Here is a 126,809-nt window from a genome sequence, read left to right on the forward strand (position 1 = left end):
CATCTTGAAGCATCTCTGGATGTAGATAAAGCCATGCTGAAGGAGATGTGCATTGAAGCATCAGTGGCTGTGAATGAGGTCATGCTGGAGCACCTCAAAGTGTGTGGCCATGGATAAGGCCACAACAGAGCAGGTACACCCCTGGAGGGACATCAGATGTGGGTAAGGCCCTACTGCAGCAGATACCTCTCTGAAGGCAGTGTCCCAAGGAGAAGGCCACACTGGAACAGATGAACCTCAGAGTGACTGTGGCTGTGGGTAAGGCTATGCCACAGCAGGTACAGCCTGGAGAGACTGTGGCTAGTAGATAAAGGTCCACTTGGAGCAAGTATATCCCTAAGGGACTTAAGTTTGTGGATAAGTCCAAGCCAGAGAGGAGCAAGAGAAGGAGGTCATTGGAGTGTTGAACCCTGGTCTGGTCCAAAGGGACACCTGCAAACATTGTAACCCTTGATTTGACCTGCACATTATGGGGATTCCTTCAGCATAAACACTTCAACCAGTGGAGGACAGGCCTTACAAGAAGCAGTGCAAGCACAACATTGACCTGACCTGAGCTGTCCTCACAACACATCACCTCTCCTGTCCTGGGTGGCCACCATAACCGATGGAGCCCAAAGTCATGGACTAAAAGATCTCAGTGGACATTTAGCAGACATTTTGCACATGTGCTCTGTAGACTAGGGGAATGACATCTGTGCATGATACTGAGGGATGGGAAAGGGCTGGAGGGCAAGGAGACCTTTCCCAGAGATGGCTGAACATCTGCCATTGTCTGCTAACAGGAAGTGGTGAATGAATTCCTTGGTTTGCTTTGCTTGCACATGCAGTTTTTGCTTTACCTATTGAAATGCATCTCAGCCCAGGAATTTTCTTGGTTTTACTCTCCCAATTATCATCCCCATCCCATCAAGGAAGAGAGAGAGAATTGCTGTGTGGTGTTTAGCTGCCAGCTGGGGTTAAGTCATGACACAACCCAAAATAGAGGTCTCCAACCACAGCCACTCCTGATGGTCAGAGCTGCGTAAGAGAAAAGCCAAGCCCATGAGTTTGTGACTTGCCCACACCAGCCTTCTGCCCCAGGCAATGGTTTTGCTTTCTGAACTACTCTCTTGGGTGATACCTTTCCCTGCCTCTAGTCCTTGACATTTGTCTACAAACTTGCAGGCTTTCCAGCCATCCATCCCGAGTCTTCCCTGAGACTCAGTGATTTCTCCTGCTCTCCAAAAGAGGCTTTTCCATTTTCAAGAGCTTTTGCAAGCATTAGTAATCCACCTGGGCAAAAGAGACAGAGAACAAGCACAGAAACTCTAGCAGTGAGGCTCCAGGAAACAAATATTTGCAGAGCTGACCCAAATTTTATGCCTGAGAGATCTCTACCATGCAGGTTTAAACTACTCAGCCCTGAATGATGAAGACAGTCATACAGACTGTGTCATACAGACAGTGTCTTTCTATGAGAAATGTCATCTTAGGCTGACCAACTACCTTCCCATCCTTTGATGTAACACAGATATCATCCCCCCTAGTCTAAAGGCCATCCCTGCAAAACATCTACAAAATGCCCACAAGGGCCTGAAGCTTTCCTAGGGCATCAGAAGAGACTGTCCAGTGACATTATAAAGAATAGCCTCAAGAAGTCACATCTGCATTAACACTTGAGACTGAAATCCTATCTAGGTTGCCTTCAAGTTGTTTTTATAGTCAAAATCTGACTTCGTTGCCACAGGAGATGCTGACAGCTGAGCAATAGGAGGCAAGACCATGAACCACACACAGCAGGGTAAGCTTGAAGAGTTCAGTTTGCTGCATGGTGATGAAAAAGTCACAGCTTCATGTCTCAGACAAAAAACCTTGCACTGCAGCACAGCTGCATTCAGGAGGCCCGAGGAGACACTCCAGCCTGAGACAAGCTGTCCCTGCCCTCTCCCCAAGAGGGGCAATATTCTGGCAATGCTCTGCCACCTTTGTGCTGGTTCTCACAACAGGGAGGGAATTTCTGGTTACAAAGTACATGCTGGAAAACAGCAGTATGGCACCATAATGAACTAATGTGCAGATAGAAGTGCTCCTTTTATCACACCTGATTAGGGGTTTAGTGTTCCCAGAGTTTAAACATTAATATTTGCCTATTTAAGCAATGAGCCCTACTGCAGCCTGCCCACAGAGGTAGTCACCATGGCCGAGTTTGGAGAATTCATGAAAATTCTGGGGGAGTTTGGGCCATATCAGAAACTGGTGATATTGTTCATCTCCCTCCCACTGCTGCTTAATCCTTTCCAAATGGTTGGCCAACAGTTCATGGTGCTGGATGTGCCACACCACTGTGACACCAGCTGGATCCGTGCTGTCGGCCCCAACTTGACGGAGGAAGAGCAGCTGAACCTCAGCCTGCCCCGAGGTGCGGATGGGGCATACGAGCAGTGCCGCAGGTACTCACCGGTGGACTGGGACCTGGACTCCATCAGGACCTATGGGCTGAATGCCACAGAGGAGTGCCGCAGTGGCTGGGTGTACCCTGCAGGACAGCCACCGTCCCTGCTCACCGAGGTCTGTAACCACCTTTGGATGTGCTGGGGACGGGGAAGGAAGGGATGGGCGTGTCCTGGCCTGCAGTTTGGGAAGCCAGAGCCAGCTGAGGCTGAGATTAACAGCAGGCACTGTGGGACCTTGACTCCATCACACAGATTGCAGCTGTAATTCTTGGGAGGTTGTTTCAGGCAGATTGTTATGTAGGTGTCCTGAGGGGCAACAGGCAAATACGGTGTGTGTGTGTGTGAGTCCAGCGCAGGCTCTGCCCACCAACCCTCCCCATTCCAGTATCCAGGGGGTGTATCATGCAATATATTGCCTGGAGGGACCTTTTGGCTCTCCCTGATGGTCTCCCTTGTTTCTCAGCCTGCATCTCCTCACATGATCTTCTCAGTGAAAGATGTTTACCTTTCAAGGGCTTGTCATTGATATTTCTGAGGCCTTCAGAGATCTTCAGGGCAAGGCATCCCATGCAGTTGAGCAAAGGGTCTGTCTGTCAAAATCCCAAACTTCTCTCTGTAGACCTCTATTCCACACAACCTTCTCTCACTCCTTCCTCTCTCTCCTCCACCTTCCCTCACTCCCAGCTCCAGCACCTTCTTATAAATACATTCCTGCAAGCTGAAACTGGAGGAGGGAGTCCAGCCTCTGACATTTCCAAAGGCTCCTTGGGGTCCCTGGAACAGCGAGCTTCAGGGGGTCTTCAGCAGCTGCTCCATCCCTTCCCACTCCTACTCCTCCAACTCCCAGCTTGATGAGAGGCAGGCTGTCACCTCCTCTAACTTGTGTCCTATGTGCATAGCAGGGAGGCTTATGTCCTTGGAGGTGGGTTCTCTGCTCCCAAGGGCTGGAGGAAGAGTTCACCAAAAGTAGCTGAAGTATGTCAAGAGCAAAAGCAGCTGTGTTTCCTCCCTCCAGTTTGACCTGGTGTGCAACAGGAAGAACCTGAACGACATCTCCCAGTCTATCTATATGGCAGGGCTTCTCTTTGGAGCCATCATCTTTGGGGCACTAAGTGACAGGTGAGGAAACACAGCCCCCTTCCCAGAGCTATTCCAGCACCCAGAGACAGCCCAGCTGAGAGTTCAGGATGTCCATGCACAGAGCATAAAATACTCCATCCACAGGACCTGATCCCCTTGCCTAAGAAAGGACATCTAGGGCTACCTGACATATCTGTAGATGTTTGAGGGTTGAAAAGAGAGCAAGGCAGATGGTGGTGTCCCCCTTGCATAAGAGTCTCTCCAGGAATCCATGAAACCTAAATTTGCGCACTCATCTTCAGCTGTGTTGACCAGACCACACGTCCCTCACCTCTGTGGCTCTCCTCAGCTCATGGTGACCTGGAAGAAAGACCTTAGCTCCCTAGGGGACATAGTACACAGGGGACATGGAAAGGTACAGCCTCTGTACAGGCTACCTCACAGGGGAACCAGCACTAATGTCCATTTCAATCAGATCCTCACTGGTCTCAAGAGAGGGGACATGAGGGTCCTTCTAGGGGTAGTTCCTTTAGCAGCACCTCCTTTGCTTTTACAAGCTCCAGGATCGGTCAAAAGTGAGGATGCTGCTTTTCCTGCTGGTTACTTCCTGGGGAATACAGAGTTTGTTCCCATGGTGCCAAATCTCCTCTCATTCCACCTGGGCTTTTCCCCAAACTAGTGGTGGCTCTCCAGATACCAACTGCGCTTTCACTCTCCTCCCCCAGGATCGGCCGCCGGCCAGTCTTCCTGATCACCATCTCCCTCCAGGGCTTGTTTGGCGTAGGAGCTGCTTTTGCACCCCACCTCTATGTGTACATGGCCTTCAGGTGTGTCGTGGGGGCTGCAGTGTCAGGAATTCTGATTACTGCCTTGACCTTGGGTGAGTAGGATGACCTTGCCACAAGGCAGACAGATATGGTCTCATGGGATCCAGTAAGGAAAAACAGTCCTGAATGCATTGCAAAGGCAGACCCTGAGCCTTTGTTCTCTTTCTCAGCTACAGAATGGGTTGGTGTCTCCTCCCGGCCCAAGGCAGTGCTTATCAGCCACTGCTTCTCCGCTGTCGGACAGATGGCTTTGGCTGGAGTCAGTTATGGAGTTCGCAACTGGAGGCTGCTGGAGATTGCAGGAAATGCTCCAATGTTTATTCTGTTTTTCTACATCTGGTAAGAAGGAGCAGGACAGAGATTCTTGAAGACATGGCAGAAGTGGGTGGAAAGGGCTGGCAGTGAGCAGGCAGCAGTGCAGGAGCAGGCTGCATCTTTCCCATTAGAGTGCTGACGCCAGAGGCACTTCTGCAGAGATCATCACATCTCCTAGGGGACCTCTGAGAGCAGCCAGTGACTTCCTTCAGTTTCTCAAATATGGCCTTTAGGGCCTAATTGCAGGCCTAGAAAACCTGACCTGAGGAGGTACATGGACTCATCCATCATACATGATGCCCATTGCCTGCTGGGTGTGATCACAAGGAGATGAGCTGTGGGGAAACTCAGCAGCTCACAGCAGCATCTCCTGATTTCATCTCCTTGGCAGGGTGCTACCAGAATCAGCTCGGTGGCTGGTAACAAAAGACAGAATAGAAGAAGCCAAGAAGGTCCTTCAGAAAGCAGCATCCTTCAACAAGTGCACCATCCCTCCAGAGCTCCTTGAGCAGGTACCTCTAATGCATGGGGAACTGCTTCTTGCCTTCAGAGACTTCCCTCTCTGCTTGGCTTTGTATCAGCCTCTGGAGATGAGGTCACCTGAGAAAAATCTCTCCATGCCCACTGGGGATGATTTGGGGATGGAATGTCGGTGACTCTAGCTTCAGTTCTATGTACAGAGACAAGTTCTGTGTACAGGGAGGAGTCAGAGCTTCTGCTGAGGCTCAGCCTGCAGCTTTTTGGAGTCCACCTTGGGAGACAGAAGGGACTCAAATCCTTCCCTGGCTTTACTTACATAAGCATTGCAGGAGTATTCAGGGTGAGCACAAGGGCTCCATTTTGCCTGTGGTTTTCCATGCATAAATGCCCACCTCAAAGTGTCTACATTGGTGAAATGTTCTTCTTAGTCACCAAACTGCACGGGAACCCAGACCCACTGGGCTGCCCTGCCCCCAGAACAGCTTGGGGTCCTGTGATGGCTTTCCATTAACTACAGATGAAAAAGGAGCTAGCCATGAATTTCTTTTGCCTGATTTGACTCTTTTTCTTTCTGTCTTCTGAAGCTGAAGGCTGAGAAACAGACCAAGTCTGGAAGCATTCTGGACCTCTTTCGGAACAAGCACCTCCGGAAGGTGACTTTGATCATGTCGCTCACCTGGTAAGTCATCACCTGGTTATATTTTTCAAACTTCTAGGTGAAGAAGAGATTGAAGGCTGACAAGAACTGTAAATTCATTTTGTATGCTCTTTGGGGTCATGTTTGCATCTGTGTGTTCACCTCCTATCTTTTATTTCTCCATAACGAAGCAGATCTAAGCCCTATGAGCAGGAGATAATTCAAGATGCTGTGGGGTCTATGAGAAAGGCTGAAGTAATCCCACCTTTTGGCAATCCCTGGGCTATGATGCATTCTTCTGCCCCCCTCCCCCCATAGAATACTGGGTGCTGTCTTAAAGCTGCTGACCATTCATAATCTTTTATCTTATGCAACTACATCCCACAGAATTGTCACAGGTGGTGCCCAGAAGCACCTCAGAGATTGCAGGGCATTAAAACGAGTTGTGTGTAATCTAAACTTAGAGGATAAACCCCCTGGAAACCCCATCTGGTTCCATGTCCTGTTCAACTTGAATTTCAGGTTTGCAGACAGTCTTGTCTACTATGGGTTGAGCCTGAATGTGACAACTTTTGGTCTGGACATCTACCTGACACAGCTTGCCTTTGGGGCAGTGGAGTTGCCAGCTCGACTGTCCTGCATTTTCCTGCTTGAGTGGTTTGGGAGGAAGAAAACCCAGGCTGTGCTCCTGCTGCTGTCAGGCTTGATGTGTCTCATCATCACTGGCATCCCTGAAGGTGAATAACCTCTTTGCAAGCCAAGAGCAGAGCCAAGGCCCAGGCCCAGCCAGCTCTATGCTGATTCAGATCCACCCTCCCAGCCCCACTGGCTGTAGAGCAGGACTTGTTCCAGGGTCTGAGCTGCCTTGAAGGCCACAGCCCAGGGCTCTCACTGTTCAGGCTTCACCTCAGCATGACTTTCGTCTTCATCAGAGCTGTGCCTCATCCTTCCACAGCTCCTTGCCCTTGGCAGGCACTGTCCATTACACATGGGCAACTACTTGACACCACCACCTCCTCTCAGACAGCTGGAGCAGAGGAGGCTTTTTGAAAGCCACCATGTTTCCTTTCATTACATGACCTGGGAAAGCAAACACCCCCCCACCTGTTTCTGCCTCCACATGGCCACACTGCGTCCCCTCAGCCCTGCCACTGAGCTAGTGCTGGGAGTAGGGCTGAAGGACAGGGAGGGGCTGCACAGAGTTTTAAAACTGATGGATGTGGCATTTCAAAATGAGCACTCCCTGAAGGTATGCAGTGCCTCTATGGCTCACTTCAGCTGCTAACTGGGGCAATGTCCAGGGCCTCAGAAGAAACCTGGGTTCTCTTTAACAGTTGTCCAGAGGGTGCTGTGCAGGAGAGGGTGTGTTAAGGACAATTCCCAGTGGCTTAGGTGGTATATTTTCTTGCTAAGTCCATTAGAATGGTTTGTCCCAAGAAACACCAGTGCAGAAACTTTCACTCCCAACTAAACCTTCTCCACGGAGATCACATCAGCAGTGTCTCCTCCTTCCCTCAGACCAGTCTGTGGTGATCACTGTCCTGGCCATCATTGGCAAGTTCACAGCCACAGCCTCCTTCTCTAGCTCCTATGTCTATACCGCAGAGCTCTTCCCCACAGTCATCAGGTAAGGTCTCCCCATGCATTGGAGCATGACACTGCCACAGCTGCTGACAGTGTTGGGACAAGTGCCTGTTGTCCTCATGGCCACATATTGTACCTCAGTGGCTCAGGGGATGCTAAGTCCTGCTCTCACCTCCCATTTCCCCTCACTTCCCCAGACCGACTGGAGCAGGGCTATGCTCCATGTCAGCACGGATTTCAGGGATCATGGCCCCCCTGATCCGTCTCCTGGGTGAATTCCACCAGGCCATTCCCATGGCTCTCTTTGGGAGTCCCCCTGTGCTTGTGGGGCTGCTCTGCTTCCTGCTGCCTGAGACACGAGGCAATGAGTTAGCAGACAACACAGGAGCAGCCACCCCACAACCAGGGTAGGTATCTCAACCTCTGAATTTAAGGCAAAAAAACCCCAAATGTGCAAAGAGGCATGTTTCTCTAAGGCAAAGAGAAATGTGACAGAAAGCAGGATGGAAACAATGGCATCTCTTACTTTTTCCTCCTTGTCTTCAGCAGCAAGATTCTGGAAGATTTGTCCAAGAAAGACATCACAGAGGATGGAGCAGACTTGAAGAAGGACATATATACAAGTTTAGAGACAAAGTTATGAATGGGCCGCCATATACTAAAGGTCTAGTCTGATCCAGTTGTTGTTAAAGCAAACCAATGAGGCATTGCTGTTGGGAAACTGGTCCTTCAGATGATCAACTAAGTAGTCATGGTCAGAGGCAGAGGAGACCTGGGTCACTCTGCATTTGCAAGAGACGATGCACTTCAAACTGGTCCTGAAACCCAGTCTGGAAGGCCTGGCTGTGCCACTCCTCCCCAAGTCTTTCCTGCTCCCTTGCAAACTGGTACCCGTGGAACCCTCCCTGTCGTGTTTCACAGCAATAAAGAATCCCCAGGAGAGTGGCAGCCCTGGGCAAGCCAGGGCCACGCTGTGGCCCTCCTGCACTAAGGGCTTGGGCCAGCAGCCTCCTCGTCAGTCCAAGCCTCCATGTTTGGTCAGGATGTCACTGAATCCCTGTCACACACCTGTGTAGCTTTTCTTTGGATGTTCTGTTGAGTTTGAGTTTCTGCATCCAGCATAGAAAGGATACTCTGAGACACTTGTAATGCAATATGTGAGTAATAAATGGTGGTGATTTGTTTTTTCTTTTTTTGTTTGTTTGGGGTTTTTTGTTTGCTTGTTTTCCTACTGTTTCACATTTGGCCTTTAACTGCTATTGGCTCTGGAGTGTTTTCTACACAGAAATCATAAGTCTGTAATTTAACAGGCAGATGAAGAGGTCTTTGGTTTCCATCAGCCACAAACAATGCAGAAACAGAGGGTTATGGCAGAATGGCTGGGTTCAGTTAGGACTTTTTCTTCTTTCCAAGTCTCCAGCTGAACAATCTGTATTTGTATATTGTTCTCTATGAGCAGCTGTAGAAGTCTCCTGAATTGCGTGGTGTATGCTCAATGTCAAGGGCAGTCAAACCAAGTGGATATCTGGACAGCTTTCCCCACTCATGGTCAAGATTCTAACAGTGACCTTGCTTGGCTGCTGCCAACGCAGCCATAGTAAGTTATTATCATCCAGCATAATGACAAAGAAACAGAAGATTGGTCTCCTCTCCTTCACCGCTTGGTAGGAAGCCAAGAATGTATTGAGTTTCCTTCCATGGAGCTATCTATCTCCTCAAACATCAGCACTGCTCTTGGTCACAGAATGCTGGTCCCTTGGTCCTGCTGGCTTTGTTCTGTAGTAAATGGTATTTTGAAGCCTGGGGTATCCCAAATCCTGGCCAGACTTGCCTGGAGCTGATACTAATTTAGCACTTTTTTTGTAATAGCCCTTGGAGGCCATGGAGATGGGGATGGCATTTGCAGCATCTGGGGTTTGCCACTGTCTCACTGAGGAACTGAAGGTCAGAAGGGCCTCGATCTTGTGTCTGATATACATCTCCATACTCAGGGCCACTGAGCAGGAGCACCACAGCAAATCCCTTGAACAGCAGTGTCAGAGAGAAGATGGTACCACAGACAGCCCCTCGGACACTGTCCCACACCACATCCTGGTCTCCAAGCTGGTGACACATGGGTTTGATGGGTGGACCATGAGATGGATAAAGAACTGGCTTGATGGCTGCACCCAAAGAGTGGCTGTCAATGGCTCCATGTCCCAGTGCAGGCCAGGGACAAGTGGAGTCCCTCAGGGCTCAGTGCTGGGACCAGGCTTGTTCAACATCTTTGTTGGTGTCATGGACAGAGGCATTGAGTGCACCCTCAGCAGATTTGCTGATGACACCAAGCTGTGTGGTGCAGCAGACAGGCTGGAGGGAAGGGATCCATCCAGAGGGACCTGGACAGGCTGCAGAGGTGGGCACAAGCCAACCTCAGGAGGTTCAACAAGACCAAGTGCAAGGTCCTGCATCTGGGTCAAGGCAATCCCAAGCACAACTACAGGCTGGGCAGGGACTGGCTGCAGAGCAGCCCTGAGAAGAAGGACTTGGGGGTGCTGCTGGATGAGAAGCTCACCAGGAGCTGTCAATGTGCACTTGCAGCCCAGAAAGCCAACCAGAGCCTGGGCTGCATCAGGAGAAGTGTGGCCAGCAGGTCAAGGGAGGTGATTCTCCCCCTCTGCTCAGCTCTGCTGAGACCCCACCTGGAGTACTGCATCCAGTTCTGGAGCCCCTGTTACAAGAGGGATATGGACATGCTGGAAGGTGTCCAGAGAAGGGCCACCAAGATGAGCAGAGGGCTGGAGCACCTCTCCTATGAGGACAGACAGAGAGTTGGGGCTGTTCAGTCTGGAGAAGAGAAGGCTTCGAGGTGACCTTCTTGTGGCCTTCCAGGATCTGAAGGGGGCTACAAGGAAGCTGGGGAGGGACTTTTTAGGATATCAGGTAGTGATAGGACTAGGGGGAATGGAATGAAGCTGGAAGTGGGGAGATTCAGGCTGGATGTGAGGAAGAAGTTCTTCACCCTGAGAGTGGTGAGAGCCTGGAATGGGTTGTCCAGGGAGGTGGTTGGGGCCCCATCCCTGGAGGTGTTTAAGGCCAGGCTGGATGAGGCTCTGGCCAGCCTGCTGTAGTGTGAGGTGTCCCTGCCCATGGCAGGGGGGTTGGAACTGGCTGATCCTTGTGGTCCCTTCCAACCCTGATTGATTCTGTCATTCTATGATCCTGGTGGGGCATTGTTGTTGTCCCCAAACTCTATTTCTTCCAACTGTATATCCATGAATTACTTTGATCCTTGAAAAGCATGCAGAAATGACAACAGGGAAAAGAAACTCAGCTTTGAAAGCTTCTGGACACTGCCAGCAAATAGCCTCTGAGCTGTACACAGACAAAGCTGGAACACCACCACCATGTCAATTCTGGGCTACATTTGTACTGAGCCAGTGGTATCAGAAAGTCATCTCAAGGGATGGGATCCAAGGTAAGAGGAAGGGAAGCACAGGAAAAACATTTTTTTTCTTTGTAGCATAAGACAAAAGTGGTCCTAAACCATTTAAAGACAGAAAGGGATACAGCAAGAGGGAACAGACTAGAACAGAATAGAACGGACTTGACAGTTGCCAGGAAGATTTTTGTCTAAGATATCAGCTGCCACAATTTTCAGCTGAAAATTAATGTGGTCCTACACCACAGCCCAGCAGCATCATTTCCATGAAGGAAGCATCATGGTATGCTTTAATTCAAAGACAGCAGCACTCAGGTGGAACTTCTGCTGCCTGTTAGACATCCTTGCTCACTTCTTGTTGTTTCTTCCATTGCATCTCTTTTTATCACTTGGGTATCTCAAATTCAGGAAAAAAAAAAAAACAACAGGAATGTTTTTAAGAGATGGTGAGAAGATCACAGTAGACAGTCAAGAGAAATCACTCCTCCCTGTCAATGTGAGATTCTTTTCAGTGCTGCATCTGCTCTGCCTTTCTCTTTAGTGAGCACACTATTCTGTTGCAAGCCTACTCAGAGCTCTAACAGGCATCTCACCTGTTTAGAGTTTCAGGTTCCTGGACACAAGGACAGGAAAAAGGAAGAGAAAATGTCTCCATCCTAGTTTGTGATGCCCTTCTTTTTTCCCTTAAATGAAAAGCATCAGATTTCCCCCACTGCTGAACACTGGAGACAGCATGAAGTGCCTGAGGACAAGCTAGAGAGGGAGACACAAGAAGGCAAAACAGGAAAGGAGACCCAAGAATTGGTGGTGACCCATTGAGAGGTGGTGGTGTCCTGCAAACGGAGACCTGCCTGTCCACAACGCCAGCATGGCACTAGGTAGCCTTTAGCTACAGCTGCTTACAGGCCCAGCTAGAAGTGAGTGATCTTTGTGTACTCTTTGTCTTGGCCATGGACTTTTCCTTTCACATCTCCATTTTCAGAGCTGCTGCAGGCATTTGCACAGACCTAATGAAAGGGAAAAGAGTTTAACTGCAAAGACAGACCTGTTATGAGCTGATGGCAGCCTCCTCTGAAACACGCAGCCTTTAGCTTGGCCTCCCATTCCCCACTTGCTATCTGGGCCTCTGCAGGCTTCTGCTGACAATCCTCTGCCAACAGGACAACAGAGCATTGGATTGCAATTCCACCAAGTCCCACGGGGAACACAGGCTGGGAGCTATGGGAGGCTGCAAGCCAAAAGGCATGGGTACAAGACATCAGCCCTTCCCCTGCAGAAGGAGGCAAGAGAAGCACCAGCCATTCCTGGAGGCCTTCTATCCTACAGGCAGCCACAAAGAGGCAATCCACATGGGCAGGGTTAAGGAGTCTCTTCCCTTCCTCTGCAGTGGGGCAGCTCTGCTCCCTGCCCTTTCACCACCATAGACTCTCCGAGAACCCCTTAGCCCATAGCCTCCTGCAGCTCATGTCCGTGCCCAGGAAACAGCGCAGGCACTGTCGGGGTACCCACCTCTGCCGGGGGACAGCCAGCCCCTGTGTCATCTGCCAGGTCAGTGCCACAGGTCTCAGGCAGCAGGAAGCAGAGCAGCCCCCCTACCATGGGGGTACTCCCAAAGATGGCCATGGGGATGGCTCGGTGGTACCGGTCCAGGAGGAGGATCAGGGGGGCCACGACCCCTGACACCCGTGCCGACATTGAGCACAGCCCCAGGCCGGTCTGCCTGGGGGAGAGGGAGGAAATGGGAGGCACAGGCAGAGCTTAGCCCTCCCATGTATGGCTGTGGGGACAGCTGGGCTCTTGCCCAAGGCTGCCAGCAGCAGAGTGAAGCCCCAGTGCTTGGGGAGAGCTTACCTAACGACCGTGGGGAAGAGCTCTGCAGAGTAGACGTAGGAAGTGGAGAAGGAGGCCGAGGCAGTAAACTTGCCGATGACGGCCAGGACGGTGATTGCCACAGGCTGGTCTGAGGGAAAGAGGAGAGACCACTGCTGTGGGATGAGGGAGAGCTCCACTCGGGGATGGAGGCTGACAACTGTGTAGTGACAACTGTGTCAGCTGCAGGGGCTCATCACCTCTGAACAGTGCCTGAACAGGGACCAAGAAGCAGCTCTGGCCCAGGAGCCACCTTCCATGTACTTTGAATTCATCATCTCGCGTGCCCATATATTAATTTTCCTAGAGGACAACTCTGCTAATAGGTGGCCTCCTGGGTTCAGCTCTACCCTTTCCTATCACAATCAGCAAGCAAAAGTTTGCTGATCAGAATAGGCCTTGGGGACTTAACCAAGCACAAGCCCCGTGAAGAGCTCCTGGGGGAGCTGGGGTTGTTTAGCCTGGAGAAGAGGAGGCTCAGGGGAGACCTCATTGCTGTCTACAACTACCTGACAGGTAGCTGTAACCAGGTGGGGGTTGGTCTCTTCTCCCAGGCAACCAACAACAGAAGGAGAGGACACAGTCTCAAGCACCAGGGGAGGTTTAGGCTGGATGTTAGGAAGAAACTCTTCACAGAAAGAGAGATTGCCTGTTGGAATGGGCAGCCCAGGGAGGTGGTAGAATCACCATCCCTGAAAGTGTTTAAAATAAGACTGGATGAGGCACTTAGTGCCATGATTTAATTGATTAGATGGTGTTGCGTGATAGGTTAGACTTGTTGATCTCAAAGGTCTTTTCCAACCTGGTTAATTCTGTGAGAATTCTGTAAGCCCCTTGTGACCATGGCACCAGGGTCAGCTCAAGCTATGAGTCAGCCTGGTAGAGAGGACAGGACCCACACCAGCAAGGGAAGGGCTGGGGCTCTGTGCCTCCCCATTCCAGAGTTTGTCCTTTCAGGGTGGGAAGAGGTTATTCACCTTCAGGGATCACAGTGATGACCAGACACACCAAACCACTCAGGAGCAGGAGAACAGCCTGGATTTTCTTCCTCCCAAACCACTCCAGCATGAAGATACAGCCGACACGGGCTGGGATTTCCACTGCTCCAAAGGCAAGCTGTGTCAGGTAGATGTCCAGACCAAAATTTGTCACGTTCAGACTCAGCCCATAGTAGACAAGGCTGTTCACAAACCTGAAAGCCAGGCAGCGTGGCACCAATCACACATCGCCCAGAAGCATCCATCTCCAACATGAACATTTTGGCTAATCCACAGCACTAACAGAGGCTCAGAAAAACAGACAAATACTGCAGGACTACTAAAGCTGGAGTGGTTCTAATCTTCCCCACAAAGTGCATGGCACCTTGAAGAGCCAGAAAGAGAAAAATCCACCAATAACACCCAAACCCACAGCGTGAATGTAAGGTTCTGACTTGCCCTCAATCTTGTCTTGTCTTTACATGTACGTTTAAAAGGAGGAGATCATTGGATGTCTTACCAGGCACATAACATGATTAAAGTCACCTTCTGGAGGTGCTTCTTATGAAAGAGATCCAGAATACTTCCAGGCTTGATCTGTTTCACAGGTTTCAGCTTCAGAAGGCAAAAAGACAAAGAGTCAAACCAGTCAAAGGAAACCCCTTTTCCATCTGAAGTTAACAGAAAGCCTTAGCCAGACCCCAAACTCCCCTGGGAGGGAGGCAGCCCAGTGGGTCTGGGCTCCTGTGCAGGTGCTCTGGGTGCCCAAGGCAGTAGTTTGGTGACTAAGAGGTTTCTTGGGATGAACATCTCCCCAGTGTGGGGTCTTGAAGGTGACAAGTCCTCTGGGCATTTACACATGACAAACCACAGACTAAGCAGAGCCCTCGTGCTCACTCTCAGTATTCCTGCAATCCTCACAGAAGAAAAAACAGGGAAGCATTTGAATGACCCCAGCAGAGCAGAGCCTCAGCAGCAGCTCTGCCTCTTCCCTGACCTTGTCTCTGTATGTTTACTCCCATTCCATCCCCAAATCGCCCCCAGTGGGCATGGAAAGATGTTTATCAGATGACCTCAGCTCCAGAGGCTGCTACAAAGCCAAGCACAAGGGAAAGTCTCTGAAGGCAAGAAGCAGTTCCCCATGCATTAGAGGTACCTGCTCAAGGAGCTCTGGAGGGATGGTGCACTTGTTGAAGGATGCTGCTTTCTGAAGGACCTTCTTGGCTTCTTCTATTCTGCCTTTTGTTACCAGCCACCGAGCTGATTCTGGTAGCATACTGCCAAGGAGATGAAATCAGGAGATGCTGCTGTGAGCTGCTGAGTTTCCCCACAGCAAGTAACGGGCATGACATGTGATAGAGAAGATCTAGGTACCCTACTTTCAGGCCCCAAAATCCATATTTGAAGACCTGAACCAAACCATCTGCAGCTTTCAGAGGTAAGATGTGATGATCTCTGCAGAAGTCCCTGCAGCATCAGCATTCTAATGGGAAAGACCCAGCCTGCTCCTAAGCTGCTGCACTTGCTTCTGCTGTGTCTGCAAGGAGCTCGGCCCATGTCCCACTTACTGGAAATAGAAGAAGGAGACGAATATAGGAGCAGATCCTGCAATCTCCAGCAGCCTCCAGTTACGAATTCCATAGCTCAAGCCAGCCAAAATCATCTGCCCCAAGGCAAAACAGCAGTGAGAACTCAGCACTGCCATGGGCCGGGAGGAGGCTCCAATCCACTCTGTAGCTGAGAAAAAGAAGAAGGTTCAAGTATGTCACCTTTTTTTTCTCAGCATCCAGAGAGTTCCTCACTGGGGCAGAGCTGGGCAATAAAATCTATCATGTCCCAGAGCTACTGGGCTCTTTCCCCACCCTGACCTCCTGAGCCTGGAAGCTCTCCCCTTGCCCTCCTCTCACTGGCATGGCAGAGATGCTCCCCATGGCTTCATTTCAGAGATGAGGAAATGTCAGAGTGCCAAAGGACAGTGCAGAGCAAGACCTGTCCTTATCTATTTTTCAGGCTGCAGATGATGATTTTTGTTTTCTTTGTTCTTTTCCTATTGCACCTTAAGAGGCCACACCTGTCTGCCTTAAGGCATGGCCATCCTCCTTACCTAAGGCCAGTATCGTCATGGTGATCCCCGACACCGAAGCCCCCACGACACACCTGAAGGCTATGTACACATAGAAATGGGGCACAAAGGCAATCCCTAGGCCAAACAAGCCCTGGAGCATGACAGATATCAGAATGACTGGCCGGCGGCCGATCCTGGAGAGGAACAGGGAAGACACAATTGGGATCTGGAGAGACCCCATGGAGATGGGCAAGAGCCCACTGAGTTACACAGTGATTGTATCACCCTATTTTGGGAGCAGCAAGGCTCAGACTGGACCCTGGGTTGATCTGTGAAGCACCCTGCACGCAGGCAATGTCCTCCTCCCTTTCACCCGCTGTATGGCCATGTCATCACAGGACCTGAGGACTTTGGTCAGGGTCCCTGGTAGTGAAGAGCAGTGACAAAAGGCATGGGGTGCGCTTCTAAGCCAGGTTTGCAGCAGTGTGCACCTCTGCACACTGACAGCCTTATACAGACCCTGGACAGGTGGTGTTTCCTCACCTGTCACTTAGTAGTCCAAAAATCATCGATCCTAGGAACATCCCCAACATGTAGATGGACTGAGAGATGTCATCCAGATCCTTCCTATCACACACCAGGTCATACTGGAGGAAGGAAATACATAGACTTTTATTCTCCACACACTCCAGATGCTTTCTGATCCCATTTCTAAGGATGCGAGTCTCCATGGTATGCACATAGCACAGAAGTCAGAGGTGGGACGAGCCCATGGGACACTCAGTGGTGCCCCTCTTGAGCACTGGAACATGCAGGACACATCCCTAGCCCAGGCACCCCCAGGGAAGCCTTCTGATTGGCAAATTTTAGAGTGGGACTTGGAACAGAAGTCTCAGCAGGTTGTTTCCTCCTAGACTGCCTTCTTCCCCAGAGGAAGAAGAAGAAGAACAATGCTAATGCCTGGGCTAAGCAGTTTCCACTAGAGTGAGGTGTTGCAACTGCCAGCATCCAGAGGAGCTAACAAAAAAGTCACAAAGGGAAGATCATGTATAGGAAACAGAGAGGTCAGAAAGCACTGAAAAAAGTTTAGCACTGCTCTTGGTTAGTATTGCCATGCTCCTGTTGATCGTTAGATGTGGTTTTACAGTGACAACCCTGAGATGGCATAGGGGCACTGAGACCCTGAGGTAGGAACTCCACAGCTGCTCACCCTGACAGTTCCTCAGGATATGTGGGAACAGAAATCAAGCACAGAGCTCTGCTTTCTTCCTGCAGACAGGGTGTCCTAGCACAAAGCTGTATACAAAGACAAGCTGGAAGGTTACCCCATCTGCAGTGGGGCACCTGGTGCAGGGACACTCAAAAAGTCCCACCACAAGTGATTATCTCTCTGCTGCCTCTGGCCATGGCCCTGGCAACATCTATCTTGCAGCCTGCTTGCATGCAACCTGTCAAGGACCATACCTGGGGGCTGAGTGGAGGAGCCGAGGTCCCCGAAACACACTTGATGCAAATCTCAGCCCAGCTGCACCATGGCCAGCAGCAGTTTTGACTGAACTGCAGGCCAGGGAGGCCATTTGGGTATCCCTTCCTTCCCCGTCCCCAGCACATCCAAAGGTGGTTACAGACCTCGGTGAGCAGGGACGGTGGCTGTCCTGCAGGGTACACCCAGCCACTGCGGCACTCCTCTGTGGCATTCAGCCCATAGGTCCTGATGGAGTCCAGGTCCCAGTCCACCGGTGAGTACCTGCGGCACTGCTCGTATGCCCCATCCGCACCTCGGGGCAGGCTGAGGTTCAGCTGCTCTTCCTCCGTCAAGTTGGGGCCGACAGCACGGATCCAGCTGGTGTCACAGTGGTGTGGCACATAGGAGACCATAAAAAGTTGGCAAAACTGGTGGAAAGCCACACTGAGGCAGGGGACCACCGTGAAGAGCACCAGCCATTTCTGAAACGGCCCAAAATCACCAATCACCTCCAAAATTTCCCCAACGCCTGACATCGGGAGCTGCGTCTGGAACAGGACAGTGCTGGGACAGACTTCCCAGAGGGATGGAATTAATGTTTAAACCTAAGATAAGCCCTGCAGGCACAGCCAGTTACCATAAATCCAGCACAGAATTAATGCTTGATTTTTTACCTGTCCTAAGTACACCTTGTAATACATTAATCACCTCTGAGCCACCTACCAACAGACGGGAGCAGAAGGGCATCTGTTTCAGGTGACCTGGGTCACCTCCTCTGCCAAGACCAGGTGGCTCTGACAGGGGGAAAGATTCTCCCAAAGCAAGTGCTGCATTTGCTAAACCACCAAGATGGACCAGTTCCACTTGGTCTAGCAAGGTTCAGAGGGGCCAAAAGAGCCCAGTGTGATGCAGAGCCGGGGAAAGTCCAGGAGAATAAAGGGAGTGATGCTAAGGGATGGGCAAAGCCAGAGACAAGGAAAGGACAGTTGGCTGTTGTCCCTGGTGACAGCAGACTTCCTTTCCTTCCATCTTTTGCAGCTTCCCTGTGCAACAACAGGCAAGCCACCCATGGGACATCCACCTTTCCCACCAGTGCTGAGCCAGCCCTGCTGGGTCTGCTCAAGTCAACCAGGGCATAGTCCCTCCCTCTCTTTCTTGTAGGCCCCTTTTGAGTGCTGCAAGGCCAACTATAAGGTGCCCCTGGAGCTCTCTTCTCCAGGCTGAAACACCTCAGCTCTGAGCCTGTTCTCACAGGAGAGGAGCTCCAGCTACCCAATCACCTTGGTAGCCTCCTCTGGACCCACTCCAACAGGTCCATATCTTTCTTGCACACTGCGGACACCAGAGCTGCCCAAAGCAGTCCAAAAGAGCAAATATTGTGGAGGTGGAGAAAGAGACAGTGCAGCTTATCTTCCAAACACTTCTCAGGGTATAAATCATCCATCTTTAACACCATCCTGTGTCACTCCAAGTTGTTCTGGGCAAGGGATACTGATCCCCAACTGCACAGGGCATGCAGAACTTGGAGCAAACTTTCCAGTTGGAGAAAAGCAATCCTAGGTGCATCCTTGCTCTATTTCTGCACACAATGTCTGCAGAGCATCCCCACCCCCTCCCTACTTTTTCTGGGGGCTGTCAAATCTCCCACCACCCCAGAACAGAAAATGCTCCAAGAGCTGCAGACACCTCTGAAGACAAATTCCTTCCTATCCAAGCCAGTGACACATAAACCACACAAACACATGGCAATGGACAATTTGTTCTTTATTGATTAAAAATTAGAGACATGCAGTAAAATACAAAGTCCAAAAAAAGGGGAAAAAAAGCCTGAATATTTTACATCTTTCATTATAATCTACAATACACCAAAGTTGTGAAGAGGATCGGTTTTCATTAACAGAGCATTGTCCTTAAAAGTAGGAACTAACATTAAATTTCCACCTGCTTCCAGGTTCAGATGAGAAATTTGCACAAAAACCCAAATGCTTAATGACACTGGAAAACAATTATGAACAGCATTGGCACTTACTGGAACAACATCAGAAAGACAGTTGTCTACAACTGTAATAACCCAAGTAAATATTTTGAATTCCTACCCAAAACATGGGGAGCTCTACAGAACAAAACACATCCATTTTTTTCTTTACTTATTTTCTCCATTAAGGAACTAGGGAGCCTTGGTTTAATGTGAGCTCGAGCTCTCCAAGTCCTGGCTTTGGGAAGGTGGGGAATAACTTAATAAATAGATGCTGCATTGTTCCATTTGAGCAGTTTAAGTCTTACCTTTGTCAGCACCAGTACACAAATGAACAAAGAGGTCCCCATGGCATGTAGGCAGAAGGGAAAATAATACTGTACCAGGACTACTTTGTCTCTGTATCCTAAAGATTTCCAATATATTCCTATCTGCCCCTGGGTGACATGAAAATCGAGGTGTCAGCCTCCTCTTCCCAAGCCAAGAAGCTCAATGTGGGATGCCATAGGGAATGCTTTGTGTCAGACAACAGGAGAAAGTGCCAGAGGCACCACGCATCAGTGCACACACACACTTAGCCAAATCCAACTGCTACCAAATCCCTAGTATTGGGCATCCCTTGTTGGGCTTTAAGAGCATCTGCTCAGCACCCTGGGATGCTCTTGTTCCCAAACACTCTTTTGCCTCTCCCTCCCCCTCACACTCACCAGCCAGGAGGCTGCAAATAGCCCACAGGGACATACTCAATGTCCACCATGAGGCTAAAAGCAGCGGGAGCACTACATAAAGAACATGCACAATTCAGGAGACTTCCACAGCTGCTCATAGAGAACAATATACAAACACAGATTGTTCATCTGGAGACATGGAAAGAAGAAAAAGTCCTAACTGAACCCAGCCATTCTGCCATAACCCTCTGTTTCTGCACTGTTTGTGGCTGATGGAAACCAAAGACCTCTCCATCTGCCTGTTAAATTAGACTTACGATTTCTGTGTAGAAAACACTCCAGAGCCAATAGCAGTTAAAGGCCAAATGTGAAACAGTAGGGGAGAAAAAAAAATCACCACCATTTATTATTCACATATTGCATTACAAGTGTCTCTTAGCAAACTCAGAGTATCATTTCTATGCTGGATGCAGAAACTCAAACTCAACAGAACATCCAAAGAAAAGCTACACAGGTGTGTGACAGGGATTCAGTGACATCCTGACCAAACATGGAGGCTTGGACTGACGAGGAGGCTGCTGGCCCAAGCCCTTAGTGCAGGAGGGCCACAGCGTGGCCCTGGCTTGCCCAGGGCTGCCACTCTCCTGGGGATTCTTTATTGCTGTGAAACACGACAGGGAGGGTTCCACGGGTACCAGTTTGCAAGGGAGCAGGAAAGACTTGGGGAAGAGTGGCACAGCCAGGCCTTCCAGACTGGGTTTCAGGACCAGTTTGAAGTGCATCGTCTCTTGCAAATGCAGAGTGACCCAGGTCTCCTCTGCCTCTGACCATGACTACTTAGTTGATCATCTGAAGGACCAGTTTCCCAACAGCAATGCCTCATTGCTCTGCTTCAAGAACAGACTACATTTAAGCTGCAGAATGAAAGATACTTTGAGGAAGGACTGCTTAAAGGAACTTAAAAGGTTCAGCCCTCATGCCACGCCTGGCACTCATGTGGAGAGAACCAAAATGGAAGAATTTAAAAATAAAAAAAAAATTAAGGCAGTTTACAAAGGGAAGCTGACTTCTAACACCTCAAAATCAAGGAAATTCTCAAAAACACATGGGAAGGTGGTTCTCCCTCCCCTGGGTTAAGACTTGGCTTGCTTTCTCAGGTGCAAGCATTCAAACCAGCAGTTTCAAAAACACACAGCTGAAAAGAAGCAGATTTCTCAGCACTCCAGGTGACCCAAACAACATGTACATTGGTGTATCAGACAGAAGGAGAAGCAGGTAAAGAACTAAAAGAGATCCGTTCAGTATTAAAACTTGTGCAAAAATAGCAAGTGGGAAAAAAAAGGAAAAAAGAAGAAACCACATGTAGGCAAAACATCTAGGCAAGATCATCAGAGCAGTGGAACCCCCTGCTTCGTACTCAGTAGTATTTTTCTTTAAAGTAAGGCAATAATAAAATGAACATGCAGGCAATGAGGTGTTGGATCTGCATGTCTGAGATGACAGATACAAAAACATGAGAGTTGTTTACAAAAGGTGTAAACGCCATCGGTAATTTTTCAGGAAGGTTTGTGATCCTATTAATGAAAACGTTAAAGCTTCTAGGAAGGGGGCTGTAGTTCCATTCTTTGGCAGTAGTGGTTTGTTTTGTTTTGTTTTTAGGCTAACAGAAGCATTACGAATATGCACATGTGGGTTCTCAGTTGGGAAACATCTCCTGGGACCATTGTTTAGCTGATGCTGAGCTGTGCAAATCCTATAAGTTTGCCATCATCGGGAATATCCAAGCCTTCCACACCGGATGCCTGAAACACAAGGGACAGAGCTCCAGATAGCAACAGCCATGCTCTGCATGCACCACGCTGCGCGTCACAACCTGAGACAGTGTGGGGAAGGGCAGTCACAGGACAGCATTGCACTGTACTCAGCAGCTCACACTACCCACAGTGAAAACTGAGGACTCCCCTCCCCACCCCCCTTCCCTTTGATTCTAAGCTAGGAAGGACTGAGACTGAAGTTTTGCCAGTGTCTGCTCTGATTAGGGCTACGTGCACTAAACTGGGGCAAAACCAGAAAGTGGTTATCATGGAATTACTGCTTGGCTATCAACAAGGTGGCTACACCTTTATATTGCCTCTATAACTACCTCTGAAGGATCATTGTTCTTCTCTCCTATCCTAGCCTGTCTTCGCCTAGTTCTGGCTCTCTTCTTTTACTCCCTATCCTTTTGTTTGTTTTTTACCTCCTTCATTTAACTTCCTTCCCAGAGACTAGGTGTGTCTAGACCCTCCTCATCCTCCTCCTTCTCCAAGAAAGCAGTTTGTGGCATTTCCTAGCCCACTTACCTGCCCTGAAGTATTTTTCTGCTCTTTCTGGGCAACTGCACAGAAAATAGCTTTTTGTAACTCAGATATGTTTATTAGCTAGGGTGAGGGAGTGCCTGTCTGAGTGCATCACCTCTCATTTAACCCTGGTACTGCTCAGAGAGCACAAGTGGGGAGCTTGCATTGCCTACTGTTGGGAAAGAAGGGAGGATTTCAATTGCATACACAATCCTACAGTCAACATCACAGGCACCTCTATGTAATGCCTTCTCTTCGCAAGTGAGAACTTGTTCAATTAGGGAACAGGAATAAATACCAGTTTGAACGTGATGGATCTGTTTGCTTGGGGGTCTTCCACAATTTTCTGCAAATTAGCTGCAACTGAAATCACACACACAAAGAAAATGGGCAAATATTAGGACAGGCTAGAGAAAAACATCCCAAACTTATTAGGCCTCTATTACTCAGTAAACTTAGAAGCTTTTAAATAATGAAAAGTTTAGGTCTCAAGCAGTCTCAATCTACTGAAATCTAAATCTAAAGGTTTAGCTACGAAAATGCTGTCATTTGTTATTACGCTTCTTTTTCAGAGGTAGTTATTATTTCCTGGATGTGGGATTAGCAGTAATCAACTGCCCAACTGCACCTGGAGATGCAGTTAATTTTGCACTACTGGCCTTTCCAGAAGTTGCAGCCTGTAAGGAACAGCTTTGCTTACTGTAGTCAAAATATATAGGCAGTGCTGACAGTTTAAAAGCCCCACCTGCTCCACAGAAGGACACGCTTATTTAGCCAGCTGTTGCCAGAAGTACTGTTCACCTGGATCTTCATACCCATACCACACATGCACTTCACACCTCCTTCCCCAGCCCTACTTAAAACAAAAAAGGCCTGGCTGATTCCAGCTCCAGACCTCTCTGTCACAGGACCTGTGAGCAGTACAGGCTTCTGTAGCAATCTGACAATGCAAAGATGTCAGATGATAATCATTTATCTAATGCATTGATCAGCTTTCATTTTGCATTACAAGGTACATTTGCTTCATGTTTCCAACTAGCTCATATCCTTGTAGACTAAGGCTTGCCTAAATGTACTGGCACAGAACTGTCACCAGTATTAACAGTAGTTTTATAGAGCCACTGGGGTAGACAACCAAGGCCACAGCAAACTGTCCTAGTACCCACTAATCAAAAAATGACCGAAATAGTTCGAGCAGGACAAATAACACATCATTACCTACTACCAGATCTCTGCCATCAACAAGACCTGCTGAAATGAGTTCTTGAGACACGCCGTCAGCAGTATCTGTTGGGGAGAAACCCAAAAGCCAGTCACCACCCAACAGAAATTGTCCAGCTGATGGAGGCATCACATAGAAACCTAAAGGAGCTGGTACAGGCCAGGATATTAGGATGTACAGCAGGTGCAGTCAGACAGCCCTGAGATGTGCTGTCAAACTCTAGAGTTGGAATTCATTGAAAGGCTGCACTTTGGTCCCACCCATGAGCAGTTTTGAGAGCCTTCTCAACAGCAGTGCTCCAAGCCCAAGCATAAGGCAAGCCCTTTAGGAAGGCATTGTGGACAGACCCTCCACACACAGAACTGCACAACACCAAGTAAAAAATCTCTGCACCAAAACCACCTTCACACACTAGAATTGCCCACCAGCTCACCTCTCCCTGGGGTGAACTCAAATCGGATATCATTGAGCTCTTTTTTTGAATTCCTGTGGAAAGAAGAGAATTTTGTAAGGAAGAGATCATTTCATGGCACAGATTGGTGCCCAAAAGAAGGTGTTGCCAGTGCAGAATCAGTCTGTGAAGGGAACTCAGCACACCTCTCCCCCATTAAGAGCGGAAACTAATCACTTGAGTGTGTATCTGGAAGCAGGGCTCTCAGCACAGTCTGCTGCTCAACCTGACAGCCTGAAGACCAGGATAGGTGAGTTCCACCTCTCTGCTACAAGGTCACATGGTTCTACCGTCTCAGTAACTCACTGTCAGTAGATAAATGCTTGGGGAACATCTTTCAGAGGAAGGAAGCACTTCCTGTCTGCAGATGCACACACATTATACAATTGTCCAGGAATGACTGGGAGGTGACATTCAGAAGTCCCAGTTCAATGTCTATCCACAACCGAGACGTCTACAGAAATTGAGAGGCAGGTTCTTTAACACAGAAATGTCAATGTGTGTAATGATAATAGTGTGTGCTTACAGTCCCTTTTCTCCTGTTTCTAGTGGCATAGAGCAGAATCCATGCCTTGAATTAGGTAAAAACTCCACTCTTGCTACTGGCTGAAGCCTGAAGTTGTGCCTGAGGAGCTGGATGGTCCAAAACAAGGCCAAAACCCCTGAATCTCTGATCTCCTGAAGACAGCCCAACTAATTCCTCCTTCCTACCCTGTCAAGAGTTCAGGAATATTTATGCAAATATCAAAACCCCTTTCAATCTACACCTCTTGCCAAACTGAAGAAGTGGATGCAATAAACTACTTTTTCCTAGGTCCCAGTTTTGGAAGAGTAGATGAAATCAAAGCTGACAAACAACATATAATCACCACCTTCTTCATTAAAGGGCAGATAGCAAAATGCACTGCAGAAATCTTCCAGAGTCCCTTTCTGCAAAGGTTCACTTGGACAGAACAGGTCAGTTGTATCCTTACCTTAACCTTAGTACAAGGCTGATGGGGACGTTTGTATCTTCCTGTACCGGAGGTGCAGCAGGGGCAGGTGGGACCTGCAATAGGATTACATCATTTTAAAGCAGCTCAATGCTTCCCCTATCTGATTTTAAAGCTAGAGATAACCTTGATCAACTAGAAACACAAATAAAAGTTTAACTAATCTCTGGAATCATGGCACTACAGTGATAAAGACAGACTAAAAGATAACTTCATGCTTAAATAGTAACTCAGGAGTTTCCCTTTCCAATTACCTTGAAAAGAGTTGAAGCTACACAATTTGAGAAATGCCAAGATGGCAGGAGACTTCAGAAAGTGCTAAAAGACTGCTTGCTTTGCATCAAAACTTAAGGGTTTTGGCCATTTGTGACACCTTTTCAAGACCTCCTGTGTTTTAATCCCTGCCCCAAACATCAGATTTAAAAACCTGATATAATAGTGAAGAGTACCTAGGAAATAATTTCACTGGCAGGTAACCAGGTAATCTCTGTTACTTTTTTATGAAATCAAAGACCTGAAGAAATTATAGCAGCAATTTCATAACCTCCTATTTTCACTTCTAAATTACATCTGAGTAATTATTGGAAGGTGTAACTAAAGCATTTTATATTAGTCAGCAGCAAGCTTCCAGCAGGAAAGATCTCAGGAGGTGTCCATCTTTAGAGCACTTGTGATACCTCCAGTAAAAGGTTAATTGTTAATCAATCTCCACACACAGCAAAAAAAAAAAAAAAAAAAACACCCACAAAAAAAACCATAAAGACCAAAAAACAGAGAAGGGTTGGTCACACTTCCAGTGTACAAGTCATCTGTACTGCACATGCTGAGGCAGGGATTGTAAATCTGCAGTCAGACGACAGATACAACATCAGGCTGGTAATTTAAGCTGAGAGGTCTTGAACAAGTTTTTTTTCAACTAGATCACTTGATTTTTCATGAGAGGAAAGGCAAAAAAAAAAAAAAATCCTTTAAAACTGGTATTTTACTCAATTGATCTGGCCTCTTGTGCCAGCAATGCAGCTGAGGGCTTCTGATCACTACCTCATTTCTGTTGAAGTTGCAAGCTTTACCAGGACACTGAAAACAAAAAAAGGTGTACAGAGAAGCCCAGAGGTCTTCAGAAAAGTAACCAAAGAACTAAAGGAGAGCTATAAAAAGTAGCATACTGATATTAAGAGCTTTAAAGATGAACAAATCAACAGCAGAGAGCTATAAAGAAGAGCACATTGACACCAAGAGCTATAAAGAACACACCAGCATCAATAGCTATAAAGAAGAACAAACTGACACCAAGGTATGAAGTCCACCTTGGGACAAGCCAACAACACATAAGGCACCTGGTACTAGTGGCAGGAAGTAAGATACTGTGCTAGTGCAAATCCAAACACTTTCACTGGGACCAGCACTGCTACTTCTTGTTAGCCTTCACTGCTGCTGGTGCTTCAAATGCTGCATAAAACTCAGGGATTAAACACTGGCCCTTTTCCAAGAGATTGGAATGGGTTTGATATAAATAATAAAAGCCACTTTTAATGTAGCCAAGAACATGTCAGACCCCAACTCCAGTCATTTTGTTTCACAACTCACATCTTTACAAAAGCTTTACAGAGGAACATGACCTGACTGCACTGAAGTGATACACTTATTTCTATGTTCTTTAACATGATGAAACATTTCTAGGAAGGAATTACACCTAAGAGTTCTTTTCCTAACCAGCACTTCCAAGTCTCTTCCTCATGGGTCTGCCAAAGGTTAATGAGAGCCTGCTCCCCTCCAAAAGTGACAGCCTCTCCCCACCAAGACTAGTGCCTTTTACAGAAAAGAGGTGCCACCACTCAGAAGTCTGGCAAACTCTGCACTGCTTTATTCCAGCTAACCACAAGACATGTTCCAAGTGTCTCAGTATCACTTGGGTTGGCCATTTTTCTTTTTAAGAGAAGTCAGAGCTTTTTCTTGGCTTTGCTGTGCCAACCTATCTGACCTACAGTCTACATTTTGAGGTGACATAGCTAGGAATTAATAACAAACTTGTCAAGCTTCCCCATTCCCTGTAATCTCCCCCTCAAAGGTCCATTTTCCCCTCTTGTCTTGAAATGGAAGTGTTTGAAGGTACTGGAAGGTTTAGAGCTTCCCAAAGATGGAGTTCCTCCACAATTTTGACTGTTAAAAGGACAGTTTTAATCTGGGCCACCTGTTTCCTGAAGTCTGGAGAACTTGCATGTTGTAGTTCCCTTCTCTCACTCCTCTCTACTCCTATCCCACAGATAGCAGTAATGCTGAGACAATCAAAGCCCATTTGTGCTGCACTTCAAACACCAGGAACAAGTAGTTGCCACTTCAATGAGACTCTCCCTTTTTTCTTACCTTTAGCTTTGCCTCAAGCCAGAGTCCATTCCCTAAACAGCATAAAGGGCACTGCTCACCCACAGAGTAAGAATGAAAAACTGCTGCAACAACAGTGACTCTCTTCCCTTAAAAAGCCACCAGGCCAGCTGTCCCTTCTGTATAAGCAGCAGCACTAAATCAGCTCCAGGCAAGCAGCTTGTGCGGCTTCAGATGATTTTAGCATTCTTGGAACAGGACAACTAAGTGTAAAGCTGAAAAATGGTATGAAACGTTTCTGATCTCACCTGGGTTGCTGCTGGGGCTGCTGGAGGAGCCTGACTAGGTGGAGGTACAGCAGTCTGAGGTTGTGCAGGGACTGGTCCTGCAGCCTGAGGTAGTTGAGTAGGTGCCTGTGCTGGAGCATTGAGTGAAGGACCTGGAGGCTCAGCTGATGGGAATAGCTGAAAGCAAAAAAAAAGCATTTTAATGAGAAAAGGAACTCAAGAGTTCTGATTCAATCACCAGCTTTCCTAAAAAGCATTCAAATCACTTTGAGAAGTTCAACATCAAGGGCATTCCCAGGTCTCCACAGCACTAACACCGATCCTAAGTTGGTGTTCAAGGGAATTGATGTGTACTTATGTCCAGGGACACCTTCTGTCCTGATATTTGCAAGTTTTACTCACCAGTGAAGAAGGTTAAGAAACCAAGACATTAGCATGACTGGACAAAAACCACACTCTGCAGCTAGCAAGGCTGGATGCACACAGATTATATCCTAGCTTGGACAAGGACAACCTACCCTTTAATTTCCTGCCTTATCAAAATATGAGTCCTACTTACATTTCCAAGTAGCCATGAAATGACAGCAGAGCAACTCTGCTTTGACTTGTAGCTCTTTTCAGAGAACACAGCCTAGCAAAGCATTAAGATAACTATCAACCACTTATCCATTCACACAATAGATGTCAAAGTCATAGCAACCTGGATACTCAACCAACAAGTGAAATCAGAGCTTAGGGTCTTCAAAACACACAAGACTGTTCAGGATTGGATGTACTAAAGTTAGTCCCTTGCAACAAAAAAACACCACCAACAACAAAATATATGCAATTAGAGGGTGAGGGAAGAGCACTAAATGAAAGTTTAATCTTTTTTACCTGTTCTGTTTTTCAGAACAGAGAAACTGATTTTGACATGGTAGCCAAAGAACTCTAAGCTTGATGGCACTTCTTCACATTACCCTGCAAATTAGTCTGCTAAGTGGTTGGAAACTTAAATTACTTTGAATATTGAAAACCTGAGCAGCAGACCCCCAAATCACTCTATATTAAGGGATGTATCAAAATGGGGAAATGAATTCCAAAGGGACTGTGGTTTTCAGCATTTTCTTTGTATTTAGAATTTATGTCAAATTACTGTGCCAGAACTGTAGTCTTTCTTGAGATCTCCCTTTATATTCAATTCTTGGAAATGGATGAAGGAAGAACAGGACAGTCTAACCCACGACTAATCTCTAGGAGACAGCTCTGTTTATCTTTCCACACAGGTAGGGAAAAGAAAGACAGAGCAGAGTGTTTAGAAGATAAGCAGTGTCTATTACTGAAAAGATACTCCAGCATTCCTGATGGAAAAAACACAGAACTGTGTCTCTTCAGACAGATTATGAATTTCAATCAAACCAGTAAATTAGAGGATGTAAACCAGATACTTTAAAATTGTGTTTTGTTGTGGGTTTGGGTTTTGTCCTTTGGTTATTGTTTGGGTTTTTGTTTTTTTAAGAAAGGAAATCAGAACACCATTGTTCTACTTGTTCTTGTGACCACCTCATTATCTTACAACACACAGATTTTTGCCACAGTAAATAAAAGTTGAAAAGACAACACAAAGTTAACTCAGGAAGACCTCTTGGTATTACACAGCCAATAATTCCTATTACAGAGAGGTTTTCAAGCAGAGCTCAGCTAGATACTAGCTTCTCCTTTACACTGGTGTTTTGGGTTTTTTTTCCAAAGACTAATAAAAATATGTTCATTGAAACAACAGCAATAACTAGGAGTCATCATTTGGGGAAGCCATTTGCAATTTTATCTTACCTCTGCATTCTGTAGAGGTTCTTTCACTCTGGGAGACTGAAAAACAGAGAAAAAGCTGTCATTGCCTAGACAAGAGTAAACTTCATGACCAGAAAGATTTGTCAGAACCAAACTGAATGTCTGAAATCTACATAATTACTTTGAGGTTACCTACATGTATTAAGATGCATAATAATAAGGGACAAGACAATTTGCTGGCAACCTGATCATACCGCCCAGAAGCAGAGAGTCATGTTTCAGAACTTGCAGCTGATATTTGGACAGCAGTATACAATACTGCTATCGTTGTTAACCATTAGCAAAACCCAGTACTCTTGGAGATCACTCAGACTAGGTCAAACTACTTGTACACCAAGATGGCAAAACCCATTTTAAGCAACCCAAGTCCCGAAAAGAAAAAAAAAAAAACAAAAAGAAGAAAAATGCCCTTTGTATAGTTAGAGAACCAGTTTGCATACCAGCTTGCTTAAAGCATACAGGACCTGATTGGGAGGGGAAAGTGAGCCTTACTTGTGCTGCTTTGTAGGAAGAAATCTCTCACCCATTTCCATTGCCCTTGGACTCTGCATTATGTTACACTCTCCATGAGAGAAAGCAGAAGAGTGACAGCTGTACACAAGATCAGCAGTAAAACAAAGATAGCAGTGGAATGCAGGGGAAAGTGCAGTCAAAGCAACGTGATCAATCTTTGCTTATCAGTCAAACAAAGCCAGTGTGCATTAGTGATTTCACATGAGCAGGAAGGAATTGCTAAGCACTCATGGAAAACCTTGCAATTAAGATAGCCTGCAGCTTCGATTTCTAATAGGCCAAATTACCATGTGGAGACAGACAGGTGGGATGGCTTGGTCCATGCTGGGATTAATAAAAGAGCTGTTCCTTCTCCACACAGTGGTCTAAAAGACAGGTTGTAATGAGGATGGCGTAAGTTCCACAGAAGAACATTAAGTCTCATCATTCCACCCTTGAGTCACTTCATGCACTAACCAATGCCATTACCTTAAGAAAGGCAGATCAGAGCAATGGATAACATATGACTCAGAGGCTTCTCATGAGAGGGGGTTAACAAGTCTGGTTCTCAGAACAGCAAGTTGCACAAAGCCCTCTGGACAGGAGGAGAATGAACTGCTCCTTCACGATGACTATGTGCAGACAGTGTCAGGAAAAAGTCATGCATCTGGAAGGGTAAAGCTTGAAATCCATCTCCATGTGCTGAGTCTCCACTTGACAGTTACCAGGCAAGACGAAACATGTGGCATTGCTGCCAGAGATAAACAGCCATGCTCCACAGCTGCAGCGCTGTTCTTTCAGGCACAAAGCTCATCCAAGAGTACCTGGATGCCTCAAGGAATAACTCCAAAGGAGCCTGTCTGACAGATCACAGTGTGCTAGACATTGTACAGACAAGTGGGGCAACACTGGCCCTGCCCCACAGTTAACAACTAACCCAGATAAATGGCAAACAGAAGCAAGCTAAGGAAAAACATGAACACAGGATGAGAGTTAAAAGACATTTACCTAATTAAGGCACAAATAAGATGAGTTTGCTGAAATATTAGTTGTATTATTATATCATATTATTTTTGCTTGGGTAATCAGAGATCAGACATGAGTAACTAGAGAAACGTGGCCACTGGGCCACTGCACAGATCTACTGCGTCATGGAAGGTGAATGATTTAAGAGCTCACAATAGTACAGTTGCTTTAAATTTGAATGCAGAGAGGAAGTCTTTATATCCACACTCAACAATTCCAGGGATATTTCTGGTTCTGTTTATAAAAAAATATTTATCTACCTTCAGGTGCAAGAGACTTGTAAAATACACATTTCTACATTATTAAGTTTACCCTATGTTTAATGTGAAGTGGAGACAAGCAAAACAAAATACAAACACTTTTCATTTGTGTAGATGCTTTTATATGTGCTAATAATCACAGAATCAATAAGGTTGAAAAAGACCTCAAGGACCATCAAGTCCAACCTGTCACCCAAGAAGTCGATCTGCAAGGTAGCCTTTTTACTTTAAGGCTGTCAGGAAATAAAATGCAGGTGCAGACTGAATTATGGAATGGTTTGGGTTGGAAAGGGCCTCTAAGGATCAGCTACTTCTCCCCTCTGCAATGGGCAGGAACTCAAGGTGACACCTAGTTAATGTAAGTTATTCTATCCTGCAAATTAGTTAAAATTGCAGAGGGATTAGGGACAGGTGGAATTTATACCCTGTGTTTGAAACACAGCCAAAAACTGGTCTGCAAACACACCACCCTACTGGTGGCAAACACTGGCAGTTTGGGTACAAGTCTTCAGAGGACTTGAAAAGATATTAAATGCAAGAGGTGCACAGATGCCTTCAGACAGCAGAAAGCAGAGGAAAGACACCTAGGGCAGGATTCCAGTGCCTAGACAGACATGCAGTGAGGTTTAAGACAACACAGTGCCCTTCCTGATCTCCAGAAAGGTACAGGTCTCCCAAAGTTCTGTGTTATATATACATGGGGTGCCTCTAAAATGGCAATACACATCTAGAGTTCGGTAACTGAATTGAGACTTATTGCTCTAACACTCATCCTATAATAGGATTCTTGAATGGGAGACCTAGATTACAGCAATTAGAACAGACAGCAAACCAAGGAAACATGCCAAAATTCCAAAGGGAGAAAACAAACAAACGAAAAAACCCAACCACACCACCACCACCCCCCCAGACAAAGAAAACCAACACTGGCTTGTAAAGGAACTTGTAAACGTGTATCAATCTGCTTTTTTTTTTCTTGTGTATAAGGAATGAAATAAGTACTGTTCAAAACACAGTAAACACGACACAACAAGTTCCAAGTAATCTCTGAACAGAGTCAGGGTCTTTTATAATATTGCCTTCTACAATTTGATTATATGGTAACATAATACAAAGCATCAAGAATTTCAGTAGTAGCCACCTGGCACCAAGAGATCCTCCCTGACTGTGTACTACGATATACCAGATATTCTAAGACACAAAAATTATTGCCACAAAGCATGGAATTACTCTATTAATAGCAGCCTTTAAAAACCCAAGAATTTCAAAGGATGCTAAAAAGAGGCAAAATCTTGAATTTAATATTGAAATGTTTACACAGATTAGTAGAAGGAACAACCACCAGCAGACCAATGAAAGAAGTTAGGGAAGTTAGAAGTTGTAAAGGGATAAATGACTCAAATCAGTACTGCTTTTTTCCCCTTTCATATTGAAAAGCTTCCTCTAAAAATCCTCCACTGTTTCACTATTCACTTACAGAATTATGAAAACATACAGTCCACTTAAAGGTACCTGCTGTAGTGAAAAGGGCCAAGCCATTACAGCCAGAATCCACACTGCTGACTGTGTGGGGAAGACAATCTGGAAATGTAATCTTTTAGCTGATCACTATGAATTAGTCCTCTGTGTTTCTAGGGGTTAAGTCTAGGTTTAAGGGTTTTCATGTTTGTATTAGCAGAGTGGGAGGTGCTGTTTTTTGCAGGCATTTTCAAGTGCTAGACCAATCACTCCTTGTCACTTCAAGGATGCCATAACATTTTCTACTAGGACTAACTGATTTCAGTGTAACTGAGGGGACAGAACCAGGTCCTGTATGTTTCAGGTATCAGCCATAAACCAAGGCCCAACTGATTTCAACTCCATCCTGGAGAGGGCAGTAGGACAAAAAATCTCCTGACACTTCCAGAAGAAAGCATCTCAAACAATCGGCACCCTTAAAAACAATGAGAATATCCTAGACCAGGTGAACTAACGTGCTGAGCTAGGAATAGACCTGAACTCATGTTCCAAATGACAATCAGCTTCCCTGAATGAGATCAGCTGTGCCCCATAAGGATGATGGAAAAGAGATCAATACAATTCTTCAGCCTTCAGTCTGCCTTCTCCAGTTCAGTTGCAAACTTGAGGGGAAGGACAATGACTTACTGTGTTACCATAATTGAGGCCACATCCTTCCCTGCAATATTTAGACATACTAGTTAGGAAACAAAACAAAAAGAGCAGAGATATCAGTCTGAGGACCCACCCTGAGCTGTGAAATTGCTGCTCTGCCTTCCTCACTTTCTTCATCTAGTTCATCATCACTCCATTCCCAGCCACCATCTTCAGTCTTATGAAGACGTCCGCTGGAACCTGGGACTCTCCGGACCTGCTCAGCACAAAGACACAGAACTGATAGGTCAAGCAGAAGTTTCTACACTCAAATCTTTTTTAGGCTCAGGCTGTAGTATCTGCCAGGATGCTTGAGTATTTTATTGAGATGTCCAGCTCTGTATCTAGAGAGCTCTGTACTACAATAACTCTCATTAAAAATGTGAACACAAGCATAAACACCATAGTATGAGTGTACCAGCAAGAGCCCAAGAGGTTTTTGTTACCTTTTTGGATCTTTCAGTGATTGTTGGTGCTCTCTGCAACATCTTCTCTTGTAAAAATTCTTTATTCTGTAAAAAGAAAAATATCAAACATTTGCATTGCTGAAAATGTCCTTTGATTCCTTCAGTGTCTTGGATAAAGAAACTTAAATTACTTGCAGCAGAAAATGCTTTATGTGTTTCATCCTCATTCCCCCAAAGATATTAATCACTTTCTTCCTTTGGACCACAGTGCTTCAGCCTAAATACCTTTTCATTTCAGTTAGCAGTAGTACTTTCCCTATGAAATGTAACATGGAAGCAACAACCAAGGAGTCATATTCTAGTCTGTCTGATTTACTGGAAAAGGTATTTCTTACGTTACAGCATCTGATATCCCGCTGAGAGATTTGGCATTCTTCCATTTGCAGATACCACACCACCTGGATCCAGCCCCTTTGCTTTATTCTACTCCTAAATTTACACCTGTCCGACAGTCAAAGGCAAACCTCAGATGTCAGGCAGGCTGGGAAGCATGAACCCCTCTATGCTGGAGCAATAAGACTGAGGAATTGAGGCAGCACAATTTAAAGTGGCTGAAAAACCGTACAGCACATATGATGCTTAGAGAGGAAGTAAACACAGTGATCACAACAGATTAAGTATTAGGCAGGTGCAGTGATGCTTTATTAAAATTATTCCAGCCTGCCAAACATCTGGGCTGCTCTGAGTCCCATTTTCCAAGCAGCGCAGTGTGCAGCCAAGCTGGTGGCTGCAGGGCACATGGGCTAGGTGAGTACCCTGGGATTAGCACTGGGATCTGCCTGGCACCAGTGAGTTAGATACCCTGCCATCCCTGCCCATGAAGTGCTCCCAAAACTGCCCTGTGAAGGTTTCTTGCAAGGCAGAATGGAGCCTCCAGACACATGCTACCTCTTTCCTAGAAGTGGCTCTCAGCAATATCAAAACACAACACAAGCTGCATTTAAATACAGTTCTGTACAGACAAACAGAAGCTGGACTCCTCTGTCCTCAAGTTACAGCTGTCAGATTGGCAGGGGCTGATGAATGGAAAGCAGTTGAACACTGAGTGTTAACTAGCACACATTTCCAGGTCAGGTGCCAACTTAAGTGTTGCCTCATTTATAATGATGTTAATTTTCTATCACCACATATGCTAATGTGTTACTCTGCAGCAGCTTAATGAAAGCACGAAGGAGATTCTGCACACAATGAAGTATAACATAAACCAGAATGTACATAACCAAACACAGAAAGGTCAGCAATGTGTAAACCATCTTGTCACTTTGGACACCAAGTGTGTATCCAGTATAGAGATGCCAAAAATCCCACCATGGACAATACCTAGTTAAGACTGTCAAGAACCCAGATATCAATTAAAGGTGCCCTGAAGCAAACTCCTCCATTTCATACACTGGATCACTCTCTTGACTTCCTCAGTTGCAGTTGCCAGTCTTCTGTCAACTTCAATAGGACACCCAGCTCCTGAACAGATACCTAGATGTGACTACTTCTATTTAAGCACCTTAATCTGGGAGCTGAAAACTACTTTTAACTGGTGATGCTGCTGTGCTATCCCAGGCACCAGATATCTTTTCAACAGTTTGACCTGTGTTCTGCTATAAACTCATATGTTTCGATCATTTGTATGCCACAGGAATAAAATCAAACAGAAAGCATTTCTTCATTCTCATGGAAATATAAATTCTCCCTTGTATTATTTCTGTCTCCCTCAGTAACACCTTGCACACTGCATATGCACTAATCTCCAGGCAGTAATCACACAAATGCTCACTGGCAGTTCACTTCAAGGCTAGAATGAGAGTATTTAACCATTTTGTATCACAGGATCTTCACTTTCCATTAGGCAGCATGGGGTGAAATAGTTTTAAGTAGTCCTCGGCACAGTGGGCCTCATTCACTGCTTTGCATACAGGCTGATTATAGAGTTTACTAAAATAAAAGTTACATTTACTGCCACAGAGACCTTTATGGTTGGACAGGCAGCCAGACTGGCACCATTACAAAAGCATTAAAAAAACCAAAAGCCACTGAAAGACATTTAAATGCTCAAGAATTTCTAGATCATTCCTCTAATAGCAGCATATGGAAGGAGGTACTGAAGAGAGATTTCATTCTGTTCACTCAATGAACCATTCAAGTCAGCTATGCTGGCCCTAAGTAAAACAGCCCACACTCATGCCAATAAAGCTGTCACCATACCCATCACAGTTCTGAAAAATCCTCTCCACAGATCAGTTTAGGAAGTGTTTTCTTACCTTTGCTTTTGTGAAAAATTTGTGTCTTAAGAGTTCTGCTGCTGTCGGTCTGCCAATAAAACAGATGTAGCAAAGAATTATAAAGACTCCCTTTCAACACAATGGCTGTTCCAGGTTGCTGCAGCTTGTTCTAACATGGCACCTCATAAGGGCATTGGCTTCTCCTGTACAATTGCCCTAAAAATTAGTTGATGTATTCCAATTAATTTTACACCAGCATTCTTCTAAATACTCAAAGCCTATTCTGTTCAACAGCAGTGAATAACTTGGGGATGGAGTGGAGAAGTTGCTCCCATTTCAATGCTGAACTTGAGGCCCTGAAAACCAGTTTGATAGGATCACAGAAGCAACATGCTCAAAATTGAGGGATCACCTAAGCAGGGATGCAGTACTCCCCATGTGTGAGTATTAAGAGTTCTTTCAGAGATACTTGATTGTATATGTGCAATTAGTTCTGTTAAACACAGGCAATCAACCTTTGTGTAACAGCAAATGACCAAGTACAAACTCCTTCCCCTTTTAAGTTAGACTTTAGGATAAATATTGCAAAATAAAAGACATCCCATGGTCAGTTTAGAAGGAGCTTTCTAAAGCCTCACACCCACATGAGAAATTACCAGCTTACAACATTTCCCACACTGCACTTAAAATAGTAACAGCATTTAATTGGTAACTTGCTAAGCTCATTCAGCACAGGGTTTATTTCACCTCAGACTCTAATAAAAATCATCCACTTTCTAGGAATTGAGCCCTCAAAACAGTTAAAGAGCACTAAGTTCTCTTTGTGAACCCATACAACATGCATAAGCTCTTCTCATTCTTCTCTTTAGGAGCTGACCTCCTGCTTCCATACTCAGGATGATGGCAGTGGCTATTAGTGGTGCTTGAGATGAGAAGGGATATGTCATGATTCAGACTGATTGTTTAATTCTCAGCAGCACTCATTCTAATGCAAGGGATAGGATACATTCTAGAAAGGAGAAAAACACATGCTGGAAAAAAACAACCCTGCTATCAGCATTTATCAAGCACTCCACTGGATTCATTAAGCATTTCAAGGGTAAAGCTTGTTAGAAGAGAAAGATCCCATCTCATGATGCATGAGAAGCCTTTGTTCCTGGATCTGGCACAAGAGGGAACTGCAATGTCTTCATTATTATGAAGAGACTTTTCCCTTTCCAGAATTAGTTTGCTTACTGCAGGGGCTGGGAGGGGGGGAAGAGGTGTAAAAACTGCTCTGTGGGAATGCTTGTTTCTTCTCATATGCATTTTAAGGAAAACTGGCTTTAATGTGGGATGAACACTCCTTTAAACATCTTTGCAGACTGGCAAACACTATGACTGGCCTCCACAGAAATACATCTGAGCTGTCCTATGTGCCAGGCTATGGGTTTCAAACAGTGCTGTAGGCAGCTGGACCCTGGTGCAGCTCTGAAGTATACCACAACACAACAATACGATGCTATCCTGAACCTCCACATGTGCACCACCCACCCCCTTGGTGGCATTTCTACCATCTCTGAGCAGTCAAGCTGCTTTTGAAAGTCAGACTGAAAGCACCATTAGGTCATTTAAGCAACCTGCATTGATGAAAACAAGTTGGTACAAATTTGCCAGTGATTTTCTTTATTTTCCCTCCCAAGCCAAGTATTCCTTATAATCAAGCAAGTCAAAACTACACTGGAAGCTTTATTTGCACTGGCAAACTTTTAAAAAGTTTATTCTGGAGCTCTGCAAGTAAACACATATTGCCCAAGGTGTCATTGCTGATTTATAAGCACAGAGCAGTTTTGACAGGGAACAAAACATGAACTGCAGTCACCTGCCTGAGGTGGCCTGGGGGAGAATGGCACTACACACAGAGTGGACTGGGATGCACTCTCATTAACCCAAATGGAAGATGTGTGCCCTGGCCTGCCACAATGCCAAACATTTATCCTTTACTTTTAAGGACAGCCAAGAGAATTTGTTGCCACACAGCATAACTGCTGCATTCATTGTGCCTGAAAGGCTGGAGGGGCAGAGAATGTACCAGCTTTAAAAAATTATGGAATACAATGAGGTTTAGGGCTTGTCTTGGGGGGGGTTAAATTTTTCTTGTTACTTGTTCTTACCTTTTCTCAGGGTCTTTTTGTAGGCACGATGAAATCATCTTCCTAAACGATTTGCCATACTTCTTCAGCATCTCTTTATCTTGCACCCCAGTTTCCAAAGATGGGGGATCATTTTGTAGCGTCAGCATTAAAACCTGCAAGAATTATGTCTATTGGCAATGAGATTTTTCTTGGCCTTTGTTAGAGACGGATCTTGGGAAGGCTGGATTGTAGACTAGTATTTTTCATCAGGCACCTCAGTCAACAAGGACTGCTTCATTATAACAGCTCTCTGAAGGTAGCCAAAGCTCAGAAGGAAATTTCTTAAAATTCAGGCTGTCTCCTCACATTTAGCAGACAGTTAAAACTCACCTACCTTTTCCTCAAGGCAATGACAGGGTCTCTGCCTTTGCTTCCCACGTTCACTAGCTTTATAGAAACAATTATTCTCAAAAATGTTCCTCTTCTGCAAATTCTGGCTGTTGGTTGAGAGATTCAAGACTCCTACAACAGGATCTAGCAAGAGTTACCTCTACCTCCTCTCCTTGGGAAGCCAGGCTAATTTACACCCAGTGATTTATGCTACTGTTTTTCCATCACATCTCCTGGCCCATGGTGCCATCCAAGGGTCAGACACAAGGCTGGGATATGCTTTCAGGCCTGTTTGGTATGATTAAAGGCCTGAGCATAGCAGAATTTCTACTGGCCTTGCTCATTTGACATGAGTAGCTTGGTTCAAAGGCTCTGTTTAGATATCCCTGCAAGCATTTCTTAGCTCAAAATCAAGTTAATATAAAAGCAGAAGGGTGACATAACAAAACACAAAGGTTCACTTCCATGTACCAACGTGACAAAAGGTGAAGACGTTTCCAACACAAGCACCTATCAAGCCAAACTGATTTATTTCTTTCACATCACTCAGATTCTAAAGGAAAGAAAGAAAATTACTCATTTCCATTTTCACTTGTCACCTACATACAGATGAATATCTATTTTTAGAAAAGGAAGCAGCACACGGTGCATTTAAATAGCTTTCAACAGCTATACTGCTTAGGGCAGCAAGAGCCCATCAATCTAACTGAAATTATACAGTCCATGACAGAATTCTCTGGTTTTTTTCCCCTCTCCTTGGAGGGCCACTTAATGCATGGGCCATTTTACTGTATAACAAAACTAGTCTGCAGTGAAATACAATTACATTCAATAAATAAAATACAGAAATCCCCTTGCAGGCTGCACCACTGGAACCCATCCCTAACAGAACTGGAGACTCATCATTCTATGTACCATATGACAGCTAAGATACTAAACAACTAAAATACATTCAAAGCTACAACCCATCTATTCAACACACAACAAACAGAAGTACAGCTTGCAAAAGCTACACAAAATATTGCAAATCATCACAGCACAGAAGGAAGTATCAGTTAAAACAGCAACAGCTAACTCAGCAACACATCTGCCTGAGCTCCTCATTGCTCTGTCACAAGCTTTAATGGCACTCCTACACCACTCAGATCCTCAACAGTCTTGCACAGAGATGACACAAATCTTAAAATTAATTCTGTTCCACGAGAGTTAAACCAGTGCAAAGTCCTGGCATTTGAAACTACACATGGATGTGCCTGTTCAAATTAGTTAGGAGCTACTGGATTCCCAAATGCTATTGCAGCTGTGGGGTAGGAGAGGATGTATCCAAGTCATAAGAGGTGACATCCAACTTGCATGGCACTCCAGCAGTTAAAGACTCAGCAAAGGAAAGCTTGCCCCATAGTATGCCTAAAATCCAGAGACTTGGCACCTACAGGTCTCACATCTCAGGTAACTAGTGTAACCATAAGCTCCTCTTCACCTCCTCCTGTTTGATCTGAAGGAACATGCATCCCAGAAGTAGAAGCAAAGCAGCCCTAAAACAGAGTGGGGCCAAATGGGTTCAGTTTCATTACTGAGACATGGATCCATCAGATCTCACAGAGGGGCTACGCTCTGTAGGACAGAATGCTTCAGACCTCAACTGCAGGGGTCAACTCTGGTTAACTTTAAGATGCAGACTCCCTGAAAAAAATCATCATTTTGGAAGTAGTCCCTGGTTCAAGAGTCAGGAAATAAGGAAGATGGCCAAACTATAAGGCAATCTAAACTTCAAGATATTTTAAATAAGATTTTTGAAGCGTTAGTGTTTAAACAAGAACATTTCCTCCACCTGAAGTTCAATAAGATATTAAAGTTGCCAATACCACATTGTCTCATACTGATGGGGGACTTTCCACTGCTTCAGTGACTGACAGGACTGTGCTGGTGTTCAATAAAATCAGCCAGCCTTCTGGATAACTGGTCACAGGATTTCTGAGAGGCATCAAGGATTACCAGTGCAGAAGAAGAAATGGCACATGCCATCCCAGTGTCATGAGATGCCAGCTAACATGTCCTAAATCATTATTTATAGCTCTGAAAACATCTGCTGCCTTTAGAGGCTCCAGGATCAAAACACACAGCACTTCCTTCAAGAATAGTGACCCTGGTGAGACTCAGGATCTAAACCAGAACTGCATGGATTCAGACAATACTGATTAAGTGGTGTATTTTTAAAAGGTGACTTCAGATACATCCAAGAACATAGCGATCCCCAAGCGCAAGTTGAGAGGACAAACTCCTCAGTGAAGCATGCTGGCCAAATTCTTGGAAACCCCCAGAGAACACATTGGTCCTTTATCAAGTACAAGTATCTGGAGAGCTGCTCACCTTCATTGGAGGGTATTTATGGTAAGGAGCTGCCCCCGTGGCCAGTTCAATAGCAGTGATCCCAAAGCTCCAGATGTCTGCCTTGAAATCATATCCTCTGACCTGAAAAACATTAGAGAATGTTAGCATTTGCCTCTTGCTCTCCTGCACTATAGTCCCTTTCTTTTGCCTTTCCTCCTTTTCCCTCAAATCCAAACAGACATTCACTACAGTCTTGAAGCGATGGAAAGAACACTTTCTCCCTTCTCCCCCTCCAGCTCCTTAGCCCTTCAAGGAGGTGTTTTAGAAGTCGGTTCGATGAAAATTATGGTTGTGTATTGTGCAACTAGGACTGCTCTGCCATAAACCTCTGTGTAGAATATAAAGGGGCACTGGGTTAAGCCAGGCTCTGACTTCCATACAAAGACACAGAGAGTCATTAAACTGTTTAATGAAACTCCCATAGTTAATAGATGGATTGTTATGCCCTTGGGACACATGCCTCACTACACTTCTAGTCAACCGCTTAATCAATCCGACCACAAACATGCTTGATCCTGAAACTTCAGGACACACCAGCTCAGTAAAAAAGCTCCTCATTTCTGTCTGTGGACTAATATTTTCCCCCACTAATTAGTAGCAGCTTCTGAGCTTGACATTAAACACAGACTTATCCAGGAAAATTTATGGCATTTACTTCCCCTCATGCACAGGAAAAAATATTTCATATGCCAAAGTGGTTGCTTCCTCGTTATCATTAGGTAATATTTTGGCACTGGCTTTCTCTGCTGCAGGAGAGAGAGACATCATGTACTAACTTAGAGAGCAGCCACAAAAAGCATTTAGGCTGCTCAGAATGGTTTGTGTTTCTTCTTTCTACACTATAGAAAAAAGAATATTGAATCAGAGCAAAGCTAATAGGGATACTGTGTTCAGCTAACCTAACGAGCTTTGTCATGAAGCCAAAAACCTTCCCCCCTCTGCCTTTAAGGTGATCTTGAATTTTGGCAAACAAACAACTCCTCTTGCACTATTTTTCATACAGTACTACATCTGAAGTGAAATTTCTTATAGCAACTGAAATTTCTTATAGCAACAGGACTTTATTATCTTGCACAAATTTCTTCAACTCTGGAAGCATCATTTTTATGAGCCTTAAGGGTCTGAAAGGTTTCTTGAAGTGCCTCAGGTTATGAACAGATTACAAATCGTTTAATCAAACCAGCACAGATATCCACTATAACAGAACAGAGTGCAGGAAGAAACATGCTGTTAAGGATGGGTTTTTTCTCCCCTCAGACTTGTTTTTTAGGGTTTAAGAATAACTTTGGGACATCTGAGGTTTATCATGCAGTTGGCCTTGTAGCACATCTCTATTCTGCACAGCTCCTCATTTCCCACTGGGATTTTAACTGTTCAGTGGTTGGGTTTGGTTTGGGTTTTGGGGTTTTTTTTTTTGTATTCTACCATATAATCCTGCTTGCAAGTGAAAGCTTTGAAGTTCAAAACTGTCCACAGCAATTCATCTTGACATCTGCCCAATATCTATTAGTCACCACCCTGCAGTTAGTTTACATCAGTGACATTTCTTTTCCCCACCACCTTTTCTTTCCATACATCTGTCAAGGGAAGACACATGAAAAGGCAATGCCAGGCTATCATGTGTTAACAAGCTAAAGGAACTTAATGATGCTGAAGTAAGCCAGATGGAACTGGGTCGATAGTCTCTACATATCCAAGGCTAACCCACAGCAACCCCTTCGTCCTTTTTCCCAGGTTGGATAGAGCAGCCCAGAGTGACACCTGCTGGAAGATAGTATGATGGACATGAATGGACTTGAAGGATTTCACAGCAACATCCAAACTACCTCCTCACCATCTAACATCTGCAACAAGTTAGACGTGCACAGCCTTCATGAAAAGGTTGAACTCCCTAAGAAAACCTGCCTCCTTCAGAAACATATCTGTTGCATCACAAAGGGCAACAAAGCTGGTGAAGGCTGTAAAGAACAAGCCCTACGAGAAGTAGGTGAGGGAACCAGAGGTTGTTGCAGAAAAGAGTCTGAGGGGAGACCTTTTTGCTCTCTAAAACTACCTCAAAGGATGTTGTAGCAAGGTAGGGGTCAGTCTCTTCTCCAAAGTAACAAGGGGTAAGACAAGAAGAAATGGCCTCAAGTTGTGCCTGGGGAGGTTTAGATTTGACATTAGGAAAAACGTCTTCACCAAAGGGGTTTTCAAGCCTGCCCAGGGAAGTGGTTAAGTCCCCATCCCTGGAGGTATTTAAGAGATGTGTAGATGTGGTGTTGAGAGACATGGTTTAGTGGTGACCTAGCAGTGCTGAGTTAATGACTGGAATTGACAGTTAAAGGTCTTTTCCAACCAAAACTATTCCTTGACTCTAAGGACCTCCTCATTGTCACTAACACCTTCTTTCCCCCTTTATAGTATCTTCCTGAAAATCTTTTTTTTTTTTCCCCCTGCTCTCCTGCAGATTGCATCCACTAAAACACCACAGCCTGGAACACCACTGTTAGGTCCTGGCCAGCCTGCACCAGGACAGGACACAAAGGAAAGCAAAGCAAGGGACAACTCGGATCTGGTTTTGGAAACACTGGATACTCTGGGTTTATTTATTTTTAAAATCATCATGACAAATAGCCATAAACAGCAAAAAAAAACCCCACACTCCAAAAACAGAAGTACAAGACAGTGAAGTAGTTCAGAAGCAAGCCTGCAAAGACAGCTCCTGACTTGGGAGCTCTCTTGCACTCTGCAGTGTTAGACTCGTACCCCATCCAAGGAGGCTGCAGAGTGCTGTAACACACCAACCCCTCAATGCCACCATGGGGGGGGGGGGGGGACACTGAAAAGGTCAGACAATGAAAAAGGCTTTAATAGCATATATAAGCTACACCAAAATTACCTCAATCCTCTCAGAAGTTTGATACACAAGAAAAAGTGCATTGAAGTTCTAACACTGTTTTAGCAGTATATCATTTTATACACGTGGAGATCTAATTCAAGTTCCTCCTAAGCTTCAAAATACTTTATTATGAAGTGCAGGGTGTTACAAGGTGTTACAAGGTGGGTGTACTTGTTTTCCAGAAAAAACTTTTGTCAAAAATATTTTTTGGAAGCAATAAATGGAAAAAAAGCAAAAAAAACCAACAAAACTATTTAGTCAGTTGTAATTCTGCTTGGCCCACCTGTCAGAAATCAAATCCTGGGTCCAGCCTTCCATCAAACTGATTTTAAGGGGATGCAAGATAATTTTCAGTGTTTATGGCACTGAATGTCAGTGCAATAGACAGCTACTGCAAATGCCCTGTCAGGATTGCGGAACACCTTTGCTTGTGGATCTTGCTCGGAAATAAGCAACAATATTTTACAGTAAAAGTTTCCAGGTGGCCTTCATCAGAAGTCATGCAGACAAAGCTTTTGTAGGTCAGTACAGAAGTAGTGGAAGACAAAGTGGCCTATCTCCACCTCACAGGAAGAAGTATGCCATCTTTCACCTAGCCAAAAGAGGAGACGAGGAAGGGGGAGAGGCAAGCACTCCTCAGCATTCCCACTCTGGACTCCTAAGCCAAGAGAAACTACAAACCTAAACTCAGCTGCCTGTTATTTCACTATCCTAGCTCCCCACTGGTACCTGCTGCAATTAGTTACATCAAATCCTCCTATCTACAAATACAGAAGAGGTGTATACATGCATATTTACCAAGTGAGAAGCTATTTATATTCTACCTCACATTTATACAAGAGGGAGGGGCAGGTTAATCTTCTTTATGCAATATCTGAGCTGTCTCATCCTCACCTTAGGCAAGAGCCTGAAGAAAAGCAAGAGGGTAAAAACTCGATCTCCTGACCACTCAATATTCCCCAACACGTCCTGGCTGCAATAGGCAAACTGAAGAAAATCCCTGTGGTTTTAAGAAAGCCTGAAAGGATGACAAATTATCATCTTAATATGAAGCAAATATGGCTGTTGCTGACAACAGGGTATTCCAGGCGCAGATCAGCTAAGCAGACATTAGGAAAAACAATTCACCTGTTCCATAACTTCTGGTGCCATCCAGCAAGGTGTGCCCACAAAGGTTTTCCTGACTTTATTTCTGGTAATGTCACCACCGGTGGCCAGAAACGCACTAACACCGAAGTCTGAAAAGAAAACAAAACCAGATTTTGTTAGGAGCACATCCTAAGCAAGCTGAAGGGTTGTCCTCTCTTTCCCCTCGTATTCCCAGCTATCTATTAAGTACTAGTCTGCAGAGTTACACTTGAGAGGTTTCTTAATAAATGAAGAATGATCAACAGTTAGCTGAGAGTGCTGGCAGATGAATGGTGTCTAGTCCACCATTCAATTACTGGGGACAGCAGAGCTTTCAGTGCTGGCTGGCAGAGAGGAAAATTCCACTTTCCATTACAGCCCACTGGTCACATTACAGAATTCCCCCTGCAGACCTGCTGCTGTACAAACCTGCCTCTGATAGCCAGTACTTGATTGACATTTTATACATACAGAACAAGTCATAACTGAACTTCAGCTGGCATCCTGTTAACAATTTCAGCAATGAAGTACATTAAAAGGTGGTAGGCATTGTAACTTTTAACTGCCCTAACTACACCCTGCAGAGGGGAGGTACTAGCCCTGGATTCTGGATAGTCTAGAACATGCTTTGCTTGGTAATATTCCATCGCTGAGATGCTCAGTGCTTTCACAGGAAGCTGGAGCAGTTCCCAAGGATAAAGCAGTGCTACTGAATAGAGCAACATGTGCTGCTAACCAGTCTGACCATCCCAGAGGAAGCCCTGCAGACAGGTATTCACACCCTGCACAGCATTACTCTCATTTGAAACATCTTTCACAAGCTGAAGGATCCTCAGGGATGCCCCACACACTTGCTGGTAACTGTGATATTTAAAGAAAAACATTCTTTTACATCAAAACTATGCTGTCAAAGATAACATTGATTTTACTTTTATGCATTTATGATAAGAACAACATAGAAACCAGGATCAGCGAACAGCAGCAGTAGTGTGCAGGGATAGCAGTGGGATCACAGCATGGCTGTTCAGAGAAGAGCATTACAAAAGATTTGGCTACCAAGTCATTCAAGAGAAAGTGGCAGACTTTACTTGGAGAAGCAAAAGAAATAAATGAGGTGATAGGGAAACTGTAAACACAAAACTGTAAAAGTATTTCATCTTGATTTGCTCCAAGCAACACTGCTTATGTGTTACTGCATTATAGACCTAAAATGGCTCATTCTCCATAACTCAGTTTAACCCCCACACCCCCACCTCCATTTTACACACAGAACATTATATACCACAACTGCTTGGAAAAACCTTGAAACTCAACTGACAGTTAGCTGTAATGCAAAAGTCTTACTGAGAGGAGCTACAGGGTTATCCCATGGCTTAAGGATGTTATCCCAAGGAATCAACTGCAAGAGGATCCCCCTTTATAATTTGCTAGCAACAGCATCCACGTGAGGACAGTCCCAAGCTTCCCTCTGCACCACAGCAGCAGCACTATGAGCCCCTTTGCACCAGTCTTTCAATATTTGAGAAGCACCACTGAAATTATCACTCAGAAGAATAAGATGCTGAAAGATTCCAGCTCACTTAGACTAGATGCTTCCAAGGATAGGAACTTCGTGCTCACTAAAATAGACAGGGATAACTGAAAATTTATATTAAGAAAGGTGCATAGAAATCACAGGGCTAAAACTAGCAGTAGCAAATGGCTAACGTTAGGGTTTGGCTACCTCTAGATGTGCTGCCCTGTTTTCTTGTGGAAACCCACTTTTTCCTCAACAGGGATTTTGCTTTGAGGTCTTCCCTCTGCGTATTCACTATCCTTGCTTTTCTCAGAAAACCAAACAATCTTCCCAAAAAGTTCTGAGTAGAATTACTTGCTCTCTACTGCTCATTACGGGAAGGCTCTGCAAGGCCCATTGTTCTAAACACAAAAGTAATTAGAAGTTGTTTTAAATAAGACAATACTAATAGAAACTTGTCTGAGTGCCATCAGCATATTATCATGATGTGCTGTACTTGAACTTGTGTATATTATCTTACCTCAGGTTTCCATGCAATCATGTTGAGGGTAAAGGAAATGCCATTCAGAGCAAAAGCATTCCAGCAGTAAAAACACAAGTCCTTTGCACAGAGCACACAGCATTCACATTTCACATCCAATGAGGAGTTATAAATTCCAGATGGAAACTGTGCCCCTGTACCTGCTGTATCTGAGCTCAGTACAAGACTTAAGTTATATTTTGTACAAGGTTGATTTATTCAACACTTTCCAATCAACTCCCCCCATTTCCACCGAGCTAAAACAGGCACAAGCAGCCTGTGCTGCTCTGCTCTAAGGAATGACTTTGAAACAGTCTTCTCAAATGTCATCTTACTAACTTTATCTAAGTCCTAGCTATTAAGATAAGAATGTGCCTGCTCTCAAGAAATATCTGCAAAGCAATAGAATCAAATCCTAACCACAACTTAGGGTTCAAGTCTTACTTTGAGCAGTTGGTACAATCTTTCTCTTGTTCCCTCTGCCACTTACCTATCTGCAGAGATAGAACTAGGTTACTGCAAACCAATTTAACTCTAGAAAATGAGGAGAGCCATGACATTCAAGAGGTACAACAGCTCAGAAGTGTTTACATTTGTACTGTTCTTTGGGAACTTGTATTTTATATCAACTCACTACAGTGCTAACAGAAAGGACTGTATCATCAGGGCAAAGGAGGAATTGGAAATGTTTGGACCTGGCTTGCAATACCAGTAGTCACCACTGCTGGGAATCCATCGACTATCAGATATCCTAAAGGAGCCCAGAAACTGTAGACTTCCAGCAGTCTGATAGCAAATCATAGCTTCCAGGATGTCTGGATGCAAGTGGCAGGATCATGATTTTTATCATTTTTTGAGGCACTGGAAAAAAATTCACCTGCTGAAGCTGTTTCAGTGACATAAACCAAAGGTGCCTTTTTTTTTTTTTTTTTTTAAAGAAAGTCTATATACATAGACTCTTATCACAGCAAAATCAATCCAGAATGGAAATGACAATTCTGCTGATACAGGCTCTGCAGGAAATAGAGCAATTTTTGTCTTTCTCAATACAAACATCATGTGTTGCAAACCACATACCCTACAAAACACTTTTCGGTGGCACTGAAGTTGCAGGTTGGTGTTTGCAGAAGTGTGGCATTAGGCAACAGCTCCTGCTATCAAGGCATCCAAGCTGTCACACTTGAAAACTATTCTGGCCACTCAGGAAATGCAGAAGCTGAAAGGAAAAGTCTCCTCTTACTACTCTGCATTACAGAAACAGACTCGGTCTAAACAACTCACCAAGAAGAAAGCTAAGGCAAAACCACATCACAAGAGGCACCACTGCTGCTGGATACCTCAGGAAGATACATTTCTCCAGTACCAAAAGTTAGACTGGTTCATTCAAATCTACAAGCCAGCCTTCTAAAAATCACCTTTCCTTAGCCATCTGGAATTGCAACATACCTTAATCCTAAAAAGCCCAAATGCCTGCTACTGTAGGTAGCTACAAGATAGGTTTAAGGGAAAGAAGACTATGCACTAATTAGGAGCCAGGACTAAAGCCTACTGACATCAAAAAGGCTCCTAACAGAGTTTGGGATCAGACCCAACTTCAGTGGGGGCAGAACAAGAGAATAAACGAATCTTGACTTCAAACCACTCAAGAGTTGTTTTTAACCTTGGGTAGCTGAGATGATATCTCTCCTTAAGTAAAAATAAAAGCATTTCAGTAGATAGCTCTAAGTGATTTTTTTTTTCCACTACTAGTGAGCCTCCTTCTTGTTCAGTTGTTCACCATCAGGAAATATCTGCAGTGGTACTTAGTGTTTTTCTGCAAACCTCACAGCTTTTAGAGCATTGAAGATTAATAAAACCTGGCAAGAAAAGGAGCAAGTCAGTGGTAAATAGCAATTTTGTGCTGAGAACATAAGGAGTGGTAAAGACTTGAAAGCAAAGGGAGATTAGTGAAGAACAAGAATTGAAAACTTCCTTACTTTATAGATCCAGTAACATTATATAACCATATGGCCTTTAAACACACACTTGTTCTCCCAAATTCTCATTTGGAAAGGTGGATCTCTACAGTCACAAATATTTCTCATCAATTCACATTCAGAACAGCAGCTTTATAGCAACACAAGTTTAGCTTTTTTGCAGTAATGTCAAGGCACATAAAAGATGCAGGAAATCCCTTTGCCCAGTAAAAGACCACATCCAAAACCAGCCCTGACATTAATGAAGATACACTAATGCTGTACAATGTAACCTAAGAATGACAAAGCCCAGGCTGGGTGAAGCCTTGAGGAAACCTTAGAGAAGGAAAAGCATATATTACAAGTGACACAAAAAGTTCCTTCATATCATGCTCCTGCATGGGAGGCACCAAAACTCTCCACCAACCATGGAGAAAAAGATTTTTGCCCCTTCTTTGAACAGCAGAAGAGGCTCAGAGGTGTCTGTGACAAGACACCAGCTGCTCAAGTCAGTCCTGCAATCAGCACTCCTCTCCCAGACTCAAGCTTTGCCTCTTGTTAAAACAATTTAATCTCCCAAAGTTAGAGTTTCCTAAAGGAAAGTGGGGGGATGACACTGCCTGCATCATAGCTCGATGTTTATGGAGAGCTCTATTTTAGTACAATGAATTAAGAGCAGTCAGGAACACAGCGAACCGGTGACAAGCTGGCATGGATTTGTGGAAAGTTACACAAATTCAGTTACACAAGTTTTGCCTGGCCTTAACTATCCCCATTTTATAAATAGATAAAGGGAGAGGGGGTAGGCAATTTGCCCAGTATCAATTAGCAAGTCCTGAATGACTTCGTGAAATCTCAATCTACTCCAACCTCCTGGCAGTGAGCGGGGCCTGCCCAGAACAGCAGGCACACCGAGTGCCTCGGGCACCGCACCTTCATCACCAGACTGGGTTTGAAACCTGAAGATACCAGGTTATTGCTCCTGCAACAGAAAAATCCCACATGTGAAGGGACATGCACCTTCCAGGGTGAGTGACAGCATTGTTTAATATCTCAGTGGATAAAATCGGGGCGGGGGGGAAAGAATTAGTCTGCACACTCTCTCAGTAGGATGCTAATATCCTGCCATGGTTGGAGCATGGTTTGTGCCGGCCAAGCTCATGTACGCTAGGAGTTCCCTTCAGCTCTCCCGTCCTTTCCCAGGCTATCACTTCATTTCCAAATAATTTATTGGGCCTGCACAGTTAAATAAACTGAAGAACATTAAGCCTTGCTTACTGTGAGAAGTGCCCTGGTTTATGCAGCAATACTGGTGCCAATGCAGCTTGTGTTGATAAAGAGTGTTTTTACCCACGCAGTTTTTAGACTCCAGGGAGCACATAAACACCAGGGCAAAGAAGTGTAATGCTCCAATTAAAAACCCAAAATACAATAAATGCCATGGAGAGGCAGGGACACAAAAAGAACACAGCTATCTCAATTTACATTGTAACCACCATCAGCATGGCCCAGAACAATGGTATCTGGGAGAGAGTCCTGCTCTTTCCAGAAGACAGATTAATTCAATGTGCAGGAAAACACTTCAAACTGAGCAAGTCATACTCTGAATTGTAACAGGCCCCAAAAACTTGGTGCCAAGCCACAAGCCCAAGCCTGTGCCCTTGAAGAAAGAAGTGAAAGAAAGATCGAAGCAAACAGCCTCACTTTAGGTCCCACTGGTCAGCTGGGTCTGTGGAAGGCAATTTTATGCTTTGGTTCAGTGGATGCACATTTTGAAAACAGAAAGGGCTACATAGTTAAAAATAGACAGAGCTATCAGTAAAAAAACCACCAAGTCTGAGAACCTGGGGAGGAGTTTGAAGCTGCACAGGCCATTAGAAGAATTTTTAGAATTCTTACTTCCAGTAAATTCTCCCAAGCTCACAGATTTCTCCTCCATCACTTCACCTGAACCTGCCTCAGCTCCCAGTGCTCCCACTGCAGCTTTCAGGTCTGATGCACAGCCACTGATTCAGAGTTACAAACAGCCTGAGAAACATCAGACACACCTCCATCAAGATGTTTTTTTCTGTTCAGCCTTAGCAACAGAATTGTGCAGCCCAAATTAAGGAGAGAAGTCAGAACTGTACAATCCTGCAGCAAAGTTATTGCCATGAATTCCCTACAGTTTCCAAAGTAAATAAATTCACTGACACATTGTAGAGGTAGAGTCCAGCAGTGGGGTTTCCTTCACCACAGGGTCGAATGTTTTTATTCTTAAACCTTGAAAGCAGCTTTGGAGTTTTTTCCCCTCACAGGATTTCCTGTTGGAGATTTACATTCCTTACATTTCTTCTGAAACAAGAATTGTGTCCAGCAGTAGGAAACACAGAGGAACAAAAGGTTGCATAGGCCAAACACTGAGTAAGACCTTCTTAACAACTGCTCACAGGCAGTTGTGGTAGAGGGATGGAGAAATGGAAAGGAGTCATTATAAAAGAATTGAAGCAGCTCTTTTCTGCTACATTATTTGAATTTTTTACACAGACTAAACCAGCTCCTTCAAGGGAGGTGTCCCATTCACTCTAACCCTCAGGCTTCATTCCACAGCAGATCTTTTTTTGTTTTGTTTTTCCTGGTGTAATTTTCCAGTGAAACTTAAACACATTTGTTTCATGGGAAAGCAGTGATGTCATCCAGCTGATAACTGAAGCAGTCAATGATCAACAGAATTATTCATAATATGCATTAATATTATTGTCAAAGGCAAGTGCTTTGATCTTGCTAAAACAAAACTTGCTTTGTTTGCTTTAGTTTGATTCCAGCATTTTTTCCTCCTCAAAAAAATTCACCAGAAATTTTGCTATTTCATCCTGGGTCAGGAGGAAAGAAAGCTTAAGTGTCAGAAATTCCCACAGAAAAAAAATCTCATGTTATGGCCAGGTCAGGCTCTTCTCTAGCATTCAGTCATTCATTTATTATTCTTTCTTTCAAGTCATCAGCTGCCTTAGCATAAAAGAAAGTGCTTCCTGTCACTGCAGTGAACTTGGTGACCTTGGTTGAGTTCAGTTGCTCTTCTGCCTCATGAAAGGTTACAGCTTAGTACTTCTGTGTGTTCAAAGAAAGAATTTGCAAAGAGGAAACTTTGTACATCTTGCAATGTTGCTTTCACAGGATGTGCAGAGAGATGGATTTCATAATTTAAATGTTGTACATCTAAACCACCAGTAGACAGTTCAGGCCAGGGGAACATGTACAAATCACAGAAAATATAAACCTTGCTTCATACAAGCATGATTTAAAACTACTTATCAATTAAAAATCAACCATCAGGAAAAAACCCACATGGATATGTATCTAGAACCAGTAAACTTCAATAAAATAAAAATTAATTTTAAAAAAGAGAAATCCAAGCCCTGGCACCCTTGTGGAAGAGAAACACAAGCAACCTTCTGCTGGGCTGGCAGAAACATTCGGGAGAACAATGCACTGCTCTAATGCAATAGATATTTGCAGCCTTTCCTAGAACAAACCAAAGCTCACAATTACAAATCCAAAACATTACATCTTGGCCCCATTATGGAAAAAAACCTGCAGGATGTCACTGTTTGCTCCTTAGAAGTGTAAGGACTTAAAGGAGTTAAAAGTCACTTAAGTGTCAAAGTTTGCTCCTTTGAGTCTTTTAGAAACCACTCCCTACCTTCCATCAGCTGCCACACAGATGAATTATTTACACCTCATCAGAAATATAACAGCAGGCATTAAGAGCACTGAGAAACTTAAAAGGGAAAAGAAAGCAACTTCAGGTTTAGAACAAAAGTCCTGTGTTTTAGATGTTATGTCCTGTAAAAGGGCTTATTGTCTTCTGCAAAGGGAGAAGAGCTACCTATTAAAAACAAAAACCCTCAGCATTCTGTCCCCTGGTAGAAAATCCACACCTCTCCTTCCAAGATGCAAATCCCAGCACACTAGGACGAGGAGGAAAACCAAGTCTCACAGGTTCTAAATGTACTGTCCAAACATCTTGTCTTACTTAACAGTCCACAATAACAATTCTTGATTTCCAGAGAGACTGAAGTCTGTAGGAACATGTATGAAATAAAACACCAAAAGGGAAGGGGGGAATGGACAAACCCCTGCACACCACACAACACCCTTTTCCACAGACATGACCCATCTAAGGGCTGTTTCCAACATACCTGTGTTGATGCAGCTCAGGACAGCAGTAACTACAACAGGCATCTGCAGGCACATCTGCATTAGCTAAAGTAACTGTTTTAACAGTCATCCCTACCCTGTCTCTCTGTTTGCACAATTGCCTCCACAACTTCCAGTCCACTCCAGTTTGGGTTGGGTTAGGGCAGTCAAACATGTACTCTGCCACTCAGTTCAACTGAAGCAGACTAGGGAGCATCCACATGAACAGCCTGACTTGCAGACCACAGGATAAGGCCAAGTTGCAAGTGACTTTTTACTCTCAGACATACCAATTTCTGTTGAATGCATCCACTGTTCACCACAGTCCTTCTAAAAACCACTTCATACACTGATGACGAATCAGCAAGATCTGTGCAGTCCCCTTCCAAGTCTATGAACTTGCTCTTTTAACAATCTGACCAACTTATGCCAAGAATTCTATCTAATCTATTAATTCTGAGGTCTTGAGTCTATGGATTTATTCATCTGATTGTCGTTATTCCAAGGAATAGTACTTTAAGATAACAAGATGTAATTAACTCTGGGTTGTTATTGTTTTGGTTTGTGGTTTGTTTATCATCAGGGCTTTTGGTGGTGTTAGTCTTGTTTTGTTTGTTTGCCTTAAGGCCTGTGGGGCTCCTTGAAGTTTACATTTTTATGTAGATTTCTTCCTGATCATTAAACCACCTCTTTGGATAGCCCTTCCACAAAAGCTACCAGGAAAGTTACCTGCAATTTGCACAGAGCCATCTTCTCCAAGAAGAATATTTCCTGCTTTCACATCCCTGCAGAAAGATAAAGTAACAACAAGTGGAAGTCATTAAATCTTTTTTTTCAACCAACAAAATTACATTTAAAGGTTATTTCTTGTTTCATTTCTTGCATTAGCACCTCCTACTTCAAATCATGCAGAAACAGTAGGGACTTCACACCAATTCTAACTTCAGTAGACAGACATCAAGTGGTATCTGTATGATTCATAGCAGCATTTTAAGTACTATGCAGAGAAAAGATTAAAAACTTATCAGAAGGTACCCAGAAAAACACAGGAAAATTTATTTACCCCAGGTTCTTAAGGTAGTTAAAAATATGGACACAGGACCCAGTACAGGTCTGATACTCACATGCCTTTTCAGATGGGGAGACCTGAGATAGTGAACTGGTCTAGTCTCACTCCTGCCAGATGTATCCTGTTCTTCCCTTACCCCAAGCCCCCTGGAAGGAGCTCACATACTACCTCAGGAAGCCAGTTTAGCCCCATACACTGGTGAAAATCCACTCAGAAAAAAAAAAGGCCTTTGCTTGTGGCTTAATGAACTGAAGCACATTATCAGGGTCAGGTGAGCACTCTCTGGTACAAGAGAGTGAGAATAGGAAAGTGGGGGCCAATCACTGGCCTTGTAAAGCCTGATTTTCCTTTGATCAAAGCCATTGAAAACACAAGAACATCCAGCACGTGCTGTGAAAGTTATTGTACTATTCCCTTTCTAACCCCAAAAGCACTCCTCCATCCTTGAGGCGAATGCTACTTTCACTCCAAACATGCTGTGAACATCTGCTGCTTATTTACACAGGCTGGCCCCCAGACAAGGCTAAGAGAAGCACCTTTATAGCTGACATCCACGTGCATCATCATGACTGCTAAGCCTGCACTGACCAAGAAGCCATGCAGACCCAAAGCATACGCAGGTGCCAGCTCAAAAAAGGGTGCAAGCAACTCAACTGCCTGGGGAATGGATGCCAGTGAATAGGCAGCAATTCACAACACACCTCACCTTGATGGCAATCACCTGCACAGAAATAAAAACCCAAGCAGATTCTCCCTTCACAGCATTCTGCAAATATTCCAAATCCTTTTATATACAAAAAAAAACCAAAAGTCAAAAGCTATTTATTCTCTTCCCCCTTGTGCATCATGAGATCAGAGTTGGTGTGATGGCCTGGCCAAAGAGCCCCAGTCAGGCCCTGGAAATCTCTTCCTGGCTTTGCTCTTCTGAAGAAGAGCCTGGGCTGCTGCCAGTTCCAGGCCAGGACAATTTTAAGCACATCCTCTCCAGCATTAGCATTTGTTAGATTGTTCCCAACACCCAATCCAGGACACCAGCATGGCATGGCTTTCCTCCTGCACACAGCAGAGCAAAAGTGAACAAAGACTGTCCACAAGATAGTCTCACTAAAGACTACTCTAACAGCAAACTACAGCTGACAGCAGCCTTTACCCTCAAACAAGTATTTCAAGTCCTGCCAAATGTACATCTCTTGCTATCAGGGATCATCTTGGAGCCTATTCTCTGTTTGAAGCACAACTGTAAAAGCAAGCACAGGAAAATACTAATTTGCTGTAACAATCAAGAATTGGATAGATCCACATGTAACCACTGAAGTTCCATGACAAGACTGCCTTGAGAAGCACAGCAAGATGGGACTCCAAGCAGTAAAAAGCTGTGACTGTGATGCTGGAATAAGAAGACAAACAGAAAACAATCACTGCCAGTCAGTTCCAGTCCTGCACATTTTACACGTCACATACATGAACATGCATTCAGGGCCAAGTCAGCTTTCCCTCCAAGAAGCATTATTCTGTTTTCTTCCTGCAGTTAGCAGCTGCAGCAGTTGCAGATGAGAGAGAATCAGGACTGCAGTGGATGGAAACTCTTAAGACAACCGAGGGACCTGAAGGCATTCAATACAACTTTGAACACGTAGCTCTGCTACCCTCCTTGGCATCACTGGCCAAAATCCAATACAACCAGAGCTGTTGAGAATTAATCACCACAAGATACACAACCTGACTAATCCCTGCACTCCCACCAACCATTCATGGTCTGTACCAGTGAGGGAGTAGAAAAGCTCCCTGCCAATATTTAGGAAGAAAATGCCTTTGGGATCCAATCCCATGAGCATGTGAAGCTGTGAGAGCACAGCACCCAAATCTGCTGCTGCTTCCTGGCTCACATAGTGTGAAAGGCACTTGGCACAGGTACAGCCATCTCCAGGAATCCCCCCTCACAACAGCACTAATTCAGAGGGAACACAGAGTGTTCAGGAAACTCTCCAATCCTACTGGAAATGTTTATCCAGACAGTCAGTTCTCCTGTGACAGCCAGGATGCAGGAAGCCCTTCCAAAGCTGCTCGGTCCAGGTTATAGGGAAAGGAATAGTGTGTGCTGAGGCTGCCTCTTCAAGTTTTTGTTCCTCTCACTGAGGATGGACACAAGTAACAAATTTCCTCTTCCATTTGTACTCCAAGGCAGCCCAGGATGCTGGACCATTTCCCCAGTAAGCTGGGCCCTGTAGTGTCTTGCAGCCTTTCCAAACTTCCCCTGGCAGCACAACAGTGTGTGCAGCTCACTGAGCAGACCCTGCTCAACAATGGGGGAAGGACCAAGGAAGGTTTTAAGCAGAACTAAGGATGAAGTTCCAACCATCACGTGCTTCAGAGTCCAAAAATCACTGAAGCAAGTTTCACCGATGCAGCAACAGAGACCAGAAAGCAGCATGCATCCTACATCAACAGACCATCCTACCAGAACAGAGCAAGCTGGACAGGCTTGGAGGGCAAAAAACAGTGAAACAAGCACTTGGATTGAATCTTATGGGAGGGAAAAAGGGCCAAAAGACTTCAGTCCCTTAACCTCCTCTTTTCAGCTTGGACTAATTAAATTATACATATTTTCTCATTGGAAACAAAAGCCAATAAATATGGTGCTTCAAGCTGGTTCAAGAAATCAAAGCAAGTTGTTGTTACAATAAGAAAAGGAGGCCAACAACGCCACTGCCAAATATCCAAGTCAAGCTGCAGAATTAAATCACCACTTGATGTGGCATTTCCTCCCAGTGACCAACCCTCTAAAAAGGCCATTACTCACCCCAGTGTGGTATACTCCACCCCAAGCAACAAAACCAATAGGCAGGCAGCTGTTTGGAGACATTGACTCCACTTTGGAGTTACTGGACCATAGGAGCAACTTCCAGCTTTCCCATTCCTCACCCTGGTGTATTGGCATCACGTTGCCCACTGCAACACCACCAGGTGAATACTGAACAGCAATAACTGGGGGAATTACAGATCCCTTTCTGCGGCATATACTGGTGTCACCAGCAACATCTTCAAATTAGGTCCTTAAAACAATTTTAAAGATGAATTAATTGCATTTTAAGTAATGGGACAGAGGAGAGAGATACAGTGATTTCCTGTTTCTTCTCCTCAGGAGAAGCTTACAAACTCACAAGCTGAATGGTGAGAAGTTTGTTACTCCAGGATACAGTTATTGTCAAGTGTTCCAGTCTGAAGGTGCTTCCTATTAATGTGGTAATGATCATATCCTGGGCCCATAGACTTGGAAGAAGTGGTGTGCCTCTGGCATAACTACTGCCCTGGAAACAGGAAGCAGCTTTAGGCTGTAGTGTAAACAGTCATTATATCACATTTTAAATGAAGTTACAGAAGGCTGGAGTAAACTTTCTTGCCAGTAGCTTATCGAAAGCTCCTGCAGCTGTCATCTTTCTCTCTTCTAAAGCCTAGAAGAGCCCTTCCACAAAATCACCATTCTGTTTTTATTTACCTCGTACTTCACAATCAGAGTGGGAAGAGCAGTTTGGACTCATTCCAGCACAAAGATGGATTCTCCACATCAACCTTGAAAGGTTTTGCAGCAGGACAGAAATCCCTTCTCATCTGCATTCCAAACTGGTTTTGCTTCCAAGAGCAACCAAGCACTAACATACCAGTTACATAACATTAATGCCTCCAGGTCAGGGCTTGGCCCCACAGGCATGAGATGCTGCATAACCAGAACTGATCCCAAATCCAACAAAACTACAATCCTCCTGGAGGTATTACTGAGACAGAGGAATAGTGAAGAGGTGATTGGGTACAGTCAGCATGGCTTCACCAAGGGCAAATCCTGCCTGACAAACCTGGTGGCCTTCTATGAACAGGTGACAACATTAATAGATGAGGGGAGAGCAACTGATGGCATTGACCTGGACCTGAGCAAAGCCTTCCACACTGTCCCACACCACATCCTGGTCTCCAAGCTGGTGACACATGGGTTTGATGGGTGGACCATGAGATGGATAAAGAACTGGCTTGATGGCTGCACCCAAAGAGTGGCTGTCAATGGCTCCATGTCCCAGTGCAGGCCAGGGACAAGTGGAGTCCCTCAGGGATCAGCCCTGGGACCAGGCTTGTTCAACATCTTTGTTGGTGCCATGGACAGAGGCATTGAGTGCACCCTCAGCAGGTTTGCTGATGACACCAAGCTGTGTGGTGCAGCAGACAGGCTGGAGGGAAGGGATGCCATCCAGAGGGACCTGGACAGGCTGCAGAGGTGGGCACAAGCCAGCCTCAGGAGGTTCAACAAGACCAAGTGCAAGGTCCTGCATCTGGGTAGAGGCAATCCCAAGCACAACTACAGGCTGGGCAGGGACTGGCTGCAGAGTAGCCCTGAGGAGAGGGACCTGGGGGTGCTGCTGGATGAGAAGCTCAATAGGAGCTGTCAATATGCACTTGCAGCCCAGAAAGCCAACCAGAGCCTGGGCTGCATCAGGAGAAGTGTGGCCAGCAGGTCAAGGGAGGTGATTCTCCCCCTCTGCTCAGCTCTGCTGAGACCCCACCTGGAGTACTGCATCCAGTTCTGGAGCCTCTATTACAAGAGGGCTATGGACATGCTGGAAGGTGTCCAGAGAAGGGCCACCAAGATGAGCAGAGGGCTGGAGCTGCTCTCCTATGAGGAGAGACTGAAAGAGTTGGGGCTGTTCAGTCTGGAGAAGAGAAGGCTTCGAGGTGACCTTCTTGTGGCCTTCCAGGATCTGAAGGGGCTACAAGAAAGCTGGGGAGGGACTTTTTAGGCTATCAGGTAGTGACAGGACTAGGGGGAATGGAATGAAGCTGGAAGTGGGGAGATTCAGGCTGGATGTGAGGAAGAAGTACTTCCCCATGAGAGTGGTGAGAGCCTGGAATGGGTTGTCCAGGGAGGTGGTTGATGGGAGGCCCCATCCCTGGAGGTGTTTAAGGCCAGGCTGGATGAGGCTCTGGCCAGCCTGATGCAGTGTGAGGTGTCCCTGCTCATGGCAGGGGGGTTGGAACTGGATGATCCTTGTGGTCCCTTCCAACCCTGACTGATTCTGTGATACAATCAAGCATTCATCTACAGGAGACTTGGGAGCATGGGAAAGCAACACTCCCTAGTTGAGTGCAGTGTTCCCACACTTCCCACAATTTTTTCAACAGGATGGGGGAAATTACAGGAAATGTATCCTAGTAGTTTGTTCCTGCTATGAAAGCCTAGACAAGGCCCTCAAATCCTGCCACATGACCAGATCAGCCCTCACCCATAGCTCTCAATGCCTGGCACTGCCATACAGTGGTTGTCATTGCAGTGACAACACTAAGGGCAAAACCAAAATTTGCTGTCCATAATGGAGAGCAGTATCATCAGTAACCAGCTGCAAATCTGAAATCCTGGCATATCATAGAATGTTTTAGTTCAGAAGGGGCCTTTAAAGATCACTTAATCCAAACCCCACCCCTGTAGTGACCAGGGACAACTTCAACTAGATCAGGTTGCTCAGGGCTTCATCCAATCTAGTCTTGAATATTTCCAGGTGAAGTGAAGCTGGCAACTTGTGCCAGTGTTTCACCACCCTCACTGTATAAAATTTCTTCTATCTAGTCTAAATCTCTTCTCTTTTGAGTTTAACACCATTGACCCTTGACAAGTTGCAATGGGGGCTTACTAAAAGATTGTCCCCAACTTTCTTATAGGTCCCTTTAAGTCCTGAAAGGCCACAAAAATGTCTTCCCAGAGCCTTCTCCAGGCTGAACAACCCCAACTCAGCCTTTCTTCACAGAAGTTCTCCAGCCCTGTGATCATTGTGGCCCTCTTGTGGACCTGCTTCAATGTCCTTTTTGTGCTGAGGGCTCCAGAGCTGGATACAGTACTCCAGGTGAGGTTTCACCAGAGCAGAGCAGGAGTATATGGACTATTGATCACATTACAGACTTAAAAGAACTGGTGTTTGCAAGGGAAGCAATGAAGCATGTCATTGCTTTTTAAAAAAGCATCTTAGTATTGTTTGGAAATTGAAAAAGATTCACTTGGCTTGAGTTCTAAAGTCTACATTTGGAGTAATACCTAGGACAAATTGGTATAGCCACTGCAACTGTGACACACGTGACCTGAGCAAAGAGGGGCATCCTAGGACTGCTGTGGCCTAGCACAGAGAAGAAAACTGTCACATGAAGGGGGAAATGAGATGAGCCCTGTTTATTATGCCTTAGCTTCAACCTGCTCCTGTGTGCCTTTAGGATGCAATGCTGGCTGTCAGCACAGCCACGAGTCATATGCCCATTAATTTACATCAATTCTAACAATACATTTCATGGTCTGAGCTCTATAGTGCAGAATTTGGCATGAGGAAGGAACGGTTGGTCCTGCCAAGTTGAATTTGGAAAAAGAGAAGGTGTAAAAGCAAGAATTATTGTTTTCTCTTAACGGTAATGAATAACTCAAAATATTTATACTGAATGCAACCAATTCCTGGAGCTGACATTGTTCTGAGTAATGTGTAAAGTACTTGCAGACCAGTATCTCTACACACAGTTAAGTATGAAGCAATCTGTGGCATTCTACACCAAATGAGAACTATTCTTTCTACTACTGAGTGTTACTCTCCCATGCCACCTCATCCTTTCATCTTGTAAGCCAACATATAAAAGTTGGCTGTATGCAAGAGCTTTACCATGAGACAGATGTTGCAAAACAGAAACTAGACTGGAAGAGTATAAGCAGAGTAGTATTTTTACCTCCTCAAACCTCAGCATGTTCAGTACAACACAGAAGCACCCAAGACAACTGTATTAGCTGTACACGAGCATGTTCCCTGTTCCTGCCTAGAAAAACTCTCTGAAACGTTCTCATGTCACAGGGTAGAGTTTTAAGCCACAAACTCTTGGAAGAGATGCAGTTACTCCCTGTTACAATGCTGTACTTAACTCTGCAGAGCTGGACTCAGGAACATCTCCCAAAGCTTGAAGGTCTTCCAACAGCAGAGAGCTGGCAAAGCAGCTTCCATACTCCTCTCTCCAGCCTCCCCGCTGAGGCAGGCATAAAGCAGGGGGAAGAGAGGGCCAAGTCCACAGCTTGCTTCATCCCTGCTCATCCACAGCCCTCTCAGCAGGCCCTTGAGGCCACTGGCAGCCGGGACCAGCAGCAGCAGCCAGGCTGCTATAAATTACAGCAGGGGATCAGCCCAGTGACATGCTTTATTGCTCAGGATCAGGGAAGCACAGCAACTGCTTCTACCCTCTTCCCTGAGCTGCTCTGCCAGCTGCTGGGCCATGGTGAAAGATGAGGTCTTCACACAGATGCTAAATGCCAGCAGCACAAGGCAACTCATGATTTACTCCAAGCCTCAAACGATAGAGGCATTTTTAAAGCCCAAGCTTCATGGGGGTTAGGTCAGCAGGAATATTTAAGAGCTCTTTAACTGCCATTTTAATGCCTAGAGAAAGTTAGATGAATAATCCAATGTTATCAGGAATTTTAAAAGTTCTTTTTGGTTGTTTCAAGCAGTATAAAGCCAGGCTTTGAAAGGCAGAAGGGACTGACAGGCTGGCTTTGCAGAGAGGCATGTAGACTGTCAGCTTCCAACAAGACAAACCATACGAGTACATCCAGTACTTGTTTTCTACATGCCCAACCCTTAACATCCAGCAGATCACACTCAGTGCAGTGAGGGAGACCTCCTGGGAGAGGTAACTGCATTCATTTTCCTGGCAGAGGCAAATAGAAACTCTCCTAACTGGTACAGGATAAATGAATCTCCATAGTACTTTATTTTAGCTAAAACATAAAACATCTTTCAGAGGATCCATGATGCACTTACTAGGTTCAATTCCTCCTGATTTGTTGTCCTCCAATACCACAGAAATGGACTGCTGCTTTAAGCAGAGGGTTTGGGGTCCAAGAAACCATGACTCAAATTTGATTCATTTTAGGCTAAGTCACTCTGTCAGTTCAGACAAGGGACAGCTCACCAAAGAATGCTGTAGGAGATCCTCCCAGAATTCACTCTGTCATCTTAGTTATCTGAATAGCTCCAGGGGCTGGCGAGATGCTGAGGCAGAACAGAACAGTTGCAGAGCTTGGGCTAACTCAGTGCAGGTCCCCACCAGGAAGCGAGGCAGCAAGCAGTGTGTCACAGCACCCAGGTGTTCCTGTCTGCCACACCGCCACCCTTACCACGGCGCCTGCCACTTCCCTTTATCTCGGCAAATTATGTCCAGCTTAAGCTTTTTGTTCCTCTGCCAACTTCGCCTATGAGAGTTGTGTGCTCTCATTAATTCCTTCTCTTCACACATGTTTACGAGCCTAACAATGGTTAAAGGCTCCCTTCAGCTGGTGTGGCTCAGTGATAGGTGCTGTCTGCCTTGGACTTCACCTCCCATCCGTCACCGTGTCTCCAGCCCAGCATCGGTGCTCATGTAACCACAACTGCACATCATGTGGGCAAAGTCAGATATGAGGAAGATGTTTCAGATAAAGAAGAAACAAATAAGGAACAGGTTTCTCTGAGAAACACTGCCCTGGAAGTGTTCATGGCCAGGTTAGATGGAGATTTGAACAACCTGGTCCAGCAGAAAGTGTCGCTGCCCATGGCAGAGGGTTGGAACTAGATGATCTTTGAGAACCCTTCCAACTCCAACCATTCTATTCTATGATTCTATTGTATCCTGAAGTGCTCCAGCTAAAACCAAATTCTTAGAAAAAAAAAACACCCACCACCCCCCGTTTTCAGATAGATCAGCTCCTTCAGCTGCACAAGACAGTGCTATGAACACTAGATCTAGCCCTATCTCCCAACACAGAAACAATCTAATCACACCAACCCTCACCAGCCCCACCTCCTCCTCCTACCACAGAGGCTGTTGCTTCACTTTCACCTCAATGCATGCAGTAGCAGCTCATGGCAAGGAAGATTTGACAAGCAGCTAGGGTTTCTGACAAGCTTCAGCTCTTGCAGTCAGTGCAAGAGAAGCTATGTCTCTAACCTCATACACTAAAGTATCCCCTATTCAGTCAGAACTTCAGTTTTCCTTCTTGTATCCCCTACAAGGAAAGAGCCATGTCCAGCAGGCTTTAAAAATGAAGTTTTCATATCACTAACAGCAGCTGAAAATGCATTAAGATTTATTGGACAAATTCATCTATTCAGCCCTTGCATTTCCTGATCCTATTTCCTAAGCACTGCAGTGGGGCTGAGGCACAAAGCTCCTTTAACAGCTGCTGCATGAAAAGCAACAGACAGCAAGCTGTGGAGTCACAAGGTCTGCCTCCTATCCCTGGAGACCTTGGTATTTTTGGGAGGCCCTGCCTTAGTCACTGGTAACAGAGGAAAATAGTCAAGTTAATGTGTCCTTATTTCAGAGTTTCACACAAGGAGGTGGCAATGCTTCATGTGGCAATACTAGTGACGCATGCCACCCATGCTGCAGTATCTTCTGCATGCTAGAACATGTTCCTAGTGTGCTCAGAAAGTGGAATTTCCCTCAAACTACTACATGCAGATTGTCCCACTTTGACTAGAAGATGGATTAGGTAGCAGAACAAACAAGATCTTGTGATTCACACATCTCCCTACCTTGACGTGGCAGGGTCAGTCGACATGATGGAGAGATGAAAGTTCGTCCCAATAAACAATCAACTTGGGTCAAATAAGGCCCAAAAATTTTGATGTAAGGCAGCTCAAAAAGTTGTTTCCAGAAGGCAGTAAGCACCCCTGATCTGTAGAAGCAGTATGCATATCTACAGACACACGAGGTTCAAGGCATCCCCCTACACAGCCAAGAGACATCCATATCTACAAAGCCACCCACAGCTCTCGCTCAGCAATGTTTGCAACATGGCACAGCAGGAGAAATTCAAGACAACCAGGGCTCACAAGAGACTTGAGAGCTCAACTTCCTTCTCCAAAATCTAAAACAGCACAGTTTTAAGCATGGCCTGTATAAAAAGAAGATCTTATTTCCTCTAGCTAGTTCTATAAAATGGAGAGAGCAGTTCTAAAATCTGATATCTGTACACTGGAAACAGTCCTCTTGGCACTCCCAGTCTAACTTGGTGATGCTTTCCAGGCTGCTGTGAAATGATAGACTTCTCTGGCAATTCCCCATTTGTTGTCTTAAACACGTGTGAGATTTGCCTCACTTCTGTTTTTTGAAAGCATTAAGCTTTGTGTGTTAAAAGTTTTATAAGAACTCTGCAGGAAAGGACAATTTGATCTAGTAAACATGCAAAACCCAAAAAAATTATGATGCAGTCTTGCAAAATTTTCAAGTGTGTTTAGTACATCATCACAAATTTAGCAAGTGACCTTTTTCTCATGCTTTAGCATAAGACATGAATGAAAAGACTGCAGAGGTCTGAAGAGATGCTTAAGGCACATCCACACTTGCAGATTTTAGGACCTATGAAGGCCAGAAAATCTGTTGCATTACAACATTCAAAGCCATCTTTTTGAAGTGAGTCATTCACTTGATGCCTCACAGCAGAAAGGATGAGCACCAGGGATTTAAACAGTTATTCTCCTGCTGGAAACACATCACAAGAGCCTATACTGGCTGATCTAGTACTAGTAATCTACACCAGTAACATAAGAAAGACATCAGACAGTCATTGTACATGCATGTGGCTAGCACCTGGTTTCTTCAAAGTCAAAAGCTAGGAGTCTGTTGCATTTTCACCTGATACAATTAGTGCTGCAGACTGTGAATGAAGATTATTCCTCCTGGAAACATCAATTCCAAATACTCCTGACAACTCAAGAATTGCTAGAAGCTGTATTAATTGAGTGTGCAACTCAGTCATAGACCACTGACCAAAACCTGTCATTGCTGTTGAACCTTTCAGAGATCACTCTGACCTCTGTCTCCTGCTTTCCATGGTGTTTTTCCTACTTCTCATTCCCATGCAACAAATGGGGAAAAAACCAACCTAAAACCTCACCTCCCTTTTAATGTGGTGCATAGTAGTTGTACCAAAAGGTTGGTTTTCCCTTAGACTAAACCAGTTACTTTGAGTACTAGAACACCCAGTGACAAAGTCGAGAGGCAGCAAATGGGTCTGAGGAGAAGGACACAGGACAGACTTGAATGCTACAGTCATGCCCCAAGTGCTTGGCTTCAGGCACTACCCTCTGAGTCCCTGCATGCACCCTTGTAAGGCACAGAGCTCCTGAGGGCTGGGGCACTGACCATAGCCTGAGCCACTGCAGGCCCCAGCACTCCTGGGCTTTCAACAGCAGCAGAGCTGCAACTGCTGGGCTTCAGGCCTCAGAACGTAGATAGTTTTTACCCACTTTGAGGGAAACTCTCCACAGGAGCTATTTTTTCTGGCTGGCTGTGGATCTGGGATTTACATCTGGTTCATATTTTCCACAGGGAAACTTTGCTTTTTTAAACAATGAATTTCTGGATGATGCAGTAGAAGAAACACCCACCAGCAAAAGATGCTTGTTCACCAAACCACCACAATACATCCCAATACAACTGCCACTTACAAAGAGTGGGCATATGGTGGTCATTGTGCCCTTGGCACTGCACAGCAAGGTGCTTATTTGAGGGAACAAACTGCTCAGTACAGTCTAGAGAAGCATCTTTTCTTCCTTCCCACTGAGACACCCAATAGTAACATTTTTATTATTCTGGCTACTGAGATGTTCACAAATTAAAGCTTTAAAATTTGTATTATTTGTATATGTAATTACCAATTACCTCTAAAGGTCATTTCTGCCCCTCCAGACAGAGAAGAGACCAGCATGAACTTCTCTGAATGTAAAAATCCACTTCTCATAGCTGGGCAATAGCTAGATTTCAAATTACTAGTATCCTGACTTAAAAATCAAACTGATAATTAGAGATCAAGGGTTCCCCATCCCATTACCCAACCCTCAATCTTCCCCTTCCAAACTTCAGTTTCAAAACATGCTCCCCAAAACAAGGTTACAGCACGATGGAGAGGAGGGCTGTGAACCTCTCCTCAGTACTGCTACAGGAAAGTAGAGTCAGTCATCAAAATCATCAGAAGCATACTGGAATCCAGTTTAACCACAACACCTGCCAGCATGGCTTATCAATGCATTAATCAGCTTCATGCAAGTTAAGCTTGAATCCTGAAGGACAGCTGAGTTCTGCCCAAAATACATCTATCAGCTCCTTCACTTTAAATCCAAAACTGACTACTGCAGGAACATTACTACGAAACCTCCTCCACAAGTATTGGTGAGGTGTATTGGGCTCACACACTGCCATCCTTCTTTCAGAAACTTTTTCTCATTATACGTAGAAGAGGCAGACAAATTTTGATCCTGTATCAAAGCCATCCTAAGGTTAAAAAAAAAAAAAAAAAAAGGAAAAAGGCAAGTATATCTGACAAAGCCACAGCAAGAATCTTGTTTCCAGGGTCTCTTCAAAGCAACATTCAAATAGCTACCACTGCACCCTGCTGCCCCACATTCACTAAATTGATTTTTAAAAAGACACCAAAACACTCCAAAGCATTCTGTATGGGCACAAGCTGCTCTAACTTTGTGTATCAAATCTACTGCTGCACCTCTGACCCCTTAAGAAGTAGAGCAACAAACAAATTAATAGCTGGATTGCTGCCATGCCAACATTTCAAGTGCATGCAACCCTAAACCACTTCCTCAGCTTTTTTGTTTCCACCAAGCAGCCTGCAAGTATCCTATTTATTGTGCTGCGATGGGAGAATCCGATTATATTTGAGCAGCATATCATTTCACCTGGCCTAACTGAAATATTCAGTTACACAACAGCTAATCATGAAGAGAAGATCAGCTCAGAGATAAAAATAGGGAGAAAGACAGAGAGACCTTGTAACAGTTAATCAGCATGATTCATTTGTCAGGCTGCCATAAAGAGCACCACCTGAAAAAGCCTTGAACTTCCCTCCTCCAAGTCTTTTTAAGCTACAACACCTCATGCGTTGGTTTTGCTTTAGTTCTATTTATGTCATTCATCAATCTCCAAATACACAGAGGAATCAGAGTCCAAATGTGGAAGAGGTGCAACATACCTTGTGTGTCACCCAGACAAGATTAGCCCAGGAGTGACCCCTCACAGCACGTCAGTCTTGCTCGACTTCCATTAAGAAAAAAGAAGCATCTGATTCCTGCAAGACAGCTTCATCTGAAGGTTGCTGAGCCTGGCCCTCTGTCCTCAGCACACTGGCTGGTGCCCAGGTATTTAACTCACTTGACATGAGTCAGATCAGTGGGATTGCAAACTCTCATTGGGATCACCAGGTTACACAGAAAACCCCACCGGGGATGGCAGCAGCTGGCACAGGAGAGACAGCCTGGGACAGGCATATGGCAAGGAAGACAAAGAGCTGCCAACTGCAAGATACTAGAGGCAGTGGTGATCTTGGAGCAATCATTTGCAATCATTACCTTGGTATAGAGCATGTCATGAAAATAAAACTGATTCTGTCTTCCTCTTTGTCCTTCCCACAAGGCCTCAGACTCTGTTCCCAACAGCCTTTCCAAAACAAATGCAAAAACATTACTTTGGACAACGTGGGAGACTTAAGCATTTGTTGAACAATGGCATTTGTTCAAGTCTTGGCCTTGGTCTAGTTCTTAATTAGGAAAGAAAAAAAATAGGAAAAAAAAATTATAATTTAAGCCTTCACTATATATATGGCATTCTGATCTTCACCAGATAACACTGTCAGGCTACCCTCCTGTCCAAAGCAGGGATTTACAGTTGCGGGTGAAGCCAGCTCCCCAAATCTTAATCGGAAGTGGCATTAAGTTCAGGCAGGCTTAGGCACAGCAAGATTCAGCAGAGGCAGAATTTCATTAGGCCAGTCTTCCATGTGGTAACTTAATTTACTCATTTAAGATGATGCATAATTTAAAAGCATCAAGCAGCTCTACCATCAGACATATATTCTCTGATCTCACTCATGATTTACAGCAGTAAAAAGATGTCCCTGCTGCAGGTCAACAATGCCCACAAAATTACATTTGGGTTCAGATATTAATCCTTTGGGTTTTGCCCACCAGCCTGGTTGTTCCACATCAGATGTGCTAATTACATGAGTTTCACCCATACTGCATTTCCAACTTGATCATTTCCTCCTAGGTGTAATACAAATGGAGTTGCCTGGTTTGGGTTGGTTTTCCCAGGTCTAACCAAAGCCCTTGGATTTTGACTCTCCACAGATGGCTTTGTTTTGGGTTGAAGTTCACACCAACTGCAGCTGCCCCATGTTGCAGACACTATATTCAGCAGTTCAGCCATCACCTGATGCAGTTTCCTTTAGAGCCAGATACTTTAAGATGACCCACGGGACCAAAGTTCAGTTATTTTAAACACTTCTCAGAGGATCTCTGGCATAAGTGCAAGATTTCCACCTGCCTTTCCCATCAGGCATGACCAGTATTATGACCCCTTGCATTGAGCAAAATGGGAAGACCATACAGCTACTCCTATTTATGAGGAAAGGTCCAACTGCACTATACTTCTAAACTGGATTTTTTAGCAGCATACAGACATCTGGAGAAGATACAAGACAGCACAATGAACTCCATTAAGGAAACATTCTTCGTCCCTCAAAGGCATGTAAGCTTGCTTCCTGCCAACACCTGACAACCCATCCTTTGCATCACAGGTAGGAAAGTACACAACTTTCCCTTCTGTACCACGACTATTACCACTTCCCCACATTTCCCAGACCACCATGCCCCAACACCACAAGGCAACCCAAATACTTTTTTTTTCCTGATAAAATATCACAGAATTGCTGGAGCAGCCTCAAACACAGGGATGCAACATATGCAGAGTAGCTGAAGCACAACCACCACCTCAAGCTGCAGCAATGACACTGCTTTGATTTCTCTTCTGAAGTCCCCTAAATAATGGCAAAATGCAGATTTGGTTCAGTCCACTTCCAAATGATTCAATATGAACCATACTTCATTCAGACCAAGCAGTTTGAGCTTTGTGAGCGTTGTATTTTGTTGAGTGCAGTGAAAGCCACCACACCTCAATTACTAGTTTTGCTCTTTCACTACAGCACAAACGGAGATCCACTTCTCTTTCAGAAAGCACTACATGCCATCTTCAGAAAAACTGAAATTTGCCAAGTGACTGCTGCTTTAACCTGTGTATTTGGGTTCATTAGCCCAGAAGATGAACTAAATCAGACAAGCAAATCAACTGGAAGTCACAGGTGAACATGGTTTTATCAGTTACTTATGTCAAAGGTGACAAATTACCGTGAACTCAGCAAGTAAGTTGGACTATGATTTTACTCTGAATTCCCAGAGCTGCCTTAAGTCTTATCTCTTAAAAAAAGCTAAGCGCCAGCTGTGAAATCAAAACTGTCTTCAATGAAGACAGCCATTCATGTTGCATCAGAATTTTAATGGAGATTGGAAACCAAAATTTGAGCCTTCTTTCAATGAAAAGAATTCCAGCAGAACTGTTTCTGGTGCTTTCTTTCTTTTTACCTCAAAACAATCTACAAAAGCTGGTCAGTTTGACTAAAATCTGAAATAAACACTTCTTGGATTTTCTAACTGAAGTAACACTTTGGCAACAAAAATCACCTCTTCTTGTGCAGCTCCAGCACAGCAGCAACGATGCTTATAATGGCATTGTACCAGAAGAGAGCCAAGCTCACCAAACTCCCAAGAAAGAAGAGGCTGTTGTTCCCAGCAGCAGCCTGTGGCTGGGATGATGTATATCGCCCACAAGTAGCATATTCTATTTTCAGCATATATTTAGGATTGCAAGTCTCATTCTTTTTAATGGCAGAACATACTGACTTAGTATCCTATTTTCCTGAGCCACACTGCACCTTGACACCAGGGGAAAGGAAAACATGATTTTAAAGTATCTCCCAAACAACAGAGCAGCACAGAATCCCACGTTTCAGTACTCTAAATCACAGGCCATTAGTTACAGGGGTTTGCCTACAGAAGTTTTTTCCACTGATTTTTGTTTCCATCTTTTTACCCAAATTAAAATTTCATGATGTTGATCTTGCAGCTAGCCTTACCAAAAAAATATGAAAGAGCAAGGCTTGAAGGGTTCTTTATTCAGTTGCTCAACATTTCTTAGGCAGTGCTCTGGGTGATTTGTAACTCTGCAACAAAAAACATAGCTGAAGTTTTCCAGCTTGAACAACCACACTTTACAGCTGGATGCTGATGTTTGGAAAGGGATTTTCTTTTTCAGAGCTTTCAATACCTCAAAGTTCACTCAAACTTGGCCTAGAAATAGTAGTTCCTAAAGCAGCAGCCACTATGTAAGTGTTTGAATTCTGAGGTTTGATTAAGCTCTTCCCTTTACTCTCCTCCTTCTGTGTCCTCACAGTTGTTTGTGGGATGTGCTCATTTGCTGTTTTCCTGCAATGTATTTCAGGACAATGGTGAGAAAAAAAATGAAAAATACCTGTGGATTTGCCCGTTTTTGTGCAGGTAGTCCAGCCCTTCCAGCACCTCCTTAAGGATTGTAGCTATACAGGGTTCATCCAGGACACCAGTTTTGTGTTCTCCTTTGGCCACAATGTGTTTTATAATATCCAAAACAGAGCCTAGAGAAAAGAGTTAAACACATTAGTTTAAACTGGAAGAACTGCTTCACAGCTAAGCATGCTTTATAATCCCTTAATACACAAGTCCAAGGAATTCATTGGGAGGAGAAGTAATGATCAGGATCAAAGCCAGGAGCTGAAGCCTTTGCTGCAGGAAAGCAGAGGCAAAGACATGAGCCCTACTGGGATGGAGATGCTCCAAATGGGCTGTAAAATCCCTGTGATCACAAGTAACTAAGAACTTACTTCAACAAGCCAAAATGTAACATGAACATACACTGGACTCTTGGAAGGTTTTTAGGCAGATACCAATGCTACAGTTGGTTGAGTACTGGAGAAGCAAGAGGGGAAATGGAAAAAGCAGGGAGCTGCCAGGACTCAAAAGCCGAAGGCAACAATCTTGATAAAATTAGATTCTTTTTCAGCTCTTACAAACTTCATGCAGAGCAACAGCAGGAAAAATCCAATACACTAAAGGATGATACTGCCCTAACAGAAAAAAGTGGAAATAATTAAAGAGAACAAATGAGGCCAAGTTCTGACAATAAGTCACTTCATCACTGTGTACAAAACTGGAATAAGCTTAGATCCTTCCCTAGAAACATCATGCTTAGTCTCTCTCCCAAGCATGGTGTGAATTACATCATGTTGCATGACAAACCACCTCTCTGAATTGCACTTGGAATCAATGACTAGTAACATGCCTCTTGAGCAAGGTCCTGTTTTCATGATCTGTGTGGTACTGTCTTCTATACATTTGCATCTGGACTGAAGACAGGCATCTCAGAATTGTGTTATTATTGCTCCTGTATGGGAAATCTAAGCTGGTTTTCCAAGCCTGTGCTCCTCAGCCCCCTCAAACTTGGTTTTCAATAGTTTATTGACTGGATATTCAGCTAGTCAGACTTTTACAGCTAATGAGCAGGAGCACAGAGCATGGTCAGCAGCAGGGGGAAGTTCTTGAATAAGAAAAGCAGGCACAACCACAAAGCACCAGTTCCAGCTCTGTCTTTCAACAGTAACCTTACAGGGAAAGAACATCTCAGTACAAACTCATGTAATTTGGAACTGCTAAGAGTTTAGAAAACTTCATTCTCTATAACTCATTATAAAAAAGAAAACCCACACAAACCCACACATTTTTTGTAACTGAAAACCAGTACTTTCATTAAATTTGGTGAGGAGAGAAATTAAAGTCCATCTTGTGAATTCTTGAAACAAGCAGAAAAATACAATAGAGGTTTGGGATGGGTTTTTTTGGTTGGTTGGTTGAGGGGATTTTTTTTTTTTTCCCCCTTTTCATCTTTCAGGTTCAGGTTGTCAAAAAACCCTTTCCCATTCAAAATTTATTTTGTTAACTATCTTTTTTTTTTTAATTTCTAGACCAAAACAATAGTGCAGATAGGCTTTTGCCTAGCAAAGTATTTTACTTCTGCATTCTCACATGAAAGCAAAGAGGCTGCAAGGTTTGAATACGAACACCACGTGTTGTGCTTATTTTGCACAATTCAAACTGCACAGGAAACAATTACATGGGTGTACAGTGCCCCTTACTTTGTGAGAAATGGTATGTGCTGAGTTCACTTAACAGCATGCTACAGTCTGGACAGACACTATTGCCCACTCTGGTCAACTGCACACTGTCCCACTGGCACCAGCCTTCATGTTGTACACCAAGCCACCTCTACTGAACCCACCAAAAAATAAACTGAGAGAAAAATAAGCTGTTTGGCTGGCAGTGAGCATAAGGTCTGAAGAGATGGCCTTCAGAGCAAGTGGAAGAGGAAGGTAAGAAGGAGAGAAGGAGGGAGAATGTATTTGTGAATGGGGAGGAACCCCCTCTCCCTTCAGCAAGTTCCCTGTCTGTCCTGAATGACACCTCCAATTTCCTATTCCCAAAAGTCCTTAGCTTGGTTCAAGGTATTTGCAAAAGGCATCATCCTAACTTAGTTGATACTATCAAAATAGGAAAACAAATTCAAAGGGAAAATAAAAAATTGTATAAGTGAAGCTGAGCAACAACCTGCCTGCACTTTATAAAAGCACTTCATAAAAGCAGTGTTCAACCTTCCATTACCCTACCCAAGCACAGGAACACTCATCTTTGGTGAGTTCTGACATGGGTCTTGGTTAGCCAAAAGTTTCACCCAGACAAAGCTCACACTGATTTGACATGCATCAGACTTTCTGCAAGGGAGTAAGATTATCTTTACTGAGGGAAACTGTAAAACCCCAATGCCAGAGTATGCTCTCCTTCACTGAAATCTCATCTTCGGGTTCTAGTGCCTGAGAAAAGGACCCTGTGTTGCACCATCAGGACTCATCTGGAGTTCATCCGGTCACGTACTCATACCTAAAAAAGTATGCGCTTACAAACCTCAATCCTTCTAATTTTGGACAAAAATTTTTGTGACACCTAAGAAAAAAAAAAAGGAAAAAACCACCAAAAAAAACCTCAACTTCCACTGTTCAGGTTTTTCCTCTCAAATGTGTCTTTATCTGGAGAAGAAACTGTCTCGTTTCAAAAGTCCAGTGAAAATATGTGGTTCTTCACGTACTCATTTTGTCCTCTTTCCACCCACAACTCTGTTAGCAGACTTTGTTCACAAACATTTTTCTTCTCCTGCAAAGGGCTCAGGGAACATGAGGAGGCAGATCACATGGTGCTCAAATTCATTTGGTCAAAAATCCTGTATTTAGCCAAATTAGAGGCTTTATTTAACCCAGAAAAGGGGGTGGGGGATTAGGCAGACAAGAGGGCAGGCAGAGAGCCAGCCTCCCTTGTGAAAGGGCTAATTCACACCCTTACTCTATCTGCTCCCAGCCCAGCCTGCCACTTTCTAGGCACTATTTTTAAAAATCACTATCACAGCAGAGGAATTTGCTAGTCTTCTACAGAAAGCACAGCAGAAAGGCTATCAAAACGCTTAATTCATGAAAATGCAGAAAAGCCCCACCCTTCAGGCTGAAAAAAGCATTGTTTGGGCCATGCCCACTTTGACTGCACAGGGGAAGAAAGTTTTGCTACTGGCACCACAGCACAACAAAAGTTATGATTCTTCCACCTCACAGATCAGTACGTTTGAGAGCTGGTACTGACTCCTGACTCGACTAAAGCACCAGAGAATAGGAAGAACAAAGCCAAGTCGCAATTTCCATGCACTGCTCCATCCCACCTCCAATATCTTCTGGCATTCCAGCTCAGGAGGATTGACATGAAGCAACTGAACATCCACACCCCCAAGCAGAGACCCACAGCTAGGAAGCTACTTTGAAAGCAGAGTCAGGGGAGTTTTCTGCTGAGGAAAATGCTTTCTTCTAGAAGACAGAGATGGGATTTAGCATCAGTCTGATCAATTCAGTGCAGAGTTGTTTGCAGGGTTCTCAGGCATGTGACACTTACTGAAGTAAGCTCTCCACTGCCTTCAGAGGTAGACAAATATTCTCACACCAGCTGCATTACAAACAGATTAGTAGATCAGACCCCTATCCTTCGCCTAAGAGAAAAAAATTACCATTTTGAACAAAGAGGCCTATTCCCAATCCAACTGCTAGAAATTAACTGGAAACTAATTCAGCTGAACTGGAACCAAGATCCCATCCACACAACAGCATGTGCTTTACAAGCCAATCACACTGTTTCAAAACACCAGCATGATTCCAGATACTCCCAATTTCTGAGCCAGCTTCCAAATCAGTTCAAGTGTAACTGGGGAAGTGGGAATACATCTGAACATAGCTGGAGCTCTGCTTCAATGGAGCTTCAGGAGGGATTTGTGCTCCATATGCAAACTGTTCAATCCCACTGTGCAAAACAAAAGTCTCCCATAATCTAGTGGCCAGAGGAGATTCACACTGGAAATAAGGCACCCAGCTCTGTATCAGAAAACGGTTACAAGACTTAGAAGAACAAAATAAAAAAACAAACACACATCCCTTACAATGTCTTTTTATCAGAAAAAAAAATATCTTTGACTCTTCCTTAGAACAAAACTATTTTAGATAATGCTGTGAAGTATTCAGGTGTGTTATACATAGCACTAGGTTTGATAACAACAGTTCCCTCAGGATTATTCTCAGTAGAAATGCACAAGTAGATGCTACAGATGCACAGAACAGGAGTGTCAGCCTGAAGTGAGACAAATTTTGACTGAGGCTGACTGAGAAGCTCTTCCAAGCCCAGAAGGAAAACCATATCAGGAAAAGACAAAACAAGACAGAAAGAACCAGAACTGGAGCCCAAATGTAAATATAAATAATGCTGTCATTAATAAGGAAATGTAAAGAAATCTGGTGAGGAACAACTGATCTCAAAATCTAAAGGAGCACAAAAAGCAGAAGACATTTAGAGATTGATGTGGAAAATAGGTGACTATAAACAACTCCTGCCCATCAAATATACACTGTGCAGCACACCAACAGGAAGCCTATGAGATATTGTGCAATTGGATAAAGCATTTAGCATTATCTATCATTCATCACTGCAGTGTCTCAGGATATTCTGACAGCAATCCCAAACCATGTTACACCTACTTAGTAAAGCACAACTTCTTGGTGCAACTTGTTCAGTAACTGCAAGTCAAGTGGTTTTTCTGCTGAAACTCACAAGCTTCTTAGTCTGCTCTCAAAGTTACTAATGCAGTAACTCCTAATGACAGGGGAAGTCACCAGAAACTAGCTGCACATAGATCTACCCTCACCTGATAAAACCCAACCTGTAAGTACTGCAGGTCAAAGACAACCACACAGTGAGAGACTTCTTCTGGAGTCCTTATTACTCACAAACAGTTCTGCAGCAGACTTATGTCTGTCTGCACAAACAGAACAGACATCTCCTTGCTTCCTGCACTGCCTCCCAGGAGTGAAAAACAGGAAGCCCCACGGTTGGCCTTGTGCATATTGACATGGTTAGAGAAGAGCCAGTCAGGCATGAATTGATCCCTAGAAGTCAGTTCTAACTTTCCAGAAGCACACATATCAGCAATATAGGAGCAATAAATTATAGAATCTCAGAATGGTGTGGGTTGGAAGAGACCTTAAAGATCATCTAGTTAAAACACCCCTGCCACGGGCAGGAACACTTTCCACTAGAACAGGTGGCTCAGAGTTCCAGGCAGCCCGGCTTTGACCATTTCCCAAGGATCAGGCATCCACAGCTTCTCTGGCCAACTTGTTCCAGTGTCTCACTACGTCCATACTAAAGAATTTTGCCCTTATATCTAATATAAATCTACTCTCTTCCACTTTAAAGCTATTACCACCTGTACTATGAAAATACAAGAAATCCATGAGCAAACCAGTATTTTGAATTTGTAAACGAGGAACATTCAGATTTTGTATACTGACATCAGGCAGACTATTTGGAATGGAATGTCCTCAAACCTATCAAATGCAGTCATAGAATCACAGAAACATTCAGGGTAGTAAAGACCCTCAGGATCACCATGTCCAACCCAGAACCCTACTCTCTACAAGGTTTACCCCTAAACCACATCCCCAAGCAGCACATCCCAACGACCTTTAAACACATCCAGGGTTGGTGACTCAACCCCATCCCTGGGCAGCACATTCCAATGCCTGATCACTCTTGTTTTCCTAATTTCCACTCTAAACCTATCCAGCTGCAGCTTGAAGCCATTTCCTCTTGTTCTATCACTACCTACCTGTGACAAGAAACCAGCACCAGCCTCTCTACAACATCCTTTCAGGTAGCTGAAGATAGAAATGAGGTCTACCCTCAGCTTCCTCTTTTTCAAACTAAACAGCTGCTCTAAACAGCTCCTTCAGCTGCTCTTCTAAGATTTATTCTCCAAAGACCTTTTCTTGCACCCCAAACACACTCAGTAAAGCTGTCTCCTTCAACACCCTGTACATACTATGTGCTACTCCAGTGTTTTCTTTGGCAGCAAAATGAGATTAAAGACTTCCATGGTTCAGCACCTTCCTGTTGTGCCAATGCATCTGCTTACGAAGCCATACTGTAAGTGAGGTCACTGAACTAATTGGTAATCCAGTCTTCCAGGCAGGGTAGAGACCAAGCAGCCAGGAACTTCTTAAACCAGCTTTGCTGCTGAAGAAAACTTTTGTGTAATCGCAGCCTTGGGGCAAGGAGTCCTAATTGTTCCACGGATTCACTTTCAACAGCCAGCAGGGGCAAACACCACCACCTCCTGTTCCAAACCCAGAGCGCATTTCTTTGACCTCACCTACATGGGGCACTCCTAATGGCATGTAGGAAGCCAGCTCCTCCTGCTCCTCCTCAGGAGAGGAAGAAAGTATCCATGTGACAGTCATCAGCCACACTGTTTAATGCTTTGGTGCATGGGGCTGAAGCAGAGAAAGATACAAAAGGCTGAGCAGAGAAGAGAGCTTGTTTAGAAGATTACAGATAAATGTAGGGCTATTATGGTGAGAGTTTTACATGCCCCCAGAGGCATCAACAGCAGAGCTAGTTGCTGTGGGAACCACATCTTAAATGTTATCCTACAACCTAAGTTACAGGATAAAGATACAGGGTAAGTTAAATGCAAAGAAAATTCCTCCTTTAAATTTGTCTGGCAAGCAGAACAAGAAAATTTAATACTCTAATTTCCAACCAAAAATAAGTAACTTTCTAAAAAGTCAGGTAACAATACCTGCATTGATTTGCCATTTAGAGGCTTGGCATAAATAGGCTGGAAAACAGTGCTGGGGATCACTGCACAATTTTGAGAACAGTGCTGGGGATCACTGCACAATTTTGAGAATCAAGATCTGCCCCAAACCTAGAGGACACTGATACTGAGCATACTGCATCTTTGAAAACAAGAAGTTGGCAGGATTCACTGCTGTTTCTAAGGCATCTCAGCAGAAGCCAGCAGTTTCCGTGAGCCTGATTGTCATCAGAGCCAAGAATTGAATCTGCATCTTGTCAGCCTCTGACAAAAAGGGGAAGAAAATGCAAAAGATGAAGAAACAGCTGTTTGCATTCAGCACTTCTGGGGCAGAGGAACACAGACACAGCAAGAGTATTGAAGGAAAGAACAAGTTATATACAAAGGAAAAGACATCTAAGTAGATTGCTGGGGTTTCTGGGTTTGAAGTTTCTTCTTAATCCTGGTTAAACACCTCAGCACAGAGGGAGAGCTAAGGAAATTTCCACTTCTTGCCTCCTTCCCTCTAGAACATTTCCATAGATAGGTAAGAAAGACTGAGGCAGGGGGCAAGGTAATACAACACAGGGAGCAAAACAGTCCATTGCAGTTGAGACTGGCACGCTCATAGGAGAAAACCTGACAACTATTTTTCATTCTTTCCCTATTGCAAGTAGGTGTGGCAATGTATCTACACCACGTTCTGCAATCACATGCAGTCCCTACTACCTCCTGCTTCTAACTTAACCCATCCTTAATTATTGGAAATTCTGTCTCTACAAACAAAATTAAAAGCCCTCCAGATGGACCCCTAACAAAACAATTCAACAGCAACAAGGATTTCAGAGAACCTGTGGCTTACGCTTTGATCATAACTCGCTGCTGGAATTAGGAGTGGCCAGATCAGAGATTAACATGGCAGAATTAGAACACCATGTCCCATCTCCCTGCTGGAGACCTAAAATCTGCCATACCCCTCTTTGGGTCTGGCTGGCTGAAAGCTCACCAAACACTTCATCAGATAACCAAAGGTTGAAGTAAGAGGTTGATTAGATAATCTTAAAAAAAACTTCTGGAAAATAAAAGGTTTAACTATTTCATTGCAGTAATCTTCTTAGTAGATTTAATTAGGAGCCTTCAAGAAGGCAGAAAATCTGAAAGTCCTATCTGGAAATGTTTCAATATTTAAAGGATCTACACAGTTTTAAAATATTTTGAGATCTCATCTGCTGTAAGCTAGGACAGCAAAAATGTTGAATGATGTAGCAAGCCACTGAGGATGACTGTTTCATACAGGCAACTGCTCTGTAGAGTTAGTGACAGCCTTGGGTCATCTGAAATGAGAGCTCTTGTTAAAACCAGCAAGAATTTAGAGGAGCAGACAGGTCACAATCAAAAAAAGGCACATGAACAGAAGTACAGCTGCTCCTCTTCCTTCTAAAAAGCCATGGGAGTTAGAGAGCAGGACTAGGCTTTAGATGGCTTTAAAAAGGCATGAGTAAAATTCACAACAGGGGAATGCCAGCAAGGCAAAGAGGAGGTCAAGAGTTGTCTAGAAATAGCCATCAGAGTTTAGTTTGGAGTAACATTGGACCAAATGCCAGGGTGCCAAGTTGACATCGCTAAGCTTAGATCCCTCAAAACAGTTTCATCCTTGGAGGAAAGGGTCTGAAATTTGTACTGAAGGGAACAGCAGCTACTTTGCGAACTGGACTCAGGCACACATCACCAGATCTGAAAGAGGGTGTCAGTAACTGGACACACTGGCTCCTCTTGTCACTACCACCCCGTTATCACAGCCACATTTCTGCCATCAGCAACAACTATGCTCTGCATCTGCTTCAGTGTCAAATCTGCATGCTCAAACTGCTTTCAGCAGTAACTTCAGCCAGCCTGGCTGACTTGGCTCTGATGCAGGTTAGCAGTTTCACATGCTACTCCCCAAAAGCTCATCAATGCATTACCTCCTTGCTGCTGATGACTTTAAGAGATGGAAAATGGGATCTTCCACCACATTACTTGCAAAGCAGAGACAAATAATTCAGTTTCAGTGATAAATGTCAGTCAGGGAATTAAACTACCTTTAAGTGTACCAGCTGGCTGCTCAGAAGAGCACAATGCTGTTATTAGACAGTAACACTTCATGGATTTGGAATATTTTCCCTTAGAGACATTTCTAAAATACTTGCATATGTGACTAGGTTAAGATTTCAACAAAATGACTGCAGCCAGAAAATAAATTAAATTGCACTTACAACAATAGGCTTGCATTACATACTGGTCTGTCTTGCAGGCAGTAGGGTCAGTGTAATTAGGCTTAAATTAAAACTAGTTTCAGCCTGAAAACACTTGCCAGCATAGACTGATACTAGTGGAAGAAAAGCAATATGATTCTGAACTTTTACCCAGAAGAAATTCTCAGATATAAAAGCTACAATCAGGATACAAAATGAACATCAAAACAGATTTCCTGTATGCTTCCTGAGAATTACAAATCTCAGTCCATGCTCTCCAGATGGGAAAAACCTCATGAAGAAAAAACTTCTTTACTTTGGGGATGACAAAGCCCTGAACAGGCTGCCCAGAGAAGCTGTGGAGTCTCCTTCTCTGTAGAATTCCAAAACTACCTGGATGCCATCCTGTGCAACTTGCTATGAATGACCCTGCTTCAGCTGCAGGGGTGGACTAGATGATTCCCAGAGGTCCCTTCCAACCCCCACCATTCTGTGATTGTGTGATTAACTGGATGGAATGGAAGAGTTAGCCTGCACCCTGGCTGGTTTTGCTTTGTGTTGCTTTGGGGAGGTGTTTGTTGTGTGGGGTTTTTTTGCTGTTGTTTTGTTGGGTTGTTGTTTTTTTTGTTTGATTTTTTTTCTTCCTTTCTAGCTTATAAAAACAGCCCAAAGATTTTTCCTTTTCAGAAATTCACAACATTATTTTTCCCCCTGGACAACAGATGAGCATGAAAGTAGCCACTTTATTACCAATCAAAAGTAAACTGCAAGGAATGAGAAGCAGTTTTTAAAGTGTCTCTTGTTACATAAATCACTCAGCCCAAAACCAACTGGAAATAGTCTCATTAAAAGTGAATGAAAAAGCTCTTTGGTCAGAAGGCTTCAATACACAAGTTTCTTCCCCCATCCTCAAGATTGTCCTGTGGAATTTGCCTGCAAAATCTCAAATGAGATTTCTGAAGTACAGCCATGAAAAAAGTATAAAACAAAAGCAGCTGAAAACTACCTCTCAAGGTACCCTCCTGCATAAAAAGTAGTGACAGGTCATTCTCAAAGTCTTTCCATTTCAGCAATTTCCCTAGCCCCCAGACTTACGTGATAAAATTTAACACTCACAGAAATGTTGGAGAGGTTACACTGCCACTAGTCAGTCTTTTATTGTGTGACCCTAGTCTTCAACATTTGCAGCAGAGTAAGCAGTAGTCAGATTTCATAGCACTACTTTACTGGAAGTACCTCACTTGATGCCAGAGCTGCACAAGGATCAATTATCAGACCCTATAACACAGAAGCCCATTCAAAGTGAAGCAGGTCATCATTCACACCACCCAGAGGCTCATTCTCAAGCAATGATTATTTTTCCAGAGTTTTCCAGTGTGGTCTTTACATTTACAGTGTCTTAATGATTCAAAGATGGTCCATAAAGACTGATTCTTTTTCCCCCCCCCAGCATTACATAGAAAAAGTGAGGACAAAGAGAACATTTGGAGGTTCAAGGATAAGCCTAATCCTGACTTGGTTCTGACAGAAAATGACTGTGAAAATGCTAGCTAAAGCAGCTGTGCAGTTTCTTCGAAGGGGTTGTGTAATCTGCTAGAAAAAGCCAAGGACATTGCTGCTGCCTCTCCTGTACCCCTGAAATGACATTTCCTCATGCTGTGGAAATCTTCCCACAGATACACTTTTTATACACAGAGCAAAACGACTTGCACTAAGCTGGTAGGGATTCTTTTCCACACACAAACAGCCCTCGTATCTTTAACGAGCTGTTACCTCCAAGAAAAGAGAGGGTATTGCTTCATGACACATAAGCCATTAAAAACCTTTTAAGGCAGACTTAAGTTGGCATGAAATTTGATTGCCCCCAAGAGAACTGCTAAAATTCTTTACAGATGATCTTCAAAGATGCATGTCTTATGGTCATTCCTGAGTTCTTGTGGAAAAAGCCAACAGGTTTAGCCTGGTTTTTCCACATCATCTTCTGGCATTTCCATACCTCAGTATAAAACCAAGAATGAAGGCACGAAATGGTTTGTTCAGTTTTGGTTTTGGGGTTTTGTTTTGGTTTTAAGGTAAGAAAACAGGGTGGTAGGTTTTTTTCAGCTTTCAATTCCTTTTCACTAGGGTGCCAGGAAAATCAAATCTCTTCCTGAAGAGAAGCTTAAGATTTAGCAACAGTCCTGTGTCAGCATCCAGATCTTAATTCCATTTCTTGTCTCAAATGTATCTTAAAACAGGGATCCTGGAAAAAATTATGACATCAAATAGAGTATTACTGATAAGAGGTTTTCAAATTCCCTTGCTCAAAAAAAAAAAAGTGTCTCCAGTGTCTGAGAGAATAAATCCAGGAAGAGGAAGTTTCCCTGGCATGCATTAACTAAGCTGTAATTTTAAATTGCTCTGAGTATTCCCAGTTGTTTTGTCAAGTAGAACAAGTGGGTAAAGCACTCCAAGCTGAGGACTGCCATTAGACAAATCAAGCTGCATCCACACTGACGTTCTCCCTTTTTAAAGCCATACACTGACACTGTAGGAATAGCTCTGCAAAAAATTGAGGTAATTTAATGTTCCTCACAAGGGCAACCAACAAGTAAAGGAGTTAAAAATCCACAGAATACTTGGTTACCAAGTAAGCCTTCAGCCCCATGCAGGCCTCCAAGCAGCAACTGAGGAAAAGGTCAATGAACCACCCTTGCAAGAGAAACTGCAATGCTCACAAATCCAGTGGAAAAGGCTGGGCTCTGTGGAGGTTGCTGCACATTTCTGCAGTTCAAAACCTTAGCTTGGGCTTACAGAGACAAATGAAGGACTTTTGTTAACATGATCTAAGCAGCACCATTTCAGATCCATCACTTCACAGCAAGGTTTCCTTCCTACAAATTTAGGATAGTTTCATCTACTAGAAAATTGACATGTTCCCCTCCTCATGTCTGAAGTCATATGCTCCAGTTTTCAAATACTCAAGTGAGTCATTCAGCAAACACCTACAGAATAACCCCATGAAATACTATCAAATATACAAAATAGAAGGAGGAGAAAAAAAATAGCACAGTCATGTAGTGAAGTGTTACTACTGATGCATACAACGTGAGAAGCTATTTCTGAGCTGAATGGGTTGAGGTTAAATAGTGTTATTCAAATATTTATTTGAAATAGTAATATTTACCCAGCTTCTTGAGCTAGAAGACAGGGATGGGGAACAGAAGAAACCTCCCCATAATCCAAGAAGATGGTCAGCAACATGCTGCACCCTTTAAGCACACACAAGTCTATGGGGCCAGATGGGATCCATACCAAAGGGTATGGAGAGCACTGGCAGAGCTGCTCACCAAGCTACTTTCCCTCATTTACCAGCAGTTTTGGCTAAAAGGGAAGGTCCCAGATGACTGAAGGTTAGCAAAAGTGATGCTAATCTACAAGAAGAGCTGGAAGGAGGAAAACAAGTCTGTCTGACCACTGTGCTAGAGAAAGTCATGGAGCAAATCATCCTAAGTGCTATTATGCAGCACATAAAGGACAACCAGGCAACCAGGCCCATTCAGCACAGTTTTATGAAGGGAGGTCCTGCTTGACTAACCTGATCTCCTCCTTTGACAAGGTGACCTGCTTATTGGATGAGGGCAAGGCTGTAGATGTTTTCTGCCTAGACATTAAAGCCCTTGGTATCATTTCTCACAGCATTCTCCTGGAGAAACTGGCTGCTCATGGCTTGGACAGGCTTACATCTCACTAGGTAAGAAGAATGGCTGGATGGCCAAGTCCAACGAGTGGTGGTGAATGAAGATAAACCCAGTTGGTGGCCAGTCACAAGTGGTACTCCCTAGGCCTCACTATTTGATTAAGGTACTAAACAGAACTGGCCCAATGATCTGGACAAGGCGATTAAGGGCAACCTCAGTAAGTTTGCAGACAATACCAAGTTGCATGACAGTGTTTATCTGCTTGAGGGTAGGAAGGCTCTGCAAAGGGATCTTGACAGGCTGGATTCATGGGTTGAGACCAGTGGAATGTGATTCAACAAAGCCAAGTGCCAGGTCCTGCACTTCAGTCACAACTACCCCAGGCAAAGCTACAGGCTTGGGACAGAGTGGCTGGAAAGCTGCCCAGCAGAAAAGGACCTGGGGGTGCTGGTTGACGGCCAACTGAACATGAGCCAGTGTGCATGCCCAGCAGGCCACCAGTACCAGGCTTGTATCAGCAATAGTGTGGCCAGCAACACTAGGAAACTGATCATCCCCCTGTATTCAGCACCGGTAAGGCTTCACCTGGAATACTGTGTTCAGTTTTGGGCTCCTTGCTCCAAGGACATTGAAGTGTTGGGAGAGGGTCCAAAGGACAACAAAGCTGGTACTGGATCTACAGCACAAGTCTTATGAGGAACATCTGAGGGAACTGGGGTTGTTCAGCCTGAAGACAAGGAAGGTGAGGGAAAACCTTCTCAGTCTCAAACTCCCTGAAAGGAAGCTTATGCCAAAGCAACAAATAAGAGGAGTGGCCTCAAATTATGCCAGGAGAGGTTTAGATTGGACATTAGGAAAAATTTCTTCATCAAATTGGTTGTTAAGCCCTGAAGCAGGCTGCCAAGGAAAGTGGTAGAGTCACCATCCCTGAAAGTATTCAAAAGACATGTACATGTGGTGCTTAGTGACATAGTTTAGTGGTGGACTTGGCATTGTTAGGCTTATGGTTGGACTCAATGATCTTACAGGTTTTTCCAACCTAAACAATTCTATGATACATCTTAACTGACAAGTGGCAAGCTTTGGAGGTAAACAAGGGAAAGGGTATTACAGGAAGGTAGTTTTCTACACTGCCTTTTAGGGTAAAGAAATATGACCACTCACCTCCACTAAGTAACTTCATCACCAGCCAAAGCTCATCTTTCACCACGAACGACGTGTAGTAAGATACAATGTTGGGGTGATGGCACTGACTCATGGCTTGAATTTCTTTCTGCAGAAGAAAATAAAGCATTAGCAGTTGGACTCAGTGATTATTATTCTCTTGGCAGAGAGGTTATCTTCCTGAAGAGACAATGTTCAAAGAGGATGCGAATACAAAGAATATCTTGAAGCTAAACAGAGAACATCCAGAAATACTCTTAACACTCAGCCCACATCATACTAGGGCCCAAAGGCATTTTAGGGTGCTCTTCCTGTCTGTCCAGAAGAAAGGAAAGGTTGACAAGACCTTGTTGGCAAAGGTAAAAGTGGTCATAACTAAAACACTTCCCTGCAGCTAGAACTGAGTATTCCCAAAAATTCACACCAGTTTGTTATTGAAGTTGTTCATGCTGACTCCTGCTTTCAGTGAGACAGTACACAACAGATGCTTAATCTGTTCAAGACTATCATTTGGACAAGAAAAGGAAATATTTGCCTATGGGTAAAAAAAGGCCTCTTAGTCTTAACACTTCTTCCCAGCAAGAAAGCAGATGGCTCAGCTCAGTCAGGTTGAAGGCACAAAGGACAGCTCTATCTTTTGTCATGCTGGAAGAAGAGGAAAATCAGTTTGAGATTGGAAAGTCATTAGCTACTACAGATGGAGTATGGTATGAAATATGCTCAGATACTAAATCGTTTGAGTTTTAACTGTGCTTACTCTTAGGTCTGGTTATGGGTTAAGGGTTGAAGGTTTCCAGGTTATGGAGGAAACAGCAGCACAGAAAGCACTGATTGATCTTTCATCGTGCAAGCACAAGTCACCAGAAAGCCTTGCAGTTTGACTGCCCATAGATAAAAACCATGCATCAAGCCAAGCCTGGCACTTGCTACACCCAACTGGGCCTTTGTGCTTCAGCTAAGCCCCACAGCCTGTCAAACTGTACCCTCCAGCACCGTCCACATCAAAATCATCCCCTCCTATCTTCAGCTTCTGCTCTCAACTAAGGCATTCCTTCATCAAACATATGGATGCCACTTTTCAAAGATTTAATCCCTGTGCACTGTCAGGCCCCTGACACAGACTCAGCCAAGTACCATAATCACAACCACATAGCAAAGGAAGAAAGCAAGGGCCCTCCACATCCAGATCCTCTTCCCCCTCTAAAGCACAAGATCTCTGTGGTAACACAGTGCAAGAGAAAGCACTGAGAAGGACTGACCTATGCCTAAGGACACCCCATGGATGCAAGACATTCTCCTGCTCATGTACAAAGCACTGCTTGTGACAGTATAGAGTAAAAGCACATTGCTTCCCCCTTGGCAAGGGCTTAGCTGGCAATCACTTCTACAAAGGAACATGCTAATGTTGATTCATCCATTTCAATACTGCCTTTCAGGGAGTAGGTGCTTTTGAGGAAACAAACACAAGTGGTTCCTCCTTCTGGTTCTCCAGAAGAGGCACCAACTTTCCAGGAAACACCAATAAGCAGACTTAAAGAAGAAGTCCAAACAGGAAAGGGTATTTGAAGAGTAGAGAGTAGGCTATTCATCTACATGTAGCATACTCCTTCACTAAAAAACACCCTGTGAAAACAAATACAGCCTGAAACAATATCCCCTGCTTACTCTGACAGCTCCAGCTCTCTTCCTTGCAAATATTCACTTGTACCAAGCTATTATTCAAAAAGGAAATAAATCAGCACCTTTGGAGTTTTCCAATGCTTTCTAGTTAAGTTTCTTGACAATGCAGGAAAACCCCTTGACAGACAAAGCTGGCAAACAAAATGTTCTTTTTATTTCCCTCAATCAAATTCCTACCAGGGGATGGATGGGAACTGAGGCCCTGGAGAACACAGGTCAGACTCAGTGACTGGTTTGTACCCCGTCACACTCCAGCTCATGGAGAAGCTCTGAGCCGCTGCAGTCTGTAAATATCAGTGCAAGCCTTGATTCACACAACCATTCTAAAGCTGAGCTCAGAGCTTTGAACTCATTTGGTTACCCTAGGACCATGTGGGACTTTCTTAGAGCACTAAAGTGAGCCTGTAGTTAAGAGATCATAAACCTGACCTGTCCCTGGAATTCCCATTCAGCCTGAAGTTTTACATTAACTCTGTTGGCTGTCTTCCTCCCCTCCCCCTTTACATGCCTAACTTCTCTCTGACAATCAAATAAACCACATACATGCAAACAGCACCAAAGGAAACACAGATGGAAAAAAGCAAGCAGGACTCTAACTGGTTAATCATCCCCCATCAGTTTGCCCCAAATGAACCTTTCTCAGAAATGATCTAAAGGAGCTGTTTTTCTCTTTTCTTAGCTAGAACACTCAAAATATTTTGAACCAGCTCCCTGGGAGACCAAGAAAGTAGCACAAGAAATACACACAAACATTGCATTATACATATATATATATGTGTGTGTGTCATATATAAGTGTATCCCACTGGGATTCAGGAGACAGTGAGGCGAAGTCTGGACCAAGTTTACTTAAGAGCCTAGACCTGGATCAGACCTTTGCTATTTGAGCAGCTCTGTACTACAGCATTTTGCAGGCATTCCCTAATGCTTAGTTACTATTTTATGCTCCAAGAATTTCCTCCCTCGCTCATTACCACAGTCTGCTCCCAGGGCTGCAAAGCACAGCTTCAAAAAAATAGCTCATGTCTGCCTGTCATATGCTTTGGTGCACAAAGAGGGAAACCAAATAATCACTAACCTGATCTCTGCAATTAAACACCTCCGTCAGCTAGGGGAACTGTAACACAGGCAGATTAAACCATTCCTCAGAGTGTAGCACAGCTCTGAATAATTAATTGCATGACAGCCCATGATTTACAGTGGTTCTACACTATTAGCAGTAGGAGCAAGCAGCAGTCAGGCACACCTTCCTTCTCATCCACAGACCATAACTCCATTTTCAGCAGTTTCCTAGGCTAGCCTCATACTGGCTCCATCAAAGTTTTGCTGTTCTTCATTCCCATAGAAAGTGCCAACATCCTGGAGGCTCAACACATACTGTTCTAAGTGATCATGGTAAATCAGAGTGGGCTCTGTGGTTAAAACACTTCCTCACATAATTGGAACTAAGCCAGTTCTGTCCTACCCACAGCAGTCTGAGCTACAATCGTGCAAATGCAAGAGCTGAAAAGTAGTAGGTAAGGCAGGAATCCCTGTCAGGGATCACCAGGGAGTCCTGCTAGAAAGCAGAGAAAGGGAGCAGGAGGGGATAAAACACTGCACCAGCCCTTCAGTGTATAGCAACTGCAGCTTTAATACTATTTCCAAGTTTTTCTGGAGAGTTTGCTGCTTTTCAAACATGTCAAAGTTACAGCAGGCAAAGATTTCCTCTCCCTTTCTAACAAGGCTGCTGTCCCCAGATTACACAAATAGCCAGTTTACAAGTGTGACTCCTTCATTTTCACCAGCATTAAAATGCATAGGAATTCTGACTAAGAAAAACCTCAGTGATTTCTGCACCTCTGTCATGTCAGTGCTAAACATCAGAATTTATGTAGGCTGTTATATACAACTTGTAAGCTGGAAATGTTGCTTTATTCCCGCTCTGCCAACAGTCATGGGTCACTTCATACAAAGCCAGATCCAGAGGATGGTAGACAGCTCTTCCCTCCACCTCCTTATGCACCAACACCCCTCACACACTACATGCCTTCAGTTAAGAGACATGGGCGTGCTGTCAACTCCCCATTTCAGGATCCATAAATTACGTTGCCTCCTGCTCAGCTATGGAGAATGAATCGCTGATAAAAATGTGTCTAGATGCAGGCGATGGTTTGGAGGTGGTTACATGCTCACCCTGGGCTAGATATTAAAAATATCTGCACTGTCAAATACCAAAAGCAAACAGACTGGGATTAGCTCTAAAGGCCTCCATGTCTTCCATTAAGGGTTCTGATGAATGCTTTCAGTACTTCTGCAGGCAATAAAAGAAGCATTTCAAGGCTTGTGAAACACTAATAAAACTGCTGTGAAGTATAATTTAGAATCCTGAGGAAACTATTAGTCTTCTGGAGATCTGCTATTTTGGAAATGGGTTTATTTGCCCACTGACATACAACTGAATTTTGAGTTTATAGCAGCAGATACAAAGCAAGTAAGGCTGTATTTAAGCTACTGGCTGAACTTTCTTAATGGTATTTTCTGTTCACATCATCACATTCTACTCTGTGCTTATCTGCCCCTGAGGTGCATTTCAAAGACATTCACTCTCAAATACAAGGATGAAAACCCTGCTTTATTTAGTTTTACTTCCTACATGTTGACATGAGCTCAAGAGATACAACACAGCAGCAGCAGGCTTTCATGTGGCTACCTGCAGCTTCAGAGGAATCCAGAAAGTGGTCTCTTGACTACCCTTTTCAAAGGCAATCACAGCCATAAGAGCATTGGGGAAGGAAAGCATGCCCAGGGAATGGAAAAAAAAAAAAAAAAAAAAAAATCAAAGCAGGTCAGATGTGATCCCCTCCTTGAATATACCAATGCTTCAACTATGGCTGGCAAAGAACTTAACTGAAATCTCAAGGTATAAAGCTTTCAAGTTGCTCTTCATCCTTTTAAAGCTGGACTTCAGAGCTCTGGTCCTACAGGGAGCCATAACTGTTCAAGGTTTGCTTCAAGTAAAATTCTAATGACTAAAATGTTGTAAAACAGATTAATCCATTCCCTTTTAAAATATCAGCATAAACCCTACCATGTCCTTCCTACCACAATCAACTTGAAAAAGATGGGAAAGAATACAAAACCAGAGATTCTGGATTATCCACAGTTCAACTCCTTACCTCAGGATGCGGCCACAGGAGATAGACTGACATGATTACAAAAGAGTTAGATTAGCCCATCCAAAACCACAGTGGGAAAACAAAAAAGCCCCAACAATTGACAGGGATTAAAAGTCTTCATCCCTAAATTCATCTTAGGTGACAGGAACAAACCATCCCTGTGAGATGTCACTCTGCAGTGGTCCATTTCAATGGCCATTCTTCAGCATCATTCAGTGGTTACTCCCTCTTTCAAGGTCTGCAGTATTAGTGACAAAGTACTCAAGGAAGCAGATGTTTAACTCTTATGGTGTCACAACTGATATGCTCCTATTTTTAATTGTTTTCAGCCACAAGGCAAGTGGGCAAGTGACTGACTCACCTCAGATACAAGCGAAGCCAGCTTTACCCATGCTGCCAACTAACTTATCGGTGACCTTTGCAGCTGTTCCAATCAACACTCAGTGTTTTTACAGCTCAACAATGCCTTACATTTGTGATCAGCCTACGCAGTCAACTACAAACTCTCTCAAGTTATTTACATGCACCATCTCAACACTCAGCCAGTTCAAGTGAAGGAAGAAATTCTACATTCAGGACTTCACTCATCTTTCATCCTGATGTCTATACTGAACTCTACAAAAAAAAAAAAGATGACTTCAACCTTGAAGTAGCACAGTAATTAAGATCTCTGTTGTTGCTGGTTGAGAAACAATACAAGTAAGCTGTACACAGCCTAAGTTTAAGTCTTCTGCAAACCCCTCATGCAAGAAACACAAAATGGCATATCAAATAACCATGCAGAAGCCACATACTATACATCAGACACTCTGGCACTGATACTTGGGAACTTCTTCCCCTGGGACAAATGTAAAGATTCTTAAGACTGGAAATGAAATTATAATGGCAATTCCTGTGGGATGACAAACACAGATGAAATGTCTGTACTACTACTACAACGGTCTGCCTCTTTGTTCCAAACAATCTTATAGTCTGGTTAATCCACCTGTAGGAACTGCTCTGTCAGATCAAAGACAGTTCAATATCCTGTCCAAGTCTTCAAAAGAAGGTGTAAAATCTGTAACAAGCAGTTACACAATTATCTGCCCAGAGGGAAGAGTTCTGACTAAGCCTGGGCAGTTAACAGTTGGCTTATGCTTTAAACCAGGGGAGTTCATAATCCTTTTTTTAAATCCTATCTAATTTAACCTTCTCAACTATAGGATGATTTATTTAATCTCACACAATGTTTGATCTCTGTACTATTGGCAGCAAACTCCCCAGGTTAATACCATGAAATTCAAAAGGACATTTCTTTTTATTGCGGTTAAATTCCCTCCCTTGGCTTCCTTAACTGTCCTCTGACAACAATAGTAGTAGAAGTAGTACCTTCACAGTGCATAGACCTGTTGGGCCCAGTCCTATTAGCCTCTGGAAGTCTTCCTAGGAACAGCAAAGCCATATCTCCTATGCTTCTTCCTGGACCTGCCTCCTGTTGAATTGCCTTAGGAACTAAACAGGCAGCAGTTCCCTCCAGCTGGGAAGGCCCAATATGAAATACCCCATAGATTACGTTCCAGTCTGCCATCCGTCATTCCTACTAACTGCTAAGCTGACCATCCAGCCCCTAAAGGCAGAGAGAAAAAAAAATCTGGATGCAAGAAAGTTAGGTCAGCTTTTACTGCATAAAAATGAAGCAGAGTTTGCTGGATCTATAATTCTTTTAAACAAGGAAACAAAAAAATAAAACAACCCACCAAAAAAAAAAAATAGGCTTGAGGCATGGTTATTTTGAGGGATATGTTACACCACTGTGTTTGAAGGATCGCCAACAGCAGCAACAGAACCAGCACCCCACACAGGAGAGGTAAGAGCAAAACAGTGGTGAACAACATCTAGCTGTGAAATACACCACGTGAGCAGACACCAAATGCTGCTGCATGAGTTCAACTACTGTAGGTTGCAAGGCAAGTAGGAAGTGGAACTTCAGTAACAGATCAAAAAAACCCAGGCCAATCACAGACAGCACTTGGACCACCTCTCCTTAGACTACACTTTCTGTCACACTACTAAGCAAAACTCATTATAAACTATTTCCCTTCCAACTGGTCCCTACATGCTGTCTAGGAAAGCTCTGGGTGCACTCAAAAACGTACAGGGAAAGAGATAAAAGAAAGCATTAAAAAAAATACCAAGCACCAAGATGAATTCCTGACTAACATCACTTAATTCAGTAACTGGGCTAGAAAGAGACACATCTCTGCACTGCATTATCCCTGCCTGTCTACACTCTGTACAGCAATCAGCACTTCTGCTGAAGAGCTGAATCCCCTCAACTTGATTTGCTCTCAATGCAAAAGTTGGTCCCTCCCACATTTCCATATTGTGTAACAGCAATAAATTACTGTATTGCATTAACCTTGAATACCATGCAAAGTGTTGCAACGTGTGCAGGTTATGCCTGACCACCACATGGCTCAGGTGCATGTTGAGATACAAGGATCAAGATCAATACCTTTAACAAGCCATGTCATACCACTTAATCATAAGCCTGGCATCTCCACAAGCTAAGAGGTAGTCCCAGATTCCCTAGCCTCTGGGCACCTGCTGCTATAGAAGCTTAAAGGAAGCTCAAGGCCATTCATTCATAGAGCCACTTACTGTTAACCCTGCTCCAAACTAACCTTCCTCTCTCCTGCTCCCTCCCAAGAAATAGAAGTGCCAGCCACTAATAGGCAAGGACACTAAAAGAGCCAAAGAATCAATGCAGAACTGTCTGCCACTGTCCTACCCTCTTCCCAGCAACATCACACCATGATGTTGACCCTCTTTGATAGGCAGATTCTGGGAATAAACAAGCTTGCTTCAATAGAGCTTCTATGGGTTTGAAGCCCTGTAGGGGAAAAAAAATAATCATTTAAGCACAATTTTCCCTTTTCTGTCCCATTGCCTGATGGCTGGGCAATGATGGAACACAAGAGCACTGTCCTAACCCCAGGCAGTACATCAAAGTTTACTGTAAGCTGATTATTGTTCTCAGATACCTTCAGTGAAATAGAAGGATAATGGATCTAAAAAGCTCAAGTTCAGCCTTTTAACTGCATTGAAGGAGAGAAGAAAGCAAGAAGGGGCACTACATACTCAGGTATGAACTCATCTCTCTTTGCACTTGCTTCTTGAACACACTAACCTGCAAAGACTTATATTGAGGGTTTTTTTAAGAAGAAAAAGAAGACTGAAAAAACAACAAAAGATTGAAAAAAAACCCAAAACACCACCACACCAAACAATCCTGCCATAAGAAGCAGTTGCTCAAAAAAAGGTAATTAAATTGATCAGTGAAACTTCCATGAAGGGAGATGACAAGACTGAAAAGCTTGAGAATACTTAGTTTGGGGAAGAAGCAAATATAGTAGGACTAGATAAAAAATGTGGATGGTAGGAACACAGAGCAAGGAAATCGTGAGCTTCCATTCTTTCAGCTCTTGCACTGGGGAATGACATCCAATAAATTTGCACATTCAGAACAAACCTAGGGAAAACACTTTCTCCTCACAACATGTCTACCTTGGTGACCACTGCCCTAGGAAGCTGCTACAGCTCTGAATCATCCTCTTCCCCCCCTCTGCTTCTCCATGATTTTAAGTTCAAGAATATTTATAGTCACACACACAAGGATATAGCAGGGCCCACACAAGATCTGGTCACAAAATTGGAAGCTTAGGAGAGCTGACAATAGCAATTCATTGCAGTCCTACCCATAACAAGGAAAAATCTTTGTGAGGAACCGGTCAGCCAGAGCTTTCAAGTATGCAATTAGAAGCACTTATCTAAAATTACATGCCAAGTTTCCGCAGCATATCTTTCTGAACCTAACCCTTTTCGCTGGACTTGGCAATTACTCAAAGACTAGGAATCTCAATTACTACATCATGACAATACGCTTAGGAATACAACTGAGGCACAGCAGAATGAAAAAGCCACATAAAAAGACCTGAAAAAGTACCAAGGGGTTGGTATTGGAACAAAAAGATCAACCGTGAAAAAAGGAAGATATCTCAAACTCCTACACTAGCACAAGCTATAAGAGGATTTGACCACAGGGCATCTTAAGAGTCTACACACAACCCTTCACAGGCAAAAATGTGACAGCTTGGATAGAGCCTTTCCTCTTTACAAGAGCAGATTTGCAGATATCTATCATGATTAAAAAACCCCACATTGGTCAATAGATTGAAACCAGAACCGTGGTTCAAGTGACTTGCTGAACATGACAGAAGCATAGAGCTAGCCTGGAGCTCCAAATTCTCTGTTCCATTTTCTAATTGCAGTCAATTAACAAAACAAGTGCCCATGGTAACACTACAAAAGCTGTCAAGATGCAAGTTGAAAGGCAGACAGGTAGGATAACAAGAAATCCTAGAGTGTCTTTAAAAGGGAAAATAGTGTAAGACCTCATTTTACCACCTTTCATCAAGCCCTGCCAGCCAGTACTCACTATGGAAAGTTTTACCCAGGAGAGCTTTCTTGCCTTCAGTGGAGACACCTCCATGTTCACAGAAGGCTTAAGTCCACGGACTTTCCACATGAAGCAAATGCAACAGCTGCTGCACTACAGAAGCATCAGCTCATACACATGTGGGGGAAAAAAAAAATAAGAAGGCCAGGAATATACAAGAAAAGGGAAATTGTAGTTACCACAGCTACTTACCACATGCTGTTCTCCATTGAGAAAATCTTGGGAAAACAGGAATAGAGCACAAGGAAATTATAGAGCTACAGCTCCAAAGAACTCTAACTCCTGACCTGAACTTGGAATTAGTAGGGGTTTCCATACGGCAGCATGCAATATAAGTGTGATTCCTTAGTACCAGAAGGAGATTAGGAACATGAGCTAATTCATTGTTTCTCTTTAGAGGTAAAGGGAAAAAAAACAAAAACGTAACACTGCAGGAAAGGAAAAGAAAGCAAAATGATTCCCTTAAATTGTAAAGATTCTGCAACAGCTCTGGATCTCCTCAAACTGCAAAGCTCGTGGGTAGGGCTGAGCCTCACAATTGCACAATAATTCTGTTCAAAACAAAGGCATTATACAGAGTGCTTAGCTTCAAACTGAGCTTCAAGTCTGAAGTTCTCCAACAGTTGCTCTTTTCAACATTTTAATTAGTGTCCCACAATGAGGACAACTGAACTGCCTCTAGCAAAACCAGTCAAGTCCCCTCAGTCTCACTGCACCCCAAGAAAGGTTAAGGCAAATAGCAAACCCACAAATGATGTTAACTGAAATACAGCTTCCCAGACAATTCCAATTGCATACCAGGAGTTCATCCATGCTTGTCTGACACTTCTCAAGATTGATCCGTTTAATCGCCACCTTCTCCTTCTTCGGGGCGCAGAAGGCTGCCTGCACCACCGCAGTCGCTCCACTCCCTGGGGGTGAGAAAGACAAAAGTTAGCCATGTCTTAACAGGACTTCAGCAGAATGAATGGGAGGTCAGACAACAAAAGTGCCACTTGATAAGGACAGCAGAGTCAGGTGAAAACCCAGTGAAGGCAACCCACAGGCACTGCTCCCTTCTCCAGGGTCTATGGAATTCAGGTCTATGGTCAGCTGAGCTTAAACAAAGTGTTGAGCCAACCAAACAAAAACAAGTGGATCTTTATGATCTATGGCAGGGATCATTACAGTTCTGCAGAGAAAGAAAACCTAAAAAAAAAAAAGGCACACACAACACCACAATCTCCAGATTCCAGTTTAGTTATAACAGAAGAGTGATTCTTCTTGTGTGCTTTTAAAAGGCCACCAAGGTCACAGAGACTTTTAACCTGGTATGTTCACCTCAGGTGTTGAAACAAGCCACACTCTTCACTACCAACACTAATAAGATTTTTTTAAATATTTTTATGTACTAATTGATGTTCTCATCTCTCCTCATTTTATGCACAGATACGAAGCAGGCTTCATTCAAGCCCATTCAGCTCCAGTTCTCACATAGTAGCACGACACCTCAGTGTCTGGGCTGTAAACCACAGCCAGAGAACATTTAAATTCTAATAGGGAAAAAACACCATGTTTTAATGCACAGTTGTTCAAGCTGCTAGAAGTAGTGATAAATTATGAATTTAAACTGCTGAGCAGTATCAGATCCTTTCCATAGCAACAGTGAGGCTTAAAACATAGTTGAATGTTAAAGCTCTATTTCTTGGCCTCCAGAAACAGTTGCAACATTCACCTCTCATCAATAGAGCATCTTGTTGCTTTTACTTCACAAGAACAGTTGTCCTGCATTTTGGAGTAGCACACCCATTTTACCAGATTCTCCTGTTCTTAACACTATAAAAACTACTCCCAGATTCTGCAATGCAGGTCAAGCACATTTTTGCAAATAATTTTTTTCTCATACAGTCAGACAAACTGGGGGCAAAAGCTTTCAACCTCATCTTCAACCAAAGGCTACTGAAGCTCTCTCCAACCACCATCTTGCACCAAATTGCACCACATCATGGCCAAATGGGAATAAAGTACCAGATAGTGAAAGAGCTTAAAACCTAGCCCTGAAAGATAGAGGAAAAAAACTCTCCACCCAAAATAAATCAAAGCCTTCAACTGTGGGACTCTTCTCTTATCTTCAACCAGTACCTGAGACAGTGGAGCTACAGGAATTTCACTTTACTTTATATGGCATTGCAAGTGAACCCTGGACACCAGCATCAGCTTGCCAGTTGGTTCCCTGCACTTAGGAGTTTACATTTTAACAGCAGAAGGCAGCAATGTGCAGAACAAAGCAGCAAGGCTGCTAAAGCTGTACTATTGCATGAGACAAATGGGGTTTTAAGAAGTTCAAGACTGAGGCCATTTATTACTTGTACACATATTTTTCAGAGACTATTCATAGCACAGGGCAAAAGAAAGCTAGCAGGAGTCAGGTAGAAGTAAAGGATGGCAATAGGGACAAGAATATTTGCAAGGGATTTTGAAAACTTGAGTGCCATAGGTGGGGTCTTGAGCAAAGTATGGGGATGATGGAACAGTCTAGACAGACATTTCACAAAAAGCACTCAGAAAAAGCAAGGGAAGGAGGTTTTGACAGCTGAGTTTGGCCAGACTGCTGAAATAAACAACATGAAGCAAGGGACAAACATCCCAAAAGCCAAACCTCCACAGGTTTGAGGCTCTGGCCAGCCTGATCTAGTGTGAGGTGTCCCTGCCCATGGCAGGGGGGTTGGAACTAGATGATCCTTGTGGTCCCTTCCAACCCTGACTGATTCTATGATATACTCCCTGTGGTCACTCTGCCTGGCAGGTAGCAGGCACATGAGTCCAACACACAAGCAGCAGTCCCAGCAGAGACATATTCCCAGTCACTGGGAATACTGGGTTGTGTTCAACTGTTCCTCTCCACCCAGCACCTACTGCTTCTTAGAGAGGGAAAAGGTGAAAGCACAAATTGACTCAGGACAAAGATAGCAGAGCCTACAGAAGTGGTGACAAAAAGCAGGAGAAGCAGCAAGTTTATATTTCCTAGCACTGCTGGTTTCCCTACAGCAACAGCCTTTTGGAAGTCAGAACAAACAAACAAAAAAGAAAACAAACACTCATGCCTGTATCATTCCTTTGGAAAGAGATCCCAGAAGAAACACTGCTGCTGACACATTCAAAGCACCAGTACTCTAGTATTATCTTTTTCTTTGGATGTCTTGGTGCATAGCAATAGAGAGATGCTGAAAATACAAACCAGATGCTGTAAGAATGTACAGCTCAGAGGAATCAGAATACATACCTCAGAGGACTGCCTTGTCACCCCACCCTCCTCACTCTTCAGTTAGTTTTGCACTGCATTTTTTTTCACCTCTAAAGCCACCGGCACAGTCCTCATCAACACAAGACTATCTGTGCTCAAAGAATTTCTGGATATCTCAGATACTAAATAGCTTCAGCATACATCTGCTTCCCTCCCCAGCATATCATACCAGGATTTCTGTGCCAGATAAACCCATTTGGCATAAGCATGACTGGCAGAGATGCTTCTTGAAATCCAGATGCAATACCATGAACTGCAGATCAAATCTTCTACAAGACAACAGTGAAGTCCGAGAGGTTTCTACAAGTGACTACAGGAAGAATGGCTGTTTTATTTGGGCTTTTGGGGTTTTTTGGACTTGGTTTTATTTTGGGAGTTTTGCTGAGGGTTTTTCAGTGAGTTTTTTGTTTGTTTGGGGTTGTTGTGTTTTTCTGGTGGCTTTTCTTTGTTTTAAAATGTTACTACCAGAAATAATAGATGCCGGCTAATTAAAAGCAGGACCATGCATACTACAGTTCCTTCCCACACCAAGCCTGCCTGATCGATGCTTACTAGGACTCCAGGGCAAAAACTGCTTTCCAGTAAGTGTTTGGACAATGCCCAGCCTACAGGGGCCCGATCTGTTCAGAGTATAAGGCATTATTTGAACAGTAATGAAATCCCAAACTAAAGCCTTCTGTGCACATGGCAGGGAACCATCCCAAATCAAGACTCCTCCCATTTAATTCCCTGCTGCTCCTACTTTTCTGGCAGCTCTCTTCAGTTCGATCACCACCTGCTCTCCCCACTCCCCCCCTCCCACTAATTCGTCATTTCTTTCAGCTCCTCTGTAGCACTTAATTATAGAGAAACAATGAAATCTCAAAAGCATATCAAGCAAGGATTAAGCCAAGCTGCAACACGATGTGCCACAAGCAAGCTGCTCTTTGGTGGCAGCAGTGCCGTGCCATGCTTCTGGGACCAAACAAAGACTGGTTTCCATGCTTCTCTGAAGAGTACAGAAAACATAGCAACACAGCCACTTCCATCTTAACAGCCATACAGTTTGTTGATGAAATTCCAGGGTGGCCAGAGAAGGAAAGGAGAGAAGCTGCAGCAAGGATGCTAAACATCTTGCTACATGAAAACAAGCATAGACAGAGATGACAACACCAACGGAGAGAAAGAAAAGGCCTGGCAGGGAAGTTTAAAAGTTTAGGAACAGGTAACAAATAAGCAGGGAAGAATAGGCAGAGATTTCCCTGGCTGCTACAAACCCCCTTCAATACGAAAAAACCTACAAGGGCAGTTTGTGCTGGGGCAGCACAACTTCGACAAACCAACTCTTGCAGCAGACAGTTCTGCTGTGATAGAGCCAACTGTGGTCCTGCACTGTTCAGCCACAGAGCTGTGGGCAGCACTGGGTTAACGTTCCTGTGCACAGTTCGTGCTTGCTCCCAACCTCAAGACACTCTGATCAAGGTCAGTGCTGAGGCTCTTCCCTCTGCCTCGCCTCCCTCAAGCTCAGCTTTCAGAGAAAATTCACTCTCTAGTTAATCTCTTCCAGCACAACGGCTTAGCAAAACAATGAGAGCTGGGCACGGCCAAATGCTTGCTGTTTTATTCCTGAAAAGCAGGAGATCATTTTGTTGAGGGCTGGGGAGGGAGGAAACAGACCCCAAGTGGGTATTAGGATCTGTTTAATACCCCCTGCTTTCACCTCTGTAGGCTCTCAGATACAATTCCAACCCTTAGGACAGCAGCTGCAAGATTCCTGCATAAGAGGGTCACGACCTACTTTAGGAAACACTGCCTAAGGAGGAAAACATACCCTTTCTAACCCTTGCTTCTTTCATGTTTCTATCATTAAATAGTTCTTTTTGAAATAAACCCAAGATCTAAAAGGATGAAAACAACCCAAACCAAAAACTCCCCAAGCACTCAGTTACTAAAGTCTGATTTCTCAGGCTGTCTCCTCTGGTCCCCTGGATCCACACTCCCTGTACTCTCACCACTCCGAACTCCAGCCTGAACTTAACCTTAAGTTGAGAAACTCTCCACAGAAGTCCACCACCAGCCTCTAAGGAAGGCTGGATGCCATCTCTTCTGCAGTCAAAAAGAAAAACAAGCCCTCTGAGATCTCTGTTAACAATTTCAAGACTATTTGGAGGAGTGGAAAGACGAGGGATTGACCTGGGGACACAGCACATTCATACATGCTTTGTTTCCAAAGATAACTGAATCTTTGCAGCCACATAAGGACATTGCAGCTCTCCCACTAAGATTGGGATGAATTGTGCTAATGCCTCCTCCCAGGCAAATGCAACTGAAGCCAGAGGTCCTTTTGGCAGAGATATCTGTTTAAGCAATGGAAACAGTCATGCCAAATGGTCACAAGACAAATATCAAAACCTGGCTTGAGAACAGTATTCCCCCACCATGTGCAATGGCAATTAAAGCAGCTACACAGAACTCACAAAACACTGTTGCCTGAGCTTTAAATCCATCCTACTACTGGACACTAAGTTTCAATCAACAGGGGACATCTTCCCTAACAGTCTTGGAGCATTAGTCTATCTTATGGTGGTACCAAACCCCTTATGTAGAAGAAATACACTTTTCAGGGTCAAATGAACATTGCAAGCACTTTAGTGTGGAAGCTTTAGCCCACTCTCCTGCTCAAAGTAGGGCCAAGCTCCAAGTTAGATGAAGTACCTCAGCATCACATTCAGTCTAGCTTTGAACATCTTTAACAGCAGGTATTGTTCCTGTGTTTGACCACTCACACACTAAAACTTTTTTTTCACCTTACTATCTAACCAGATTTCCCAACATTGCTCACAACTATGGCCTTTCACAGTGCACCTCTGAAGAGTCCAGCTTCATCTCTTCTATAACCTCCCGCTTGACAGTGGAGGACAGCAACATCACCCCTTAACTCACTCAGACAAGAAATCCAGCTCTCCCAGCCTGGCCCCCATAAGTCATGTTCCCAGGTCTCCTCCAGTATTAGACCATGCTCAGCTGAACACCTCTGCACAGCCTGCCCTCTCCTTTCACCATTCCCCAGCACACACACAAGCTCTCTATTTTTAAGTGAGCTCTGGAAACCATCCTCCACTATCTGGAGAGGAGTGCCAGAAAGCTGCTGGTGACGCAGGCTCTGTTTATAATTGTGCCCCCGGGTTTTCCTCTTACGAACAATGCACACAAAACACTTCCCTGCAAGGCTGCTCTGGACCAAGCAATGGACACACACTAAGGTCTCTTGTTCAAGGATATGACATGAACAGCCCTCATTCCAGACCACAGGCAGGACATCTGAAGCCCAGGAGACCTTTAAAGCTGTAGAACACAGACTTGGGATTCATGCCCCATGTCAATGCAGCCATGGGGACAGCAGCCTCCATCTCCAGATGCTTCAGTTCTGACAGCCTCCTGCCAAAGAGCTGTGGGAGCCCTGCTGTGTGATTACTCGTTCCAAGGACAATGTAGTAATAAAACAAAAAGCTACAAGACTGGGAATAGAATTTCTTAAGCGTTCTTATAGAGCACAGGGCAGACACCAATCTAATTAAACTGGAAATTAAATACCAAATCACAAACGTAATCTGATCTTGCATTGTTTGGTATGTTTGCTATGAAGACAAAGTTAAATCCCTTTACCTCATTTGAGGTTTCTGATGAGAAAGAGTCCTTTCTCAAAAAAAATGAGCCTCTTTCAAAAACAAGCTAGTAAAAATGCCTACTCTTCAATTGTAAACTCAGCTCAGTATGGGGTAGGAATACTCCTTTCCCTGAGCAGGACTTGGTAAAAAGAGTCAACTGGATGTTAAAGGTCTTCTTGGCACACGCCCCATGATTCAGGAAGAGTGAAGTAACACAACATTAATGGTCCTTGAATACAGTCATAGTTGTTCAAGCCATCTCCCCAGTATACGTCAAATTCCTGCTACAAAATGAAAGATGCAGTCCACACTGACAACTACAAAGAGCATCAATAAAACCAAAGGGAATTCTTAATTCAAACTCAAACATACTCCTAGTACTGCCACTGAGAGGACAAAAGAATCTGCTCACCCATGGTAAGGAACTTCACCCTGGAAGTGAAGTTGCAGCCCTGAATTGGCAGGAAGACCATCTGGGTGCTTCCTGCAGTGCTCAGAGCAAACCTAAACAGCAGGCTGACACTGAATGCTGCTGTTATAAACACCCTGACCACCAGCAAAACCAGCTGGGGAGAATTTGGTCCTTTTTGGTCTGTGTCTGGTTGGAAAGTCTGTGGAAGCTAAAGCAGCAGAGCAATCCATGGCCAAGGTATCAAAAAACCTACAGAATCACAAGAGCAAGCAGAGTTTCCGACCCACAGGAACAAAGGGAGCACAGACCATGCACCTACTCCAGGAAGCTCTCAGAGCTGCTCCAGTACAGCCACACTCCCAGGCACCTTTCCACCACTCATTCCTGACATGGATTTACTATGAACACCATTTCCCACAGAGAGAAAAAAACTAGAGATTTACATCTATTTCTCCTCAAGATAAAGGATGGCATGTCCACAGCACAAGATGGCAATAACCTATTTAGAACCCTGGTAGAGGTAGTAAAAGCCCAGATTAACTTGGTGCACCTTTTCTCAACCCCAGCTGTGCAGTATCTGATCTACAGCAGAGGCAGAAGGATATTGAGTAGTTAATACAGTGCAGGGAAGGAATAAATCATCTATTATAGCAAAGAAGTGTAAGAAAAGCCAGAAAATGAAAGCAGATTTAACAGAATAGCTGTGAGGAAGCCAACTTTAAAGACTATATGGAGGGGTGGAGGAAAACCACCAATGCCCACTGACTATTTTTATATCGCAGTGTAAGTACACACTATACATAAAGACATCTCCCCAATGCACATGCAGCAGTCCTGCAGGCAGGAATCATAGCTGAACTCTCCCATTTACAAGAGCAGCTATGCTTATATTTCTGAGGAAAAGGCTTTAAAAGGAACAGCTCAACCCTGGTTTAAATATTCCAAAACTTTGCGTTTCCACATGGTCAATGTCAAAATGTCACCCTCATCTCCACTCAGCGTAGCATAACTCACACCACTGAATGTAACACGTTCATTCCTCTCTCAGGCTCACCTTGAGCACAGCCAAGTGCTGCCAACATGTAGCTGGGTTCAAGCCAAAGGTGACTGCACGTACATGAAGACACAGAGCATGTGCTGGACAACGCAGTGGGAAAGGGCAATAACTGGGAGGCAATACATCCAGGCACATAATTAAGACAAATAGAAAACAACTCTTCTATTTTGCACCATAAAATCTGACAACTGCAGTCTAGAGCTTTAAATGAAAGAACTGGACAGAGGAATGGGATGACACACAGTTATTACTTGTGAATTCCTATGTTTGTTTCATTAAAATTGCAGGTCTATCTTTGCAATGACCTCTGCTCACTTACTGCAGTACAGCCAGAGCTCAAGTAGTTTGCAATTCTGCACAAGCTGTGAGGCAGTTTATTTCAAGCAGCACTCACACAGGAGGGATTTTGTGTCCTTAAGACTCAATTACATCTTCCCCAAAGCCCGAGAATCTTTACTCAATCATTTTGAGTTAGCATGAGCAGCACCCAAGAGGCAACTAATATTTCAGCATTAATCCAGCATGGTCAAAGAACTTCAGAAAAGAAGCAGCAGATTTCTGAAACTCAGCTATCAAATTGGAAATACAGCCAAAATATTTGAACTGCACATGAACTTGCTGACAGTGAATTATTCACTATCTTGATGAGAGATCTCACTGTTGACAATACCACTGAACACCAGCATTGTGTTCAGAGCTCAGAGGTTTCTGCCCATGTAAGACAATGTCTTTCACAAAGTCCTGGCGCTCTATGTACAGCAGAGAGCGATGCTAGGCCAGTGAAGATCACAGTGCTGCCAGCACTTGTTTAAAAAAAATGTTTCCCCTCCAGTGGTCCATCAATACAAACACTTGGCACTGCAGACTTACTGACCAGGTCCTCAACTCAGTTCTCACGCTTGAAAGGAGTCCAAACCCATATCCAGTCACATGTAAGAAGTTTGATATAATTTTCAGAGCCATCACTGATGGGCAGTAGCCACAGTTAGGTAGGTCTCCCCATGGCCCCATTAAACTCACATCTTAAATAAGTGACGCTGATTTGATAGGCTGTAGAGAGTCCTCGCTACTGTAAACTGTGGGACTCCATGCCAAGGTTTCTGCAGAAAGGAAGGGGAGTCTTACGGAAATTTTTACCCCACCCCACACCGCATTGTTCTCTTGAAACTCTTTCGATCTCTCATAGGGCCCTGAACACAGAAAAACGTCATCTGTTTTCCCACCTTCAGCAAACATTCAGCTGGGAATCCTTACAGACAAAGCACAGAAGTGACAGCTTGGGAGAGAAAATGGTCAGCCTGTCAAGATAACAGGTCAGGACTGGAACAGAGGGTGAGGAACATGGCTGGCCACACAAAGCATGTCAGCAAGAGATCTGATAAATTGTCACCAGGTCACTTTGCTGTTTGATTTCACCAGTGAACTGTTTCACCCAGTCATCAGTTTATGCTGCACACAGCTGAACCAGGCTTTCAGCTGCTTCCCCACTGCTAAGCACTACTGAACACAGCAAAGAGCTGCAACCATGCAGCCGTCAAACTCAACACCAGAACAGGAGATGCAAGAAAAGACAAGAGAAAAATCCAGATGTGACAGAATCATAGAATTGTTTAGGTTGGAAAGAACTTCAAGATCATCTGAGTCCAACCATTAACTCAGCACTGCTGAGTTTACTACTAAACCACACCCCAAGAGTGCCACATCTACATGTCTTTTGAGTACCTCTAGCGATGGTACTAGCAGAGTGAAGGAATAAAAGGGACAACTATCAACCCATCTGATATTCTCCCCAATCCTTTTGCAGCAAACATCAAAGCATGGAAAAGAGAATGCCAGAGGGTGCTGCTGGCGACTCTATGCCTAAATTCCTGCAGCCCCTACGACATCCCAAATTAGTTCCAACTAGCAGACATCCCCTTTATGCAGGTATAATTTAACCTGATGCTCACCTGAAGAAAAGGACAGATACATCACTGACACACTGTCTGTAGGGAAGAGATCAGAACCTCAAGAGAAAATACAAACACCCTCCAGTTGCACCTGGTGCCTGAATGATTTGGGGAACACCTTTGAGACCATTCTCCCTGTGAGGGTAACTACAGTAAGCTCCAAGGGCCAGTTACCCAAGTCCTGCATGACCTGCTACATTTACTTTAAGATGCTATTAGCATACCTAAATATATTTGGTTTCAAACTGAAAATCTAATTTATTTAATTTTGTGCCAACATTTCTGGTTAATTTAGAGGGCACTGCAGCTCTGTGGTGTTAATCCCAGACTACAGAAAGCAGGCTCAAACACAGCAGTGTTACTGGAGAAGGTTTATCCTTCCCTTTTAATCACTGTCAGTTGTCTTTATGGTATATGCACCAATATAAATACCATGCTGGCTGTCATCAGGTATTACCAAGGCTCAAGACACAGCCCTGCTACAGTAGCCAAGTCATCATTCTCCTTTCTTCCCTCCCAACCTTTATCTCTGAACTCTGTCTCAAATGTAATTGTCAGCTGTACAGGATATTTTATTTGGCCAGGATTCCACTAAACAGAACAATCTGTCTGCATGCAGTGCAGATGCTTGATACTACTGTGGTTATTTTAGGTAAATAAGCCTTTAAGTATCCACTATGTCCTCTCTTGAAGGCTGTTACCCTTTCTTCTCAGAGAATAGCCTGATCTAGCAAGTCTTTTCTGCTTTTACTAGTGTGTTCAGCACAAGATTAGCCCACTAGTTAAAAATTACATTCTTTAACCAAGATTAACAAGAACCGTCCTGAGCCTTAGGATCTGGACAAATAACTATGCTCAGGCTACTAGTCCATCAATCCCTCAGCTGTTCAAATAAAGATCTGATTCAGTGAGCCGTTCAACGGGAAAAAAGTTCATGCTCAAGATACTTTCTCTACTGAAGCACAACCTGCTAAAAGTCAATACCATGGTATTTCTTAGCTGTTAATATCAAGTTATTTATTAGACAGAACTTGGCATCCTCAATGACAGTTTTTGCTTCAGAATGTGATGGAACTTACAGCCTCAGATTTCAGCTTGCTTGATACACTACCTCACAGGGTGGGAGACAAAGATTCTCAAAGAAGTGACCAAGGAAATGAAGTTCTTACAACTGAGGACATAACACATCAAGTTTCCAAAGGACTCAATTTCCACTCATGGATCTTAAGGAATCATAAATCAGAGACATTTGTAGTCAACACCTTTAAGGTTAAGAGACAGCATGAACACCAGGTTGCACTTCACCCATGCCCTCACTGGGGAGTGTCCTTGCAGATACAGCCTGAATGTAAAGCAACCAGCCTAAGACACACAGCAAGCTCTAGACACATGCTGTAAAAGCAAAGGCATTGTTACTTGCCACTGTCGTAGGGAATCCATTAAGCAGCTGTTTCATACAGTGATGACAGGGTCACAGGGAGGTTGGAGTGTTTAACAGAACGTGCACCCATAATTCCCCCATGTGCCTATTCAAACACAAGCACTCATTAATTTGGTATAGGGATTATACAACTTGGCATCAACTACAGCAGGGAACTGGACTCCATGACCCTGGAAGCCCTTTCTAGCTGCGTCTCAGCAAAGTAAATGACAGTAGATTTCTAGTTTTGTTCTGAAAATTGACATAAATGAAGACCATCCACGGGGATTTTACAGGAAAGGTGTTTGCTCCATGTCAAGAAGTGTCATCTTTAATTTATGAGCTTAAGACATTGAGACTACCTCATATTGTGTTGCTTTCTCTGGAGCTGGAGATGGCCTGAAATGCCTGACTGCTCTTTCAGCTGCCCCACTTACCTCAACAGGTATCAGCTCTGAGCACAGCCAGCTAGTTTTCTCAAGAAAAATATTTAAGTGCTCCCATCCCACAACCTTGCTCTCTTCATTGTCAAACATCACTTTCCACTACTTTTTGTACCATTTTCAAAGCTTCTTTTTAGAAGAGATGGAATGAATGCTGCAACACAGGAAAACAAGACTTACCATCACCTGAAGACCAAAACTCAGCAAGAATCTAACTTAGATCAAGTCAAAAATGAAAAGGCACAACCTGTCCAACAGTAACTATGGAGCTTTCATCCAACGTGTACGAAGATTTCAGTTTTACAAAACGTGTTGCGTTGCCCCAAGATAGAACAATCTCACACCCTGGCCATAAGTACCTCAATATAATTCCATGTTCACAACTAGGTTTTCAGAACAGTTTCCTACTCAAACAGCATTTACTCTTGCAACAAACAGCAAAATTTGCCAACTCTGCCATCAAAAAGACAACTTAGTCTTCTACACAACAAGTTAGCAGAGGATACTAGAAGAAAAGCCACGTGTTCAGTTAGAACTCACCAGAACTGAGGTGGGGTACTCAAGGACAAACTTGCACTCTGCATTTTTAACTTAATTAGCAATTCTGTGGATGTATAAAAAGGAAACAGCATCGTCCCACACAGCTTTATTAATAGCAAGGTGCTAGCAGTAAAACGAGTCAAGTTTGTGCTTAAATTACCTCGCATGACTATAAAACGGTAAAGCTTTGGCAAAACCCAAGGAGAATTTACTACAGTAAGAGACGACTGCTGAAGTATTTCAACTCGCTCTCGTCTTCTTTAACAGCTGCTCGTACCTTTTCTCTCCAGAATGAATTTGCATAGGCTCATTTCCTGCCTGAAGGAAATATCCATTTGGGAGAACACTATAAAGTCAGTTTAGCATGAAACAAAACAAGACATTTTTCTCTCTCCCACCCCCAACTCGGTAGCTCTCAAGACAAAACGGATGGGGCAGAAAATTGAAATTTGGCAGGAAAACCTCATTCAGAAGCGCTTTTCTCTACTCTCTCAAAAATGCATTTTAATTCAACTGAGTTATAAAAGTTTGAAAGTGTCATTCCACAAGCATGCAGTACAGGCTGTATAAAACTTCAGTGGATGGGAGGCAGAGGGAAGGTTCAACTAATGTGGTGATTTGGCGAGAAAGCAAATCAGTGCTCCAAGTTTACTCTGCACTTCATTCATGGATGAGATTTGTGAAGCCTTTAAGATTTAAACACAGCTGTCCCCTGCAAACTTCCCAGCGTGCAGAACTGAAGCAATCTAAGAAATCCTTACAAAGCATGTTAGACTCTAGTTTAGTGGATGTTAATACATAACCAAACATTTTATTGAAGGGTGGAATTTCTCTTAACTGCAAAAAATCGTATTAAGCAAAGATTCTGCATGCAGTGACACATATCAAGAAACAATGATCTTTAAGAACCTTGGGGAGTGGTAAAAGAAAGGAGTTGAAAAAAACATGTAGCTATTGAGTATCTTTTTTGCCCACTGATCATCACAAATCCCTGCCTGCTTGTACTATGTGACAGGACCACATAATGTGGTTAAAAACAAGCAATACACAGGCTGTGATGATTAACATGAGACCCCCATGCATGAGCAGTGTTTCAAAGCAAACAACACTCCCAGACAACCTAAGGGATCAAATCCCACACTAAGGTCAGCCTCTTCATTGTGCATATTCATACACAAGAACATGAGAAACGCTGAAGCACTATCATGGACCTCGTCAGGTACCTGTAATCCCTGTTGGCATTTAGCTGTATTTACACCTTTTGTTACAATGACCTTTTCTTACTCTGGTCAGACACTTTGGATTTTGCAGCTCCCTGCATTAGCATATGCATTATTTTGCACATCAGAGCTGCTGCAACTCCTTTCATACATCAGGAGCAATGGTAAAGAGCCTGGACTGCCTGACCGTCAGGGATTTAACTCTGCCTCCTAGACTTTCCCAAAGGACTGCCAGAAAGACAAACAGATTCATGTTTTTTATCAGAAATGTCAAGGCTGAACTCCCTTAGGTGAAGTCACAGGAAACTGCAGTGACTTTGAGAGCCAAGCTCTTTGTATCTGCATCGCAGCAGTTTGATCACAGTCTCACAGGGTATCAGAGGTTGGAAGGGACCTCAAGAGATCATCAGGTCCAACTCCCCTGCCAGAGCAGGATCACTTAGGATAGTCTACACGGGAACACATCCAGGTGGGTTTTGAAAGTCTCCAGAGAAGGAGACTCCACAACCCTCTGAGGAGCCTGTTCCAGTGCTCTGTCACCTTCACTGTAAAGAAGTTTCTCCTCATCTTGAGGTGAAATCTTCTATGTTCTAGTTTGAACCCATTGTTCCTTGTCTTATCACTGTGAACCACTGAAAAGAGCCTGGCCACCTCCACTTGACACCCACCCCTCACATATTGATAGACATTGATTCTAAAGGCAGAACAGGGTAACAGGCTAAACTCATCTGGAAAGTCCCAGATCCTGGTATTTCAAAGATTTTTGCAATGCCAAATTCCACTGCCCCAACAGCTATTCTACACCCACAAAGCACTCAAGTCTGTCTGTCTCTATTAAGAAACATTAATAGCACAAAGTTTACAAGCACTCCATTAGCATGTCCACAGCTAAATTTACTGCTAGAGAGATTTACTATGGGTATCGTGCATTTTAAAGGAACTCTTCCAAGAAAATTTGACCCAAAAATGCAGTTTTTCCACAATTCTCCAACACAATTGTACTAAGAACCCATGTTTTGCCCATCATTTTAAATAGCTCCAACTTTTATTAAAAGATTACATTTCTAAACACTGACTTGGTGAGCAAGCTGCTAACGCTCATAAATAAAACAGATGCTGCCAAGTTTAAACAAAAAAATGTTCTGAGGAAGAGCTGATTCTCTCCAAGATTTCATCAGCTGCAGAAAGAAGCAGCCTCCCAGCCATGTTATTTGTCAGCCATCATATACCCCACTCAGGTAAGCAGCATATCCACATTGCCCAGCATAAGCCAAAGTATTTGCATGAAATTGAAACTATTTAAATGGTATTCTTGAGAAATGGAAGTTTTAAACATTAATCAATCAGTCCAGGAACCTAGCAGTACTGGAAGCAATTGTCACATAGTAACCAACCACAGGAAAGTGTGAACTACTTCTATGTGAAACACCCCATAAGGGTTTTTCTCTTAATACCCCAGAATAGCTGAAAGCAACAGGAACGGCCTCTGCTCTCCCTTCCAATCAGCAGGCAAGGCAGCCACACTGCTTTGGTAACAGCTATGGATTCTTCCCAGCCTAGTGCTATTCTAGCAGAGTGATGATATCAAAGGTCCTAGAGGAATGAGATGTGCCAAGTATTCAAAGGCAAAGTGGCCTGGATGCAGGAGTAACCTGGCTCTTCAGTCTCACACAGGAACACACAAGATATTTATGTCCAAGCAGCTGAGAAATTGTGGTACTGAGCATCACTCACTTCAGTACTCTAGCAGACCAAGTCCTATGAATGCTACCTATTTTTTTTTCCTCTTTTAACAAATCTATATTTGAGCAAAGTTAATTTCATATAAGCTTTAACATAATATAAAAACAATTTAAAGGCTTTTCTACCAACTTTAAGTAGAAAAAGTTTACAGACGAGCACACAAAGCAAGTCTTCAAATTAATTCACCAGTCTGAATATTTGGAATATGCTGAGGGAATCAATTTGGTTTAGCCAGGCTGGGGGGGAGGAGTGGGAATCCATGAGGAAATGCTAAAACAAAACATATGGCACCAAGACTGAAGCCTAAACACTGAATTTAGCTCTCAAGCAGTTACATTTTAGAGTGCCACATTTTTCTTGAATGGGTTTTAAATAGTTGGGCATAGGAAACTGGCTGCAGCTAGCACGCAAGGTTCACAGGTAACAGTCAACACCATCCTTAAAAAAAGAAACTTAAAGTGTCATACTTGAACAAGATCCTCCCCTTACAGCCTGGTTTTTACATCCACAGATTTTAGTCATACCTAGTAAGTACGTAGAGGCTGCTCTTTTTCAATGGCCATATTTTTTCAGTACAGATTACTAAAACACAAGATGGGTGACCAAAGATATTTTACCAAAATTTGGGCAAGGAGAAATCTTAGTTACAAGAAGTTCCTCTATACCTGCAAAAGAATTTCTCCCATACAGGCACACATATGCTGGCAGACAAGTGTTCAGCTCCAAATGATCAACTTGCTCACAGGCAAAGCCCAACTCAATAGCTACACAAACAGCAGTCATTAAAAAAACTAATCATTCAGTAAATGGTGACTTCAATTTTCAATTTAAGCTTGACTTCTGAGGGGAGAAGAAACTCCCACCACATCTGTTCGTGCAGCCTGAGTTGTCCTCATCGCTGCAAAGGAATCTGTCAGGGGAGAAAGGGCACACAGATAGAGCAAAGGAGCACTCCCACCACTAATTTATCTTCTGTTTCTGGCACAGGCTGTTCACAGCAAAGAGGATGCTCCTAAATCAAACAGCCACAACCAGCACAGCTCTCATCTTTCCAAAAAAGTAGCAAAATGAGAATGACCCAGTTCCAATCAACTTCACTACCACTACCAGCATTTCCAGCAGGAATTGTGAGATCCAAGGGAACCTACGTGTGCAAGTATCTGATCAGCAAAGCAGCATGAGGTCGCATTTTTTTTCAGGCTTCAAAAGGAAGCCTGCTGTGATTTATATGCAGTTCATGCTCAGAATAATACCTTCACAACCACCAATACAGGCTACATTGTTCAGTTTAAATGAAAATGTACACATCTCCAGAAGCAGTATTCATCTGCTGCTCTAGGGGTACATTTCATACACATGCTTTAGAAACTGCTTCTTCCACCCCACCTCCAATTTTATCCTTTTTTGAAGTAAAAGTCAGGTTCTGATTCTGAGCAAGGTTCCTTGATTTATTGGAATAGAAGTTACTTAACCTAAGAAGACTACTCAGCAGATACCAATGCTAACCAAGCATACTAAACGCAGGCATTAATCCATACCTTTGTAATAGCATGAGTCATTCCCAGTGCAGAGTAATTCTGTTTTTAGTATTAGCCAGAACCAGGAGGGAAGTTTTACACAAGTCCTCTTTGCAAGTAGATAACTTGCTCTTTCATTTCCTGCACCAAAACCGTATGGAGCCATCTACATCAAAAGAAAGGCACATCAAGCTATTTTCAGTCCAAACCAGCACAAATTAAGGAATTGGACTACAAATGGATTTCCTTTATTATGAGGTGGAAAAATAGCTGAGCTGGTAATCTACTGAATGGTAGACTCCAAATTTTGAAAGCAGTGTTTTTCACCAGGAAACAAACCCTTTAAAAGCACAGGTGCAAGGTTCACCTCTTTCCATACCAGGACATTTCTTTGTTCCCTGCTGAAAGCTCCACAGAAGTAAAGAGAGCTTTAAAAAAAAAAAAAATTAAAAAATTTAAAAAATCAAATCAACCAACCAACCAGCCAGCCCTTGAGGTTTACAGGAGACACAAAGCAGGAGGCAAAGCAGTCCAGCTCAGTTAACACAGTGACATTTTGTCCCACAAATCATATACGTGCTAGGAAACTTGCGTCACATCTCCATCCAGGACACTGGCAGACACACCAATGTTTGAAATGAGTAAGGGGAGCGGGGGATGGGAAAGTTAAAAAGAGAAACCATATGTTTGCAATATACACATTTCAGTGTACACTCCATCACACACCAGGATGCCAACACAATCTTTGAATGAATAGCCAACATCCAGAAACTCTGTTTATAGAGGGGCAGGGAAAGGACAGAAGAAATTCAACACGTCTTTCCTGATTTCTCCCCAAGTTCTGTCAGTTAACATAACATGACGTATCTCTGTACTCCTCCTAATACTTTGAGCCTGTAAGATGTGTGCCTCCAGCAGCAAGTTCTCCCAAGAGCAGAATTGCATTTACATTCCCTTTTGTTCCCAAGCTGCCCTGCTCCCCAGATACAGAGACAGAATGTCCGTTCACTCCAACCACAGGATAACTCCAGCTCAAATCCTTGCTTTGTGCTACCAGGGCAACCTTTTGCAGGCTCCCAAAGGAAAAGAAGTATTTCCTACACATATAGATACAATTCCCCTTCCCTGGGAAATGGGTGGCATATTCTGCCCCTTCCTCCCAACACTTTTATCTCCTGCTCCTCAGGAGGCCAAGCATTATCCTCCCTAGGGCACATTTTCCAAAGGAGTTTTAAAGAGGTGATCTGTAAGATTATGCCTTCCCTCTTTATGAAGAGTTTGTCTTCTTCCTAAAGCACTGCTGCTCCCACTGAGCAAAGGGAGAGGACAAAGCCTGATCCCATAGAGCAATAGGGATTTCCAGAAGGATTCACCCCCCTCCACAGCATTAGTTCCTTCCTATTTTTAAACAATGCCAAGAATTTAATCTCTTAAAACAGCATTTTCAAACTCTCCCACTCTCCTTAACAGAGCACAAGTCTCTCCATGAGGCAGAGATGGAAGGCCTGGGCATGACAGCACTACATTTATAAACTTCAAATAAAAGCACTTCACAAAGATTACTCTAAAAATTAACCTCCTTCCTAAAAGGCTTTGGCAAGGAGCCTGCCCTGCTGCCTCCTGCTTTATTTCATGCCTCCGGAGAGCAAGACAGGAGGCACTGACCTTAGAGTCACCTGTGGCACCACCTCAGATGTGTCACATTCTCGCCCTGGAGCAATATATCCCTCAAACACACATCCCAGCAAAATGGTTGAGACAGACAATAAATCAGTACAGCAGGAGGCCTTTGCTAACTGTGCAGTTTAAAGTCAAGAGAGTGAGGAAGTATTTAAAAAAAAAAAAATCATTTGATGGAAAGAGCTGAGGCCTCGAGCTGTGAGGACAATGAATGAAAATTCACAGCAGCAGCAAAATCCCAGGATAAAAGGCTCCTTCAGCAGCACTACAAAACCCTCCCACCCCTGCACAGACCAAAGCGGCCAGGGGCTCTGAAACTGCTATGAGAAGAGTCGTCTCCACAAAATGAATGGGGGTGCCCCAGCAGGAGAGCACCCATCTAAGCTGTGGAGTTTGTTGCGGCCGTCTCCCTGATGCCGAGCAAACCCGAATTCACATGGTTTGAAGCGCACCCACAGCACGGACCCTGTCCTGCTCCACGCCCGCTCACTCCAGCATGAGGATACACGCCCCCCCGCGAAGAAGAGAGAGGCGGAGGGTGGAGAAGAGCTCCCTGACAGGGCTACCTCAAGCATCTGCTGGTTGTGGAGCAAACCCATATTCCACTCTTTGGGTCCCGCACACGCGTGAAGAAGGGGGAGCAGCCCCACCGCGCCCATGGAGAAGGTGCAGAAGTAGAGTCCCGGGCCCGCACCCTACCAACCCCCCCGGAACACGCACAGCCCCATGACAGAGGCACTCGAGCCCACAGGTAGCTCACTTGGAGTGCGGGGCGGGGAGACTCCCGCACGACACATCTCTCTCGCCAGAAGGGGCAGATCTCCGCCTCAAGTAAAGGGGTCCCCCCAGAACCTCACATCCCTCAAGGCTACGGGGTACAGATCCTCCTCATACCTTCCACACACACAGAGCTGGGGCTGGAAGAAGACACACACCGTTTCTCCTTAGCGGGGGGAGGACTCCTCTCAGCTGAGATGGGAGACACTTCCCTTAGCAGAGACACACATGCACACCACCCCTCAGCGAAGGAGCTCCCCACATATACACACACCAACCCAGCCGCGGTGCGCACAGACACCGGCAGGGGTCGAGCGTGCCCGTTCCGTCGCACCGCAGCTTACCGATGACCTCCTGCAGCTCGTAGTCATCCTTGTTGATGGACCAGGGCAACGCGCTGGGGTCCTCGGCCATGGCCGCGCCGCGCCCGCCGCCCGCCCGCCCTTCGCGCCGCGAGGGGGAGCGTCACACAGGAGCGAGGGAGCGAAGAGGCCGCTGCACTGCCCCGCGAGGCCCGGCTGCTCCGAGCCCCCACCGGCAGCGGCACCCACAACCCCACCGCCTCCGCCGCCGCCACCCGCCGCTACCGCCGGCCAAACTTTGCCTGCTCCCTCCACCTGCCCATGCCCAGAGCGCCCTGACGTCACCCACGCACGCCGCCGCACGCACGCCCCGCCCGCCACAGCGGTGTGCCGCATGCCGCCATCTTGAGAGTGGCATCTTCTGCGCCGCCGTGCTACCCTGTTGCAGTCTGTTCGGCCGCCGCCCTCAGGAGAGGGGCTGGTACGGCGGGCTCCCGAAAGTGAACGGCGGAGACGGGGGTCCGTAAGGAGGAGAAAGGGAAGGGTGGGGATGCCACACACAGAATGGCGACTACCCACAAACTCCCCTCCCTTAGCACGAGGTAGGAGGGGCTTGCTATTTTAAGGTCCAATGCGGGCTGTGATTGGCTGGCAGCTGCTGAACCCGCAGCTCCTATTGGAGGAGAGGCTGTCAGTCCCAACTTGTCCTTCTCCAGAGTCTCTTCGCCCGCGGGGCCTTTGGTCGGGGCTAAGAGCGAAGGCCGGGGAGAGGGGGGACAGGGTGCCCGGGCATGGCCCGGCATCGGCCTGGGAACTAGCTCGGGCCTGCCATGAAAGGGATTCAGTACCTGATGGGTACCAAATGTGGTAGCAGCTAGCCAGTGAGGCAGTGCTATGATGTCACCCTGGTGCGCTACATCTATCGAAACCAATTGGTCAGAGGGTGGAAAGCAGTGGTTTGGACTTGCCCTGGTTTGGTGAATGAGGGACATTTTAATCCCGAGGCGAAGAGGGCCAAGCCCCTGTCTCCCATCGCTCTTTCCCCACCGGCTGTGGCCCTGCAATGAGCAGGTGTGGAGGCCGCTCCAGACGCTTTGGGGACTCACATTCGCTGTTTAAAAATAGGCCCCAGGGTTATGATGGGTATGGAGGGATCAGAAGGTCTGGTTTTCTCTTCACTGACTCTGAGGATGACAATTCTCCAATTTCCCAGCTGCTAGATGCTTCTGTGTGCTCCACACTGCAATTTCAACATTGATGGACCTGTCCCACACCCTTACCCTATGGTTCATGGCCCAGGGGACTGTAGCTGGAGCATTGTTGTTCTGGATGCATTCAGAAGTGGTTGGGGCTGGGGAGGGGTTGGGGGGGGAGAAAACACAAAACCAAACAGATAAAAAGAATATGAAGCTAATATACAATGAACCCACAAAAACTACTGCCTGTATATTCAATTTTAAAGTATTTGCAGTATGGGAATCTTTTTCTTTTTTTTTTTCCTGACATGAAATAGATACAACTCTATTGTCAGGCACAACAGTAACCATTGGGAGAATTGATTGGAAATTTCTGTATCGGGTTTCATTCTTTGCTAGTCACTCTTCTTCTTGTAGCTTGATGTCAGCCAGTACTATGAATCAAAGAACATCAGTTCTACATATTTTTAGCTTATTAGGGCAAATTCCTGAGATGCCTCTGATGAACCAGGCTTTGTAGAGGGCCTCTGTACCCTGCTCAAAGCATGGTCTTGCTCCATGTACTCCATGTATTTTCGTTTGTGCTACCTAACGCAGGACACTAACTTTTTTTTTTTCTTTTTTTTTCCCCTGTCCTGCAGAAGTAAGAGGCCCAGAGTCCATCTCCCTTGCTGCTGTGCAGGCACTCAACAGTAATGCTCTTGGTCATGAGGCAGAGCTTGCAGCTGAAAAGCTGTTTGTTTTTCTTACTTGTCTCTGTTAAACATTCCTCTGCTGAGCAATTTTTAATATTTGCTAAATATGCTTTAATTACTGCTCAGAACTGTCTCTGTGATCTTTTAACCATGTTATAAAAGGAGTTTATATAGCAATTAAAAACAGGTTTTACCCCAGAGCATGTACTTGGGTAGCCAGTATCGTATTTCTGATAGCTAACAGCATGTTAGAAGTGGATCTGAGCCAAAAAGAGACTTATATATGCTTAATTTTTACCACAATGTTTTTAAAGTCAGAATTGTATTTTGAATTCTCTTTATTTTGGGCTGAAAATCCTCCCCTGAAGGCAATGCTACAATTCTATTCATTTAGACCAATGGGGCAGGGTTATGTTGACAATGAGCCTTGTTCTTTAAGAATTAGCACAGCCTTGGGTTGAAATTACAATTTAGAATGTTCACTAACAAGACCACCGGCAGCCACATGAGCACACACAGGCGAATGCTGTGTTTCAGCTTTCCAGCTCTGCAGTGAGAAATTATTTCCACATTTTTAAACCAAAATCTCTCATTCACATAGAATCTGAGTCCCACAACTTTTGTATTGTTTTATAAACAAACTCAGCATTTTGGGTCCCTCAACAGTCAGGTATTGCTATTGCTTTCATTCATTCAGCAGGTAGTTTCAAACAGAGTCCAATGAGGGATGAAAAAATGGGACTGGCTTCCACAAAGATCTTAATCCTTAGCCCACTTCAGATCTCCAAGCAGTACCTTCCATCGGCACTATTCTGCTTATCCTCCTGTTTCTGCTTTGCTTTATTTTGTCTCATTTAGGTTGTAAGCTCTTTGGGGCAGAGACAATGCCTCTATAAAAGAGCCTATGAAGTGGTGCTGCTAAATCAAGTGGTTTGTTGTAATAACAAGACATTTTAGTAGAAACCTGAACTGGAAAAGCAGTTTCCTGGTGTATCCCCCTCCGCTCTGGACCAAGCTTTAGGGAGACTAAGAAGTGGAAACACTCCCTGTATCTTTCAGATAGGAAGGCTGCAGTCTGAGAATAGTCTTGGGGCTGGTTTCCCATATTTTTTGACTTCCAGTAAAACACCACAGTGATTAGAGCAGGCAGTGCCCTCCTCCCATTGGTGCTGCTGCAGAGTAAACACTTTCCTCTGACGCCTGCATTTCACTCATGTCTCCAGGGCTCACGTTCCCCAGTGTGAAGGGCTGAGAGCCTTTGCCCAACAGGCACACACTAAAGGCATTCCCACAAAATGCTCTCCTTGTCATAAGGTATGTGGTTTCCTCCTTTTGTGGGCCAATTACTTACTGTTTCCATGAAACTTAGTGGCACTGTCCGGCTCCTCTTTGCCTTTTTTTTTAACATTCATGTACTTCTGGCTACCATAAAAGTGATGTTTAGTGCACAGACTGGCGCTTCCAATACTCAGCTCACAGACATTGCAAGCTTTAGTACCTGCAAAGGATCCTTGACAGTTGAGGTGTTTTATCATCATCATGAACTGTGAACATAAACGAACTTCACAGAACCATAGAATCGCAGTAGGGGTTGGAAGGAACCTCCAGAGATCATCAAGTCCAGCTCCCCTGCAAAGCAGGACCACTCACAGTAAAGAAGCTTTTCCTTATGTTGAGGTGGAACTTCCTGTGTTCTAGTTTGTATCCATTGCTCCTTGTCCTACTACAGGACGCTACAACAAAGAGATTGGCACCTTCTTCTTGACACCCACCCTTCAGATATTTATACACTAATAAGATCCCCTCTCAGCCTTCTCTTCTCCAGCCTTCGTTTACAGCTGGGTTGTAGAAAACCAGTCTCAACTCAGTTGCCTATTGAGGTACTGCAGATTTCATCTTTCTGTTCATGTAGACTCTCAGGTAAATAATTTTCTTCTCGATAACCTCAAAGTTACTCCTTCAGAACAGCTGTGCAGAGGCATTTGCTGTCAGCAGTGTTTGGGGCCACAATGTTTGTTGGCCTGTTCCTGGTTAAAGGCTTTTGAAGGCATCACAAACCACTGTCTGTAAGTGCTGTGCACTGGCTCCCATGGTGCTTGCAAACGGCAGCTGTTAGTGTGCTATTGAACTGCTTGGTACGGGCATGGCTTGCTGAACCAGGGGGAGCCCAACAATGGCAGGCTTAGTGCTCTCAGCACAGGGCAAGCAGAACCTTCTTTCACTACGAAATTTGTCTGCTGTTCTTCTTTATGGAACCACTTCCAGGTTGGTTGAAGGGACTCTTTCAACCAGCAGCTGGGTATTTAACAAAGTACAGGGCAGTCTCCTCTCCAGCCAGCAAATGTGGGCACCGCATTTTTATCTCTGGGGATTTCTCCTGGAAGCTTTGCTTTGGGTTTTAAGGCAAGGACCATGCAGTGGAGGAAGGGGCAGTGGTTTAAAGTCCTCCAACTGTTCAATAACAGTTGTTTTCAAAACACAAGCCAATGCCAGTCTAAACCAAATGGGCAGGTTTCCCCGAGCGATCCCGTGTAGTACTGTGTATCTCCACCCCGTCACTGAATACCACTGTGCTAAGTCATTTCAAATTCACCTTTGAGGTCACTTTGAAGTCAAGCAGCTGAAGGCCTGGTTTTAGCAGGTGTATTCTGGTTCTCACAGTATGTTTACTGAAAACAGCTCTCACTCTGCAAACACTTCTTCCCCCCGCCCCCCGCTGCCTCTCAGCAGAAACACTGCCCTGTTCTCTACTTCCTCCACCAAAAACACCTCCCAGATTTTAAGCTCCATGAAATGAGTGAAAAGTTTATGCCCAAGACAAGTTTTGTCTTCTTACTCATTTTTTCTAACTTTATGCTTTTTTAGTACATAAATTGAAATCCAGTTAACCCCTCTGTGTAACAAGTTATACCCTTGCTGCCTCCTTCGAATCTAATATAAAGCTGCTGCTATGTTTAAGCAAGAGTTATTACAAGATCTTGATTACCACATACCCGAGACAGCTTAATTAGCAGCTCCTACTCTGCTGTGGTTTACAGTGATGCTTTTCTTCAGAGTGCTTTGGCTTGACCAAAGGTCTTGAAAAACTTCTCATGCCCATACCTCTTGTCACCCTGGGAAAGTCACAGCTCCTCAGGACAGAAAGGTTTTCCCACTGGCCTTTTCCGTGGAGCGTAAATCTCCATCACAAAACATTTTTTAACTACCTGAGCAGCACAGGGGGTTGAGAATGTGTTTCAGAGCTTTTTAAGTTGTTGCTGAAAGTGCCAAATAAGCCTGCAAGCATCCAGACCATTACAAAAAGGTGGTCCACCTGGCCTGGCTCCTCTTTGGCAGCTGATGAAGGGTGGCTAAGGACTGTTGTTTCTGTTAGATAAAGCTTTGTGTGTGTGTTTATTCTGCACATTTCATTATTCAACAAAACTCTTCTAGGAAAATACTCAGCCCAGACATAACCCTTGACAGAAATCAGCAATGTCAGAGAAGATACCCTCCCTGCCTCTTTCTGTTGCAGCAGAGAAGTCCCAAGTGTTTCGGGATACACAGATCTCCTGAGACCTGGCCAACCACAGAATGCAGCTTTTGGTGAAGGCACTGCTGCTCTCAGGTGATAGAGCATGGGTACTCTGTCAGCTGGGAGTGATTGAACCCAGTTTACAGCTGACAAACTTCGAAGAAATAAAATAAACCACCTTTTGTGACATTACCAGTGAGAAGAGAAACCCTAGGAATAGAAAGATAGGGTGGAATAAGATTTCATTCATTCCTTGCCATTTGGGAATAAGATGTGTGAGGGAATATTGTTCTTATCCTTCTAAATGGCCAATATCTTCTCAAACCCAGCTAAAAGAGGCCAGGCAAGGTTTGTGGTTCACATTAGCAGATCCTAATGACTTGAGTTTACAATAATAGTCAAAGAGTTCAGTGTAACAGTGACTCATAGCTAATTACTATGGTGATAGGAATGTAAAGAGATCCCATCTGAAAAAAAAATCTGTTAGGATAGTTCACATCCTTTCCTCCCTACTCATGAATTCCTGTGTCATTGACTGCTGCCTGCTAAAAATAGGAGCTTTTTGGTGTATCTGAAGTAAAGGAAAATCTAGAATAAGACAGACAGTAGGAGGGGACCAAGGGCCTGACATACAGAGCCTTCAGGAAATATGTGTAATGAAAGACCACTGAGAGTGCAAGAACGTTTTCAAAAGATGGGAACAATCTAAGTTTAAGAAGATACTCTGCAGGAAGAAGAGTTAATGAATCACCAGTTCCCAGCTTTGGCATTTTGCACTATGGGGATGGGAAGATTCATCTCAAATATAGGACGAAGCTACAGTTTCATCTTGGAGAAGCTACCCCACTTCAGCAGCAGGAGCGGAAGCTTCAGGGAATAGGCCAGGAGCAGCCCTGTGGGCTGATGAGAAGCCAAAGAGGAGCCACAAGAGAAGGACACTCACTAGGAGTCATTTGAAGCCCTACAAATCTCTCAAGGACAGTGGTAGCAAAGGGAAACTGGGAAGACAGAAGCAAGATATCTGTGAATTACCACCACCTCCCCTTTGCAAAAGGAAAAAACCCACATGGCACCTCAGAAACAAACTGCTGAAGTGTGAAATCATGCGGCAGGGAAAGCTGTCACCGAGAACCAGAAATTGATTTAATAGAGAAAAATCGGCTGCTGCATAATTTTTGCAGATTGCTGATGAAGAGAGAGAGATCCACAGCTCCTGAGGGCCTTGCTGCAGGCACTGTCTGGCAAAAGGTGCGGAAAGCAGAATTCCAGAGTCAGTAATTCTCCATGCGCTGAATGCTGCCTCTTCAATACCCAACAATTAAAATCGATGACAGGATGCTAGGTAACAAAAGAAAATGACTGATCAATATGCATGTCTTGGAGCTGAGGAAAAACCCGTCTGCCGAGAGCAGCATGCTGATGAGGGGAGATTTCTGAGAGCTCAGAGAGAAAAATCTTAAAAGCTTCCATTCCCGATGCTCAATAAAACACTGCAGCCGAGCAGATGCCAGACGCGGCGCTAGGAGAGGTTATGTCACCAAGGAGGCTAAAGAATAACTGCTAGGAAAGACAGGGAATATTCCTTTAGCTTTAGAGTAGAAAATGTAAGGCTTCTTTTCTTTGCCTTCCCCTGTGAAAGCCCTTTACTGATACTGAAAAATTATGTCCTTTGCATACCCACACGAGCTTGTGGCGATGCTGTGGTACTGACATTTTAAGGCCGATGTCCATTTCAGTCCTCAGCTCAAAGCATTTGAAATCTCATTTCCACATCTATTTCACCTGGGGGGTTCTGCCAAGTGCTGCCAAAAATCAAACACTAACTCTTCCATGATTTAGTAGTTTTAAACCAGTCCCTCAGATTTCTGAACAGTTTTGAAAACTGCTATAAAGCAGTGGCAGGGTCTGCCATGGCTTCAGCAGGACCAAGAGTGGCACATGGACCTCCAGGGCCACTCACCCAGTTTTCCCTTCCAAAATGGTATTTTTTGTTACTGAGTCAACAGGCTGTAAACTGGCACACAAGCAGTTAACCTTAAGATTTGTGGCTCTTACATTTAGTTCTGCTGACACAAACAGAAGGCGAACACAGCTTAGTGCCCAAAAAATGCTGCAAAAACTTTGTGAAAGTTCACTTCATCATAACCCCCCCATTTGCCTGAACATATTTCCTGTGAGTCCATCCTTTTCCTAACTTCAGCATCTGAAACAGTGGACAAAGACCCATTCCATCGTCTCGTGGGTTCGATTTCATTAACAAACTGGACAAGATTTGTAGCACTGAGCCTACACAAACTCACTGGGCTTGCAGCAAGGGTGCTGCTCTTCACAGAATGGTAGAATCATTTTGGTTGGAAAGGTCTTCGAGGCCAACTGCTAACCCAGCGCTGTCAACTCCACCGCTAAAGCACATCCCTCAGCACCACATCTACACAGCTTTTAAGTATCTCCGGGGATGGTGCCTCCACCACTTCCTGGGCAGCCTGTCCCAGGGCTTGACAAGCCTATAACAGAAGAAATTTTTCCTGATATACATACTAAACTTCCCCTGGTGTAACCTGAGGATCTTTCCTCTTGTCTTACCACTTTTTACTTGAGAGAACAGACCAACACTCACCTTTCGAGGAGTTTGTAGGGAGTGAGAAGGTCTCTCATCAGCTTTATTTTCTCCAGACTAAACAACCCCACTTCAGCTGCTTCTCAAAAGCAACCAGCTTAGTTGCCTTTCTCTGGACCCACTCCAGCACATCAATGTCCTTCTTGTAGTGAGGGGCCCAAAACTGATCACAGTACTCAAGGTGTGGCCTCCCCAGTGCCAAGTACAAGGAGACAATCACCTTTCCAGTCCTGCTGACTGCACTTTCTGATCCAAGCCAGGATGCTGTTGGTCTTCTTGGCCACCTGAGCACACTGTTGGCTCCTCCTCCTGGTCCTGCACCATTTCTCCTGCTGCCTCCTTGTAGAACCATCCTGCTCCTTCTGCATAGGTGAAAGGAGCTGCCAGCTAACTTACAAGCCAGCAGGACACACTGATCTTTCCCTTGCAGGCTGGCACCCAGCCTGGTGTTGCTCTTTCCATGTGTGAATGCACAGTAGGGCCAGGAGCTACTCTACGAAACCCATCTGGCCTGGGGAGAGTCTGGATGCTTGGCTGTTGAGGGCACCCTGGCACATTCTTCCTCGTGCCTCTGTGCTTCCAGCCATCTGCCACCTGCCTCCTCACCCTCGAGGGCTCCATGTTTGCTGGGAAGAGGAGGTTTGGAAGTGCAGCACAAAGTAATGGTGCTTACCCCAGACACCACACTTGGCTGCCCCCACTCTGCAGGGCAGTGAGAAGGTGGGTGTGAACCAGGAGAAGAAAAGAATGTTCCAAGCAACTTTTTGTAAAGAGACATTTAAGTAAGTGATTGTTCCCTCCTTCCAGTCCAACCCCACCAAACCCCAGCCCAACAAATGGGAATCAAAGCCCCCATGCCAGCTGCCAGCCAGGAGAAGCTACAGGTGCAGCTGATGCTCTGAAGGGATGTATCCCACACAGCAAGGGACAGCAGGTCACATCTGCTGCTGCTGCACCAACCTGCCTTTGTGGAAATTATCTTACCCAGCTGAGACAGAAGAAACCTCTGTCTGGTGGGCATGGACAACCCAGCCTCTGCTACTGCGTGAGCAGCTTGATCAGTGAAACAGGAGGAGGAAAAGTCGTGTTGCTACGCCAGGCTCTGCTGCAGGAACAGCAAATGCATTGTTTGTAAATCAGACTTTGGAACAGCTTAACACTTAAATACACCTTCAGTTAATTACAGTTTTGCAGAGCAGCACAGCTCCCAAGTGGGTGCAACAATGTTCATTCTCCTGACTGCAGATGTTGCTACAAAACAAAAAAATTTTCCAGACTGGGCTTGATAATGCTTATCAAGAAGCTGGGTGATGTTCAAAGTCATCCCAAAATCCTAGTGGGGATCAGCTGGACCAGAGCTGGTTCTAACACAGCACCCAAAGAAAATTACCTTTAGAGAAATATTTGTACACAGCACCCAGAGAAAATTGCCTTTAGAGAAATATTTGTACACAGTAGGCGTCTCGTTGGGTAAAACCCCCACAGGTCTGACAGAGGTGCTAATAAGCTCTACTAGCACAAGTTCCAGCAACATGAACCTTGTGGGGTTTGTTTATTTTTATTGCCTTAGTAAAATGTGTTTTCAGAGTGCTCAAACATCTTTGTCATTTGTTTTTAGGTATAATTGCATTTTCTTCCCTATGCTAATTTTCTTCCTGTAAATGTGCCCTCTGGACCAAGCAGAGTCTCCCATCACGATAAAGCAACTCTTGTCCTGCCAGTGTGATGAAGGACAGAATCTGATCCATCAAGGGGCAGTATTCACACCTCTCACCATCCATATCTAAGGCTGAGAACATTCTGGTACTGAATTTTACCAGGTAAATGCCGTTCTCCAGTAAACAAGGAAATGGTGCCAATGTTCCAACGTTGAAGCGAAACAGAGAACTGGGAGTATTTCTTCAGGCACAGAAAGAGTAACAGATTGAAAAGAGCAACCACAGCCAGACCCCCTGACCCCACCAGACTCTGAGCTACAGCCAAACGCAGACGAAACTCATGAACTGCTCTAAACCATACGGGCAGGCAAGTGGTGTAAAACTGCACTGAAGGTGACAGGATGCCAGCACTTCTGGGAGTGGGACTCTCCTGGCAGGCTGCTCTTGCCAGCCATTTCTATCCATAATATATTCAGGGATGGTTTTCATACCGCTGCCCATATGTTCACTCATAGTAGCCACAGCTAAGCCACTACTTCATCTCTTTGACAGGGAATATTGTCCTGCGAGCAGCTTAGTGTACAGCCCCTCCTGTTGTGGGGTGCAGCTCATCCTTGGCCTCCAGATTCCTTTCAGCCAACTTCCGTGATTCGGTGATCCTTTGTCTTTTCCTGTGGCAGGTCCTTGGCCTCAACAGCTGCTAGGTTTGTAAATTATTTCCCTGGCTTCAGCTGACTCTGAGCCAAAGGAAACAGAGCTGGCAAAATCCTCCAGCTCACTGCACCATGATATATCTCTTGCCAGGCCTCTGGAAAGGATGCAGAGCAGGAGCTCAGTGCCCAGCATCTCTGCTTGCTGGGGGCAGGTAGCAGAAGCCCTGGCCCTGGCACCTCCAGCCTGCTAGGTACCATGGCAGCAGCAGGTCCAGGACGGTAACAGACAAAGACCACAAAGCCAAAAATGAAATCTGGAGAAGAATTACACATGCCTGAAATACGAGTCCTTGATGATTTTCCTCCTGGTGTGACACAATTCTACCTCTCCCTCTTCCAGACACACCCAAAAACCTCCTCTGAGGAAGCTGCTGAGGCAAAACATGAAAAAAAAAAGCAGCCTGTACCATGTCTCACTAACATTTCATTCTGAGACCTAGTATTTATCCTCTGATGCTCAAGAAGGAGATTGAGCCTGCTAGGTTTTAATTCTTTATTCTAAAACATTTTGACAAGTAGCAACAGTTTGGGTTTTGAGGATTGAACCCCACAGAATGGCTGCCTGCTTTCAGCAGGGCCATACCACATGTATGCTTTTCCAGCCTCCTATCAGGACAGAAAGTGTTATAAATATGAAAGTATATATATAAAAAAATAAATGATTTGGTAATAAAGGATTCGACTAGGACAATTTCAGTGAGGGAAGGAAACAATATAGAAAAAAAAAGTAACATCACAAATTTTGTAAATCCCTTTTTTAAAGGTGTTCAAAATTTTGACCTTCCACAGAGTGTGAAAGAGGGGAGGGGAACCATGACTGCCATGGAGACACACTGCAGTAATTAGGTTTTATGTCACTCACAGATGTCACACTTCATCTGGTTACTGTGACAAGAGAGATATGGAAATGTCTGAAGTGCAGTAACTGTTTTTTACATTTAAGAGGATACATATTTAAGGCCAAGCATTTTACATTTTAAGGCTGTTACCTCACTTGACCCCAAATACTTGCCTGCAATAGAGCAACACAGAGCCTGGCACTGGAACCAGGCAGAGAGCAGAGCTGGGGCAGAGGGAGCTGGGTGAGGATGAGATCCTTCCATAGTACCAACACCTTGCACAATTAATTCACAATTAATATTGCATCTATCCACTGGAAGCCAGAAGATTTAGAAATTCAGCTTGTTTTTGCTTTCCCTTTCAGAAGCAGCACTTCCTTGTTGGGCAATTATCTGATTATCTGCTACAAACATTTTTGCTGCATCCTGAGTCCCAAACCACCTGTCAGGACTCGTGCAGAAGACATTGCACAAAGTTCAGTCTGCTAAAATCCTCACAGTTTTAGGTATAACCTTTAGGAGACAATGGAAGAAGCCTCTCCATTCCAGGCCCCAGGCATGGCAGGGCGTCATCCCACAGCTGGCCCATCCCCTGTGGTCTCTGCTCCATCCCAGGCAGCAGGCAGGAGCCCTTGCAAGGTACCAGCGTGGACCACTGCCTCCCTCTAGTGTCTGCAGCACAGCCGGCACCGAATCTGCTCCCCCTAATTAGTGACCAGAGTCCTTTCAGCTCTCTAAACGAGAGGAATCTGGTTTGGTCCTGTGAGAATTGACCCATAATTAACGTTTAGAGACACTCCCGAGTATGAGAATTCACCAAGCCCCGGGAGCGCCCGGGGATCCAGCAGCCTCCAGAAACTCTTCTCTAATTAACATCTTACAGATTATGCAGAACCCTGAGGCAAGCAGCTGTCTCTGCTCCTGCAGGAGAGGCCTGAGGGCCACAGGACACGAAGACAAACTGCCTAGAAACCCTTCATCAGCTCAACTTTTCTCCTCCCATGCCCAGGGACTTCTTGTTCTAGGAAGAAAGAGAGGTGCAAATGCCACCTTGGCACGAGGGCAGCAGTTATGTTTGTAGGAGGGACTGCAAACCACCCAGCTCATGGGCCTGTCCAAAACCAGCCTTGACACTACCACTATGTCTGTGAAGGAGCTGCACCATGCTCAGGGGTCCAGGGCTGGCTGCTGTCAGCCCGGAGAAACAACAGCATGTGGACAGGACTTTGGAGCCCCCCATGGAAAGGGACTGCTCACTTACAGGGTGAGGTAATGGCAGGAGCACACATTTCTGATTGCACCCCAGCTATGGGAATGCTTTAAAACAAATCTCTCCCCCCAAAAATGAAATCACATCCAGATGCAGCCTTAAACTAGTAAACTAGTGAAACATGCAGCTGTAAAATCAACAGGAGTCAGTGGCTGAAGTAAAGAACAAAGTGGCAGAGAGCAAGCAACTGCAGATACAAAAGCAAGGTCCCTCTCTTCCCAATTTAGAAAATATTTACTATAAATATGTTTGACATAGCCTCAGGTGGCTTTAGAAGGCTACTTTGGGCAGAAGACCCCACCCCTGAGTACTGGGAACTGCTGAGATCCACTGTTGCTCTGCAGGATTCCAGCCTAACAAGCAGAGCACATCAATGCTGCTCCTGGCCTCAGTCACAGAAATACAGTAATGACCTCGGTGGTTAATTAAACTGTGCTCTTTCCTATTAATGGAACATCAGCCTTGACATTTTAAACAGCCCAACTGACAATTTAATACACTCTTTATTCTATATTTATCCCTGTACCTTTGAGGCATCCCAAAGTTTTGGAAGGCTTTTAAAGGTGAAACAGTTTAAGATCTGGACCCATCTAGGAGCAGAGCTCTGCTCCTGGTCAAGTCAATGAGCAACAGCAGCCTGCTCTTTGTGTGGGAAGGATTTTCACTGAAAATACTCATTTTAAGACTAAATTTCCACCAAAGGAAGGCTCTGTTGTGA

The 126,809-nt window shown here is 44.4% G+C and overlaps 3 protein-coding genes across 4 annotated transcripts; 1 reads left to right on the forward strand and 2 right to left on the reverse strand.

Moving 5' to 3' along the window:
- Positions 1-2,172: 2,172 nt before the first annotated feature.
- On the forward strand, positions 2,173-8,001 carry LOC128973717 (solute carrier family 22 member 13-like). The gene is made up of 10 exons (XM_054390107.1): positions 2,173-2,550; positions 3,451-3,554; positions 4,241-4,395; positions 4,513-4,681; positions 5,049-5,169; positions 5,722-5,816; positions 6,297-6,511; positions 7,293-7,401; positions 7,556-7,765; positions 7,905-8,001. The coding sequence occupies exons 1-10, from the start codon at positions 2,179-2,181 to the stop codon at positions 7,999-8,001; spliced, it is 1,647 nt and encodes a 548-aa protein (XP_054246082.1). The 5' UTR covers positions 2,173-2,178.
- A 3,689-nt stretch (positions 8,002-11,690) lies between these two features.
- On the reverse strand, positions 11,691-17,691 carry LOC128973729 (solute carrier family 22 member 13-like). The gene is made up of 10 exons (XM_054390120.1): positions 17,320-17,691; positions 16,234-16,337; positions 15,730-15,884; positions 15,194-15,362; positions 14,782-14,902; positions 14,146-14,240; positions 13,626-13,840; positions 12,631-12,739; positions 12,289-12,499; positions 11,691-11,786 (listed from the first exon to the last, which is right to left on the reverse strand). Exons 1-10 carry the CDS (start codon positions 17,689-17,691, stop codon positions 11,691-11,693), a joined length of 1,647 nt encoding a protein of 548 aa, XP_054246095.1.
- Positions 17,692-18,934: 1,243 nt separating this feature from the next.
- OXSR1 (oxidative stress responsive kinase 1) lies at positions 18,935-113,701 on the reverse strand. Of its 2 annotated transcripts, XM_054390234.1 has the most exons (19): positions 113,632-113,701; positions 94,398-94,510; positions 84,265-84,373; positions 70,413-70,554; positions 53,654-53,709; positions 44,758-44,867; positions 40,728-40,829; positions 38,007-38,140; positions 35,893-35,941; positions 33,617-33,682; positions 33,265-33,387; positions 29,224-29,259; positions 27,433-27,588; positions 26,226-26,261; positions 24,785-24,858; positions 23,793-23,845; positions 23,356-23,424; positions 22,436-22,500; positions 18,935-21,600 (listed from the first exon to the last, which is right to left on the reverse strand). In XM_054390234.1, the coding sequence occupies exons 1-19, from the start codon at positions 113,699-113,701 to the stop codon at positions 21,526-21,528; spliced, it is 1,638 nt and encodes a 545-aa protein (XP_054246209.1). In that variant the 3' UTR covers positions 18,935-21,525. The 2 variants fall into 2 exon arrangements, with proteins under 2 accessions (XP_054246209.1, XP_054246208.1); XM_054390233.1 differs by lacking the exon at positions 26,226-26,261.
- Between the last annotated feature and the right edge of the window lie 13,108 nt (positions 113,702-126,809).

This window comes from Indicator indicator, chromosome 20 (genome assembly GCF_027791375.1).
Source record: "Indicator indicator isolate 239-I01 chromosome 20, UM_Iind_1.1, whole genome shotgun sequence".
In the NCBI taxonomy this organism is placed as follows: domain Eukaryota; kingdom Metazoa; phylum Chordata; class Aves; order Piciformes; family Indicatoridae; genus Indicator; species Indicator indicator.

What these genes read in the sequence shown, in the direction of transcription:
- LOC128973717 (XM_054390107.1), top strand. Translation starts at nt 2,179, where the DNA reads ATGGCCGAGTTTGGAGAATTCATGAAAATTCTGGGGGAGTTTGGGCCA. An exon ending in TTTGGGGCACTAAGTGACAG is followed by an intron (nt 3,555 to 4,240) that starts GTGAGGAAACAC and finishes CTCCTCCCCCAG; the next exon opens with GATCGGCCGCCGGCCAGTCT. An exon ending in CATCACTGGCATCCCTGAAG is followed by an intron (nt 6,512 to 7,292) that starts GTGAATAACCTC and finishes TCCTTCCCTCAG; the next exon opens with ACCAGTCTGTGGTGATCACT.
- LOC128973729 (XM_054390120.1), bottom strand. Translation starts at nt 17,691, where the DNA reads ATGTCAGGCGTTGGGGAAATTTTGGAGGTGATTGGTGATTTTGGGCCG. An exon ending in CACCGTCCCTGCTCACCGAG is followed by an intron (nt 16,338 to 17,319) that starts GTCTGTAACCAC and finishes TCCTTCCTCCAG; the next exon opens with TATGACCTGGTGTGTGATAG. An exon ending in CTCCAGAGCTCCTTGAGCAG is followed by an intron (nt 14,241 to 14,781) that starts GTACCTCTAATG and finishes TGCCTTCTGAAG; the next exon opens with CTGAAACCTGTGAAACAGAT.
- OXSR1 (XM_054390234.1), bottom strand. Translation starts at nt 113,701, where the DNA reads ATGGCCGAGGACCCCAGCGCGTTGCCCTGGTCCATCAACAAGGATGAC. An exon ending in TGGCTCTGTGCAAATTGCAG is followed by an intron (nt 44,868 to 53,653) that starts GTAACTTTCCTG and finishes TTTTCTTTTCAG; the next exon opens with ACTTCGGTGTTAGTGCGTTT. An exon ending in CAGCCCCAGCAGCAACCCAG is followed by an intron (nt 26,262 to 27,432) that starts GTGAGATCAGAA and finishes TTAATCCCTGAG; the next exon opens with TTTTATGCAGCATTTGAAGC.